This window comes from Geotrypetes seraphini, chromosome 16 (genome assembly GCF_902459505.1).
Source record: "Geotrypetes seraphini chromosome 16, aGeoSer1.1, whole genome shotgun sequence".
Classification (NCBI taxonomy): domain Eukaryota; kingdom Metazoa; phylum Chordata; class Amphibia; order Gymnophiona; family Dermophiidae; genus Geotrypetes; species Geotrypetes seraphini.
In genome coordinates, this window is record NC_047099.1 from 20,324,981 (window position 1) to 20,469,159 (window position 144,179).

Genomic DNA, 144,179 nt, shown 5'->3' on the forward strand with positions numbered 1-144,179 from the left:
TCAAGATAATGAAAGAATAGACTTAGTAGATAAAGACAGGTTGTTCACCCTCTCCAAGGTAGGGAGAACGAAAGGGCACTCTCTAAAGTTAAAAGGGGATAGATTCCATATAAATGTAAGGGTAATCAAGGAACTGAAAGGGGCTATAGTTGAACTGCTTCAACTAATAGCCAATCTGTCGATCAAATCGGGAAGGATTCCGGAAGACTGGAAAGTGGCGAATGTCATGCCGATCTTCAAGAAAGGTTTGAGGGGAGATCTGGGAAACTACAAACTGGTGAGTCTGACCTCGGTACCAGGAAAGATGATAAAGGGCCACATCATTGATCACCTTGATGGACACAATCTGATGAGGACCAGTCAGCACGGCTTCAGCAAGGGGAGATCTTGCTTGACGAACTTGCTGCACTTCTTCGAGGGAGTAAACAGGCAGATAGACAAGGGTGAACCGGTCAACATTGTATATCTGGATTTTCAGAAGGCATTCGACAAGGTCCTGCATGAACATTCGAAAAATTGCAAGCCATGGAATTGAGGGTGAAATACTCACATGGATCAAAAACTGGCTGGAGCATAGGAAACAGAAAGTAGGGGTAAATGGACAATGCTTAGACTGAAAAGCATCATGAGTGGAGTGCCGCAGAGTTCGGTGCTTGGACCCGTGCTCTTCAACATATATATAAACAACCTGGAAATTGGTATGACGAGTGAGGTGATTAAATTTGCAGACGATATGAAGTTATTCAGAGTAGTGAAGATACAGGAGGATTGCAAAGACCTGCAACGTGACATAAACACACTCGAGAAATGGGCTGCGACATGGCAAATGAGGTTTAACATGGATAAGTGTATGGTGATGCATGTCAGTAATAAAAATCGTATACACGAATAGAGGATGTCCGGTGCAGTACTTGGAGAGACTCTCCAGGAAAGAGACTTGGGAGTACTGGGGTACAAGTTAATGAAGCCGTCCGCGCAATGCGTGGCGGTGACGTAAAGGGTGAACAGAATGCTGGGAATGATTAAGAAGGGGATCATGAAGGTTATCATGCCACTGTACCGGGCCATGGTACGCCCTCACCTGGAATACTGCATCCAGCAATGGTCGCCGTACATGAATAAGGACAAGGTACTACTCGAAAGGGTCCAGAGAAGAGCAACTAAAATGGTTAAGGGGCTGGAGAAGTTGCCGTACAGTGAGAGGTTAGACAAACTGGGCCTCTTCTCCCTTAAAAAGAGGAGACTGAGAGGGGACATGATAGAAACATTCAAGATAATGAAGGGAATAGATTTAGTAGATAGAGACAGGTTGTTCATCCTCTCCAAGGTAGAGATAACGAGAGGGCACTCTCTAAAGTTAAAAAGAGATAGATTCCATACAAATGTAAGGAAGTTCTTCTTCACCCAGAGAGTGGTGGAAAACTGGAACGCTCTTCTGGAGGCTATTATAGGGGAAAACACCCTCCAGGGATTCAAGATAAAGTTAGACAAGTTCCTGCTGAACCAGTATGTAATAATAATAATAATAATAACAACTTAATTTTTGTATACCGCAATACCACAAAACAGTTCAGAGCGGTTTACAATGCAAGAGACTGTACATTTACAGCGAAGATACAATACAAGAGAATGTACAATGCAGTAGAGGGCAGTTAACAATTCAAGAGACTGTGCATATACAGCGAAGATATTTATACGGCGAAGATACCATGCAAGGGAATGTACGCAGATAAAGTTAATCTCAGTTAGGACACTGGTCTTTGACCAAAGGGCCACTGCATGAGCGGACTGCTGGCCCAGCTGTGGCAATTCTTATGTTCTTATGATGGCAGATAAAGACCATCCAGTCTGCCTATAAGTTATACCCATTAAAAAATACATGATTAGATTAACTTGTCTCTTCTTTGATATTTCTGAGCCATAAATTGTAAAGTCTGGTATTATGGTATTAGTTGCCATCCAAGCTCTCTCCAGCCTATCCAACCATCCCGTTATTTGCAGGATATCTACCATAAAGTCTGGCCAGTAACATCCTCATGTTCTATATTAGTGGAGCTCTCATTGATGCCCACCCCAGCCCATCCTTCCCCGAATCACCATATATGGGACCCAGACCGCGCAAGCCTGTCCAATACCGGCCTTAGTTCTTTAATTTATATCCTTTGTTTTCTAATTGCCCATCTGGGCAGTAGATGGGCAATGTTGGAGTTGGAGGATCATGTTTAATGCAACAATGTCAACAGCATTGAATTTATACTGTGCAGAAGAAAGGCTCAGCAATCTACTTCTGTATTCTGCCATGAAACTTGATGATGTTCATCAAGTCATTAGGACTCAAACACAAGTTGATGGCACCTAACATATTAACCACTAATATAAGTCAAAATGACACTGCAGGTAATATCTTTTTCTCTCTGATTATTGTATAAACGGGAACAAGCCTCAGATTATGGAGTTTTACCCATTCCGGGTTTTCTCAAAGAGAAAGACAATTCTTTTCTCTTTCTCCTACTTGCAAAAATTAACCGTTTTCTTGGACTAAAATACCGGTAAACTCCTACCTCAATCCACACCCAAACTCTGCTCCTAACCACATCTACTTGCTAGTAGGCACTGGTAGGCACCTCAGTGTAGATGCCTACATTGAAGGTGTAGGTGTCTGCTGAGTTAAGAGCCTACCAGCTAATTAATTTTTTAATCATTTAAATTGGTTTTTAATGGAACTTTCAATTATCTGTGCCAAATTAAAAAAAAAATTAAGTTAGACACCTAACTGTAAGCGCCTTTTATAGAATCAGAGACCTAATGCTTAGGCACAAGTATTTAAAGCAAATGAAACGTGGTGTAAATCCCTCCGCCTAAATTAAGCACAGATTGGGTATATTCTGTAACTGTGTGTGAAAATTCTTGGAACGCCCCTGACCCTCCTATGGTCACACACCCTTTACAGATCTGCACACTAGAATTTACATGTGTATCTTTATAGGATACACCTAGCAAGATGGAAGGTAAATTCTAATTGTCAACTAGCACTGATGATTGATTATTAGCATCCAGTTATCAGTGCTAATTGGTTTGGTTTTTCAATTAAATTGCATGTGGAAATTGGGCAAGCACCCAAATTTCTGCACACAATTTTGGGCACTCTATATAGAATTTTACTAAGGTAGCATGAGGGACTGAGAAGAGATAGCCAAATGCAGAAGAAAGGCAGAAAGTTTCTGATGAGAAGAATATCTACAGCCATTTGGGGAGTCTAATGGGGGAGAGCGGAAGATGAAAGTCCTCATAAGATTCAATGGCAGGTGTAACTTTCTATTGGGTTCAATTTCTCCTGCAAAATCATTTTTCCCTGCTGTAACATTCTGCGTACTGTACAGTCTCTTATGTCACTGATACCACCTCACTCACCATTGCACTAAATTGTCCATGATGTGACTCAGTGGCACAGCCCATTAAGCCATGCATCATATCTGAAGCCAAATAAAGGTGGTTGTTTAACGATCAGTGCCCTTCACACCTCAGTGACTATTATGGACCTTCGAAGCCAATGACGAACCAAGTATTTAATCAGAAGGAGGAGGGAAAGGTAGGGAGTTGGCAGGGAAGTGGGTTAGACTATGCTGCATTTTCTCGGTCTGTAAATGCAGCAATTAACATTTCCATTGAAGAACACTTGACACCCTTCCTTTGACGTCATGATTCTGGGATCATTCTTTCATGCAAAAGCCTTGATTAAAATTATCTCAAGGGCTCTGAAAGAGGCATTTGGCCTCAATCAATAAAGGACTTAATTTAAATAGAGGCTGCAATACAAGTGTCTAAGTCATTGGATGCCTCACTATCAGCAAGGAGGGTTAGACATGGGCGGATCACAAAGCAACTCTGATGAAAGAAATTTTCAGCCTGAATAGCTGTGGATGGAAGGGGTAGGGATTGTTCTTGATTATGTGAACTTTTGCTTATTTCTGTAATTAGGAAATGTCAACCAAGCAGTAATCCAAAAGCAAAAATACAACAAAAAGAAACTACCTATTCTTTCCAGAAATTAACTTAACCTTGCAGTCCTGGAATTCTAGGGCAAAATCTTAACGTTGGTATGGTTCTTCACTCTGTTTGAACATTGTCTTAGGCATGAAACATGTTTTGTCCTCATCAGCTATGATTTAGAATTGGACATCAGTAATAAGAAAAGTACTTTGTTTAAACAAAACCTGATTATAAACGAAGTCCTCTAGTCCTGACATTATTATATATTGTTCCCAATGTTCTTTTTGTAAATGACATTTGTGTTGCGTTACCTTTTTGACCTTGGAAACCTAGAGCTGATTGTTACACATATAACAGACCACAATCCAGAAAGAAGATTGCCTATAAAACAAGTTTATTCTTTGTTTGGGATTATCTCTCCCCCCTCCCCCATATCTATAAGAAAGTTCATTCCATAACCACACTAAAGATACTTTATACATAGACCATGTGATCAGTATCATACTGATTCTTGCCATTATCTTGTCTACAGCTATCAATTTATCTATTATATATACTGAATGTATATATGGGGGAAGATAAATTGAAATTTATTTATTTGGGTGACAATTAATTGACTTCACTTTTGTGCGTTAGTAAATTTTCTGCAGGCATCACACTTCATTCAAATTACCCCACACGTAATGCAAAAGGCTTGCAGTGGCATATTTTAATCACGAATCCAGTAATGACAGTTTTGTGATGATGAGGGGGAGGAGGTGGAGGATTTGGCGGGCTTGTGGAAATGATGCTCCAAAGTCATAATGCATTTTTAATGCTTATAATTTGTGCCCTTATCCACGCTTAACCTGCTTATCTCTAGAAACCATGAACCTGTTTTTGCATAAACCATGGCTGAGATTCTTAAATAATAAAGGCAGCCTAGAAATTTCTGCTTATACTGCAGAAGGAAGTTACTCGAATTTCAGCACACTGACAGAGAAGCCAGGAACAGTGCAAGCTTTTACGACGGTGGATAATGGTTGCTAGAGAAAGTAGAAGAGATCGCAAAAGCTGTAGTCGTTACACTTTCTTCCGCGATCAGTGAAAGTTATCATCATCCTAGGAGTAGTTACAGTATGCTAGATACAGTTTCTCACTGGGATACATTATGACCACTATAAACTTACAGCATCTTGGGGATAGTGTTCTAGTGAGGAAAGTATGAGCATCTGGATAGTCAAAGATTTCAGCACCTTGGATAGTTCCAGCTTTTTCAGATTAAACTTTGGTCTGTACAGGCTTTCTGTAGCTCTCTGAGGACAGTGTGCTCACTATATATGTTCAGCGTAAGGGGAGTTACAACACCAGCTTTCGTCATCCCGGGATACTTATGGCCTCTTCAGTGTGGTCAGTATAATAAACTTTCAGCATCTTTACTAGTTACAGCATCAGCAAAGGAGCGTGGGATCAATGGAAGATTTCAACACATAACATAGTTACAGCATTGGCAGAGGAGCCTATGGTCAGTGGAAGCTTTCAGCACCTTGGATAGCTAGCGTCTGGGGAGGGTGTGGTCAGTATACTGTAATAAGCTTTCAGCACCTTGGATAGTTACAGCAGTGGCAGAGAAGCCTATGGTCAGTGGCAGCTTTCAGCACTTTGGATAGCTAGCGTCTGGGGAGGGTGTGGTCAGTATACTGTAATAAGCTTTCAGCACCTTGGATAGCTAGCATCTGGGGAGGGTGTGGTCAGTATACTGTAATAAGCTTTCAGCACCTTGGATAGTTACAGCAGTGGCAGAGAAGCCTATGGTCAGTGGAATCTTTCAGTACCTTGGACAACTACATAGTTTCAGAGGAGGGTTTGGTTAATATAACAAGTTTTCTACAGGTACTGTAGAATAAATCATGGTATCTCTCTGAGGACCCTGTGATCATTACACCCTTTAGGCACTCCCACGGACATAACAGGCTGTTTGTCTGGGGACAGAGATGACAGGGTAAAACCCTCCCCACCATGCCCAAAGCACGTCCTTAAAAATCTGAGGTCTGTTCCACTTGTACTTAGTTTCTGGCTCTGATAGACCTCTATGACAATTTAGCGCTGACGGATCCGCCTCAGTATAGGGAGGGAAAAGTATTAGGATCCGTCAGCGCTATAATGTCTTCGAGGTCTGTCAGAGCCAGAAACTAGTGCTGGAGCGGCTCTAAAATGAATCCTTTAAACCGGTTTCCTGCAGCCCCAGTAAATTTAAAAATCTGAGGTTCGCGGCTCTGACAGACCTCTATGACATTTTAGCGCTGGCGGATCCTAATACTTTTCCCTCCCTAAGCTGAGACGGATCCGTCAGCGCTAAATTGTCATCGAGGTCTGTCTGAGCCAGAAACTAACTACAAGTGGCATGGACCTCAGATTTTTAAGGAGGTACAGTTTTAGATCCGCGAGGTCCGTCAGGTCCACGTTTTACCCCTTCCCCAGATTGTTTAAGAAAATTTGCTTCATCTCTATCACTGTGCGAATATCTTTTGGTCGGGATTGGGTGGGAACTAGGGAAAGGATATTGGCCATAGCATGAAGTCCTCAACGGAAGATTTTTTTATTTTTTTTTTTTTAAATCCTTCTATCGCAACATTTTCTTTCTTTCTTTCTTAGAGAAAAGCAGAATAGTGAAAGTTGTTTCCTGTCCTGTGTTCCTAGGAGATTATTCAAAATGATGTACAGAGTGTACTGTTTCTTGAAAAGTGTGTGTGTGTTGTTTCTGGAAAGGTGTGTATGTGTGTTTTCTCTGATTTTGTCTATGGCAGAAAACAAACAAACTAATGTTTGAAAGATTGATATTGTGGGCTTAAGTTCACCAAGTTGGGGGAGGGGGGTCGAATAAGGTGTAACAGTGAAGGTGCAGAACAGAGAGAGGCTTCCAGAGGGACACAGATTTCTTTCTGTGAGTCAGTCTCTGTGGGAGGAAAGAATTTCACGAGCGGCTGTTAAAAAAAAAAAATCAGCGAAACGCAGATGTTGGTCAAACAGGTAAAGAGGAAGGCTCAGTCAGTAAGATGAACAGGGTCAGGATTTTAAATGGAGAGGGGGGGGGAAACATCAATTATATACAGCTGAACGGTTTTTATTCCATGGCGGTGATGCAAGCAGTCTGACTCACAAGTAATAAAGATCTCTTCCTCCCTCTTCTCTCTCCCCCCCCCCCCCTCTAATCCAAACTGCTGATGAGAGAAATGTCTTTCTGACCAGGTTCAATTGGTTCAGACTTAAAGTCATTTCCAGTATGCCGTGTAGGTGCAGGAGATGGAAACTATTCCTTTGTCAGGGAAAACCGTAATAAAGAAAACAGTGGGAGCAGGTTTTTGTAACTACAGCGGAATGCAGAGGCCAGTAGAAAGAGGGCTGGGCACAGAGAGAGCTGTTCCCATCTGTAGGGCAATGGCCCTTCAGGAAATAATAAAAAGCTATAATGAAAAATTAATTTGATAATGGTTATACCAGCCGGCAGTGCCTAAGGAGTTCTTCCAGCAGACTGGGTTTCTTACTAGAAGTGCAGCTGAGCGGGAAAGAAGGTTACTGGGAAGGGGGGGGGGGGAGAGAGAACACTCCCAGTAGCCCTGCAACTGGCTTTTGATAACACTTTTAAGAAGAGTTGCAGTGTCTGTAATAGGGAGGGTGGGTGTCACTCAGTCCTGTTGCTGTTAAAAAGAGTGGCAACCCCTTGAAACATTGCAGGACAGGGGAGGGATTAGCAAGGAGCAGAAACAGTCCCCTTTCCTTCCTCATCTGTGCCCCCCCCCCACCCACCCCTCATTGCTATTCAGGGGCCATAAAACGGGGGGTTATATTTAGAGGTTATCGCCCAGCTCTGCGCTCCCCGGAGGCCGGTGACTCACTATTTCTGCAGCCGCTTCGTGCGTCACGGCTGCTCAGGGGGAGGTGGAGGAAGGGAAAACAGGACTCCACATTTAATTATCGCCTACAAAGCCATGCAGGCTGGAAAATAGCGTTCCTGGCAAGACAGAGAGGGAGACACCCGTGATAGATGCTTATCGATCGGGGGGAGGGGGGAGTGTCTGTGTGCAAGCGGGGAGCCAGGGAGAGAGATTGGGATCAAATATGAAATTAAGGAATGATTTCCCCCGTGCTAGGTGAAGTAAGGAGGAGAACCGTAAGGAAAGGAACTGGTCAGGTTCCTGGAAAACAAAGCTCAATGAATGTCCTTGCTCCCACTGGCCTATATTGCAGGGCGCTCCCCCATGTGTGGCGAGAGACACGTGTAACCCTTGGGAAGGAGTAGAATAAATTAGAATAGCTAAGACGACAGAGTTGGACAGACAGGAGGATTTAGAGAGGGAGGCACAAAGAAAAGAGGAACAAAAGTCTGAAACAAGAGAGAAAAGGGAAAAATAGGTGGTGGGCTGCTAAAAGGACGATTATGTTAGATTATGGAATTATTGCATGTGTGATCAGGGAAATATTTGTGGGAATCCGAGAGTAGGAGCTGATGAACATAAATCTTTTGAGTTTCAGTGCAAAAGGTATTAAAAAAAAAAAAAAATAAGGAGAGACAAGGGCAGATAGAGAAGAAGAGACACAGAGGATAGAAAGAGGGAAACTGAGAGATATCCAGGGAAGTTCTATAGCCCGAACCTCATTTTTCCTATCACACTATGCAGAGAGCTGGAAGGCCCCCCCCCCCCCAGGCCACAAACTTTCCGTCCCAAATGAGGTGAAAACAAGCCAAAATCCTCAAGAGGAAGCAACCTGCCCGTGCCCAAGCTGGATATCAGCCTGTGCAACTCTTCCCAGCAAGAGTGTGGGAGGAACAGAGGGGGTTCATGAGTGTCTGTTTGCGAAACTGTGTAAGACTCAGAGGGAAAACAGTTTGCTTAATTGAGGAGTAAATTAGCAAATAAATCAAAACATGCAACAATAATCACAACCGATGTGTCTATCTGGGTGTGTATTTAAATGTCTGCTTATACCTTTGTATTTCTGCATGTGCTTATATAGTTAATACAGCTATATCCATGGAACCAGCTGTTCCTATATACATGCACATTGGTGTGTATGGTTTGTACAGATATGTCTGTTCAAATATACACATGTCCATATGCACATATAGGGGGAACAGCAAGTTCATGGCTGTATCCTGTTTTAAGGACCCATCAAAAATACCAGGGGGTGAGGAAAGGCAAGCAGACATACGGTCAGCCTCTAACCTCGCACTTCTACCGGTATAACCAATGTGCCCACTTGTCAGAGCTTCTAAATGTTCACATCCTGCTACACAGCAGCTAGACTTTTACACGCAGGAGAGTGGACTATGTTTAGAAATGTGCACATTTTCCCAAAATCATAGGGGAATGACTAAAAGTTATTTCATATATAGGGAGAACAGCTGTCTTTATGAGGATAAACTTATTATCTATGAGGATGTGCATAGCAACAAGCAGCTGGTCCTCTGGATATATGGATATTTCTGTGCGCATGTAGGGAGGAGAAAGGGTTGGTGAATATTGCTCCATAGATATCCATTTGTGTAGGGAGGAAGGTTGAGCTCTATTGCCTCTTCAGAGGTCCGCAGTGATGACTCATATGTTTACAGCTCCGGAGGAGGAGAGTGTGTAAGGCTGCAGAGTGCGCATGAGCACTCTCCCCCCCCCCCTTTTCTCTCCTGCCCTTTCCTCCCACGCACGCCCCTGCAAGGCGCTCCACTAGCCCAATCTACAAGTCTTTGGCATTGACTGCAAAGTAACTGGTAGAAAGACACAGACAGCAAGGGAACCGAGTGAAACAGACACACAAAGAGCAAACCTTCCCACGAAACGGTAAAGACGAATACATTACATTAAAAATACAAAATGAAGGTGCATTATTTCTTGTAACATTATAATGGCTAACAGTGCACACACAATACTGACTTTCATTGCAGGCAGCAACGACGAAAGAGCAGAGATTTCGTATGACTGCTCTCTGGAGCTCTCTCAGACTTTTGTCAAGGTGTGGCCTTATGATATCTAATCACTGCTGTCTTGGGGTTAATGTATCACACCCCTCCGACTTCCTCTGTCAGGGTGTCTCATGATCTTGCATCACTGTTGCTTTAATACCTAATATGAGGTATAATCCATCATCTTTTCTGTTGGGATATTTCTTTGTATGTCTCACTTCTGTTGTCTGAAGAGATCATATCTGTCACCTTCTGGCTTTCTCTGCCAAGGTGTCATTTCCTGTTTCTAATCTCCATTGCTGCTCTCGCATGGTTTCATCATTCCTGGCTCACGGGTTAATGTCCCACATCCCTAAGAATTTCTGTGTAGAGGTGTCCTTTTATGGTGTTTAATCACCACCATATTAGGGTTGATGTCGTGCACCCTTCAAGTTTTCTCTGTCAGGGTATCACTTTATAATGTGCCATTGTTCTCTTAGTCTAAGGTCTTGCATTCCTCAAACTTTCTGTCAGGGTGTCTTGCTATGATGTCCTACAGCTGCTGCTTCAAAGTACCAGTATAATGTCCTACACTCTTCAGAGTGTCTCTTTATGATGTCACATTACTGCTGCCTTAGACGTGCATCCCTTCGACGACTTTCCTACCCTCAGGGGGCAATGCCCTCTGTCAGGGTGATTCACTTTCTATTGTCCCCTTCTGCTCTTTATCTCACTTCTGAAGTCTGGCAGCTGCCGAAGTCCATTTTCCTTGCTTAGCCTTTCACTTTTAATTACTTCCAGATGGTGCCTGAAAGAACGTTGGGGGAGGGGATGCCCAGAGGAGGTGTAAAGGGGGCAAGATTATCCAGCTAATTGCAAGGACCTCGGCCTGATCACTTTTCAGAGGGAAGATGCGTGGGCAAAACTCTGCCAACTGCTGGGGCCCTGGGGGTTCCCATGACAACTTTTTGCTAATGCCAAGAGGAAGGGGGAAGACTGCCTTGGTCTGGGGGAAGGGGGGGGGGGAACACTAGAACTGCAGCACCAGAGGGAGGGTAGAGCCCTGGGGCTGTTTATCAGATTCTGAGTCAGAGGCCAGAAACTTCATTGGCATAATTGGTATGACAATTTGTGTGTTGCACAGGAAATACATAAAGTGGGCAAAGAAAAGCAATACAACTCTGAAGCACAGGAAGGACAATTACAAAGATAATTCCCAGGTTCTTCTGTTTCAATTTAGTATTATAATCTGCCTTTTCAGATATAGAAAGCACAAAGCGGAGGTCAGATTACAACATAGTTGAGAACTTATTAAAATCTTGATATACTATCCCTTTCTTCTACTAAACCGCGCTAGCGGTTTTAGCGCGGGGAGCCGGCTGAATGGCCTGCGCTGCTCCCGACTCTCATAGAGTTCTTATGAGTGTCGGGAGCAGCACGGGTCATTCAGCGTGGCTCCTAGTGCTAAAACCACTAACGCAGTTTAGTAGAAGAGGTCCCATATTTATAGCGTGTAAGACAGTACGCCTCAATTATTGTTCCGGAGCCCTGACGAAGCTTGTGGGCAAAATGGCAGCTAGATTGACGTCGGCGAGGCCTGGTGGGGATGGGCGAGGACTGGTGGGGATGCAGTGACATTCAATAATCATCAACGATTTACCCTGCCTTGCTGTTGAAGCTAGGTTGCTTGATTTTTTTTTTCCATTTTTGATGTTCTAAATTGTATTTAGGAGGGGGATCAAGAGCCAGTGAGGATTCATTCCCTTTCTAGTGCAGTTGTAAAAATCTAGCAACGCATGAGGATCTGAGGCTCTCCTCTTAGGAGATAATTAACGTGATTTAAAGTATCCAGTGCAGGAAGATGTTTTTCAACGAGTTTGTGCCAACGTTAAAAGTTCTTAAACAAATTTGAGAAAGATATAAAATCCTCCAACTGCTGTAAAACCACATTTCCATTACTTTAGCCATAAACATCAAATTTGATATGGGCTGAAAATATTCCACCTTTGAAACATCCAAAGATGAGTTCTTAAGTAGAGGACAAACTATTGTTCCTTTCAACATATCTGGGACCTGTTCTGTGGTTAAGGAACATGGATAATCATCTCAAGAGAAGTTGCTATTTCAATTTTCATGTCCTTCAATACATCTGTTGAACAAGGATTTAATAAACAATTGGACAACCTCACCGTATCAATTGCCTGAAGCACATCGGCAGAACTAATAGAAGAAAATTCTGTCCAAATTGTCACACTTCCAACATCAATATGATCTACAGCAGTATTCTTCAACCTTTTGACACCTATGGACCGGCGGAAATAAAATAATTATTTTGTGGACCGGCACCGGTCCGTGGACCGGCAGTTGAAGAACATTGGGCTAAGTCATGGGCCAGACCCCGCCCATCTCCACCCAATCTCCGCCCCCGCCCCCATAATAGTACTAATTGTAACACCATTTTTTCCATTCATTTTTCTTATATACACACACACAATATAATCGTATTAACAACACATGATGGTTAATCACAAAATTAAACTACACAAAGCACACTGTGTGCTTCTCAAAATTCATTCCTACCAGAACACAGATAACTTCATGCAAATACGGGACCAAAAACTAAAAGTACTAATATAAGATGCAAGACTCTGCGTGCAGTAGAACCCCAGAGGAAAAAAAACAAATGCATTTCTTCCTGAACAGACAGCAGATGTAAATTAGAGAATGACACGGTGGCGGTTTACCCGCGGCCACCGCATTTTAGCCGCGGGTCACCCGCCGAAAACGGGGAAGAAAACTAGCAGTCGCTGCGGCGACGGGGACAAGGCCATTCACCGCCCGCGGGGCGGTGAATGGTCTTGTCCCCCGCAGTGAGGCATGAAGGATCGCGCGGTCCCCGCAGCTCACACCCGCCCGCCCAATCGATTCCAGTGTCCAGCCAGCTCTCTCCCCTCTCCTCACCCCAGTCCGCAGATCCTCCTCCTCGGCGACCCGCACGCTACCAGAGAGCCGCGCACACCCGCCGCTGCTCAGCCTCGATCTTCTGCTCTGACGCAACCGGAAACAGGAAGTTGCAGCAGAGCAGAAGATCGAACACTGAGCAGCCGCGCGTGTGCGGCTCCCTGGGAAAGCGCGCAGGTTGCCGAAAAAGAAAACCCACAAACCAAGGTGAGGAGAAGGGAGAGAGCCGGCCAAACACCAGGATCGACCGGGCAGGCAGGTAGTGGCCACGGGGACCGTGCGATCGCTAGTGTTCCCAGCTCAAATTGGAAGGAGGGAGTGAAAGGAAAAAGGCTTATATGGATGCAGCGGGGACGGTGACGGGGCGGTGAATGGGATGGCAGTGGCGGTGACGGGGCGGTGAAAGGGATGGCGGTGATGGTGACGGGGCGGTGAAGGGATCGGCGGTGACGGGGCGGTGCAGAGGATGGTGGGCCGGTGACGGGGCGGTGACGGGGACAGATTTTTTCCCCGTGTCATTCTCTAATGTAAATCAATCACTAAATTCAAAAGTAAAATCATTCCCACTACCGTTGTTGTCTCCCTCTCTCCATGCTGTGCCTTGCTTTCTGGCCTGCCCCCCGGTGTTATCTTCGGGCCGGCTCCCTCTTCCTCAGTGCTGCAGTGCACAAAGCCATGGGCAGCGTCCCGCACCTCATCTGGAAGCCTTCCCTCTGACATTGCGACGTCAGAGAGAAGGTTTCCTGTTCAGGCGCAGGATGCGCATATGAGCCTCTGCCCATGGCTTTGTGCACTTCAGCACTGGGGAAGAGTGAGCTGGCCCGAAGACAACGCCGCATCGATCATACCGTGGACCGGCAGCTGAAGAGCACTGTCTGGGGCCCTGTGGACCGGCAGAAAATTTCTGTGGACCGGCATCGGTCCACGGATCGGTGGTTGAAGAACACTGATCTACATGCACATCCTCCAATAACGGGATTTTTGACAAAAAATAAGCTGCAAATTGTTCACAAGTTAACAATGTGTTCTTAGTAATTCTGGGAGTAATCAGAAAATTCACAAGAGAAAATTGTTTCTTAATTTCTGAAGAATTTTCTGCAATTCTCTTATCAAAATAAGCCTTTTTCACAGAAAGTTCCAACTCCTTATAATTAGCCAAAGCTGCCATGTACATCTCCTTTGCAGCTAAATCGATATGTTTCCTCCATTTCCTCTCTAACTTCCGGAGGTCCCTCTTCCACTGGCTCACCTCTGCATTGTATCTTCTTCCTATACACTGTACTACCTGAAGTGGAGCTAACTCCTCCAACATGCATTCCAAAGAGGAATGCCATTTTTCTACCATCTCTCTCAATGAAACATGCTTTCGATCCCCATAAGGACGCTTATGCTTCGTAACCTGAGGTTGTGATACGTACTGTATAAAGATTTAATAGGTGAGAGATTGAATGACACAAACTTGTGATCAGTCCATGGAAGTGCTACTGTAATTGGTTCAAGTTGAATATTAAAAGAATGTTTCTCTTGCACAAAAATCAAATCCAAAATATGACTCCCCCCCCCACATGAGTTGCATCCGTAACCAATTGATCCCATCCAAGACTCAACATTAATAAATCAAAATCTGTCACACAAACTTCTGTACCTACCTCATCATAATGCAGATTAAAATCTCCTAAAATCACCATGTCCAGTCCTACAATGGACAATCTACCATAGCTTCAATCAAAGGTGAATAATCACTATAGAATATCCCAGGGGGGCAATAAAGTATCAATAATTTCAAAACTGGAGAGGTCAAAAGGAGACATCTAATCCCATCCTGCAGAGCAATCTCATTGGACTGAACAAAAGGTAATCAGCCAATACTCCACCTCCCCGAGAACCCACCCTAGGTTGAGAAAAAGCTACGTAAGCAGAAGGAACAATCTGGGTTAAAATAGCCATATCAGAATCTAGCAGCCAGTTTTCAGTTATGCAAAACACATCAATATCATAATCCTTCACAAAATCACAAATAATTGGCACTTTATTTCGTACTGATCTTGCATTCAATAAAACTAAATGAATTTGATTTAAAAAATCGCCTAAATTATAGTTAACCAATTTTAAATCACAAGGAACCCGAATAAGATGACGATCCCTAATCTTATGCTTCTTTGAAACAAGACTCAAACTGCTATACCTTCCCCTCCCAGTACTCACAGAGATTGCAGAATAACACATATCAAACAATCAAACCTCCTCTAGAAAAAAAATTCCCTTAGGGCTCCTTTTATCAAGCAGCATTAGAACATTTTACCATGGGCTGATGCTCATTGAATTCCTATGAGCGTCAGAATATTTACCTCACTGACCCACTGTAAAATACTTTACCACTGCTTGATAAACATAAGAACATTACATTACATTACATTAGTGATTTCTATTCCGCCTGTGCCTTGCGGTTCTAGGCGGATTACAAATTAGAAGAGATCTGGACATTACCGAGAGAATTACGTAACAATGATTACCTAGAGATTTACATAACAGTGATTCATGTTCTTTACATGGTGTGGTAGAGGATTCAATTATAAGATATCTGGATTTTTCTGAAAGATTTACATAGCAGAGAATCAAGTGATAACAGGATAGAGTGGAGAATATCAGTATATATGGGTTACGGAAGAGAAATTACCTAACAATGACGTAAGAAGTTTGTTGGATAGTGAGGTAGATGCTTATTTAGGAATCAGAATATTTTTGGAAGGTAAGGTTCTAGGAGTTGACTAATGTGTTATTCATGAGAGGGACAGCTTGTGCGAAAGGGGAGGAGATTAGTTAGTAGGAACGTGTTTTTTGAATAGAAACGTTTTGATTTCTTTTCGAAACACTTTCATGTCTGTTATTTTGATCATTAGATTGGTGATGGTGGGGTCAATTTTCGCTGCCTGTGTCGCTAGAAGGCTGTCGTATAGTTTTTCGTATAGTATTTTGATAAGAACATAAGAACTGCCATACTGGGATAGACTGACGGTCCATCAAACCCAGTATCCTGTTTCCAACAGTGGCCAACCCAGGTCCCAAGTACCTAGCTAGATCCTAAGGAGTAAAAGAGATCTTATGCTGCTTAGCCCAGTGAAAAATCATTAATTGTCTTATGTGCTGAAGTAAAATTGATGATTGTGGAGTTCCTGCCCTGAAGCAGCAAAACTGTGGCGTGCCTTGTCGACAAGGAGAATCCAAAATTACTGCGGCATGGAACCAGCTTCACGTTGTATGAATAAGATAAGTGAAACCCCTATGGACTTGAAATTTAGTTATTTAAGACAATTAATGACTGTCACAGTTATTCACAGATATTCACTGCTGCTGAAAATGTGGGGCAGCCATTAGAAACGTGATTTTTTTGAGCCTGTGAAGTGTTTTCCCTATCTAGCACGGCCTGGAAAATAAGCTCTGGCGGTGTGCAGGGATCTGAGGTTTTTTCCCCAGATAAAAGTGATTTGCTGGAAATGTTCAGTCTGAAGTTAGGACTATATTGATGATAGAGACATTATTCAATAATGTAACATATGGAGAGGTGCGTTGGTAATTGAATGAAAATCTTTCCTCTTTGGTAACTTGCATAGTGTGTTGTGGAGAACCCCACTAATTTACCCTTCTCCAAGGAGCCCTTAAGGCTCCTTTTACTAAGGTGCGCTAGTGTTTTTAGCACACGCAGGAAACTAAGATGCGCTATTCCGCCCTAACGCAGCTTAGTAAAAGGAGCTCTTAGTTCAACTCAAAAGAGAGTGTGGCTTGAGGCAGAGCAGGGTCATTTCAGGAAATTGTGCTTGGAGTTAGAGAATTGTACCATTCTCACACCCAATGTCAAGAGCCGGGTGCTGTCATTTACACCAGGTTTCAGGAATGGATTCTAAGCACTATACGATAAAGGGCGTCTGCGTTGATTTTTTTCTGGTGCTCAAATTTGGATGCCATATACTGAATCTGATCCTGTTTGGCTGAAATAATCATATAGACAGGATATCTAATCCTGCCTTCTAATACTTCCATATATTTCTCAGTTCTTTATTCTATTTCTGGGGAGATCAGAGAAAGAATTCCACAATCAATGGGACGTCAGAAAGGCTTCCCAAATACAGGTGACTGGCCATTTTATTGACATCATTAATTAATTCATTATTAAACATAAGTAGGTGGTACTTATTCCAATCACAATCCATTTACAAATTGAATTCACATGGTTTCTTAATTTTACTTTGCTAGTAATTTCCTTAGAAACAGTGATCTAACTCATCACTTGCTATTGGCGCCTCTGTCACTAGTAGAAGGAAGTGGACAACATGCTGCGGTCAAGCTGACCCTTCAGACTTGTTCTCTTCCTATTGCAAATATGTGTTTGTGTTTAAATATATTTATTAAATATAAGAGTGCAAGACAATGCGCCAAACAAAGTACAACAATTTTCTTTGAAATACGCACCAAATATACCCCTTCCCCCACCCATGAAACAATATTGAGCACAACAAGAAAAAGAAAACAGTCAACTGCAGATATTCACGAATCTGCTGCGTGCATGTGGTGTGAGATCCATCCAAAAATGTTCCCAAATTGAACAAAAACGATGCCCTTCCATAGTGTCCAGGTGCCGGCGCTCCAAAGATGCATGAACAATCATCATAGACCTCCATTGACTATAAGTCACCGGGTCGATAGACAACCAGTTGGTCAAAGTGGCCTTCTTCCCTAACAATACCGCTCTGGCCACAAATGCCGACAATCCTCTTGGCTTAGGAGAAGCTATCATATAAATTCCAAAAAGAGCTGTAGGTGTGGGAGTCTAACGCCTCCTCCAAAGGGGAAAAAAAACAACTGTCCCAACTGATTCCAAAATGGTAGAATAGATGGGCAAGCCCAAAGCATATGTCCCAGCGAGGCATGAGCATGAGTACATTTTTGGCAGCCATGAGAAGATGTAATGCCCATCCGATAGGCTCTCAAAGGTGGGATATAAAGACGTAATATAATCTTAAATTGTAATTCCCAATGGGCCATATTAGCTGAGAGTTTTCTGGAAGACTTTAACGCCCGCTGAAGACTTTAACGCGCCGAAAGAGAGCAGTGAAGATCCGCTGTCCAGGATGCTGCCATAATCTCCAAGTTAATGCCGGGTTTACAGTCCAGGAGTCCGCAAATATGTTTTATAAACAGATGTGTAAATCGTCTAATCAACGACTGGAAGAAAAATATGTTTTTATAAAGAAATGTGTTAGTGTGACTTTTAGCTCATTTGCAGAGCCTGTTACTTTATGGCTCCATCTTGTTCCAGACATTAAACCAAAATATTTTATTCTACGAAGGAAAAATATGTACTCTGCAAACTCTGCTGTTTGTACTTTGCTGTGTGTGAAGGATTTCTATTATTCAGCTACAAAATTAGTAAGTAGTCTTTTAAAGCCTTGACTAAAAGTGTTTCTAATACATATTGGATATGGAGGCCATATTAATTATGGAGCCCCCCTCCCCCCTTATATTCTGCACAATACAACTATCCTCATCAATCCTAAGTTCAAATAATACATCTGCTTGATAAGGGCACACAGTGTGGCTCAAATTCTATCTAGGGTATGTTAAGTTGTACCTTTAAATTAGTGTGCCCAGCCAATTCGTACATGTAGCTTGTTCAACAAGCCAATTGGCGCTGACAATTGGTAAATTAACACCTCATAGTGTTAGACGTTACGCACACTTTGTAGGCACATTCTATCAATTGACGCACGTCACTTCTACTGCACAAATCTCAAAAGGGTGCGTGGGCAGGAGAGGATCATGGGCATTCCTAAAAGTCGAACACAGGCGCATGAGTTGGAATTAGCTCCAATGGCAGAGTGCTCTCTTTACATACAAGAGGTGGTGGGACCAATGCCCACATTCTCCAGAGACAGCCATGTGATGTAGTGGTTAATGCTACAGCCTCAGTACCCTGAGGTTGTGGGTTCAAACCCACCCTGCTCCTTGTGATCCTGGTACATTAGATAGATTCTGAGCCCACCATGATAGACAGGGAAAAACGCCCTGAACAAATTCATGTAAACCATTCTGAGCTCCCCTGGGAGAACAATATAGAAAAATAAATAATACCACCAGATCCTCCCACAAATTAAAACTATCCTTCCCCTCGCTAAAAGGCATTTCCCACAACACAGAAAAGCTAGGGACCTCCCTCCACTTCAAAATCACTGAGCTCTGGAACAACCTTACCTCCCCTCTTCGGAACTTGAGCTCTCTCCAAGTTTTCCGCAAACATCTGAAAACCTGGCTTTTCTCAAAAAATGTAAGTCTCCCTACAATTTAGGAATCAAGGAAACTCTTATATCTTGGCATCCCAAGTCCTCTAAATTTTCTTCACACTTCTACCTCTAACCCTCTGTTGTAGTTCCTTCCTATTTCTCCTACTGTAAACCGTGTCGAGCTCTACGAACGTGGAGATGATGCGGTATACAAACCTAAGGATTAGATTAGATTAGATTAGATTAGATATATATATAGTGGGTTCCTTTTATGGAATCATGTTGAGCACCACTCTGATTGGTGCAAATTTTTTTGGCACCTTGTATAGAATTTGAGGGTTTATGTGCATAATGCACTGTCTTAATGGCATTCATTTGAAGTTATGAATTATGTTGTGAACCATTTTGATGTTTACCAGTGAAAAGCAGTATACAATAAAGACCAGTGTTTCTCAACTCAGACCTCTGGAGTACCCCCTTGCCAGTCAGGTTTTCAGGATATCTACATTGAATATGCATGACCCTGATTTGCATACACTTCCTCCATTATATGCAAATTCCATTCATGCATGTTCATTGTGGAGATCCTGAAAACCTGACTGGCAAGGACCAAATTGAGAAACTGCAATAAACCATAAAGCACAAAGAAAAAAAAAAAAAACCCAACTGAACACAAAAACAAACATTTCAAAGATAAATTTTGCTACATAAAAAACATATGGGACCAACCTACAATTTGTTCCTTCTCTTAAAACTATTAATACACAGAGACAATATATTTTTTTTATTGTGGCTCCCCAATTGTGGAATTCCTTGCCAAGTTATTTGAGGGAAGAAAGAAATATTGATAGATTTAAGAGCCAGTTGAAATGCTTTCTTTTTAAAGATGCTTTGGTCTGCTAGACATCGCAAAACCCTGTTGAAGACTCAACTATTTTTCTTTTAAAAAACCCAAACAACCCAAAACAACCCTTCCTTTTGTAGTTTTCCTTGATTGTCTCATTTGCCTTCAATTATTGTATATCCATCCCTACTCTCCAAATTGGTCCTGTTTGTCCTGTAAGTCATGTATTAGCTAGGACTTCAGAAGAACGAGATTTGGGAGTAATCATCAGTGCAGACATGAAGGCTGCCAAACAAGTGGAGAAGGCCTCATCCAAGGCAAGGCAAATGATGGGATGTATCAATAGAAGCTTCGTCAGCCGGAAACCTGAAGTTCTAATGCCACTGTACAGAACCATGGTGAGACCTCATCTGGAATACTGTGTGCAATTCTGGAGACCACACTACCGTAAAGACGTGCTTAGAGCTGAGTCAGTTCAGCGGATGGCCACTAGGATGATCTCCGGGCTCAAGGGTCTCTCGTACGAAGAAAGACTAAACAAATTGCAGCTCTTCACTCTGGAAGAACGCAGGGAAAGGGGAGACATGATTGAGACATTTAAATACATCACAGGACGTGTCGAGGTGGAAGACGACATCTTCTTTCTCAAAGGACCTTCAGTCACAAGAGGGCATCCGCTCAAACTCAGAGGAGGGAAATTTAATGGTGACACCAGAAAGTATTTCTTCACGGAAAGAGTGATGGATCACTGGAACAAGCTTCCAGTGCAGGTGATCGAAGCCACCAGCGTGCTTGACTTTAAGAATAAATGGGACATCCATGTGGGATCCCTACGGAGGTCGAGTTAAGGATCTAGGTCATTAGCACTCAGACTTAAAGGGGTGGGTCAGTAGAGTGGGCAGACTTGATGGGCTATAGCCCTTTTCTGCCATCATCTTTCTATGTTTCTATATAGTGTCATAACCTGTTTTTAGAATTGTGTATCATCTTGAATATATGATTAGGTGATCAATCAAATTTTAAATAAACTTGAAACTTGAAATTTGTCCAAAACCTAAGCATGTGGTGTGAATGGACATTTCAGAATCCAAAAGTCCCTTCCTCAGATGTGAGCAGCTCAAGGTTCCTTGTAATGCAGAGGTTCTCAATCCAGACCAATCCCGTTGGGTTTTCAAGATCTCCACAATGAGTATGCATGAGATAACGTTGCATGCACTGCCTCTATTGTATGCAAATCCACTCATTGTGGGTATCCAGGAAACCTTAGTTAGCTGGGTGTGGTCCGAGGACTGGGTTCAACAGGAGTCCTTCATCCACCTTGCCAGCATTAGGAGTGGTAATATCATAGTATCTCTTTCCATGTGAAAACAAGTTCTGTCGGATTCCCAGGCAGTGATGTCGTAAGGGGGGATGGGGCAGTCCGCCCCGGGCACCATCTTTGTGGGGGCATTGGCACCTGTCCTCCTCTCTGGTTCTCCCCCCACCACCACCACACACGCACACCCCTTCCTGTACCTTTTTAACATTCCCAGTGTGAGCAGAAACCCCAACCCAATGCTTACGCCAGCATTGGCTCTTCCTCCGATGTCACTTCCTGTACCCACTCCTAGGGAGTGATGTCAGAGGAAGAGCCGACACTGTCGTGAGCAGCAGGATGAGGTTGTGGCTCACACGGGGAACGTTAAAGAGGTATGGGGAACGGAAGGAGCAAACGTACATGGCAGGAGGGGGCGGGGAAGGAGTGTATGAGGTGGGGGTGGAGAAGAGGATGGAGGAGGGATTCCACTGCCCTGGGCATCTAGGGGGTCTCCTAGGACAAGCAGGATAGTCAGCCACAAATGGGTGATGTCCCTGACAGCTCCCATTGGTTGGATAAGCTCTCCATTAGCTCAGAGAGGGTTGTTTGGGTTTTTTTTTGTTTTTTTTTGCTGAGCTAGTGGGTTGCTGGGACCTCTCTGGGTGTGCCCAGGCAGGTCCCCTAACTTCCTTCTTTACCCCTCCTTCCTCAGTCTACATTTTCTGCCTCTTCTTAATAGTCAGTTTTTCTACAGCTCTCCATCCACTTACCTAAAGAAGATGCCAGAATCATCGAAGAAATGTCCCCGCTACAAGAAGAGGATGAGTACACGGGATCCTCATGACCTATGTGTCTGCTGCTTTGGCATGGAACATGAGGACCAGCCCTGCTTGTACTGTGCCTGCATGTCTTCACACACACAAGCTCAGGAGGTGGGCCCTGAAAGACTTTCTGAAGAGGAGAGAGGCCCAGGAAACCTCCAACACTCAGAGAACTGGCTTGGAGCATGCCCTGACAGTGCCTGATGAGACTACCTGGTAAGCTACTCCCAGGGATCTCATCAAAGCCCCTGCTGCCACGAGGGCCCTGATGCACACGTGACCCATGCAGGAGAGCTGGTCGACATCAGGGGATCCCTGCCAACACTTCAGTCATTCCCTGCGAGGATACCCCCTTGGGAAAAACCCTCCACGGCACCTCTGGGCCTGGCAACCTCCCCCATAATCCTCTCCGACGATATGACTGCAATCCCGGAGCCCAGCTACGGGGACCAGCCTACACTCAGGACTGAAACTGCAGTATTGATGCCATATCCTCAACTGTAGAAACATGGGTTAGAAGACTTCCAAAGGGACCAAATGGGTGTTCTAGACTAGAGGAGTAGCCTAATGGTTAATGAACCAGTCTGAGACTCTGGGCAATTGGATTCAATTCCCATTGTAGCTCAGCAAGTCACTTAACCCTGCATTGCCCCAGATTAAAGTTAAAAAAACCCCAACCAATTTAGATTGTGAGCCCACTAGGAACAGAAGAAGTACTTGCGTTAATGAAATGGGAAACTGCTTTGGATGTATTGCAGAAACTAGCATATTAAATGTGACCTTTTACCTTTAGGATTATCGTCTTTGGATAATTCGTGCTTTAGAAAGCGCCGGGTTCCTCAGAAAATCCAGCAATGTTTCTTTTTCTTGGGGCATAAAAGGAAGGGTAGTTTGGAAAGATTGAGGGGCAGATTCTCAAAGCTTAAATCTGCCTTTAACATGCTCACTAAACCGCTTCCAGTTGGTTTATCGTGTATGTATGTTAGCGGCAGATTATCGAAACAGCTTACCAAGGTCTTTTCTGAGTTTTCTAACATCTCTGATACTGCCATGCAAATGTATTACAACGAGGTCATTAATATTAAAATGATCATTCCAAACAATTCTCTATAATCGCTGAGTGATTCTCTAACCTTGTTGTGTCACATTTGCGGCCAAAATTTGCCGACAGGTCTGAGCTGTCATTGTTTTATTTTCTGATCAGTGCCTGAACACTGATTGGCTCAGGCACTGACAGGAAAGTATGATTTGACAGCTCAGCCCCCCCCCCCCTGCAAATTAAAATAATAATTTTTTAAAAACCCAAATAAACAAATTGAAGATCAGCAGGAGAGATGCCCACTCCATCCCACCACTGACATCAAACAACCCAGCACCCAACACACCCCATCAGCGGAAGAGAAGCCCACTCCCTCCCACCAACGCTGTCAAGTGACCCCCCCCCGCCCCCCGGCAGTGGGAGAGATGCCCATTCCCTCCTGCTACCACGCAAACCTCCCCCCCCCAATGATGGCTGGCCAGAGAGATGCCTACTCCCTCCGTCCAGCAGGCCCACTTCTTCAAAATGGGGGGCCTGCCCCTCCCCAGTGTATCTTGGGATGTGCCTAAGGCTCTGATTGGCCCAGGTTGGGGGGGTCGCTTGATGTTGGTGGGAGGGAGTGGGCATCTCTCCTGCTGCCAGGGTGGTGGTGGTGATGGATGGGGGGAGGGGTCGCTTGACTGCAGCAACAGGAGGGAGTGGGAATCTCTCCCACTGCTGGGGGGGTATAAGGTGGGGGGGGGTCACTTGACAGCAGCAGTGGGAGGATGTGGGTAACTCTCCCACTGCTGAAGGGGGGTGTTGCTTGATGTTGGCAGCAGGAGGGAGCGGGCATCTCTCCTGCAGTCGGGGTGTGTGTGTCAGGGGACACTGCTTGGTGCGGGAGGGAATGGGCATCTCTCCCGCTGCCGGGTGAGGTCATCTGTGAGTTGTTGATGGCTGCAGTGGTGGCAGGAGGGTCTGGGCATCTTTTCCACTGCCTGGGGATGTCAGGTTGGGGGTCGCTTGACGGCAGCAGCAAGAGGGAGTAGGCATCTCTCCTGCTGCCAGGGGGGGTGTCGGGTAAGGGATTGCTTGATGTTAGTGGCGGGAGGGAGTGGGCATCTCTCCTGCTGCTGGGGAAAGGGTTGGGTGGGGGTTTGCTCGATTTTTTTTGTTTGTTTATTCTGGCCATTTGCATGAGCATTTTTTGGAGAATGACTTGCATTTTTAAATAACTACAATAACGGCTGCAATAGCAGCCCATCAGTTTTTAACACAATTTTTTTGAGAATCTAGCCTTGAGTAAAAGATGTGAAATGAGGAAACTGCTGTTGGTTTAAATATGGGAATTTGCATGTTTATCCAAAACGGAAGAGATGCAAATGATGCAAATGAGCAACTTCGATAAGGTACCACATGAGCGGTTGCTCAGGAAGCTATGGAATCACGGGGTGCGAGGATAGGTCCACCGATGGATCAAAAACTGGCTGGCAGACAGGAAGCAGAGGGTTGGTGTAAAGGGCCACTACTCGGACTGGCAAGGGGTCACGAGCGGGGTTCCTCAAGGGTCAGTGCTGGGACCGCTCCTGTTTAACATATTCATTGACGACCTGGAGGCGGGAACAAAATGCGAGGTCATCAAATTCGCAGATAACACCAAACTATTCAGCAAGGTTGAAACCACGGTAGATTGCGAGGATCTCCAAAGGGATCTTACGACACTGGAAGAATGGGCGAAAAAGTGGCAAATGAGCTTCAATGTAGGGAAATGCAAGGTCATGCATATAGGGAGAAGGAACCCGATGTTCACTTACAAAATGGGGGGATCAATGCTAGGGGTAAGTAAGCTGGAAAGAGACCTGGGAGTGATGGTAGACACGACATTGAAGGCGTCGGCACAGTGCGCCACAGCCTCGAGGAAAGCAAACCAAATGTTAGGTATCATTAAGAAGGGTATCTCGACCAGAACGAAGGAAGTCATCCTGCCACTGTACCGGGCTATGGTGCGCCCGCATCTGGAATACTGTGTACAGTACTGGTCACCGTACCTCAAAAAGGACATGGCAATGCTTGAGGGAGTCCAGAGAAGAGCAACTAAACTGATTAAGGGTATGGAAAACCTTACATACACTGACAGACTGAAGAAGCTGGGGCTGTTCTCCCTGGAAAAGCGGAGACTCAGAGGAGATATGATAGAGACCTTCAAGATCCTGAGGGGCATCGAAAAGGTTGACAAGGACAGATTTTTCAAATTGAAAGAAACCACAAAAACAAGGGGTCACTCGATGAAATTGAAGGAACGCAAATAAATTCTTTTTCACACAGAGGGTGGTGGACACATGGAACACCCTTCCGGAGGCCGTGATAAGAAATAGCACAGTACAGGGTTTCAAGGAAGACCTGGACAGGTTCCTGGAGGACAAAGGGATTGAGGGGTACAGATAAGAACAGTGGAAGATTTAGAGATAAGTGTAGAGGTAGGTATAAAATTAGTCAGGGACCGCTGCTCAGGCAATATGCCTGATGGGCCGCCGCGTGAGCGGACCGCTGGGCTGGATGGACCTCTGGTCTGCCCCGGCGGAGGCGACTACTTATGTACTTATGTACTTATGTAACAGAGAGGGTTGATCTCAGCTACTCTGCTCCCCACACCACTTCTTTCAGTCATGTTGAATCAAATATATTGGTAAGGCCAATGCAAGGGTGTTTCTCTCTCAGAATTCCCAGAACAATCCTGTTTAAATGCATAATTGAACATCACGGTTTCAAATATTATTTATTTATTTTTTGTTTGCGTCTGCTCTCCCTGCAGGTAAGAAGATGTGTTTAAGAACATAAGAAGTGCCTCTGCTGGGTCAGACCGGAGGTCCATCGTGCCCAGCAGTCCGCTATTGCGGCGGCCCAACAGGTCCAGGACAAAGAACCATAGAAACATAGAAAAAAGCAGCAGAAAAGGGCTATAGGCCACCAAGTCTGCCCATTCTAAGTATCCCACGTGAGTATCCCATTTTCTCTTAAAATCCGTCACGCTGCTGGCCTTTATCACCTGGAGTGGGAGTCTGTTCCAATGATCCACTACTCTTTCGGTGAAGAAGTACTTCCTGGAGTCGCCATGAAACTTCCCTCCCCTGATCTTCAGCGGATGTCCTCTGGTGGTCGAGGGTCCCATGAGCCGGAAGATATCATCTTCTGACTCGATGCGTCCCGTGATGTACTTATATGTTTCAATCATATCTCCCCGTTCTCTTCTTTCCTCTAGTGAGTACAGCCGCAATTTTTTAAATCTTTCTTCATACGTGAGATCCTTGAGCCCCAAGACCATCCTGTTGGCCGTTCACTGAACCGACTTGATCCTCAGCAAGTCCTTTCAGTAGTGTGGTCTCCAAAACTGAACACAGTACTCCAAGTGAGGCTTGTACAACGGCATCATAACTTCAGGTCTCCTGCTGAGAAACCTCTGCGGATACACCCCATCATTTGTCTTGCCCTGGAGGAAGCCTTCTCCACTTGATTGGCAACCTTCATGTCCTCACTAATGATCACCCCTAGGTCGCGTTCCGCCGTGTAGTAGTCCTCTATCTATACCCTTCTATCCCCTTTTCCTTCAGAAAATTGTCCAATCCCTTCTTGAACCCTAATACCGTACCCTGTCCTATCACGCCCTCTGGAAGCGCTTTCCAGGTGTCCATCACCCGTTGGGTGAAGAAAAACTTCCTAGCATTGGTTTTGAATCTGTTCCCTTTCAACTTTTCTGAATGCCCTCTCGTTCTTGTAGTTCTTGATGGTTCTTTGAGCTTGTGTGGCTATCAGGATCTACTGTTGCATTCACTGAAGCTGCTCTTTGCTGCCTTCAGAAAATTCTGCCCTAGACAACCCTATAGTTTTGCCTAAGGTTCAACTGGAAGTACTTATTGGTATAGTAATTGGTAAATGGGTTTCCAAGTTAATAATAAAAAAAAGTGGTTAAAAAAAAAAGACTAGTAGTAATCATAAAATCTGAAAGTCTTCAAAGGACAAATCCTGAATTTTGCTGTTTCCAGGCTGTATCTAGTCCGTAGTTTTTTCTTCCATGCTTCTCTATCGCCACCTAGTGGTCTCCCTTAGATATTATTTTCTCGGTGTCAGGTCAAAAGCGCGCCGGGACAAAGGCGCGCCCAGACAATTGAGCGCAACGTGCACCGCCGCGCTGCTCTAAATTACTGTTTTTAACGCTCTGACAGGGGGGCGTGGGGGGGAACCCCCACTTTACTTAATAGACATCGCGCCGCATTGTGGGGGCGTTGTGGGGGGCGTGGGGGTTGTAACCCCCCACATTTTACTGAAAACTGAACTTTTTCCCTGTTTTTAGGGAAAAAGTTCAGTTTACAGTAAAATGTGGAGGGTTACAACCCCCCAAACCCCCCATAACGCCGGCGCAATGTCTATTAAGTAAACTGGGGGGGTTCCCCAACAAAACCCCCCATCAGAGCCCCTAAAAACTGTAATTTAGAGCGGCGCGGCAGCGCGTACTGTGCTCAATTGTCGGCGCACGCTTTTGTCTTTCGCGCCGTTGTCTATGAACCCATTTTCTCATCTGCGCATTCACAGGGTCTATTTTCTTAGGTAACTGGAAAGAAGACCATGGAAAATGTTTATTTTTAAATTTGCAACAAAAATTTCCAAAAATAAAAGTGAAAAGATTTCACTGCCGTTTCTCCCTGTTTTCTCCAAAGTGGTGCCTTTCAATGAGAGAAAACGAATGGGCAGCCTTTTCCCCCTAATACAAATTCCAGGCTCTTGATCTTTGAAAATACCAACTTAGTCCCGGCGCTTATTTTGGTCTAAGGCAGGGGTGTTCAACCTGCAGCCCAAGGGCTGCATGCGGCCCCGTGAAGTATTTTGTGCAGCCCCGGTCGAGGGCGATGCAGTGTTTTTACTCTGCTGCCCTTGGGTGTTTACCGTCTTGCCGGCTCCCTCCTCTGTCTTGCTGCAACGTTTGCGCGGCCCCAGAAAAAAAATTTTCGGCCAATGCAGCCCAGGGAAGTCAAAAGGTTGGACACCCCTGGTCTAAGGGATCTGCACTAGAAATTAGGATTTTTAAATTTGTTTTCAACATTGGAAACAACTACTCTTTCAAAAGCAGGAAACAACGTGATCCTAGCTCTCTACCGAGGCAAATCTGACTCAGGCCAGAAAATCCCCGAAACTCCGACTTTTTTTTTAAACTAAGAACCAGATGTACCTTTATCTCAATACATACATAGTAGCTCTGGCTCAAGACTTTTCTACATAAACTTCTCATGTTCCTTTAATCAGAAAACACCTTTGCAAAAGTATGAAATAGTTATCTTACAAATAGCCTATTTTTTCCCCCTTTTTTTGTTTGTTTTAATTGGTGGTTATAGGACTGTGGGAGACTAGCAAGAACTCTGTCCTAAATGTTTTAAGAATTATACAGGAGAAATCAGAAGGAGAAAAAAACCATCCACAGATGTATGTTTGGAAATTAATTAAAAATACTTAAAATGGTCACCAGACATGGTATTTCTTACTTTGGAATTTCCGAATGCTTCTGTAATAATCGATAAAGGTGTTTGTACTAACAGTCAAAAATCCAGAATTTTCTTTTCTTCTTCAACAGATCTCTGACTTTCCTTCCTTGTATTTTTTACATGTTGCCAGGTTTACAAATCTTGGATTTAAATTATTGTTTTCGCTAAAATCGTTGAAAATGTCAGATTCGAATTAGAATGATTCAGGGGTTACAAGATCCCACCCAATTTTATTTTTGTGTAGAAGAAGGAAGAGTTACTGCTACTTTTTCAACGACTGACAAGGGGCTGCTGAAAAGTCGTCAGCCCAACCAAGAAGAGAATGATGTGGAGCCATGAAACTTACAAGTTAGCCCACACTTTTCTTGACACTTTTTGTTTCAGTGAGGCAAATGCATCTAGTAAATGGGCACAAGTATAGGGAAACCAAGCAACTGTGACATCACCAATGCAGTTGGCTCTTAGGCATTGGTGGAACGAAGAATTATGACATCATAATACGACGGGCCACTGAAAGTTCTCAGCCCAGCCAAGAAAGGAATGATGTGGAGCCAAGTTATTCCACACTTTTCTTGACACGTTTCCTTTCAATGATATGAAAGGAAAGGAAAGCGTGCAATAAGTTGTAAGTTTCATGCCTCCACATCATTCTCTTGGTTGGCTGACAACTTTTCAGCAACCCCTCCTATAATAATTCACAATTAAAATTTTATTTTACTATTTTACTGCTATGGAATAACAACTTATGTTTAGAAGCAGTTGTCCATGTGCATTATTTGATGATATTTAAAAAGTTTATATCATCAAGTTATCTGTGTTATATCTAACTTTTAAATTGTATACAATATCTGATTATGAAAAAATGTTATATTGCTTTGCATATGGAACATTTATATGGCTTTCAAAACTGTATAATCAGTTGTCTGGAGTATATCATATCCTGCATAATAATAAAAATATGTATATTCTATTTGTCTATAACTTACAATATATGATCAGTTTTAAGCTATAATAATAAGTTACATACAGCAGCATTTAATAATTGTTTTTTAAATAATCTTTTTAATTGTGCTATTTAATATAGCAACAGATATGGTATCATGTGCTATCTGAAAATTATTTTTAAATATTTTAATCTGTTAATTATAATATTTAATACAGTCATATAATATAGACATGCTTTAAAGAAACAGCAAAATATATATTTTATTACACAGTCAATGGGTGTGCCCAGCCAATTTGTACATGTAGCTTGTTCAACAAGCCAATTGGTATTTTGGCATGATAAGAAAATGAACTGAATACTAAATTATATCACTAGATTCTTTTTTAAATGTCTTATACACCAGTTAGTTTAAAGCATCATCAAATGGCTGTGGTGTCCACTTTTACTATCAAGGCAGTCTAGGGAACAACCCAAAGTAGGTCTCCCTCTTCCCTTTCCCTACTAAAAAAAAACAACTTTTGCACCATTAGAAAATATTTCAGTCCACTTCCTCCCCTCCCCTTTTCATCTGATTCTATAAAAGACATCTATAGTTAGGCACCCATTGAAAGTGCCATTAAAAAAACAATGAAAAATTGATTAAAATACTAACCCCCCTTCCTTTTATGAAGCCACGTTAGGCTTTTTTTTTTTCACCAGAATTCCTATGAGCATCGGAGCTAATGCCGTCACAGCTGGTAATAAAAAAGTTTAATGTGGCTTCATAAAAGGGGGCCTTAACTTGTCAGTAGGTGCTTAACTCAGTAGACGCCTACCATTTTGAGGTAGATGTCGACACTGAGGCATCTTCCAGTGTAGCATGAAATGACTTTATAATTCTGATATGATCTTAAAATGTGTAGTATGATATAGATGTTGCTGGAGTTATGAATTTTGAATTTGAATTATTGCCTGACCCAATAGATCATTTATTCTGAGGGACTTAAAGTAAAAATGGTATGGTTTTACAATTCTGTTTGGAGTTAAAGGGCTAAATTCACTACGCCCCCTGATTAACTTCCGACCACTTAGCGACCCCTTTGCGACCCGATTTCCCTCTGACTCGATTCACTAGCCCCTGTCCTGATCATCCTCTGATCCACGCATACAAATGAGGGGAAATGGCATTCAAATGCAGGCAGGCAGCGATTCACTAAAAAAAAAAAAAAAAAAAAAAATGAGGGACACCGACTAGGCTGACCGATCAAAAATAAGTGACTGCTGAGGACCAGTCCTTTCCGACTGTCCTGCCTTCTGCCGCCCTGCTCTCTGCCCTGCTTCTCTGCCCCAATCTCCTGCTCTCGCCCCGAATCTCTCCAGCTCTCGCCCCAAATCTCTCCAGCTCTCGCCCCAAATCTCTCCTGCTCTTGCCCTGAATCTCTCCTGCTCTCACCCCGAATCTCTCCTGCCACCCTGACTCTTCTGCTCTTCCCTGCAGTGCAAGCCCGAGGTTTTAATCCATGGTTTTAAAGCAGGTTAAAACCACGGGCTTGCAAAGAAAAAAAAGCAAAAAAAGGTAGGTTTCTTCCTCTGCCGGGCACGGAGGGCCAGTGCATGTGCAGAACATCTACAGATGGTCTGTGCATGCATCAGGATCGCTGTAGAGTGATCCGAGCGGTCGGTTGGGGGTGTGATTCCGATCACCCTCATTTGCATAAGGGCGATTCGTGAATCAGCCCCCTCGAACACAGATCGGATCACTCACGGATCAGATCAGATCCATGCCCTTAGTGAATCTAGCCCAAAGTACATTAATTTGATGGATTTAAAAGTGAATTTCTCATGTGGTCTTTGAGCCAGCACAGCCATCTGTTCAGAAAGGTGTTAAGTACACCTATTCAGATAAGACAAAAGACATGGCCAGGGTGGATACCAGAGCTAAACAGATTCACAAAGCAAACCGATCATGGGCTAGATTCACTAAGCAAACCGATCATGCACCGATCAGTTTGCGACCCCTTTGCGACCCGATTTCCCTCCGACCCGATTCACTAACCTCTGTCCCAATAACCCTCTGATCCACACATGCAAATGATGGGAAACGGCATTGAAATGATGGCAGGCAGCGATTCACAAACAAAAACCGTGCAACGCCGACTAGGCTGGCTGATTACAAACAAGCGGCTATTTGGATCAGTCGTTCACAGCTTTCCGACTGCCATCTCCTGCTCTGCCTGCTCTTTTTCCAGGTCTCTGCCCCTGACTCTCCTGCTCTCCTGCTCCCAACTCTCTGCCCCCGAATCTGCTCTCCTACCACCCCAACTATCCTGCCCTTCCCCTTTTTTAAAACCAGCTACATTGACTGCTCTTACCACATCGTTTGGCAATGCATTCCAGAGCTTCAAGTTTCAAGTTTCAAGTTTATTAAATTTTTACTATACCGACCATCAACGAGCTTCTATTCTGTAAGTGAAAAAATATTTCCTCCTACTGGTTTTAAAAGTATCTCCCTGTAACTTCAGCGAGTGTCCTCTAGTCTTTGCAATTTTTGATGGAGTAAAAATCGATCATTTGGTTGATGACCCGGTATATAAAGTTAAGGTTTAGTTTAGTTTACTCCACTCAGGATTTTGTAGACTTCAATCATACCTTTCCCCAATCATCTCTTTTCCAAGCTAAAGAGCCCTAACCTCTTTAGTCTTTCCTCATATGAGAGGAGTTCCATCACCTTTATCATCATCTTGGTCGTTCTTTTTTGAACATTTTCTAGTGCTGTTATATCTTTTTTGAGATAAGGAGACCAGAACTGAATGCAATACTCAAGGTGAGGTCGCACCATTGAGCAATACAGAGGCATATAACACTCTTAGTCTAGAAGTTAGACACCATTTAAAGAGTCAGGGCCAATGTCTATAGGACCAAGCAGCACTAGCTGCTGATGCATGCCTATTTAGCAAAAAAAAGGAATACCACAGGATACATGCAGGTGTTATGCAGTAATTTTTCATTTTCTGCACTCTAACCCCATGCTAAAGCATTTTTCATATTTTTGAGGGGATGTGTCTGGGGCAGAAAGTGGGCATTTCTGCTCTAACCAGTTAACTCATGTGCATCACGGTACACTAATTGGTTAACCCAGGAACCTTATTGTCTACAAAGTGGGTGGTGGCAAGTGTTCCCATGGTAATTTTTTAAAATGGCTGCTTGCCATTGGGAGAATCACCAAAGTAGGACCAGACACTTCCACGATGAAAGCGAAAATCCAAACACAAAAGTCATGAGGAAGAGAAGCCACCAACGAGGAATATGCCACCAAATGGAATCTTTATTGGGCCTGGACTCAACACGGCCAATGCCAAGCGCCACTTTCAAGAGTCAGCCACTTGTCTTTAGTATTCAATGATTATGTAATGTAAAATATACCATTTTTTGTAAAATGTGCAGCACGATTGAGTGAACAGTTGGCCAAGAAAAACACCCCAAAATGGCAGAGTTCAGTGCAGACCGAGGCCGTGATTTTCATAAAACTAAGCCTGTAAGGGAGAGGCCCACCTTTTGTGCATGTGAGGGGGGAGTTTGCGAGGTAGAGGTAGTCTCAAGTTAGATGTAACCCTTCTGGGATTGAGTTCCAGATTATGGGGGCTACAACTGAGACGGCTTGCTGGTATCACATTCTGTAATTTCTATGACAAGGGTGCAAATAGTGATGAAAGGTTTATAGAATACACATAGTGGCTAGCCTGAGACTAAAATTTAGGCACCCGCACGGCTATTTTTTTTTTTAACACCACCAGGGGATCAGGTAGGAATAGGGGGTCCTTATTGCTGTAGACTGGGGGAGAAGGAGATAAAGAAGGGACATTATTGGGGGTGGGAGGGAATTCAGGGGATCTTATTTTTATTTTTTATTTTTTTAAAGTTATGCTGGTCTTGGTTCAATATTCAGCCAAAGCTGTATAACTCTTATGCAGACCCTAGCTGAATATTGGCCAAGCCGGCCAGTGTTGTAGCTACCATTGAGCAAGCCTGACAAAATGTCCAGGGCCACTCAATGGTAGGGGCTTCCTGCTGTTATGCCAACACCTTCAAACAATACAGAATCTAATGTAGAAAGAACGAAAGGATCTAGATGCAAATAAATATTCTTTCAAAAACAGACCCACCGGGAGATCATAAACTTATCTCTCTGTGTGACCGATCAATCAAAATGATGTAAGACAGGTCCTCAGTATTCACAAATCATATCCAGGAAAATCCTGTTCTCCGAGTTGTAAGCTCATAATAACCCAGCAGGGTAAGTCAAGCGTGAAACATCCTTGGTCCTTGTGCTGCTATATGTGCATATGCAATCAACACAACAGTGAAAAATATCAAAATAATGTAAAATGATCTTCGAGTGAGTATTCTCATATAATTGTTCAAATCATAACGTCAGGGAGAGGTCCAACCCCCTACTACAGGGGTGTCCAATGTCGGTCCTCGAGGGCCGCAGTCCAGTCGGATTTTCAGGATTTCCCCAATGAATATACATGAGGTCTATTTGCATGCACTGCTTTCATTGTATGCTAATAGATCTCATGCATATTCATTGGGGAAATCCTGAAAACCCGACTGGATTGCGGCCCTCGAGGACCGACATTGGACACCCCTGCCCTACTAGAAACCCCTTTATCTATTAAGGTAAAGTTATATGTAGGTCGCTTAATAAACAAGGTTATACTTATTATCTTAAAAAGCGTTGGTGTTTTACAAGTCAAAACGTGCTGTGTGTTTAAAGACTCTACAGAGCTCCATTTCTTCGGGAGCAATTGCACTGAAGAGAGACTGTAGAACGCCAAGAAGGGAGGAACTCAGGTTGACTCTCAAGACGAAAATGACGCTTCTGCGTTATGCCAGCACCTCCAGGGCCTTTCCACTGCTGTGGCCCACCTGTCTGATGTCACTTCCTGTGGGCAGAATGTAGCAGTGGAGAGTCACTTGTTCTCCTGGCCAATTTTTCTCTCTGTTTGTGTTGGCTACTTATGGATTTCGAGGGCTGAGGAGGAGGAGGAGGGAGGAGGGAGGGAGGTTTAGAGGGATGCCGGGTCCTGGGGGAAGGGTTTAAAAGGATACCAGGACCTGCAGGGGGTGCGAGGGTTAGAGGGATGCTGGCATCTGCTGGGTAGGGTTTAGAGCAGGGGTGTCCAACCTTTTGGCTTCCCTGGGCCGCATTGGGTGAAAAAAATGTTTCTGGGGCCGCGCAAATGCTGCAGCAAGACAGAGGAGGAAGCCAACAAGACGGTAAACACTCAGCAGAGGAAAATACTGCATTGCCCTCGACCAGGGCCCCACAAAATACTTCACTGGGCCGCATGCTGCCCTCGGGCCACAGGTTGGACACCCCTGGTTTAGAGGGATCCTAGTACCTGCAGGGAGGGGCACTGAGTATCAACCCCTATAATAGAAGTAATAGAGATAGTAGACAATTTTAATTTGCTTGGATCAATTATAATGAAACAACAAAAAGTTAAGAAATCCTACTGTGTATTGCTTTTGGCAGAACAGCTATGAGGGACTTAGATACAATCTTCAAATGCAGAAATGTACCTCAATTGTCAAAATTCCTCTTTGAATACTTTTTAATCATAGAATTGTCCTTTCACTGAATATGTGCAGTTCTCTTTCTTGTAAACTGCGCTGAGCTCTTAGGTTGTAGCGGTATATAAGATTGCTGTTATGATGTGTTACCTCTGTATCAAAGCCATCATGTTTTTAGTAATGCCATATGATTGTGAAAACTGGACTGTGAAGAAGTAAGACGGGAAGAAAACCGATGCCTTTGAATTACAGTGTTGAAGAAGAATATTGTGTATACCATGGCCGACCTAAAGAACAATTAGTATTGGAGGAAATCAAACCTGAGCTTTTCTTGGAGACTCGAATGACAAAACTTCAGCTTTCATCCTTTAGACACATTATGTAAAGAGAAAGATTATTAGAGAAAGACATCATGCTTGGTAAGGTTGAAGGTCAACACAATAGAGAAGGAATTGCAATTGATACACTAACAATATCTATGGTTTCCACTCTGTCAACAATTAGCTGACTGTACACAGGTGTCAAAGTCGGTCCTGGAGGGCCGCAATCCAGTCGGGTTTTCAGGATTTCCCCAATGAATATGCATGAGATCTATTAGCATACAGTGAAAGCAGTGCATGCAAATACATCTTATGCATATTCATTGGGGAAATCCTGGAAACCTGACTGGATTGCGGCCCTCCAGGACCGACTTTGACACCCCTTTAGAACAACTATCCAGAGGTCACCATGAGTCAATGCCTATTCAAAGGCATGAGTTGATACCAACTCATTGGCATTTATCATGAACATTAAGAACTATAATTTATCCTCTGTGGTAGTTCCAGCAGAGGAGAGCAAGAATATTCCAGACTTAGACAACATTTTTTACATAGGGAAGAAAAGACAAGCCTTGGCTTTTCAGGCCACAGAGTACCGCCATGCTTAATTTCCATCGCCTTGGCACTAGGAATCTTCTGTGTTTATCTCATGTCTTTTTGAATTCCAGTGCCATCTTTGTCTCAATTACTTCATTCAGGTGAGCATTCCAGGTATCCATCATTCTTACCCTTAAGAAAAAAAAATATTTCTGATGTTTTTGAGTCAACCCTGTTGGAGCTTCTTATGATGACCCCTAGTTGTAGAATATCAGCAGAGGTTGAGTGACTCCTAGTACTGCCCTGGATTTGCCTCTGGACCACCCTGGCACTAACTGAATAGTGGCATATAACTGAAAATCTGAATAGGAGCCTCTCCTACCTGGTTACGTAGTGCTGAATATCATGTCCATATGTAGGGTATTTACATGTATAATCACTGCTATGTACGTATATGTGTAAATGCAACCCAAACCTTCCAAAATGGCCGCTTAGATCTGGTGATTATCTTAAATGTTCTGCATAGCATTGTTTCCTGGAGCCTAACCAGGAACAGCCTAACATCACTTCTTCCTGCCCCCCCCCCCCGAGCTCTTCAATAAAGTGGCACATAGGAGCCAATAAAACCAATTCTTAAAGCCCATTGTGCTATTTTGCTATTTTCTGCTGATCCTGCTGACCCTTAGGAACCAGTCACAGAAAGTGCCTTAAACTAGAGAGGATGGAACTGAGAATTGCAGATTGTGGGGTCTCAGCCCTGCTATCTCCCCCAGCGGCAGAGGATTCCTGATGTAACAAAGGAAGCACCTCTGAGAGAAGAAAGAATCTAGGAGGTGTGATTATTTTAATGGCATAGACCAAATCTGCAGACTTCATTAATTCTCACTAATAATCTTTATTTAACCCAAAATGCCACCACCACCACCCTACCTTACCCCCCCCCCCCCCCACACACACACTTTTACAAAACCATGCTAGTAGCTGCCATGTGGCAACAGCCCCGAAGCCCTATAAAGCCCCAAGGGCTTCAGGGCCATTACCACAGTGGCCTGCGCTAAATAGCTTTGTAAGAGAGACCCATAATGACTTGCAGGTAGAATATTAGCGATTAAAATAAGTAAATAAAGAAGTATGAAGTGATAACAGCCTTCTTCTCAGTTCCAGGGAAGTCCTTTTGTCATTTGTTGGTTTGGCTTTTATTACCACATTTAGAGACTTCTCATAGAAAAGAAAAAAAATACAAAAATGAACAGACAAGCTAACAATAAAGTAGGGATAACAGTGCCACCTGGTGTCCAGAGAAGGAATTAGCTGTCAGAATTTGTCTGGCAAGGCACAGGTGTGCAATGACATGCACCCAAGCCTACCAGATCCAGTCCACCAACAGCAGGTTGATTCAGACCTGGTTTTATATTATCGTATACAAAGGTTTAGTTCTTATTACTCTAAGACAATGTTTCTCAATTTGGTCCTGAAGTACCCCCTTGCCAGTCAGGTTTTCAGGATACCCACAATGAATAAACATAAACTTGATTTGCATATATTGCCTCCATTATATGCAGATTTATTTCATGCAAATTCATTGTGGATGTCCTGAAAACCTGACTGGCAAGGGGAACGCTCCAGGACCACATCGAGAAACACTGCCCTAAGACAGTGGTTCTTAAACCTGTCCTGGGGACCCCCAGTCAGTCGGGTTTTCAAGATATTCCTAATGAATATGCATGAGCAAGATTTTGCCTATAAAGTAGGTAGTGGGCAAGCAAATTTCTCTCATGCATATTCATTAGGGAAATCTTGAAAACCTGACTGGCTGGGGGGTCTCCCAGGCAGTGGAGTAATAAAGGGATAGGGAGCAGACCACCCAGGCACCATCTTGGTGGGGGTGCTGGCACTGCTCCACCTCCCCCTGTGCCACACTCCCTTCCCCCCCTCTCCTGTACTTTTTTAAATCTTCGCCTGTGCGAGCAACTACTCTGGCCTAGCTCCCTCTGAAATCACTTCTGGGTCGCGGGACCAGGAAGTGACGTCAGCAGGAAAACCAATGCTGGTGCGAACAGCAGGCTGGAGAAGCTGAGAGGAGAGCATAGGGGCACCACCACCCTGAGCATCTCCTACCCTCGCTACACCGCTGCCCCCAGAAATCCAGACTGGATTTCACTGTCTTTAGAGACAGTGGTCCATTCTCATTTACACCACATAATTTAGGAAAAGCCAGTCACATCCCAGGGTTTCCAGTTGGCTCCAGATTTGTCCAACTAGGTTGATCCAGTCCTGAGTTACCTCATTCAGAATCATGCAGGATTCTGAATGAGGATCCCAATTTCTCTATTCAGTTCATCAGGAAAAACATGACCACAAATCTGGGAACTGGTGTAAATGTACACAGCTGCATTTTAACTATAATGTTGGCTGTTTGACACAGAGGCACTTTGTATGTTTACAAAAGCATCAAAATATGCACCTATGTAGCATCCCAACCTAGATGACCCATTATAAAATTAATTTCCTCATGTATAAGTTATTCATTTAATGTTACAAGTGGATTTTTCACAGTGCCCCATGGACAGAGAGGGCTGCTGAAAATCTACATAACCTTAAGCCCCATTGCATGCTGGGACTCATAGTCTTTTTTTTAATTTTTTTTTTAGGTGAGGTAATTGTAAAATTGGAATTTTAAGTCCTGCATGCAAATTATGTGGTGGCCATCAGACTGAAAATTTATCCCAGAGGCAGAGCTGTCAAATTACAGGGTTTGGTTTTTTTTTGGGGGGGGAGTTGGGGGGGGGGTTGGGATGGGAGATCTATTGGCCTGTGCTAATTTTAATTAGTAAGGATTTGTAGTCCTTACTTCTAGCCATTGAAATCAGTGCTGCACATCCCATCATACATCATAATAAAGTTGTCATAAATCCAGGACTGGCCTAAAATCTCCCTCCTGGACCTGAGTAACTTAGAAACTCTGTAGAGAGTCTGTTCTGTAGATCCTCCCAGTGGACCTACCCCCTCCCCCCTCAGTTCAGGAGGCACAACTGAGGGCTTATGTAGCCCTGTGCCTCTCAAGTCAGTCCTCTGGGCACACCCAGCCAATCAGGTTTTCAGGACATCCATAATGAATATGCCTGAGATAGCTTTCCAAGCACTGCCTCAGTGGTATGTAAATCTATCTCATGCATATTCATTGTGGATAGCCTGAAACTTGGATTGAATGAATGCACCTCTTAAGGCTGGATTGAGGAACACTGATCTAGCCCCTTGCAGTTTTGATTATTTTAAGGAATTATAGGGAAATCACAGCTATTAGTCCAGAGCTGCCAAGTTGCCCAGTTTTCCTGGCCAGTCCTGTTTTTGAATTTACATCCCAAATCAGAGTGCAATTTGTAATCCTTGATTCTGTCCATTTCAGGTCCCATAATTATGGTTACCATATGGCTCCAGAAAAAGGAGGACGGATTGAGACTTCCAGGTTAAAAGCAATGGAAGTAAAACCCGGAGGTCTCAATCTGTCATCTTTTTTTCTGGAAGGCAAGAAAACAAACCAATCCAGATGTCTCAATCTATCCTCCTTTTTCTGAAGCTATATGGTAACCCTAAGATGGCATGCATATTAATTCTGGGTATCCTGGAAACTCAATAAGGCTTTCAGTTTTGTTTTCTAAGGGGTTTGCGGCTCTGCCTACAACACTATGTGCGGGTCATAATGCTGGCAAAAGCACTCTTGAATAACTGTTGTCAATAATATCATCCTTCTTTTGCAATCAGGCATATAAAAAGAGTCTTTTTAGAGACTAGAAAAAAATTTTCACAAGACTGTGCACCATCAAGTATATCTCTCGCCTCAGTTCAATTAATCAGACTCTTGAGGCAGGCCTTTTTGGGCCGAAACACGATCGTGTCGAGTCAGTGTCAGATTATCTAATAAAGGAAATCGAGCACCAACCAATCACATTCTTGGTTTTTCTTGCCGTCCACGATTCGGGAAGGAGGTATCTCCTGTTTTCTCTGAGCTCTTTTTTCTGGAGCCATATGGTAACCCTACCCATAATGCACCTAGAAATCCAAGACTGACATAAAAATCTCCCTCCTGGAACTGGGTAGTTTGGCAGCTCTGCTAGTCCCTGCAGGCAACAGGTGAACCCAAGACTGAATGAGTCCTATCAGGTGAATCGCGGTTGGGAACCCTGGTCTGCCCCATTGGGTTCTTTTTCAAACCTCTTCCTTCTTCAGACCTTCCCATGAGGAGAAAAACCAGAAGTGAGCTTTTCCTAGCTTGAATTCAGCTGAAGCCACAGGGGTGCTCAATGGCAGTCCTCAAAGTCAACAATCCAGTTGAATTTCCAGGATACCCATAATGAATATGCATGCCATCTTATTACCATATGGCTTCAGAAAAGGGAGGATGGATTGAGACATCTGAGTTTTACTTCCATTGAAAGCAAAGGGAGTAAGGAGGACAGGTTGAGACATCTAGGTTTTACTTCCATTGAAAGCAATGGAAGAAAACCCCAAATGTCTCAATACGTTCTCCTAGATTCATGCATATTCATAGTGGAAATCCTGAAAACCCAAGTGGGTTGCAGCCCTAGACGACCGACACTGCACACCCCTGCTTTAGGTTATAGGTTGTCACTTTACCCCAGGTCAACAATTCCAGTCTTGGTTTTCAACTAGTCTATGCAGGAAGCTTAGTGTCAGCTTATGCAGGGAAATCAGTGGAGGACAAATGCAAAACTACAACTCCATGCATGCAATGGGGCAAACCCAGAACTCGATCAGACTCTTTGGTTGATGTAGGATGAGATAGCTATGCCTCCTGGAAATGGTGAGGAGAAGGAAAACCAATAAGGAGTGAAAAAATGATAGTGGTAATGTGAGGGGAGAATCTTCTTGCCATCTGCGTCTTACCCCCTTCTGGTCCATCCTTTTCATTTCCTGTTTGACAGACTTTTTCTCACAGTAGTATGTGCCCACCAGGGGGCAGCCCACATCCATCTTGTGCTCTTGAAATAGATTTTGCAGGTGGGCCAAACTTTTGGGTTCTTTTCTAGTCAATTAATAGCAGTGGTATTCAACCCAGTCCTCAGGATCCACCTGGCCAGTCGGATTTTCAGGTTGTCCACAATGAATATGGATGTGACTTTGAAAACCCAACTGGCCAGGTGGTCCCTGAGGACTGGGTTGAATACCACTGATCTATAGGGCTCCTCTGTTCTTCATCTGAATGAACCCCTTACTATTCCCTTACTGATGAAAGGAGGAGCAGCCTAGTACCAAGATTAGGGTTACCATATTTTATTCTGGAAAACCCCAGACACATGATCCTGCCCCATTCAGCCTCCAGCCCCACCCTGTTCTGTCCCCAGTCCCGCTCCTACATTCGTGGATCTGTGTGTGACATCATCTGTGCATGCTCAGAGGCCCTCCAGATGTGGCCGGAGCTTGTCAGGGCTTTCCAAAACCTGGACAAACTCCCAGTTCTTCCGAGAGCCTGGACAGTCCTCTAAAAAGAGGACATATCTGGGTTTCCCCAGACGTCTGGTAATCCTAGCCAAGATGCCAATTAGGTGAAACCCAGCTCAAATCCCATGGCTGTTCTGTGAGCTTGAGCAGTTCTCTTCACCTTCCATTGCGTCAGGTGCAAACTTAGGTTGTGAGCCCTCTAGGGACAGAAAGTTACCTAGCAGACCTGAATGTAACTTACCTTGAATACCATTGAAAAAGATGTGAGCTAAATTCAAATAAATGAGTCATCACAGAAAGGCCAAGTTACCCAGTTCTAAGCTGGAGATTAGAGAATGACACGGTGACAAAATTCATCACTGTTCCCGTCCCCGCGGATAACCGCGGGAAACTATCTTCATGTCATTTTTAAGGAGAGAGGAAAGAATCAGAGTATGAATGGCCACAACCACTGACCCTCAAGCTTTGTGTTGAAGAATGCTGGTGTAGAAGGACTGAGGTTGAAATAGACACTAGAAAATGACATGGGATTATTTCCCGCGGTTATCCGCGGGGACGGGAACGGTGATGAATTTTGTCACCGTGTCATTCTCTACTGGAGATCTTGGGCAGACCTGGATATCTAACCATCCTATCCAGATGCATTATGGGAGTTGTAGCACAGATCTGAATGGGCAGGATCAGGCACTGCAAATCCTACAATGCTTTGGGATGTAAGTTCATCAATAGAAACAAAAGAAAGAAAGACGATACCTTTTATACTGGACTAACTTAATGTTTGTAAATTCAAAACCAGGACTGTATAAAAATCTTCAGCCTGGAACTAGGTAACGTGGCATCTGCCGTTTGCAGGAGTCTGCAACCCAGTCCTCAGGACACATCCAGGATATCACAAAATATTTTTCATGAGGCAATTTGCAAGTGCTCCTTTCATTGTATGGAAAGCTGGCTCATGAATATTCATTTTGAATAACCTAAGTGTCCCGAGGACCGAGTTGGGAGCTTCTGCCTCTGTACCCAGGAACAACTAGTATTGATACTGCCCCTCCCCCAACACACATACACAACTCCGCCAATGCACTTCATTCCTGTCTGCAGCACCCACAGCAAAGCCAGTACTGAGACTAGGGTTACCATATGGCTCCTGGAAAAGGAGGACGTATTGAGACATACGGGTTTTACTTCCACTGAAAACAATGGAAGTAAAACCCAGGGGTCTCAATCAGTGGCGAGGGTTCGTGGTGGTGCCCTTCCCCCCTCTTTTCCGCCACCCCCAACCCCCATGCCACATGCACACCCCCCCTTCCCTTCTTAATTTTCCAGATGAGAGCAACAGCACAAACTTGCTGCCTGCGTCATGTTGGATATCCCTCTAACGCAGGGGTCTCAAAGTCCCTCCTTGAGGGCCTCAATCCAGTCGGGTTTTCAGGATTTCCCCAATGAATATGCATGAGATCTATGTGCATGTACTGCTTTCAATGCATATTCATTGGGGAAATCCTGAAAACCCAACTGGATTACAGCCCTCAAGGAAGGACTTTGAGATCCCTGCTCTAACGTCACTTCCTAGGCCCAGGGCCCGGAAGTGACATCAGAGAGGGGCGACGCGGGCAGCAAATTTATAATGCTGCTCGCGCAGGAATAATTAAAAAGGTAGGAGGGAAGGGAAAGGGTGCACGCATGTGGCATGGGAGGGAGCAGGAAGGAGGGGGGCCTGCGCTCTTTACAAGAGAAGAGAAGGCAGAGAGAGATGAAGAAGGGAGAACTAGGGATAATAACACAGAAATGGAAAAAGAAGAAAGAGAAGAAGGGTAAAGACACGAACAGAGAGAGTGAGAAGAGATAGGAGGAGATGATGAAGGGAAAGGAAGTGATAATGCAGAGAAGGGGAGAAAAAGAGGAAAAACATGAAAAGAGAGAAGAGAGAGAGCAATGATAATAGCAATAGAGAAAGAAAGAAAGAAAAAAAGAACAAAGAAAGAGCAAGATGAGGAGGGGAGAGAGAGCAACAATAACACAAAGAAAGAAAGGAGGGAAAACAGAGAGAGAGAGAGAGAGAAGAGGAGGCAGAGAAAGGAAGAGGGGAGAGAGCAATAATAGAGATGGAGGAAAAAGAAAGAAGGAAGGGAAATGAGAACAGAAAGAGATGAAGAAAGGAGAGAGAGCAATGACAGAGAGAAAGAGAGAACAAAGATTAGGAAGAGGGGCGTGATAATGCAGAGAGAGGAAGAAAGAACCAAGAGCAGAGAGAGGAAGAGGGGGAGAGAGAAAGAAAGAAAAGAAAGAGGAACAGACAAGAGCATAGAGAGAGAGACAGAAGTGGAGGCAGAAAGAGAAAAAGGGGAGAGAGTGATAAAAAGAACAGATTGGGGGGAAAAGGAGAAAGAAAAGAAAGGGGAAAACAAGAATAGAGAGAGATGAAGAAAGGAGAGAGAGCAATGACAGAGAGAAAGAGAGAACAAAGATTTGCAGACCGCCCCCCCTCCCCCCTCCCCCCCCCCCTCGGTGGTCTCAATCCATCCTCCTTTTTCTGGAGCCTAACTGGTAACCCTAATTGAGACTGGCCAGCTCACCTCATGCCTGCACAGCTCAGTCAGTGCACTTCCCTCCTACTCCGACATGTTCTAACACGTCAGCAGTCAGTTCTGTGATGCTGCCTTTGAGACGGAGATGTAGACCGTGACCCTGCGGCCCTCTTATTCACAGACAGGAGACACCGTTGAGAAGTTTTTATTGCAGGTGAGGAGTAGACATGAGCTTGATGACTGGAGATGGTGCTGGGTGCTGGTATTTACTGCAGTTCTTACACACAAATATGACCCGGCTTAGAATTCCAAGCCAGCCTAGGAAGCAAAGTGCTATCGGTTAGTTTTAATACCTAAAATGGTCTCAGGTTTCTTTGGACTTACATATATGACATGTAGAGAGGGGAAGGATGAGGAGTGCAGGGAGAGAGGAAAAGGGAGGAGGCAGAAAAGAGGATAGAAAAGACAGAGCCACAGAAGGAGGGGAAGAGAGGGAGCAAAGGAGGGAGGGAGGAGCCTAAAGAAATTGAGGGAGGGGAGGAGGATTCAAATGATAGAGAGGAGGAAATGACAAGAAGGAAAGAGCAGAGAATGGTAGTATAAAATTATCTTATGCTGGGGCAAAAGATGCCAAAAGCAGCCCCCTGGGGACAGTAGTATCTCTTTGCCAGAGCAGATCAGTCACTTCATTTAGGTTTCTTTTTTCTTTTTTTGCATAAGCTTTGAATACCAATTCATTCAGTGCAAGTTTTCTCTAATAACGAGAATGCCTATCCATCCAAAGCTGCCCTCTATTTACATAGTGCTACAGCGGCAGCCCCCCCCTGCCCCGCCCTCCATGGAGGAGGAAGGAAGGCAGGGGGTTTCTGCTTTCTGACCCCCAGCAAGATTTGGGAGTGGAGGTGAGGGGGAAGGTTCCATTGTTTGCAGCCACTGGGAATGCTCAGTGTGGTACAGGTGGCATAGGTTAGGAGATACGTTCACTTCTATGCTATGCCAGCAGGAAGAAGGTGTGGAATGATTGCACCCCATCCCTTGTCGTTTCTCTGTCTGAAAAATCAGGGGTCTGAGGGTGACAGGGTCTCTCTGCCTCTCCTCCTCTTCCCCTCCTTCTCCACAGGATCAGGGGTAGAAAGGTGATAACAGGCTATATGTCCTATGCCCTTTCCTCCCCTCATGCTCTGTAGGTTCCAGGTTACAAAGATGACAGGACCTCGCTCCTCTCTCCAACCTCCCCCTCCCCTGGGGTATAATAGTAAGGGTACAGGGCTTCTCATACACCACAGGCACTGAACTAATTGGGGGGAGCAGACCTCCATCAGACAATCCTGAAAGGTTTTGCAGTGGGTGTAGAGGTTGGGGGTGAAAAGTTCTATAGCAATATGGGGGGTTAGTTTGTAGATTCACACTTGGAGAGATGAGGGAGGAGGCAAGAGTGTGGGTGGGGCCTATTGCCTCTAAATATCATATTCCAGAAGGTACTGTTCTGTATAGTCTTTAGCCAACTCTACTTTCAGAACACAGGTACAAAACTGGGCCATCGCCTCCCAGAGCTCAGGCACCAGGAATAGCTCACACATGACGTTCCCCTCCAGCGTCAGGATGCGGTTCTGCAGATGGGCCAGCAGCTGGCTCTGAATACGGCTGAGGTCCCGGCCGAAGACATCAACATTCAGGTAGACCCAGTCCTCTCCCTTGGGAATGGGAAAGGGTGAACTGCAGACCGTGGCTACCAGGGGGTCCGCCCTGCTGTCCACCATCCAGCGCAGCTCCTTCTTCAGCAGCAGGGTTAGGTTGCTGGCCAGTGGCCGGAAGGGCTGCCAATCCTGGATGATGGTCTGGCCGGGCAGCACCTCCCTGATGAAGGTCGGGTCCAGCACCACAGCTGGCACCTCGTTCTTCTCCAGTAGCAGCGTAGGTAGCAGGTGGTTTGACCCCCGCAGTGCTGCAACGATGTCATGAAGCCGCAAGGAAAAGTCCAGGGCGTTGAACTTCATAAGTAGGATAGCCTGGGGGGAGAGATAGTGAGACACAGAGACAGAGGCAAAAAGAGGAAAAAGGAAGAGCAATAATAACACAGAGATGGAAAAGAAAGAAAGAAAGGAAAAACAAGAAAAAAAAGCCAGAGAGAGATGAAGAAGGGAGAAATAGGGATAATAACACAGAAATGGAAAAAGGAGAAAGAGAAGAAGGGTAAAGGCATGAACAGAGAGAGAGAAGAAATAGGAGGAGACGATGAAGGGAAAGGGAGTGATAATTATGCAGAGAGGGGAGAAAGAAAGAGGAAAAGCATGAAAAGAGAGAAGACAGAGAGCAATGATAACAGCAATAGAGAAAGAGGAAAAAAGAACAGAGCAAGAGAAAGACAGAAAGAGCAAGATGAGGAGGGGAGAGAGAGTAACAATAGCACAAAGAAAGAAAGGAGGGATAAACAGAGAGAGAGAGAAGAGGAGGCAGAGAAAGGAAGATGGGAGAGAGCAATAATAGAGATGGAGAAAAAAGAAAGAAGGAAGGAAAACGAGATGAAGAAACGAGAGAGAGCAATGACAGAGAGAAAGAGAGAACAAAGATTAGGAAGAGGGGTGTGATAATGCAGAGATATGGAGAAAGAACCAAGAGCAGAGAGAGGAAGAGGAGGAGAGAACAAGAGGAGAGAGAAAGAAAGAAAAGGAGGAAGAGACAAGAGCATAGAGAGAGAGACATAAGTGGAAGCAGAAAGAGAAAAAGGGGAGAGAGTGATAAAAAGAACAGATTGGGGGAAAAAGAAAGGGGAAAACAAGATTAGAGAGAGAAAGAACAAGACAGAAGAAAAGACAGAGAGATGGAGGAGAGAGGAGGACATTAACAATCATAACATACACAAAGAGTGAGAGTGGAGAGAAAGAGACAGATTTAGACAGGCAAAGACAAAAAGACAGAGGGAAAAGAAAGTCAGAAGGGAGAGAAAGAGAGAAAATAGGAGGGTGAGATAGAGAGAAAGAGGGAGAGAGAGGAAGTGAGAGACAGATAGAGAGAGAGAGAGTGTGTCAGTGTTTAATGGGGATCTCTCTGCAAAGCAGAGCTAATATTCCCAGACTAGGGACAAAGTCTGCCGCCAGGATGCACAAGCGTTTGCTACAGGGATCCCCCCTCTTCTGAAAGGATCCCTGTCCCCTCCCCTCCTCCCCCCCTCCGGCTCCCATTTTGAGGGAACCGCTGATCGCATTTAGCCATCTGGTGCCCAAGCCAAACCAGAGCCTGTAAGAGGAGAGCAGAGCGGTATTTTCCAGGATGGTGTACAGGGCTGTGGAACTCCTGCTCGGAGGCTGAGTTCAGGGCTCACCACCAGGAGGCTGGGAGGAATGCAACTGATACCATGAGGCTGTGGTACTGGTGATAGCAGAGAAATGGAAGGAATCCTCTCAAATGGTTTCAAAAAATGGAGTACCAGCCTCGCACGGAGAGGAGATGGGACAAAAGCATAAGTCAGATTCCTTCAGCAGCAGAAGCCTGGGTTCAAATCCTGCACCTTGCACTGATGCTCCTAGTGACCTTGAGCAAGTCAGTTCCCGCTCCAATACCCCGCATACAATTTAGACTGTAAGCCAGTTCAGATGGGGAAATAACTCACACACTCAAATACATAAGTCATGCTGAGCCCATATTTGGAAAAGATGAGTGATAAAAATCCAACTCTCTAAGGCAAGCAGTTGCTCCCTCTGCTTGTTACTAGATTAAAAACCTTCTATCCCAGGCGGGAGAGCTGCTCCCTGTGCTCAATGCTAGATTAAGGGGAGTGTGTAGCACAGCGGTTAAAGCTACAGCCTCAGCACCCTGAGATTTTGAGTTCAAACCCACATTGCTCCTTGTGACCTTGGGCAAGTCACTTAATCCCTCCCTTCTCTCCTCCCCCCCCCCCCCATTGCCCCAGGTACATTAGATAGATTGTGAGCCCACCAGGATGGACAGGGAAAAATGCTTGAGTACCTGAATAAATTCATGTAAACCATTCAGGGAGAATGGTATAGAAAATTGAATAAATAGATTAAGAACCTTCTGCTATCTCAGACAAGGAGCTGCTCCCTAAAAGATTGCAGAAAGGGTTAAGTAACCCTGCCAGTTTCAAGCCATGGAAGCTTCACCCTCAGCTAATTCCAGAATATCATTTCTCATTCCAGTCAATTCTCATTTTCACTGTTTTTCCACCATCCCCATCTCTCACCCTAGATCCTAGACATGAACCAAAGGCTCATACAGTGAGTCTTCAATACCTCAACACAGACTCCCCTTAATCCCTGACCTCCCCTTCTCTCTTCTAGAGCTCTTTTGTGCTTTCCCCTGCTTTTTTTTTTCTTTTTTAGAATTATGTGACTATTATTATCCCGCTTGTTCCATGTCTTACCCACCCTTTCAAAAAAGAAATATTTTGTGATGTTGCTTCTAAGCCTTCTCTCTCCACCAACAACCCACCATCCCAGAGCCTCCTACCATAACCTCTTTTTTCCAGAACATTCTCTCCCCTTTTTTGCTTCTCGTGACCGATTTATACCTCTGAGGTACTTGTCTCTGTCATATTCCCCCTCCCCTCTTCTCTAGGGTATGTAAATTCAGGCCTGTAAATCTAATCTCACTTGTTTTTTGGTGCAAATAACACACTACCTTCCAGATTCTATACATGGCGCTCAAATCTGGGCACACTTCCAAGATATATATGCAAATTAGTTGACTAACGAGCTCTTAACCATCAATAATTGAGTTCTAAAAACCAATTATCAATGTTAATTGACATCAATTAGGCTTTAGGTACACATCTGGCTGGCTGGGCGCTATTCTATAGCGCCGAGTGTCCAAATCCCATAGCACGCAACCCAGAAGGGGGCGTGGGCATTGGAGGGGCATGGGCAGGTCAGGGATGTTCCTAAAGGTTGCACCCTGTGTTATAGCATAATGGCTTTCTGTGCCCAACTCAGGTGGCAGGATTTATACTAGGTTTCAGCAGGCATAAATCGGGTGCCCAGGGTTTGATGCGGGAATCAGTGCTAGGCGCCATTCTATAAAGGGTGTAGATCTTTTCCGGTGCACATTTTCAAGCACCAATGTGAGCAATCCTATAATCAAGGCGGCCATATTTACATGCTCCTTCCTGAGCATTAATGTATAGAATTCTAGTACTTATGCACATATATTTACCCAGGAAAGTGCCAGTGGGGCACCCAAGTGTTCTTCTATAATGGTGTATGTAAATGCAAGGGGGGCGTATACATGGCAGACTCCCACTTAGGGCTAGATTCACTAAACTCTTTTTTGGGGCTGATCCGTGGTCTTGCCGGGTGACTGATTCACTAAAGAGTCCCCATGCAAATGATCTGATCGAATACACGCCCACAAGCGATTCCACGGATCGCTGCCGAGCGATCCAGACGCATGCGTAGACCATCCTCTCTACCTGGAGATGCGATCTGCGCATGTGCTTGCTCTCTGCACAAGCTTGAGGTCAAAACAGAAGGGGGCAGGGGTGGCTGCACTCGCTGGCCCTATGAGAATCATTTCAAGGAAAACAGAACGCACTTTGCAGCCAGACTGGAACAACTAAGCAGAACACGCCATAGTGCAGCCCCACTTTAAACCTGCGGGTTAAAATCACGGGCTTGCAGAGAGGCAGGGCGGCAGAGAACAGGGCGGCAGAAAGCGCTTTTTGCACAAGGGAGATGTTTTGTATTTTGATGGTTTCAGGGCTGTGATTTCAGGGTGGCAGAGAGCAGGACAGTCGGCGAGGATATGAGCAACTGGTCCTCAGCAGTCGCTTTTTTTTGGATTGGCCAGCCCAGTCGGTGTTCCTTCTTCTGTTTAGTGAATTACTGCCTCCCTACTTATGCATGCATTTCCCCTCATTTGCATGTGCGGATCAGATCGGTCAGAAGGTTAGTGAATGGGGTCGGGGAACGATCGCAAACTGGTTGGGACACGATCGGTGCATTAAGTGAATCTGGCCCTTAGATAAGCTGAGCTGGAGTCCTCCAACTGCATTGCTGCCAGCGGGGGGCGCTGCTTCAATATTGTGCCCCTCACTATTGAAAATGTGATAGTGAAACAGCACTCCCCCCCACACACACACTGGCAGGGCCACAGGTGGAGAACTTAGAAGGAACAGTGCAGAATATTGCAAGTTACACATGGCCTTCTCACTGTTATGCAAGCACAATTACACCAGGTGTATGACAGGTGTAACTGCAGGCCTGAACATGTTGAGTGTGCGCTTCCAGAGGACGTAATAGGGCAGAGTACGGTACTGGAGTTCAAGAAAGGATTGGACAATTTCCTGCTGGAAAAAGGGATAGAGGGGTATAGATAGAGGGCTACTGCACAGGTCCTAGACCTGTTGGGCCGCCGCGTGAGCGGACTGCTGGGCGCGATGGACCTCGGGTCTGACCCAGTGGAGGCATTGCTTATGTTCTTATGTTCTTAAGCTAGCACTCTATAATGGAATGCTGTTATAGTATTGGCTCTCATCACATGCCCTTGGGGGTGTCTAAATGGAGGTCCCCAGTTGTAGAATTACCCTATCATTTGTCTTTCTGTGATTCGTCTCCAGTCTACGGAGGGATGGTCTCCAGAACTGGCTACAATAAACACCTCCTTCTGTCTTAGCCGGGCCTGCTGTTCCCTCAGCTCGGTGGTAGATTAAGGATCTCATGCTGTCTCAGAGGGGACGGCTGTTTCCCCAGGGCCTGATTCTATACACGATGCCTACAAATTACTAAGTGTGATTCTGTAAACGTTAGGCGCATTTTATAGAATCACACTTAGCGCTGCCTAAGTGGCCTTAGGTGTTATTAGGCGTCCTAACATTTACGCCTTGTTTACGCCACGGTTTTCTTGGTCTAAATACCTGAATCTAAGTTAGGTGCCTATTGGCATCTAAACCCCAAATGGGCACCTAGGTACAAAACATGCCCACGATCCTCCCCCCCCTAAGCATGCCTACTTTCTGATAGGCGCAGCGGTGTGTGGTGAGGGCTTTCAAGGGACTCAGTGAATCCCCAGCTCTACAGCCCCCGCTTATTTTTATGTTCACTTTGTGCTTGATGCAGTTTGGTTTGTTGAGTAGGCAGCCTGCTCAACTAGTCATACAGGCATCAAACAAAAAGTAACCCCCTCCCCCCTTGGGCTGGGAATTCTCCAAATCCCCTGAAGGCCCTGACTGCACGGATCTGAATTTGATTGGCTGAGCAGCATCTGCCTGTTGCCTGCTCGACCAATCAAATTCAGAGCAGGGCCTTTAGGGAGTAGAGCGAATCCCCTGAAAGCCCTGACCACACGCCACTGGGTAGGTGCCTTAGACTAGGCGCTTACCTCAAAGTGGTAGGCGCCTACCAAGTTAGCACCTAACAACCAATTAAGTGCAAGTTACATCAATTGCAAGGTGTTACTTGCCAATTATTGGCACCAATTGCGTCTAAGCTAGGCACCTTCATCGACTAGGCGCACAGATGTAGGTGCCTAACTTTAGACGGACTTTAGAACTCCCCAGTCATTGTGTTCTAGACCAGTGGTTCCCAACCCTGTCCTGGAGGACCACCAGGCCAATCGGGTTTTCAGGCTAGCCCTAATGAATATGCAAGAGAGAGATTTGCATATAAAGGAAGTGACAGGCATGCAAATCTGCTCCATGTATATTCATTAGGGCCATCCTGAAAACCCGATTGGCCTGGTGGTCCTTCAGGACAGGGTTGGGAACCACTGTTCTAGACAGCAGGATAGATGGAAAGTTAACTGGGCTTGGGTTCTAGCTCTAAGTATATCAGGGCTTCTCAACCCTTTCCTCAAGTCATACCTAGCCAGATGGGTGTTCAGAATTACCACAATGCATATGCATGAGATAAATTTCTGGAGACCGAGTGTATACAATATAACGCTCTCTCATCCATATTCATTGTGGTGATCCTGAAAACCCTGACTAGCTAGGTGTCCTCCCAGGAAGAGAGTTGAGAAGCCCCTGTTCTACAGCACAGAAGGGGATCCATTTTGAGTCCCATTCTGTGGCTGAGCTCACTTACCTGCTTGGCGATGACCCGGTACTTCAGGAAGTCCTTGGGCCCCAGCTTGTCGTCTCTGGTCAGTCGTGCGACCTTGACCCCAGGATGTCGTTGCCTCACCAGCTCCGCACAGAACTGCTGCAGCACTCTGGCCACGCCCTTTCCCCGTTCCCAGGGCGCGACCCGCAGCCCCTCCATCAGCGCTGTCTCCCCGCCGTCCACGATACACACAGACTGCAGCCCTATCTGCGCAGGGGGAGAGGGCAAAGGTCAGCCGCTGTTGAACAGCGCCACAGACACAGGTAGAGGGCCCACGAGACCTGTAACTGAACCATTGGTTAATGGAGCTACGAAGCCCCTCAGGCACACCATCCACTCACTCATGCTGCATTTGGAAAGCCACCCCAAAAACCAGCACTACGGCAGGTGCGAGGAGGGCTCAGAAATGAATGAGAACAACTATCATACAAGAAAACAATTCTGAATCCAGAGACAGCCAAGGAAAAGACATTCTCTTTGCCTAGTTATCACATGTGCATTTCTCCATCTGTCCCCTCTCTAGTCAGCACTTCCTGTATCTCTGGTTATTGCTCATATTTTTCCACTCCTGCCCGTCTCTCCCCCCTCAGCAGTTTCTTTATCTCTGGTTATTGTTCCTGCTCCCCCCTCCCCCCCCCCCCCGGCTTTGTCCTTCTTTCTCCCCATTGACAATTTCTGTATCTCTAGTTATTACCCCTGTTTTCCTCTTCCCTATATCTCTGGTCATTGATCCTTTCTCTCCCTCTCAGCAGCTTCTGTACCTCTGCTTCCCCTGTTCTTCTCTCTCTCCCAGCAGTTCCTGCAGCTCTGGCTGTTACCCCTGCTTTTCCACTCCTGCCCCTCTCTCCCCCCCCCCCCCTCAGTAGTTCCTGCATTTATGGTTATTTCTCCTGCTTGTCCTCTGTCTCTAGTTCTTGCCCCTCTGATTCACCTGCCCACCTCTCTCTTTCTCTAAATATTCTCTTTACTACATGGAAGGAGACTGGGCCAAGTAATCAGAGAAGGAATGACCTGGGTATCTGAGCGAAGCCACACCAAGATAGGGGATAGAGAACTGGGGTTAAACATAACTGTCCCCTGGTGATGGCTTTCTCTATCAGAGAGATCCCAGCATTCAACTTTCTTAGAGAACAGGCCAAAGGCATACACCCCCAGTGCCAGCCCATGAGAACCAGCGAGAGCCACAGCTTTCTGTAAATAATATATGAGAAAATCTATATCTGTTTCCTAAATGTTACAAACTCATTGCTGCATCAGGGATGAGGAGGGTAGGGGGAAGACAGTGTATGGCTTACATGACAGAGCACTGTGCCACTGCGCTTGTTAAATATATGATAAGCATGATATTTCCATATATTATATAAGTAACCAGTGCATCTGTGTGTTATATATGTGATATATTCACCTGAATTATATGACCAGAAGTGTGTATCTGACTGTATTATAAAAGTGATTAACACTGTATATCTTCCTGAGTTATATGTGACTAGACTGTATATGTGTGCATTTTTGCACTCTCTCTCTATATGCTATTTAAGTGATCTGTGCTGTATATCTTTCTGTTACCAGCACTATTACATACATGACTAGTTCAATATAAGTTCCTGCTTTAATAAGTGATGAGTATTGTTATTCTGTGTTATATAAGTGACCATCACTGTATATGTTATATTATAAAGTTGCTCAGTACTGTACATGTGTCTATTATATAAGTGACCAGCACTATATCTTTGTACATTTTATATAGTAAACTATGCTGTCTAGCTGCATAAGACAATATGATCACTGCTGTATATTTAAATATGAGTGGCCAGCACTATGTCACTGCATGTTATATAAGTGCCTATTTTCTAAATGTTTGAGCCTGTTATATAAGTAATCAGCAGTATACACATATTAATAAATTATATAATATATGTGTATATTATATCTGTATTATATCTATATTATATCTGTATTATATATATATGTGTCACTGCATGTTATATATGTGCCTATTTTCTAAATGTTTGAGCCTGTTATATAAGTAATCAGCAGTATACACATATTAATAAACTATATTATATCTGTGTGTATTATGTACTGTAAGTATATCTGGGTATGTTATATGCATGACTCAGTTCTGTATATAAGCAGAGGAAATGATGGCACATAAAGACAATATGGCCTTTCAGGTCTATAAAGCACCATATAAGTGCCTATATTATGTCAGTGCCCAGTGCTATATATTTGTCAGTGTCAATTAAATAATTACATTGTACAGTATATTATATAAGTAACCAATAATATATATGTACTTCTCCCATATGGATGATCAATGTTCTATATATGCCTGTGTTATATAAGTGATCAGCATTTTGAGTTTAAAGATGTTATCAGCACAGTATAGCAGAGTACGTTATATATGTGATCAGCACTGTGTATGTCCCCAGTGCTATATATCTTTTTCAGTAGTTGGTCAAGGTAAGAATCACTATATGTGCCCATGTTATATAAGCAATCAGCACTGTACATCTGAGAGAGTTATATAAGTAAGCAGTAGGTCTGCCTGAATTACAGGGGTAAAAAGATCTGTATATCTTCATATGTTATATGAGTGATCAGCAGTGTATCTCCTCGTGTATTACATAAATAATCAGTGCTGTATCTTAGTCTTAACTGGCACTGTGTCATCTTATGCTCTATAGGATACCAGCACTGTATACATGAAGTGCCAGATACTATATATCTGTATTAAATAACTAATCGTCACTGTAGATCACTAGAGTAGGCCCCTTTTCCTGTATCGGTCCTGATGCTTGGAATAAAATTCCATTATATATTAGACAGCAGAATGATTTGAATACTTTTTTTTTTTTAATGTTAAAGCGATATTTATTTTGTAAAATGAAATATGAGTGTTGAGCATGTATATTTTTTTTTTTTGTTTGGAGCTGGATGAGGTGCTTAAGAAAATTATGCTACTATAGCCCAGGCCTGGAACACTGAGTTATATGTTATCTTGCAGGGACCCCATATTCAACGCTTTCTCTGAGTGTCTACTACCTGGTATTCTTATTTTAAAATGGGGTATATTGGTTTGGGGGGTTTAGTTTTTGGGTTATTTTATTTCTTTAAACATAATAAAGGGGGGTAGGGATGGGAGGAGGAGGGAGTTGAGAAACTGAATAATGGGGGGGAGGTTGAATTTGGAAATTTATTGAGGATCATAGTTGAGAATTTGGAAATATATTTTGGAGGAATAATAGAACTATGTTTGACAAATATTTTTATGAATTGAATTGTTATGAGTTTAATATGTATTATATTTTTGTATACTTACATATTCCTTCAATAAAATGTTATAAACTAAAAAAATGAAGGGGAGAAGGGTAGGGGGAAGGGGAAGGGATCAAGGGGGGATATAGAAAGGAATGGGTTAGGTATATGGAAATATATTTTGGAGGAATGTTAAAATATGTATGGAAATATTATTGTGAATTTAATTGTAATGAATATCTCATTGTATCATATTATTGTATATTTGATTCCTTCAATAAAATGTTATAAACTGAAATGGGGTATAAATTTATTTGCCGTCTGTACATAGCACCTTGGCATGCCTATAGGGCAACGCTCGTACCTGTTGGCTCTTGCCTGAAGTGTGGCCATCCTAGGGCTACCCTGTCCCATATCTTCTGGCGTTGTCCCATGGTGCGCCATTTTTGGTCTATTGCTTTCTGTAAGGTTAGTAGAATGTGGAACATCAACCGGCATTGTAATAGCTATAGCCTGTTTTGGCTTTTTGATCTACCTCATCCTGTGCTTCAAGGCCTTAAAGGCTTTCTTCGCCGAGTGATCATGGTGGGCCTCAAGGTTATATTATCCCTTTGGATAGGACCCTTGAGTCCTGAGTATGGCCACTGGTGCTCTCATATGATCCATCTATTGACTATGGAACATATGCAAATTATCTGAGTGCGACACTAAGCAGGGATGAGTGTTGTTTACTCTTTGACAACCCGTTTTTGGACATGCCTGTAGTCATGTGTTACTTAGTCATCCCTAATATGTTTCTTAGTTATTCTTTTGAAATGCAGTCCTGAGATGGATGGGTTGGGGGGGGGAGAGTGGCTTTTAATCTTTGCATCCTTGTTTTGTTTTGATTGTATTTTTTTTTTTTTTTGAAAAATTAATTAAAAAAAAAAAAAAAGAAGAGGGTTTTATAATTGTCTGGTATTTCATGGATTTAATATTAAGTGTGTACTTTTGTGAGCCACTTTGATAAAAGTGGGCTATAAGCAAACGGATTATAACTATACGTGTCTATGTTATTTAGGTGATCAATGCCGTACATCTGTGTGAAATATAGGTAACCAGCAGTGCAATGTATAGGTGACCATCAGTGTATACCTTCCTGTGCTAAATCAGTGCTGTATTATCTAGGCCTGTTCTAAAAGTGAGCAGCACTGCATATCCAGTTGTGCGAGGCTGCAAGGTGGTTTAAGAGCCTCTCAGTGATTTCTCTGTTGCTGGAGGGCTCTGGCGTCACGCAGGTGGCCTGAGCACTCGTGGGGCCGGGTACTCTTTCACAATCCTCCTGTCCCGAGGACTCCCGCATCGCTGCCCCAGGAGGCACCTGTAAACCTACACAGATAAAATGCAGCATGAGAACTGATTTAAAGAAAGGAAGTGAGAGGAAGGGTTCGAGGGGGTTTGGAGCTATGGATGACAAGAAATGCAGCCTTCTCCTCCTTATATACATCCCATATCTCCCCCTCCCCCAAAGATAATACAGAGGGAAGTTGCAGGAGTTTTAAAGAGACATTTGCTGGTCTATGAGAGTGTAAGAGGAGGTATGAAAGGAGTAGCAAGAGAGTGGGGCTTATGTCCCAGACAGCACTTAGGGACTGCCCTATGCGTATGGAGTCTACCCAATCACAAAAGGTCATGCAGGGAGGACAGACATTTCATTTCACTTTCACAATCAACCATGGACATGAAGAATCCCTCCCCCTCCCAGGAAATTTGCAGCCACCCATCCTTCTCCCCCTCACCACTTCTCCATCCTTCTTGACCAGGACGACAGTACGGTCAGGCTCTTTGATCCAGGAATGATAGCGACTCGGAAGATAATCCATGCTCCCGTAAATGCCCTCAGACATCGCCATGATCTCCTCGAACTCCTTCTCGGAGGCCATCACGAACTCCAGCTCAGCGTCTGCATTTGGACCGGAGTCCGGGTTGAAGGCGACCTCCAGTTTCATCCTGTCAAGAAAACATGCGTTTGCTTCACAAACCAAAACGAGAGAGTATCCTCTGGGATTTTCGGGTACGAGGTTTCACCACCTTCCTAGGAAGGAACTTTTTACTGATCGGGGTGACGTTCAGGAACATTCTGTCAGCAGCCGTCATGGTTGTAACACACAATTAATTTAACAGTAATTTGGAGAAGTACTTAGAAGGAAAGAGATACTGATGGGTAAGACGATATGGCCTCACACTGATCTGAGGCATGAAGAATTTTTTTTTTGCCCAGAATAGCTTAACTGGCAACAGATGCACTGGGGCTTTTTCACCATCCCTGGTTCACCATGCAGTGAGAGCTGTGAGGTAATCGAGAGGTAGGACTCGATAGGCCTATTCTGTCCCTGAAGCCTGCCTAAGGTTACCATTTAGCTCCAGAAAAAAAAAAAGAGGATAGATATATCTGGGTTTTACTTCCACTGAAAGTAATAGAACTAAAACCCAGATGTGTGTGGTGCAGGGGTTAGAGTTACAGCCTCCACACCCTGAGGCTGTGGGTTCAAATCCCTCGCTGCTCCTTATGACCCTGGGCAAGTCACTTCATCTCCTCATTGAAGTTGAGCCCACCAGGGCAGATAGAGGTTGAGCCCACCAGGGCAGATAGGGAAATATGATAAAGTGCCTGAATATAAACCACTTAGGACAGTGTTCTTCAACCTTTTTACACCTATGGACCGGCAGAAATAAAAGAATTATTTTGTGGACCGGCATCAGTCCGCGGACCAGCAGTTGAAGAACACTGGGCTAAGTCGTGGGCCAGACCCCGCCCATCTCTACCCAATCTCCACCCCAGACCCCGCCTCCATAATAGTACTAATTATAAACTATTTTTTCCATTCATTTTTCATAGATACACACAATATAATCTTATTAACAACACATAATGATTAACCACAAAATTAAACCTCACAAAGCACACTGACAGCAGATGTAAATTCTCAAAACTGACATAATTCAATCACTAAATTCAAAAATAAAATCATTCCCCCCTACCTTTGTTGTCTCCCTCCCTCTATGCTATGCCTTACCTTCTGGCCTGCTCCCGCCTGGCTATTTTATACCGCCCCCGGTGTTATCTTCAGGCCGGCTCCCTCTTCCTCACTGATGCAGTGCACAAAGCTGTGGGCAGCGGCTCCTTGCGCGTCCCACGCCTCATGTGGAAGCCAAGGCTTCTGGTCCATGTACAGGACACGCATAGGTGCCACTGCCCGTGGCTTTGTGCACTGAATCAGTGAGGAAGAGGGAGCTGGCTTGAGGATAACACTGCATTGATCGCACCGTGGACCGGCGGTTGAAGAACACTGTTTTGGGCATGATGCACTTGCCGGCCCTGTGGACCGGCAGGAAATTTCTGTGGACCGGCACCGGTCCACGGACCGGTGGTTGAAGAACACTGACTTAGGATATAAGTCCTTTTTCTGGTAACCCTTAGCCTGACTGATTCTGTGCTCTTCAGATGTTCCTCTACTGTACAGCTATAGAAACAATTCTTCACTGCAGCTTTCTGAGGAGCTGAAGCAGATCCATCCTCAGTACCTCAGCCTTCATAAGCAGCTTTCCCAGACGCTGAGCCAGATATAACCTCAGTTCTCCATACCCCACTGGAGCTTTCCTAGGAGATGAAAAATTCCCCAGCCCATATTGCAGCTGAACAGGAGCTCAGGGGTTCAAAGAAGCTTTGGATAGATACTTGGAAGACAAAGGGATTGAGGGGTACAGATAAGAGTAGAGGTAGATTATAGGGATGGGATTAGAGGTAAGTTACAAAATTAATCAGGGACCACTGTTCAGGTACTAGGCCTGATGGGCCGCCGCGGGAGCGGACCGCTGAGCAGGATGGACCTCTGGTCTGACTCAGCGGGGGCAACTTCTTATGTTCTTAATCACAGTCACCAACCATCTTCATTGCAATTTTCCTGGGTACTGAGCCAGATCCAACCACAATCCCCCAACCCTCACTGCATCTCGCCCGGGTGCTGAGCCTGATCCAACCACAGTTCCTCAGCCTTCACTTCTTCTCTTCCAGATCCGGCAACAGACTCCCACCCCTCGCTGCAGCTTTCCCGAGAACGGCGCGAGGACAATTTTTTCCCCGTCCCCCGCGGGAACTCAAATTTTCCGTCCCGTCACGCAAGTTTTGTCCCTGTCCCTGCTCCATTTCTGTAAATTCTGCAGTAACCACACAAGCCTCAGACACTTATGATTTTAAAGCATTTGAGGCTTGTGCAGATGCGGACAGAGCTTGCAGGAATGGGGCAGGGACAGGAAAAGAACTCGCGGGGACGGGACTAGAAAATGAGTTCCGGCAGGGATGGGGAAAAATACGCCCCCGTGTCATTCTCTATATACAATCCTCCAGTCTTCCCTGCACAGGAATTGAGCTAAATAGTCCCCCAAAAGCTAAACTAGACACAACCAGGTTCCTTCATCCCTCACTGCAGTTTTCTGAAGAGCTGATCCGGTTCAGCCCCAGATCTGCAGCTCACATTGTAATTCTCCCAGGAGCTGAGATGGATACAAGGGGAGTCCCTCAGGCTCACTGCAGTTCCCCAGGAACTGAGTGAGAGAGAAAAAACTCATGTTGACACAGAGACAACAATAATCCCTCTGCACTGACATTAAACAGAAAAGTTTCTGGTGGTTCATCCTGAGTTTCCAATGCTTCCCTTGCATTGGCCACAGTGTTATACATGGATGCTATTATATTAATCTTTAGGGGAACCAAGCTCTGGAGCTTTGCTCTGACTCAAACATTAATAGGACTCACAGGGACAGTGGATGGAAAACTCGCTACAAAGCACGTGAACCTGTGTTATAAATATTTATTCTGCTTAAATATTTATTGACAGATTAGTTACGCCAAGCATGCCCCAGGGTTCTCACTCTTTCCACTCTGAAGAAATGACGATGCCTGTCCCAAGATCGTCTACTTGTTTCACAGGTCCCTCACTCAGGGCCCCTGGCTCAGTTATGAGACTTCTCCTAGCAGGAAGGAAACCCTCCCATGTTTCCCAAAACGTGAACCAGTGTATATCCTCTGTTATTTTGTTATATATCCCTGTATATAACATGCTGAAGACCAAAGAGGTGACTAGAGAGCTTCACGGGAATCCTTTAGGAATGACAACTGGGTTTGTGGGATTCCTGCAAGGATGGAAGAAGTTGTGGTGGGTTTCCCATGGAGTGAGGCATTGAACAAACTGAGAGAGGCTACTGGAGCATAAAAATGAGGCTTGGAATGCCCAGAAAGGTGGCTGGAACACCAAATTTGGGACACTCATTGGTCAAACAGTGAATACAACCCACAAAAACTGCAGAAGTTGTTTCCGGGAACACAAATGAAACTGTATAGATGGCTATTAAAATCAAGAAAATGGATAATGAGAACTTAATTCAACTTACAGTCTTAGGTGAACTCAGAGAAAATACACTTGATGTCTGGTTGGGGAACTAAAGGAATTGCTTGCAAGTATGAGGGGGGGATCATTGAAGAGATTAATTGTGGGGATGGAATGGATCTTGACAGGTATGGTTGGTTACGGGTTAGATTCCTTTGCAACTCCCTAAGATTATCTTAATTGAAGAAAACCTGGGGTAAGCAGAGTGATGAAGAGATGAACAAAAATCGTGAGACCAGTTGGGGGGTATAGCATTGCATTGGGAGTGAGATGGAGTGCACTGGATGGGTCTTTGGATCACTGTCTGATGCCATTTTCTATGACAGTGGTAGGAACAGAGTTAGAAGGCTCCAGTATTACTCTCCACTCCTTCAAAGGCAGAGGCAAGATAAAGTGACAGCAAAAAAACCAAAGGCAAAGAACAGAAGCTTAACCTAGTAATCAGGCCACAGAGAACAAGATGGGTACCAACAGGATAGCTCCCTAGAAACCAATTCTATCAGTGCCAGCAGGATGGTAGTGGGTAGGTGCTGTAGCAAGACCATGGGGACCTAGAAGGCCAGATGCTCAAGCAACAGCCTTGCTGGTTTGGTAAATATTTGGGGCTTTTCTGAAGCGAGTGATAAGAGCAAGAGTAGAAGTTAGCTAGGTGTTGGATTAAGTCGGGGCTCCGTGGATGACGTTACCCATACGTAAGAATATGCTGCCTGCTTGTCCTGGGATAATCCAAGGTACTTAATACCAAGGATTGAATCAAAAGCCTAAACGTATTAAAAGTAAAGTAGGCCCTAATGGTCTGAAGTTTCCAGAGCAAGAAATAACACTTTGTGACTACAGAGTTAATTTGCACCTCAAATGATAACTCTCGATCAAAACTGACCCCCAAAATCTTAATCCTAGAAAGAATAGGGTAAATTTTCCCGTTCAGGTCTAAAGTGCTTTCTTTGAGCTTGCTGAGAGGAGAAGCTGAAAATAATTTGGTTTTATCAGGATTCAGTTTCAGTTTAAATTTTTTCATCCAGGATTCTACTGCTTGCTCTGAATCGGTAGCATGGAATATTGCTACTCCTTGGGTTTTGGCCAGGTCTTAGTGACCTGGATTGGCCACCGTGAGAACGGGCTACTGGGCTTGATGGACCATTGCTCTGACTCAGTAAGCCTATTCTTATGTTCTTAAGTATAAATCTGGGAAGGCCATTTAGTCAAATTATGTAGCTATGTGAGCTGTTTGAAAATTACTCCCCTTGGGATAGGGTGTATATCCCATCACAGATAGGTTTAGGCACTCAAAGCATGTTTGTGTCCTTAGAAAGTATATTATTAAGTATACTAGGATGAAGTTAAGAGGTGAAAGGGTCAGGAGTAATCTAAGGAAATACTTTTTTACAGAAAGGATGGTAGAGGCATGGAAAAGTCTCCCGGATGAGGTGGTGGAGACCGAGACTGTGTCTGAATTCAAGAAAGCGTGGGCCAGGCGCGTGGAATCTCTTAGGGAGAGGACGAGATAGTGGATGCCGCAGATGGGCCAACTGGATGGGCCATTTGGCCTTTATCTGCCGACATGTTTCGATGTTTAAGTTTTACACAACGGATTATTTGTATCAGCAAAGCAGGGTAAGAAGCATGTTTTTAAGAGCTGCCAATGCTGAACAGGGTTAGTGTTGAAGCCCCTGCTGCAGTTTTTGTGCCTTTCTTTGAACTTCAAATTACGGTAAACGGTTTTAAGGAAAGCTTTGAACACCAATAAGTTTTTGCCTGTCATTTTAAAAGTGTATTACTGAGTTTTACGAGAGGATGTAGTCATTTTAATTAGCTGAGTATTGAATGAAACATGTTTTTAAGAGGTCGTTTGTCTTTAATATGGTTTCTGCCCAAACCACTCCAAGAACTAGTAGTTCTTGTAACTGCGTGTTTGGGATTTGGGTTTGGGGTTTAATGGTTCTAAGATATGTCTTTGAAGACTTGGTATATTGTTTTATAGTGCTTTAAGCATGTTACTTAGGGGTCCTTTTATCAAACCACGCTAACGGGGTTAGCGCGTCAGATATTTCATCCCGCGCTAACCCCCACGGCCAGCTATAAAACTAACACCCGCTCAATGCAGGCGTTAGCGGCTAGCACGGCAGGCGGTTTAACGCACGGTATTACGTGCGTTAAATCCCTACCGCAGCTTGATAAAAGGACCCCTTAATCTTAGTTCAGAGCCAGTGTTAGATATGTTAGGACTGAAAGCAGAAATTAAGGAGGGGCCCCCCAATTCCTCTCTTCCTTGCCCCCTCCCCTGATTTCCCCACCCACCAAATGCCCTCCCATCCTCCTCCTTCCTTCCTTCCCTCCCTCCACTCCTGGGTCCACCATAAGCCCTCCCATCCAGCATCCCTCCCTTCATCTAGTGAAATGGCGTGGTGGCCATGTTAGTCCACTCTTCAAGGTGATATCTAATCTAATCTAATCCTTAGGTTTGTATACCGCATCATCTCCACGTTCGTAGAGCTCGACGCGGTTTACAGTAGGAGAAATAGGAAGGAACTACAACAGAGGGTTAGAGGTAGAAGTGTGAAGAAAATTTAGAGTTTCCTTGATTCCTAAGTTGGAGGGAGACTTACATTTTTGAGAAAAGCCAGGTTTTCAGATGTTTGCGGAAAACTTGGAGAGAGCTCAAGTTCCGAAGAGTGGAGGTAAGGTTGTTCCAGAGCTCAGTGATTTTGAAGTGGAGGGAGGTCCCTAGCTTTCCTGTGTGGGAAATGCCTTTTAGCGAGGGGAAGGATAGTTTTAATTTGTGAGAGGATCTGGTGGTATTAGGGTTTGAGGAATTCAAGAAAGAGGGATAAAGGGAGGGAGGATATCATATAGGATTTTGAAAGTTAAACAGGCGCATTTATAGTGGAGCTTGGCCAGGAGCGGGGAGACATGGTCAAATTTACTTTTAGTGAAGATGAGCTTGGCCGCGGCATTCTGAATCCGTTGGAGTCTGTGGAGGTTTTTCTTAGTTAGGCTTAAGTAGATAGAGTTGCAATAATCCAATCTGGAGAGGATGATGGATTGGATATGTAAAAATAAAAACATAAAGGAAAAAATATATAATACCTTTGTTATTGGATTAACTTAACCTCCCCCCGCCCCTTTTATAAAAACCATAGCGTGGTTTTTAGTGCTGACCATGGCGGTAACAGCTCTGATGCTCATAGGAATTCTATGAACGCTGGAGCTAATTCCGCCATGACCGATGCTAAAAACCTGCGCTACGGTTTTCTAAAAGTGTGTGGGGGGGGGGGTCCCTTCTTCCTCAGATCAGAAATAAGCAAATGCTGGCAAAATCTGTATATATATAAGGGAAGCATGAAAGCGTTTCAGTGGAAGTTTGAGCCAAAGAAGTGACAAAACAGTTTGAGTTTCTTTGCAGTAGGTAACAAAGCCAATGTCATTGTTAAGTAGGACAGTCCAACACACACAAGCCTATATGAGACAAAAAATACAATATAACCACACTCTCAAAACGTTTTACAGCACAACAAACACATATACCATGTAAGAACTACGGAGTAATTCACAAATAGTCTCTCAAATCATTAAATAGAAACAAAACAGGGATTAACAAGCAACCAAAGAGCCGGCTTAATGTTGTGAAAATTGTCACGAGGTAGGAAAAAGCCTCATATCCCCTCCTCCGACCCAACAATATATTAGAATTGTAGAGAAATGGGAGGCTTTATAGGGGTAAATGTAATCACTGGCATAAAAAAACCTCCTTTTGTAATGTTTCACTAGACAAAAGCCTTGTGCAATGCAATAAGATCCCTGAGTTGTTTATAATGCACTGAGAGACTAGGAAGTGATCTAGCAACTAGTGCTTAAATGCTCTCGTTGGAACAGTGCTGGTTGTGTCAAAAAGGAAAAAAATCCCACACGTCGACGATGGCCAGCGTTTCGCTTCAAAAGAGCTGCCTCAGGACGTACAGGTAATCAATCCTATAAAATAAACAAGATTGAAATGGTATACATGTTTGTTGTGCTGTAAAACGTTTTGAGAGTGTGGTTATATTGTTAAGTAGGAGACAGAGAGGTGAGGTGACAAAGCAGCTCTGTCTCCTTCTTAACAAAGGGCCCGATCCACTAACCTGCCCAATCGTGTCCGATCCGGGCAGCGCCGATCGATTCTGGAAGCCAGAATATTCTAATGGGGGCGATCGGAGGCACGCCACCCATCCACCAACACGGATCGCTAGGTAGCGATCCCGACGCTTGCGCAGACCATACACTTTGCCTGTAGATGGTCTGCGCATGTGTTTGCTGTCTGGTTTTTTTGTTTTTAACTTTTTTGTACTGGCCCTGACTCACCTGCTCTCTGCCGCCCTTCCCTGCAGGGCTCGCACTGCAGGAAAGGGCGGTAGAGAGCAGGAGAGTCGGGGGAGGCAGAGAGCAGGTCGCGGTGGAGAGCAGGAGAGCTGGCGAGCCAGAGAGAGAGAGAGTCGGGGAGCCAGAAAGAGAATCGAGGAGACATAGAGCAGGTCGTGGCAGAGAGCAGGAGAGCCGGGGAGCCAGAGAAAGAGGCGGGGAGCCAGAGAGAGAGAGAGAGAGCCGGGGAGCCAGAGAGAGAGTCGGGGAGGCAGAGAGCAGGTCGCGGTGGAGAGCAGGAGAGCTGGCGAGCCAGAGAGAGAGAGTCAGGGAGCCAGAAAGAGAATCGAGGAGACATAGAGCAGGTCGTGGCAGAGAGCAGGAGAGCCGGGGAGCCAGAGAAAGAGGCGGGGAGCCAGAGAGAGAGAAAGAGAGCCGGGGAGCCAGAGAGAGAGTCGGGGAGGCAGAGAGCAGGTCGCGGTGGAGAGCAGGAGAGCTGGCGAGCCAGAGAGAGAGAGTCGGGGAGCCAGAAAGAGAATCGAGGAGACATAGAGCAGGTCGTGGCAGAGAGCAGGAGAGCCGGGGAGCCAGAGAGAGAGTCGGGGAGGCAGAGAGCAGGTCGCAGTGGAGAGCAGGAGAGCTGGCGAGCCAGAGAGAGAGAGTCGGGGAGCCAGAAAGAGAATCGAGGAGACATAGAGCAGGTCATGGCAGAGAGCAGGAGAGCTGGGGAGCCAGAGAGAGAGAGTCGGGGAGCCAGAAAGAGAATCGAGGAGACATAGAGCAGGTCGTGGCAGAGAGCAGGAGAGCCGGGGAGCCAGAGAGAGAGTCGGGGAGGCAGAGAGCAGGTCGCAGTGGAGAGCAGGAGAGCTGGCGAGCCAGAGAGAGAGAGTCGGGGAGCCAGAAAGAGAATCGAGGAGACATAGAGCAGGTCGTGGCAGAGAGCAGGAGAGCCGGGGAGCCAGAGAGAGAGTCGGGGAGGCAGAGAGCAGGTCGCAGTGGAGAGCAGGAGAGCTGGCGAGCCAGAGAGAGAGAGTCGGGGAGCCAGAAAGAGAATCGAGGAGACATAGAGCAGGTCATGGCAGAGAGCAGGAGAGCTGGGGAGCCAGAGAGAGAGAGAGCCGGGGAGCCAGAGAGAGAATCGGGGAGGCAGAGAGCAGGTTTATTTGAGGGTTGCAGGGCTGGCAGGACAGTCGGAAAGGACTGGTCCCCAGCAGTCGCTTCTTGTTGATTGGCCAGCCCAGTCGGTGTTCAAGAAAAAAGTTTAGTGAATCGCGTCCCTGCCTACTTTGCATGCCATTTCCCCTCATTTGCATGCACGGATCGGAATTGTTTCGATACACATGTTAGTGAATTGGGTCGGAGGGAAATCGGGTCGCAAAACCAATCTGTACATGATTGGTTTGCTTAGTGAATCTAGCCCAAAGACTTTGACTTTCTTTCCTACTACAAAGAAATTCAAACTGCTTTGTCACCTCTTTGTCTCCAAGTACCGCCTTTATGCTTTTGTTTTATTTTATTTCTATATATTCCCTTCATTTAAAAATCAGCTGCTCCAGGGGGCCACCAAGGGCTGGGATGTCCTTCCATTCTCCCCCACCCCATTCTAAAAGCTGCCCCCCTTACCTTCTAAAATGCAAAGGGGTTGCTGGCATACCAACAATTTTCTAAGACTCCTCACAGATTCCTTAATGCTGTTCCCCTGCCGCGGTCTGCTCAAGTAGAAACAGGAAGTTGCATCTCTTTTCCAAGCTGAACATCCCCAACCTCTTAAGTCTTTCCTCATGTGGATAAAGGTGAGCCAGTTGATGTAGTATATCTAGATTTTCAGAAAGCTTTTGACAAAGTTCCTCATGAAAGGCTCCTGAGTCATGGGATAGGTGCCAAAGTTCAGTTGTGAATTAGGAATTGATTATCAGGTAGAAAATAGAGTAGGGTTAAATGATCATTTTTCTCAACGGAGGAGAGTAGAGTAGAGCGCCGCAGGGGTCTGTACTGGGACTGGTGCTAATTAATTTATTTATAAATTATCTGGAAATTGGAATGACGAGCGAGATGATTAAATTTGCAGAGGACATACTTGTGATCCAGGACACTCGTATATCAGGGCGAGCTTCTTCATTAAAATGGTGGAGGCTTAGACGATTCGCTCCTCAACCCAAAACTTCCATACAAAATACTATATGTGCTTGTACTGCAAGACCTCGCTCAACTGGAGCAATCAAGGAACTCCTGCAGTGTCGGAGAGAGAGGAGCCATCGGATGCGTGTGGATTGTGTGTACTTGTATTGCAGGACTTTGCTTGTTTGGAACAGATACTGTGGTGGTACTAGCACCGTTAGGGAACAGCGATCACAACATGATCCAGTACAAATTAAACATGGGAACATCAAAGGTGAAAAGAACCACAACGACAGCACTCAACTTCAGAAAAGGAAACTACAAAGACATGAGGAAAATGGTAGGAAAAAAGCTCAGCAACAGCTCAGGGAAGATAAAGACCGTAAAGGAAGCCTGGACACTGCTTAAAGGCACAGTGCTCGAGGCACAAGACCTGTGCGTCCCAAGGTTCAGGAAAGGGTGCAAAAAAAATTGAACTAGAAACCCAGCATGGATAACAACTGCAATTAATAAGGCGATAAGCGACAAGAAATCATCCTTCAAGAAATGGAAAAAGGAATCAACAAAGGAGAACCAGGAAGAGCACAAAAGGCACCAGAAAGAATGCCATCGAGAGGTCAGGAAAGCAAAGAGAGAATATGAGGAAAGACTGGCAGGAGAAGCAAGAAACTTCAAACCCTTCTTCAGGTATGTGAAAGGGAAACAACCAGCCAGAGAGGAAGTGGGACCACTGGACGACGGAGACAGGAAAGGAGCGATAAAGGAGGAAAAAGAGATAGCTGACAGGTTAAACAAATTCTTCTCGTCAGTCTTCACCAGAGAGGACACATCCAATATCCCAGAACCCGAGGTGATTATAAACGGGGAACACGACGAAAAGCTGGTACAACTAGAGATAAGCAAAGAGGATGTCCTCAGACAGATAGATAGACTGAAGAGCGACAAATCACCAGGCCCGGACGGCATCCACCCAAGGGTACTAAAAGAACTGAGAAACGAAATAGCAGAGACACTTCGCCAAATATGTAACCTCTCCCTAAAAACTGGGGAGATCCCAGAGGACTGGAAAATAGCAAATGTCACGCCCATCTTTAAGAAGGGATCAAGGGGTGACCCGGGAAACTACAGGCCTGTGAGCTTGACCTCGGTTCCGGGAAAGATGATGGAAGCAATGGTAAAGGACACAATCTGCGAACACATAGAAAAAAAATGGACAACTGAAGGCGAGCCAGCATGGCTTCTGCAAGGGAAGGTCGTGCCTCACAAACTTGCTGTACTTCTTCGAGGGAATAAACAGCCAGATGGATAAGGGGGAATCCATAGACATCATTTACCTTGACTTCCAAAAAGCCTTCGACAAGGTACCTCACGAACGGCTACTAAAAAAGCTGTGGAACCACGGGGTGCAAGGGGATATCTACCGATGGATCAAACACTGGTTGGCAGGCAGGAAATAGAGGGTTGGAGTAAAGGGCCAATACTCAGACTGGCAATGGGTCACGAGCGGAGTTCCACAGGGGTCGGTGCTGGGACCTCTATTGTTCAATATATTTATTGACGATCTGGAGACGGGGACAAAATGTGAGGTTATCAAATTTGCTGATGACACCAAACTCTGCAGCAGGGTTAGGAACACGGAAGACTGTGAAAACCTGCAAAGGGACCTAACGAGACTGGAAGACTGGGCAAATAAGTGGCAAATGAGTTTTAATGTAGAGAAATGCAAAGTCATGCATGTAGGGAAAAAGAACCCGATGTTCAGCTACAAAATGGGGGGAACACGGCTAGGGGTGAGTAACCTTGAAAGGGATCTGGGGGTGATGGTTGACACATCACTGAAACCATCGGCGCAATGTGCGACAGCCTCAAAGAAAGCAAACAGAATGCTGGGCATCATCAAAAAGGGTATCACAACCAGGACGAAGGAAGTCATCATGCCGCTGTATCGCGCAATGGTGCGCCCGCACCTGGAGTACTGTGTTCAATACTGGTCGCCGTACCTCAAAAAGGACGTGGCAGTACTCGAGGGAGTGCAGAGGAGGGCGACTAAACTGATAAAAGGTATGGAAAATTTATCTTACGCTGACAGGTTAAAAACGCTGGGGCTGTTCTCTCTGGAGAAGAGGAGACTTAGAGGGGACATGATAGAAACCTTCAAAATCCTAAAGGGCATAGAGAAAGTGAATAAGAACAGATTCTTCAAACTGTGGGGAGCCACAAGCACTAGGAGTCACTCGGAGAAATTGAAAGGGGACAGGTTTAGAACAAATTCTAGGAAGTTCTTTTTTACCCAGAGGGTGGTGGACACATGGAACAAGCTTCCGGAGGAGGTGATAAGCCAGAACTCTGTACAGGGGTTCAAGGAAGGTTTGGATAGGTTCCTGGAGGATAAGGGGATAGAGGGGTACAGATAGAACTTGAGGTAGGTTATAGAAGTGGTCAGTAACCACTTCACAGGTCACGGACCTGATGGGCCGCCGTGGGAGCGGACTGCTGGGCAGGATGGACCTCTGGTCTGACCCAGTGGAGGCAACTTCTTATGTTCTTATGTTCTCTTGCAGTGTCAGAGAGAGAGCCATCGGCTTAGCTGCGATATATGTATACTGTGTGTACTTGTATTGCTGGACGTTGTTTGTGTATCACATTGAAATTGATGAAGTGTTATGCTTGTCTCGCAGGACACTTGCAGACCAGGTTGCTTGCGGTCCGAAGTTTTACTGTATTTTGATCTGTTTTTCCTCAGGATAGCATTATTAGCTATAACATTAATATCTCATCCTCCATGCTTAAACTCATCGCACCAATATATATTTCAATTCATTGCTCACGCAAGTTCTGTTTCCATAGAATCTATATATGAGTACTGATAATTGATTTGATTTAACTGCTATTGTCCTCTTATGGAACTCTACTGCTAATGTTGGTTTATGTCTAATCACCCTTGCTAGAAATACTGTTGTTTTCTCATTATTACTGCTGGATATTGTTATACTATTAATACTCTTACTGTATAACCTAAAAATTTCTTTGCCTACTTCCACTTCCAGAACTTTTGGAGGGGGGCTCCCCCGGCCCTGCTGGTCACATGTTCAACAAACTGGTTTGTGCTCTATTCTCTCTACCTTCCTGGAGAGGGTTCCCATCTGAATACCACTTTCACGATATGTTGGTACCTTACCCTCCTCATATAAGATCTCACAGAATGTGTAACTTTGTCACCAGTTCTTGCTATACTATTTTTTTTCAATAATTGGCATGACTTCCCTTAAAATTGCTTCATAGAATGTCAGTGGCATTAATCAATCCCTTAAATGTAAAAAGATACTAGATTATCTTAGGTTGAAAGATTATGATATTCTCCTTTTACAAGAGACCCATCTTAACTCAAAGGAGTGTCCTCTTTTTAAACCTCTTGGGTATATCACCCATTTATTCTCTCCTGCTCAGAAAAAAGGGGTGTTTCCATACTGTTTAAAAACACCACCGCCGTACAGATCCATCACCAGTCATCTGATACAGAAGGCAGATGGATCATTACTTCAGTACGCTTGGGTTCTACATGCTTATCTATTATGAACATATACGCACCCGATATTGATTTATCTGCCTTCATGCTTTCCCTGAGGGAAATTCTACTCAAATTCTCCAGCTATCCTCTTCTCCTAGGGGAAGACTTCAATCTTCCCCTTGATCCCACACAAGATAGACACTCTTCTACCAAATTTTGGACTACTAAAATGTGGAATGAATGCCATCATATAATCCAAGATTTAGGGCTCTGTGACCCTTGGAGACTTCTCCACCCAAACAAGAGTTCCTTCACCTTTTACTTGACACCTCATCGATCATACTCCAGAATTGATTTTTTTCCTGATATTAAAAATCTTACTACCACATATTCGTGCCTCTATTATACACCTCATAATCTTATCAGATAACGCCCCGATTGGTCTTCACTTGGAACTACAGCATGTGAAACCTAGACACCAATGGAGGTTAAATACATCTCTCATCTCAGACTCTAACTTTCTGGATAAAATACGCCTTTTTATTTCAGACTTCTTCCTCCATAATAACAACTCTGTATCCTTATAAAACGCTGTCTGGGAAGCCTTTAAGGTGATTCTCAGAGGAGAAATCCTCAGCTATACGTCATGGAAAAAGAAAACTGATTCCCTCAAACTGAACTCCTTAGAAGCTGAAATTTCTGCAATGGAAACGCAACAAATTAAAACAAATAACTTACAGCCATCTCCTGCATTAGTGCAAAAAAAAGCTAAATATATGGTATTTTTTGCTCCATAAGACGCACCTGACCATAAGATGCATCCTAGATTTAGAGGAGGAAAACAAGAAAAAAACATTCTGATTCAAATTGTATACTAATATATACCAAGCTCTGCACCCAGCCCCCTTCCCTTCCTGTCCTACCAGGCTATGCTGGACCAACAGGAGATGCAGCTAATCAAACCTTAATGCAGGGGTGCCCACATTTTTTTGTAATATAAAGCAATTACTGTACCTCTTCTCAAGTTTGACCAAACTAGGGGAGGGACACAATTCCAAGTCTGGAGAAGAACCTTAAAGCAGCCCTGTTTTCTGACAATACTTCTGGCTACCAATTAAAGCCTGGATAAAAGCGATATAACCCGCTACTAAGCAAAGTCAGGAGCTCCTGAAGCATTGGTCGCCATGCCTCTTTCATACCAGCTCTGAGAAGCGGCAATCACTGTGGGTTTCTTGCTCATCCTCAGGCACTCGGGCAGACTCCGCTCTTTCAGTTTGGAAATTCCCAGATCACAGTGCCCAGGAAGAAGCAGGGCCCAACAGAAAAGAATGTGAGCGGAAAGCGAAGGCTTCCAAGGAAAAGCAATCACCTTCCAAGCTAGAGACCAGCAGGGCCGCCCCCAACGCTCCTCACAACCCAGAGCGTCCTCAACTGGTTGCTGTAGGAAGGCAGCAGCCACCGTTCTCGAGCCACAGAAGAACTCAAGCTCGTGGCTCACTGATAACATAACATAATTATTTATATACCGCGCATATGACTTTAGGTTCATGGCGGTATACAAAAGAATACAAGGATAAATTATTAACATAGAAATTGGTTAAACAATGTGGTAATAAGGCACACAGGATTATTATTATTATTATTATTAAGTTCTTATATACCGCCATACCCAAAGAGTTCTAGGCAGTTCACATCAATTAAATTAGGATCCGGTCTGAACACGGATTTACAAAATTTTGTCGGAATTACAAGCAACGAGGAAAGAAGTATTGGGGTTTTAGCAGAAGTTAATCATAGTTGGATTGGAAGAGATGAGGGAGGGAGAGGGAACCAAGGGAGGGGAGGGGGGAGAGAAAGGAGGGGGTGGGGCGGGAGTTGGATTGTTGCGGGGAATAAGGGTCCTGTTCGCGGAAAAGGTATGTTTTGAGCAGTTTTCTGAAGTCGAGGTAGGTCGGGGCCTCAAGCATCATTTGGGCTAGCCAAGGATTCAGCTTAGCCGCCTGGAAGGCGAAGGTTTTGTTGAGGAATCTTTTGAGCTGGCATAATTTTATGGAGGGGAAGGCAAACATCTGAATTCTGCGGGATTTCTTATTGGTGCAATACATAGTGAAATGGGGGGAGAGGTATTTTGGTGAAAGACCAAATACTGTTTTGTAGCAAATGCAGGCGAACTTGAAAAGGACTCGGGATTCGAAAGGTAGCCAATGCAGTTGGTAGTAGAAGGGAGTGATGTGTTCCCATTTGTTCAGCCCGAAAATGAGGCGGACAGCTGTGTTTTGAATCAGTTTTAGTCTTCTGGTGATTTTCTTTGTGGAGCTTAGGTAAATGATATTGCAATAGTCCAGTATACTGAGAATGGATGATTGAACTAGTAGGCGGAATGCGGTGTCATCAAAGTATTTCTTTATGGTACGGAGTTTCCAGAGCGCCGAAAGGCCTTTCTTAACAGTGAGGTCGGTGTGATTTTCTAGGGATAAATGTTTGTCAAGTGTGACTCCTAGTATTTTTAATGTTTGTTCGAATGGGAAAACCAATCCTTTCACTTGGATTGTGGTGTCTTTGATTTTGTCTTTGGGGGTGGCCAGGAAGAATTTTGTTTTGTCCGGGTTTAGTTTTAGTCTGAAGGAGAGCATCCAGAGTTCTATCTGACTGAGTATGCTAGTGATGTAGGTGAGAAGTTCCTGGGATAGACTGGTTAGAGGGATGACAATTGTGATGTCATCTGCATAGATGAAGAATTTGAGCTTAAGTTTGTGAAGGAGGTTACTGAGGGAGGCGAGGTAGATATTGAACAGGGTGGGGGACAGGGGGGAGCCTTGCGGCACACCGCAGGAGTTAACCCAGCTGTAGGAGAAATTGTCATTTTTGCGTACCCTGTAGGATCTGTTTCGTAGAAACCCTTGGAACCAGCTGAGGACCTGGTCGGAGATGCCAATGTGGGCCAGGCATTCCAGGAGAATAGTGTGGTCGACTAAGTCAAAAGCACTGGAGCCCCGACTGAAGAGTATGTGCAAGTGGTCAAGTAAGGAGGCTATAATGGTCTCTGTGCTGTGGTCCGTGCGGAAGCCCGATTGATTGTCGCTTAGGATATTGAATTTTTCCAGGTATGCGGAGAGTTCTGCTTTTACTGCCCCTTCCGCAATTTTGGTAAATAGCGGTATGCTAGCAATTGGTCTGTAATTGGAAGGTGCGTTGGAAGGTTCCTTTATGCTTTTTATGATTGGGGTTATTAAGATATGGCCTTGCTCTGGAGGAAAGTTTCCTGCAGATAGTAGGGAGTTGACCCATGATAGCATGTTTGCTTTGAAGTGGATCGGAGCCGTTTTCATAACATTTGGGGGGCAGGTATCTAGTTTGCAGAAGGAGTTGGTGTATTTGTTATAATATTTGTTGAAGGTTTTCCAGTCGATTGTGGTAAATTGGTTCCAGTTTAAGTCGGATCTAGACCCTTGGTCTGGTTTAGCTATGTCGATGTCAGGGAGGATGGGAAAGAGCTCCAGGGTATTGGTCATGGTAGGTAATGATGATCTTAGTTTTAGGATCTTGGAGTTGAAGAAATCCGCTAGGGTGTTGGCGGTTAGTGTTGATTCTTCATGGTTATTAGTAAGTGTTTTGATGTTGTAAAGGTTATTGACGAGTTTAAAGAGGGTGCTGCTGTTGGTTGTTATGTTACCAATTATGTGGGAGTAGAATTTTTTTCGTTTTTCCTTGGTAAGGTTTTTGTAAGTTTTTAGTTTGAGTCTCCAGGCAGTTCTGAGTTCCTGGGTTCCTGACTTTATCCATGATCTTTCTGACTTTCTGAGGTCCCTCTTTAACAACAGCAGCTCTGAGTCGAACCATCCCTCCTGATTTGTGGTTCTGATGTGGCGGGTTTTTATAGGGGCAATTTCATTTAAAATGTTTGTGCTGTCAATGATCCAGGTGGACATGAGTTGATCTGTTTCTTCGTTTTGTTTTGTGTACGTGTCGTAGCGAGACCAGAATTCCGCTGGGTCTATCGTTCCTCTGGTAGTGTGGATTGTGATGTTTCTTGTTTTGCTGTTTTTTGAGTGTTTTTGTTGGCAGCCCATGGAAAAGTCGCATAGTCTGTGGTCAGACCATAGGGAGTCTGTCCAGTTGGCTTGTTTCCAGTATATTTTTGGGTTGGTCGGCTCGTTGGAGGAGAAAGTGACCAGATCTAGCTGATGGCCTTTTTGGTGAGTTTTGATTGGGGGGGTTTTGAAGAAGCCTAGTTGGGCGGCGAGTGACCAGAAGTCAGAAACTTCTGGTTGGTCTGCTTGCTCCAGGTGGATGTTGATGTCTCCGCATAGAAGTTGTAAGGACTTGTTAGATAGTTAGTTAATAAAGAATCAGCGAGGTCCTCTTTGGCTAGGGACCATTTTTTGGGCGGGATATAAAATAGAGTGATAGTTAGCGAGGAGGCCAGGGATTTAGAGGTGAGGGAGATGGCTAGTATTTCTGCGTTGGGAGAGGATTTGGTGTTAAGTACAGCACAATTAAGCTGGTCTCTGAAGATTATTGCTAGACCTCCTCCTCTTCCCCAAGTTCTGGCCAGGGAGAGGATCTTGTAGCCTGCAGGTAGACAGTCTTTGATTATAATATCCTTGTCTGATAGCAGCCAGGTTTCAGTGAGTAGGACAAAGTCGGGGTTGGTATCCGTCAGCCAGTCTCTAATCAGAATGGCTTTGTTCCTCATAGATCTAATATTTAGGTAGAAACCTAGTAGGTTCTGGTGGCTGGGGTGGTTGGCTGGGGAATAGTGGGAGTAGGCCAGTTTTTTTAGTGTTCTAGGTTTTTTTGAGCAGGGTTTGGTGTGTTTGCGGGAGGGTGGCCGGTTTGGGGGCGGAATCGTATTAGGGTGAAAATGTTGGGTGTGGGGTGTGAGCGAAGGTACTTTGGGTTTTAAAGGGCGATATAAGGAGAAGTGGACAGGGATGGTGGTTGCGTATGATGGGTCTGCAGAGCAGATCCTAAGGGTGATGAGATAGAGTAGAAGTAGTGCTGCACATTGAGGGGTGTTTGGCCATGCCATGGTGACACGCTCGTGGGGGAGAAGAAAGTGGCGTTTGGTAGTAGCCAAGGGGGGAGGCTGAGGGGGAATACCTGTGGGGGAGGGTGTATATATATATATCTATATACATCTTTTTTGCAATACAAAGTTGAGCAGGTTACAGCGATGCAATAAAGCAATGTAAAGTAAAACAGGTTAAACAGGTTAAGCGGGTTCAAGCAGTGCAGCAAAGCAGTACAATGCAAACTTTTCTAGGTTCTAACGAATAAAGGCGGTACAATGCAAAAAACACTATGAACTTTTGTAAAATGATGCCCTACCCTATCAGCTCAGGTTCCGCGTTGCAGGAAGGCCAGATAGTATCGTATCGGTAGACCCGTCGCAATAGTGTGGGGTGACCGGGCTGTGTCTAGGCCAGTCTGTGATGTCAGGACCCCGCGTGGGGAGGAGATAGTGATGAGAACAAATAATGCTCTCCCACCGTGAAAAGAAATGAAATGGCAGCCCGGGTGTTTGGAGGCTAGGTATTGCTAGTCTGGATCCGGGTGATGGGACCAGGCTCACCAAGTACAGGAGTCGCTCGCAGTCGCTTCGCAAAGGCGCGTGCTAAGGCGCACGTGCCTTCGACGGCACGCCGAACGGCTGCACGCCGTTGGTGCGGCAGCTGTGAGGTGTCGGCTCCAGTCGGGTTCGGGAGGGGGGCGGAGCAGGACTCCCACGCTCCTCTCCTGCTGGCTCTCACGAGGCTCGGCTACCCGCTGGTAACAGTGCGGGGGCCGAGGGAAAGAGGCTGCGCTCTGAAGGTGCGGCGGCTGTGAGGTGTCGGCTCCAGTCGGGTTCGGGAGGGGGGAAGAGCAGGGCTCCCACGCTCCTCTCCTGCTGGCTCCCACGAGGCTCGGCTACCCGCTGGTAACAGTGCGGGGGCCGAGGGAAAGAGGCCGCGCTCTGAAGGTGCGGCGGCTGTGAGGTGTCGGCTCCAGTCGGGTTCGGGAGGGGGGCGGAGCAGGGCTCCCACGCTCCTCTCCTGCTGGCTCCCACGAGGCTCGGCTACCCGCTGGTAACAGTGCGGGGGCCGAGGGAAAGAGGCCGCGCTCTGAAGGTGCGGTGGCTGTGAGGTGTCGGCTCCAGTCGGGTTCGGGAGGGGGGCGGAGCAGGGCTCCTACGCTCCTCTCCTGTTGTCCCAGAAAGGGATCACAAGCTATCTTGAGGTGCCTGGAATGTAGTGATGGAAACTATGTGCAAATAAGGGAAAAAGAATAGGCAATATTAAGATCGACATCCCTTGCAGTGCCTAGCACCAACTTTAAAACTTACTTTTGCCACTGCAATCGGGAGCTGCCCCACCGAGCAAGCAGCAGCCATCTGCCACAGGGGGAGGAAGTTGGGCCAGTGTGGGAGACGAGCTCCGCTTCCCGACGTCCCTTGTGGCGCTAAGTGCTGACAATTAGGGCGGTGCGCCTAGTGGCATACCGCCGGTCGCCTAAGGCACAAGCCAAAGACGTACCTTAGCGCGCTCCTTTGTGCGACAACTGGAGGGTGATGGCTGATCCCTATAACAAGCACCAAGTGAAAAGCCCGGACACAAGCAAACTACTTTCAGCTCTCAAAATGAGAACCCTAATCACGCTAATCCTATTGCTATTATATATCAACTGCATTGCAGCAACCCACTGTGCGTCACTTACATGCAGCATCACCAGCTCATGGCACCCTACACAACAACAAATGTTCTCTCCTCCCTACACCCCCGCCAAATAACTCACAGCCGGACCTTCCCCCGGTACACTGAATCGCTAAGAGCAGAAAAACAACTATGCAGACAGCTAGAAAGGAGATGGCGAAAGACCAAAACACCAAACCACAGAGCGTTATGGAGAGCAGCAATCAACAAATATAAATTCAACATATCAGAAGCCAGGAAATGCTACTACGCCAAAATAATGGGAACTGGAACCACCAACAACAAATAAACTATTCCTCCTGGTAAAACAGTTAACCACCCTCCCCAAACAAACACTACAGATCACTATAACACACCCACAGCCCAAGAGCTAGCGGATTACTTCCTGAACAAGATCAAAACTGTGCAAACATAAGTAGCCAGCAAGTCACCAGCACAAACACATCCCATAAAGGCACCTGAACAACCCACGGAAACCAGTAAGGCCGATCTCATCTGTTCCACATTCACTACCTTGTCTATCTCTGACATACAAAAACTGTTAGGCAAACTGGTTACCCGAAGAAGCCCCTTAGACAATTGCCCCCCATCCCCCCCACCTACCTCCTCACATCAGCGCCCAAGGAAATTATCATATGGATCAACTCCCTTTTGAATAAATCTCTAAACCAAGGATGCCTACTAGAAGAAATGGGAAAAATAGCTTTAACCCCAATTCCTAAATCTTCTAACACAGATCTCGCCACTCCCTCAAATTACAGGCCCATCACTGCATCCCCATTCTCACAAAACTTCTTGAAACCCACATAAGCATGCAACTAACAGTATACATAGAGCAACATTCATGCCTCCATCAGACACAATTCGGTTTCAGACAACAGCAGAGCTCCTCATCCTGACCTTACTAACCAAAATCAAACAACTGCTAAGTACAGGTTACCAAGCCATACTCCTTCAATTCAACATATCCGCAGCTTTTGACTCAGTCGATCATCAATTACTCTTAACAAAACTCTCTGACATATGGGTAACAGATACGGTACTGCCTGGTTCACAGACTTCCTCATGAACAGAGAATACACCGTCAAAAAAGATGGTGTTTACTCCAACAACTGGAGGGCATTCTATGGAGTACCGCAGGGATCGCCGCTCTCACCAGTTCTTTTCAACCTGTTCATGAGCTCACTCGGAGACATCCAACTTGAAGATGAGAGCATAATGTTATACGCAGACGACATCTTACTCTCATACCGGTGGCTGGAAATCAAGCTGACACTACCAGGAAAATCTCTGATAATATAGAAAAAATCCAAGCATGGGCAACCGCTCAAAAACTAAAACTAAACGCCACCAAAACCAAGGTCCTCTGTTTCCACAATGTCCAACAAACAGTGCCAACAAGCATCACGCTTCAATAGGGCAGCATACTTGTGGTAGAAAAAACCTCTAAAATTCTAGGCTGTATACTAGACTCCACATTATCCATGGAACCTCAAGTATCCCATCTTCGAAAGAAAGCCCTCTTCACCATGAAACAGCTAAGACTCATCAGGCCATACTTCCACCAGCTTCACTTTGCCACCATTGTCTAGATGATGATTCTATCCCAACTGGATTACTGCAATTCCGCCTACCTGGGAATCAATGTCACCCTCACCCACAAAATACAAGTTATCCAAAACACTGCAGTAAGACTCATCTTCAATCTGAAAAAATATGACTGCATCTCAACCAACCTAATTTTAACTTGTCAGTTTTACTCAAATTGGAGCATTTTTAATCATTGTAAACCGCATAGAACTTCATGGTCCTCCGGTATATAAACTGTTATTATTATTATTAACCTATCGCAAAACACTCCACTGGCTACCCATCACAGCTCGTAAAAAATTAAAAACAGCCAGTATCATGCATCACATTATCTATGGCAACTCAGCAGTCCCACTTATCAAACTCTTAATCGATGCATGGTCCAACTCACGCAGAATTCTCAACAGGATCCAATTGAACCTCCCTTCAACAAAAAAATGTCAAGTACAAAAGAATCTTCCAGTCTATGTTCACCTTCCTCGGAGTCAAAATCTGGAATGACATCACAGTGACTATAACAACGGAAACCAACCATACCCTATTCCGAAAGAAGCTGAAAACTTCACTCTTCGACAACTAATTCTTCTAGAATCATCATAAGCACCTGACCTTTACTTAATTCGCCTAAGTTTTATGTTTCCTAACCCTCTTCCTTTCCTTTCCTCAAGTCGCCTAGAGCCTGGTTAGGTGTGCGCGACACACAAATATTAGATTAGGTAAGATATTTGATAGAAGGGAAAAGGGTGGGTATTATTTTTATTTATCTCATAATTCACATGAATATGTCAATAGTCTCACTGTATTTGTATGAAATTCTGTTATGGGAGGGGATGGGATGGGAGGGTTTCTATTTAATAATAATTGTTCAGATATCAGGTGTAATACATAATATTCAAGATATTATGGAATATTATAGAATATAAATATGTAATGAAATGTTATATTTAATGTGTTATATGAGAGTTAATCAAGTGTGTATTTATAAGTTCATATGATTTTATCTAATACACTTGTTGTAATATGCAAAAATGAATAAAGAATTTAAAAAAAAAAGATTAGATTTATTCATTGCATCACTAATTATAATCTATGCCTTATTTTCTATATTACATGCCTCTATAACACATCCCAGTATATTATAATCTATGCCTCATTTCTATAGGCCATACCCCTGTACTGCATCTCCAAGGATTATAACCTATGTCTCATTTGCTGTGTCACATGCACCTGTAATCTGCAGCATGTGTTGATTTCCACTGAGTTTCATCTTAACTCTTGTCTCCTCATGCATCCCTTGTGCTGCTGGAGTGTGCAGGCACTTCTGAGTGAGCCTCAAGAATTTAACCTGAGAAAATCTGGGGTAACGTGGGCTGGTGAGGACATGTAAAGTTGCATAACAAGGACTAAATGGGCCCAGGGAGGATAAATTAAGATAGGTAATTTCTCTCAAAGCAGTGACCTCTGTGTGTGTGTGGAGTCCCTTCAGAACTTCAGCAACAAAACTGAAAAAAGCAAACATATTCCAGACATATACAGTATATAAACTACATACTAGGCCAGCATATCTTCTCTGTATCCCTGTCCCTCCCCATGTCTAGCTTCTCCCCTTTTCCTTTTCTGCTGCATTCCAGACCAGCATCTTTCCCTCTTTCCATGCCTCTTCTATCCTCTCCTCCTGACCAGCATCTCTCCCTCTCTGTCTGCTTGCCTCCCCACACACTTTGTGATCAGCATCTCTTTCTCTCTCTCTCCCCTGCCCTCATCCTCACCCTGGGCCATCATCTCTTCCTCTCTGTCTCCTGCTGCCCTTGTTCTCCATACTTTGGAAGCAGTATCTATCTATATATCTCCCTCTTTCACCCCTTTTCCCCAAACCTTGGGGCCAGCATCTCTGTCTCTCTCCCTCTGTCCCCTCTGTGGTCCAGTATCTCTCTCTCTGCCTCCATTAGTATAATATCTCTCTTCCTCTTTCCTCTTTTCCTTTCCACCTTAGCCCACTCTCTATATCTCTTCCCTCACCTCCCTCCAGGTTTCACCCTTGTCCAGACTCTCTACTCCATCTCCACTCCCTCTATCCTGCAGATATGGCATCTCTCCCTCCCTTCCCTCCGTCCCATGGGTTTTGCATCTCATTCTCACTCTCCTCATAGGTTTGACATCTCTCCCCATACCCCTCACAGTTCTCCACACTTATGGTGCATTACTGACAGTGGTACCGATCAAACTTGGTTCAGGCCGGCCCCACTGGGGCTTTCTGTCTGTCACATCTTGCCCATAGGAAGTTGCTTCAGAGAAGGTGGGATGTGACAGAATGAAGGCACCTATCTTAAACCCTTCATATTGGGCTTCCTCAGGGGCTTCACCATATTCACTGCTTCTCCAGCTGAAGAAGCCTGATATGAAGGGTGAAATGCAAGAAAAGGGTTTTTGTACACCGCTTTGACCATCCCTCCAATTATGGTATAGCAAATGTTTTTAATAAATGTAAATGTAAAATGGAATTCTAGATAACTGGCAGCGGTTTTTAGCGGCGGCCTTGGCGGTAGCAGCTTTGACGCTCCTAGGAATTCTTTGAGCGTCAGAGCTGTTACCCGCCACAGCCAACGCTAAGAACAGCACTACTGTTTTGTAAAAGGGGATGGGGATAAAGAATACAATTATCTGCAGGAGGATTTTCTGAGGTCCTTTTCCCTATGATAAGTCCATAAGTCTATTTTCAGGCTTTTATCACTGTTTTGATGTGTGGGTTGACTTTTTTTTATTTTTTTTTTGGTTTGCACAAAGCTGAATTTTTGGATTGAGTGACTAATACTGAGCAAGATGGCTTCAAATTCCTGGAAAAGCACACTAATGAACAGAATGAAGGCCTCACTAGGGTTAGCCTGAAACAGTCATAAGAACATAAGAATTGCTGCTGCTGGGTCAGACCAGTGGTCCATCATGCCCAGCAGTCCGCACACGCAGTAGCCCCAGGTCAAAGACCAGTACCCTAACTGAGACTAGCCCTACCAGTGCACTTCTTGTTAAGCAGGATCCTGTCCAACCCTGTCTTGAATCCCTGGAGGATGTTTTCCCCCACCACAGATTCTGGAAGAGCATTCCAGTTTTCCATCACTCTCTGGGTGAAGAAGAACTTCCTTACGTTCGTCCGAAATCTGTCCCCTTTCAACTTTAGAGAGTGCCCTCTCGTTCTCCCTACCTTGGAGGGGGTGAACAACCTGTCCTTATCTACTAAGTCTATCCCCTTAAGTACCTTGAATGTTTCGATCATATCCCCTCTCAATATCCTCTGTTCGAGAGAGAAGAGGCCCAGTTTCTCCAATCTTTCATTGTACGGCAGCTCCTCCAACTCCTTTACCATCTTGGTTGCTCTTCTCTGGACCCTTTCGAGTAGTACCATGTCCTTCTTCGTGTACGGCTACCAGTGCTGTACACAGTACTCCAGGTGAGGGCGCACCATGGCCCGGTACAGCGGCATGATAACCTTCTCTGATCTGTTCATGATCTCCTTCTTTATCATTCCTAGCATTCTGTTTGCCCTTTTTGCCGCCGCCACACATTGTGCAGACGGCTTCATTGACTTGTCGATCAGAACTTCCAGGTCCCTTTCCTGGGAGGTCTATCCAAGTACTGCCCCGGACATTCTGTATTCATGCCTGAGATTTTTGTTACCGACATGCATCACTTTACACTTATCCACGTTGAACCTCATCTGCCCTGTCGATGCCCATTCCTCGAGCCTGATTATGTCACGTTGCAGATCTTCGCAGTCCCCCTGTGTCTTCACTACTCTGAATAACTTTGTATCGTCTGCAAATTTAATCACCTCGCTCGTTGTATCTATGTCCAGATCGTTTATAAAGATGTTGAAGAGCACGGGTCCAAGCACCGAGCCCTGCGGCATCCCACTGGTGACGCTCTTCCAGTCCGAGTACTCTCCATTTACCCCTACCCTCTGTTTCCTATCCGTCAGCCAGTTTTTAATCCATATGAGTATTTCACCCTCGATTCCATGGCTCGCAATCTTCCGAAGTAGTCGTTCATGTGGAACCTTGTCGAACGCCTTCTGAAAATCCAGATATACAATGTCGACTGGGTTGCCCTTGTCTATCTGCCTGTTTACTCCCTTGAAGAAGTGCAGCAAGTTTGTCAAGCAAGATCGGCCTTTGCTGAAGCCGTGCTGACTGGTCCTCATCAGATTGTGTCCGTCGAGGTGATCAATGATGCAGTCTTTTATCAGCACCTCTACCATCTTTCCCGGTACAGAGGTCGGACTCACCGGTCTGTAGTTTCCTGGATCTCCCTTCAAACCTTTTTTGAATATCGGCGTAACATTCGCCACCTTCCAGTCTTCTGGAATCTTTCCTGATTTTATTGACATATTGGCTATTAGCTGAAGTAGTTCAGCTATAGTCCCTTTTAGTTCTTTTATGACCCTTGGATGGATGCCATCCGGTCCTGGGGATTTGTCACTCTTAAGCCTATCAATCTGCCTGTATACTTCTTCTAGACTGACCGTCAACCTTGTCAGTCCATTTTGATTGCTGTTCCTTGCAGCGACTTACCATGGTGTGAAGGATCGGGGAGGAGGAGGGTTGGAGATTTGGGACATCTTTATCTACGCATGCTTATGTAACACTACATCCTCTAGAAGAGTCAGTACTGGAGTAGATTCACATACAATGGAGGTAGTGTATGCAAGTCAATTTCATGCATATGCATTATGGGTATCCTGAAAACCTGACTGGCAAAGGAGGCACTTCAAGACCGACTTGGGAAACACTGCTCTAGAGTAGAGAATGACACGGTAACAAATTTGGTCCCGTCCCTGCAGGAACTCAATTTTCCTGCCCCGTCCCTGCGAGTCTTGTCGCTATCCCTGCCCCATTCCTGTAAGCTCTGCCTTAACCGCACAAGCCTCAAACACTTATGATTTTAAAGCGTTTCAGGCTGGTGCAGATGAGGTCATAGCTTGAAGGAATGGGGAAGGGACAGGAAAATAACTCTCCGGGATGGGACGGGAAAATGAGTTCCCGCAAAGACGGGGAAAAATTTGTCCCCATATCATTCTCTACTCTAGAGCTCTGGAGCAGGCTTTTTAGAATGTTAACAAACAATAAGCCAGTACAACATACAAAAAAGGGAAATCCAAATAGAAAGCAAAAGACAATAACACCCACAAAGAAGTGTAAACACCTGCACAATTGGGACAAATACTTCTTTATTTTACATGAAAGACCAGACACTGCCAGTGTTTCGGCTCTTGGCCTAACTCAGGGGTCTTTTAAGTTATCATGCAATTTTCTTTATTATTATTATTATTATTTTTTTTGAATTGCTCATCCCAACTTCAAATTAAACTGCTTCCATTGGTCTAATAGAGACTGCGGAAAGCATTTGTAGCCGCTGGTATGCATAGTGTCTGCCTCAACCTCAGTCTTTCTACACCAGCATTCTTCAATGCAAGGCTTGAGGGTCAGTGGCTGTGTCCATTCATACTCTGATTCTTCCTTCTCTCCTCATAGAATGACATGGGGATGGTTTCCCACGGTTATCTACAGGGACGGGAACGGTGATGAATTCTGTCACCGTGTCATTCTCTAGGAAGGAGATTATAGGCCAGTCCTGGATTTCTGCCCACCACATCTTAATGCATTAGACCCATAAAACCCGCAGCACTGATTTCAATCGGTAGGGTCAAGGACTACACATTGCTAGGATTACCATTTGGCTCTAGAAAAAAGAGGACGGATTGAGACATCCAGGTTTTACTTCCATTGAAAGCAATGGAAGTAAGGAGGACGGATTGAGACATCCGGGTTTTATTCATAGTGAAAGCAATGGAAGTAAGGAGGACGGATTGAGACCTCCGGGTTTTACTTCCAGTGAAAGCAATGACAGTAAGGAGGATGGATTGAGACCTCCGGGTTTTACTTCCAGTAAAAGCAATGGAAATAAGGAGGACGGATTGAGACCTCAGGGTTTTACTTCCAGTGAAAGCAATGACAGTAAGGAGGATGGATTGAGACCTCCGGGTTTTACTTCCAGTGAAAGCAATGGAAATAAGGAGGACGGATTGAGACATCCGGGTTTTACTGTCTTGTCAGATTGCATTCTTTTTCAGTCTAATTTTTTCAAACAAAAAACTGAAATCCATAACAAACAGTATCTTTGCATGAAGCATTTTCGTGTGTCTGGTCCCACTGCCCTCATCAGACCCGTAGGTCTCCGCTCCATTCATTGACATCAGTATTGCAGGTCCCCAGGGCTGGGTTTACCTAAAAGCCGTCTGGGGTAATCAGGACGTCTGGGAACATAAGAACATAAGCATGGCCTCTGCCGGGTCAGACCAGGGGGTCCATCGTGCCCGGCAGTCCGCTCCCGCGGCGGCCCTCCAGGTCCATGACCTGAAAGTGTTCCCTACCTAACCTAAAATGTCCATACCCTATTCGCTCAATGTCCCTTAGCTTAATACACTACATAAGCAACAATTTAGGGCCCTATAATCTGTAGGAACCTCACAAAAGTTCAGAATTTGGGGGAGGCTCTGAAAATGTTTATGTGGCTTTTTATCAAACTCGTTTAAATGTTTGAGAGGTGGAATTACTGTCATCTGTACTTTTTATATCCAAACATTTTTTACTGAAGGAACAAAATTACATTCATATAAAGTATAAAAATATTTTTACAAATAAATTCATTTATTTAAATATTCCACTCCATATAATCTATATATACACTTGCATATTATCAAATAAAATTATCATTCCTCCAAACATTTTATATTATAAACCATAACCCCCCCTTTATCATCCCCTCTCCCATTTCCCTCTCCCTCCCTCCCCTTCCCCCACCCTCCAACTCAATCCCTTTTTCCCCCTCCATCCCATTCCCCAAACCCTCCAACCCATTCTCCCTACCCCTTCCAGGATGAAAGGTGACAAAAACAGACAAGTTTTGGAATACAATTAAGAAAACCATAGCGTCAGTGTAAATAATTAAGAATTAAACTTCTTGCTTTAGGTGAAAGCTTCTGAATATATGGATCCCAAGTTTTCATAAAAAGACAAGTACATTAGGAGATTTACGAACCTCCCAAACCTCAAATAGCAGTAAACGATGTAATTGATTCCTCCAATGCCAAAACCAATACTGCATAATACATTTATGACCTATCATAAATGCTTGAAACAAGAGAAATCTCCCTTGACCAAATATCTCACAAGCTGCTGCCTTACCAAAAATCTGTACTTTTAAAATGGCTTCATATGTAATGAATTAAGGTAATATTTTATGCACAAATTTCCTGTTTTCAGGCTTATCAGTTTTCTGGTTTTATAAACAAGTTCATTGTAACAGATTGGGCCTCTTTTAACTAAGCTGCATAGCCGAGTGCCACACGGCAAATGCTCCAACGCCCATTCAGTTCCCTTGGGTGTTCAAGCATTTACCGCTCCGTCCTGCACTGTTGGGCTTAGTAAAAGGGGGAGTTAATAAAAGTGATTTAAAAAAAATTGTGGGCACCTTTTATCTGGGAAGGGGGAAAAGAAAATGGGATGGAGGGAAGGGGGAATGGGATAGAAGGGGTGGGATGGAAAAAAGGAAATGGGTTGGAAGGAGGGTGTATGGGGAAGGAAGGAGGGGAGAAAGGGAGGGAGGGAGGATGGAAGGGGAGAGAGGGGGTGATAATGAGGGATTATGGTTTATAATATAAAATGATTGAAGGAATGATAATATTATTTGATAATATGTATTATATGGAATGAAATTTTTAAATATGTGAATTTATTTAAAAAAAATATCCTATATAATAAAACCCTAAGCGCGCATGCGCACTTAGGTTTCATGATCCCTGCGGCCGTGTTTTATGATCTGTGGCCGGATTCTATTTTAGAACCCTGCGGCAGGGAACACTCTGGCCACTCCCCTCCTCCCACTCTCAATCACCAACCGCTGGAGAAAGTGCAGGCAAGCTCTCTCCCTGCCCGCCGCCCTGTTACTCCTCACATGCGCACAACGCCGTGCCAACAGGCCAGTGTCCAGCAGAAGCCCCGACACAGCGCCTTCCACAAGGGAATTGGCCACAGGAACCCCGCCCCGACACAACCCTCCAACACAGGCAGCACGGACATGGAGCCCCGAAGGCAGCCCGAGAACACGTGCCGACTCTGAAAATTTGCCGCCATCGTCACCCCCTTTCCCGGCGCACACGAACCCCCATTGACCCTCCCACCATGAGACGCACAAACCTCCCGGCTCCAGCAGCGCCCACATCATCAGAGACGCCGGCAGAGGAAATCAGAGCATGGGAAGGCCGCGAAGCAGCGTCTTTAGTGTGATGGGAAGGACCACCACTAAAAAAGGTATTGGGGGGGCATAGTGTATTCGGTCCATAAGACGCACCCCCTTTTTGGGGGTGGCAAAAGTTCATCTTATGGTCCAAAAAATACGGTACTAATTTTGTCAGCATTTTATCAATGTACGCTATAATGAATTAAAAAAAATTCCATTTACACATTATTTCTAGAGTCTACGATATGGTGTAACTTAGTATTTCTCAACTTTTTCAAGCCAAGTACCCCCTAAGTCTAATAAACATCAACCAAGTACCCTGCTCAAGCTCCACCCCAGACCCGCCCAGGCTCCATCCCTGACCCACCCCCATAATAATAGTACTAATTGTAATGCAATTTCTTCCACCCATTTTTCATATGCACACAATATAATCTTAATACATAATGGCAACTACAATATTTACAAAACACAAAGCACACTGTACACAGAGAAAATGTTATCATTTATATTTGAGTTTTTTTTCAAGAGTTCAAGGCAGATGACTTTAAAATATGCAATCAAATACAATACACAAAGAAAGGGAATTCTAAGTACACCACAAACCAAATATCACCCTATAAAGAGTGTAGACCAGGGGTAGGGAACTCCGGTCCTCAAGAGCCGTATTCCAGTCGGGTTTTCAGGATTTCCCCAATGAATATGTATGCGATCTATTTGCATGCACTGCTTTCAATGCTTATTCATTGGGGAAATCCTGAAAACCCGACTGGAATACGGCTCTCGAGGACCGGAGCTCCCTACCCCTGGGGTAGACGCTTGAATTGCTGGGACATATATTTCATTATTCCAGAAGAAATATATGTCTCAGCTCTTCAAGCGTCTACACTCTTTATGGGGTGATATTTCAAATATACACCTCAGTAACAACTATAGAAAAATAGATAAATATAATGCAAAATATAAATGGCAGTTACAAATTCTCAAAATTGACACATTTCGATCACTAAACTGAAAATAAAATAATTTTTCCTACCTTTGCTGTCTGATGATTTCAGGAGTCTCTGCTTGCACTTCCTTCTGACTGTACATCTAATATTTCTTTCTTTCTGCCTCGTGCATGCTTCCTCTACTCCAAACCTCATTCCATTCCCCAACCAACATCTCTCTCTGTCTCTCCATGAGTCCAGCTTTTCTTCCTATCTCCTCTACCCCCATTGGCAACAAGTCTCCCTCTCTCTTTTAGTCCTCTCATTTCCTCCCTTGTTGCAAAGGGAGTGGGGAAAGAGAGAGAGAAAGAGATCCAGGGTGCATCTCTACCACTCCCTCTGCTGCCACATCCAACATTTCTTCCTCCTTTCCACCAGTCCAACATCTCTTTCTCTCTGCCTCCTGCATAATTCCTCTCCTCCAGTCCTCATTCCCTCCCCCAACCATCTCTCTCTCTCCCTCCATGAGTTCAACTTTTTGCTCTCTGCCCTCTCCCCATTCCCCTGAGTGTGACATTTCTCCTTCCCTCCTCTCTGCTCTCCCCATCCATCTCTCACTCACTCTCTCCATAAGTCCAACACTTTCTGCCTCCTGCATGCTTCCTCTCCTCTGGACCTCATTCCTTTCCCCAACTAACATCTGGCTCTGTCCCTCCATGAGTCCAACTTTTTGCTCTCTGCCCTACCCCCATTCCCCTGAGTGTGACATTTCTCCTTCCCTCCTCTCTGCTCTCAGCATCCATCTCTCACTCACTCTCTCCATAAGTCCAACACTTTCTGCCTCCTGCACGCTTCCTCTCCTCTGGACCTCATTCCTTTCCCCAACTAACATCTGGCTCTGTCCCTCCATGAGTCCAACTTTTCTTCCTCTCTCCTCCACCCCTATTGGCAACAAGTCTCCCTGTCTATTTCTTTCACTGTCCATCTGTCTTGAGAGATTCAGGCATCTCTCCTACCTACTCTACAGTCACATCCAACATTTCTCCCTCTCTCATTCCCCGGATCATGTGCAGCATTTTTCACCATTGCCCACCAACCCCATGCCCATTTCTTCTTCTGTCACCTCTCTCTAGCACAATGCCACATCTTTCCCTCTATCACTGTGTACAACATTCCTCCCCTTGCAATCCCCTTCAATATGGACCCCTTCAATCTCCACCACCATATTCAACATTTCTCCCTCTTATCCTTTTCTCTCCCATGCATCTCTCTCTCCTCTCTCTATGAGCAATATTCCTCTTTCTTCCTTTCTCTATGTGCCACCAACTTTCCCGCTCACTCACACACTCGTACCCAACAATCCTCCCTTTCTATTCCCTCCCACCTATGTCCCAAGTTAGTGCCCCCTTCCTTCCTCCCTTCTGTGTCCCATGTTCATGCTCCTCTCTTCCATCTGTGTCAAGTTCTTGCCCCCCTCCCTGCACATAAGTAGCCGCCCATCCATAGAAGCCAACGCTGCCTCCAGGAATCTTGACTTTCTTCCCACCCCCTGCCACTGCCGGAGATCCCTCCCTCCCTGCTTGCCCACCCCGTCCCCAAAGCCGACCCAGTTCTCATTTGAGCCGCACTCGCTCCTTCAGTCTTCAGCGACGCTCCTTGCATGGACGGCGCAGGCAGCAATTCACATGCTGCACGTGGCAGATCCACAAGCCTTCCCTCTGATGTTAACTCTGACATCGGAGAGAAGGTTTCCAGGTCAGCTACTTACATGCAGTGTAGAAATTGCTGCCTGCACCATCCCTACAAGGAAGACTGAAGGAGCAAGTGCGGTTTGAACAAGAACTAGGTTGGCTTCAGGAGGGGAGACGGGCGGGCAAGGAGGTAGGGAGGGATCCCCGGCAGCGGCAGAGGGTGGCAGGAAGGCGAGATCCCCGGCGGCATGTTCGAATGGGCGGGAATATCCTCGCTGGTGGCCAAGTTGCGTACCCCCAACAAGTGGCCTGCACACCCCTAAGGGTATGCATACCGCATGTTGAGAAATACAGGTGTAACTTATTAACAAGAGGCTTCCAAGCTTTATAAAGCTCAGGGCCTCACCAGGTCTAAATCTCACACTGCTCTCTCTGACCCTGGGCAAGTCACTTAATCCCCCCATTGCCCCAGGTACATTAGATAGAATGTGAGCCCACCGGGATAGACAGAAAAAAAATTTCTTGAGTACCTGAATGTAAACCATTTAGACTGTAAATGAATAAAGCTTAAGACCACGAATACCTCCCTCTTACTACCCTCTTCCTAACCCCTGATCCTACCTAACCCTTTCTTGGAATCGATCTCTGTTCTAACTTTGTAATCTTCCCTCCTCAACTCTTTTTGTAATCCGCTTTGAACCGAAAGGTAATGGCGGAATAGAAATCCCCCTCCCCTCCCCCATCGACACCCCTCTGCACAAAAAAGTAAAAGGTTTCTACTTAAACATCCGATCTATCAGGAACAAAACCCAGCTGGTTAAAGATTGGCTAGAAGAGATTAAACCTGACTTTGTCCTTCTAACTGAAACGTGGTTGATTTCCGACACCGATATCATAATTCGCGAGTGTCTCCCACCAGGGTTTAAAATCTCATCACTACCCAGATCCTGGGGAAGAGGAGGAGGATTAGCCATCATAGTAAGAGATCCATTCAAGTCCACCATCTTAGCCTCGAAATCCTCCTCAGACCTAGAAATTCTTTCTTGCAAACTCCAATCTGACCAACTAGAAGATGGCCTAATTCTCACCTTATTCTACATCCCTCCCAAGAAATGGCCCACTGCTAAAGACAACTTTTCAGAATTCCTCCTCACCAACTCAATTACAGGTCCCTACAATCTTCTGAGCGGGGATCTGAACATACACCTAGAACAGATGGAACAGAACAACACAAAAGACCTCATCTCCTCTGTAGACTTTTTCACCCCGACCCCGGTAAAAACCCACCACAAAGGCCACCACCTAGACCTAGTAACCTTTTCCACCAAAGAACAATTCCATCCCAAGATTCTCTGGGAACAAGCTACCTGGACAGATTCCCTATAGTCAGACCACAGATTATGCAATTTCCACCTCAACTGGTAAACAAGACGCCACCTACCCAACCCAAAGACGGCAAATAGGCCTAAAAAGGTAACATCCACAAGAGGCTTAATCAACCCAGTGGAATTCTGGTCCCACTACGACATCTCTTCCAACCCTGACCCAGATTCTTTTACGGTCGACGACTGGACAAACACAAGCACACAGATCCTAAATACAATGGCCCCCTACAAAACAAAGAAACTGAGAAACAAAATTCTGGATGGCTGGTTTGACGCCGAACTTGGATCAGTTAAACGGGAACTTCGAAAATTGGAAAGACTTTGGCTGAAATCCAATGACAACAAAGACAGAGCCAACTGGAGAACAAAACTAAAAGACTACAAACATCTGATAACCTACCAAACGCACTAACTTCTACGCCCAAAAAATTGGATCCCCTAACCCCAATATCAAAAACCTATTCAAAATAGTCAACCACCTCTACCACATCCAATCCCTTACCCGCCCTTCCTCAGACTCCCCCCCCACCGGCCAACGACCTGGCCGCATTCTTCAATAACAAAATTTCCAATCTCAGATCCACCCTACCTACAACCTCCACCAACCATCTGAACTATCTTGTCACTCAGTCTCATGACGACGAAACCAGGGCGGATTTACTCTGGAACAACTTCACCACCCCCACCTGGCAACAATTCTGCAAATTCTACTTAAAATATGCCAATTCCCACTGCAAACTTGATTGCTGTCCACCAAATGTAATGAAAGTTGCCCCGACCTCCTTCAAAACCAAATTATATTCCTGGCTCTCCTCCCAGCTACAATCAGGCTCATTCCATGCGGACCTAGGCCAAATACTTATCACTCCAATTATCAAAAACCCCAAAGATCCCATCTCCCTTGTATCCAACTACAGACCCACTGCGAACATACCCTTCTTTACAAAATTGGTGGAAGGTCTGGTCAACCAAGATTTAACAACCTACCTGGACAAATTCAACATTCTAAACGACAACCAGTCAGGTTTCCGCTCCGGACACAGCACTGAAACTGTCATCGCTTCTCTGGTAGACTACCTTCATAACCTGTTCAGCCAAGGCACTAGTGCACTAGTCCTGCAATTTGATCTTAGTAGCGCCTTTGACCTGGTGGACCATGCCATTCTCCTGGACTGTTTGGAGTCTATCGGCCTCACAGGCAATGTCATAAAATGGTTCCGGGGTTTCCTTGGTCAACGCTCTTTCCAAGTCTACAGTGACAATTCCCATTCCGCCAGCTGGGCCAACACCAGCGGAGTCCCACAGAGCTCCCCCCTGTCCCCCACTCTATTCAACATCTACCTGGTCGCCCTAGGTAATCTACTGCTAAACTTGAAAATCAAATTCTACATATATGCTGATGACATCACCTTAATCTTCCCCCTAACCAACATAACTCCGAGATAAATAATTACCTAGCTTCAATCCTAACGCAAATCGAACTATGGATGGCCGACTTCAAACTGAAACTCAACTCAGATAAAACCAAATTCTTCCTGGCGAGTCCAAACGACAAAATCAAAGACACCTCAATCTCCCTGAATGGCCAAGTCTTTCCCATAACAAACTCCTTAAAAATTCTTGGACTGACTCTCGACTGCAACCTTACCTTCGAAGCTCACACCAACCTTCAGATCAAAAAAGGCTTCGCCACCTTATGGAAGCTAAGAACCATTAGAAAGTACTTTGACGCTCCCTCATTCCGCCTACTTGTGCAATCCTCCATCTTAAGTCTACTCGACTATTGCAACATCATCTACCTGGGATCTTTAAAAAAACCACTCAAAGATTGCGAATCTTCCAAAACACGGCAATCCAACTGATCTTCGGACTAAAAAAATGGGAACACCTAACTCCCTACTATCACAAACTTCACTGGCTACCCCTGGAAGCAAGAGTACAATTCAAGTTCGCCTGTCTCTGTTTCAAATCCATCCTTGGCTCGGCCCCCCTTTACTTGGTATCCCATTTCATCCTAGACCGCCCATCCAAACTCACGTGCAGAACCCACCTGTTCAGCTATCCTACCCTAAAGGCCTGCCATTACAAAAGTTATCTAAACAGAACTCTTGCCTTCCAAGCAGGTCAGCTCAACAACTGGCTGGCCCATATCATCTCTCGCACTTTATCCTACTTAGACTTCAGGAAACTACTAAAAACTAATCTATTCACCCAATTCACACCCTAATACCCCTATACGCAGATTGTCTTGACCTTTTTCCCTGTACCATTTTGCCCTAATTGTACCTTTTGTAGCTGACTATACCATTTTTTTCGCCGATTGTACCACTGTTCGCTGATTGTTCCTATTTTCTCTGTTTGTACCATTTTCTTCCCTAGTACACATTTTCTCTGATTGTACCTTTATACCATTTTCGCAGGTTGTCCAGCCCTTCTTCGTTGTAAACCGCCTCAAACTACTATGGCTTTGGAGGTATATAAGAAATAAAATTATTATTATTATTAATGTAATATAATGTAAAAAAAGAAATACATAAATCTAGTACTGGCACTGCAGTTCCCATTAAGCATCAGGATGAGGATGCTAGAAATCCAGAATTGACCTAAAATCTTACCCCCTGCAACTGGGTAATTTGGAAGCTCTTGGATTGGTTACCAGGGGAAAGGGGGAGGAAGAGTTGTCAAATTATCCAGTTCCAGGAAACCCCAAAGTGTGGGATTTGTAGTCTCTGATGCTACCTACTGAAATCAGTACTGCAGATTCCATAATGCACCAGGATGGGCCTGTTAGAAATCTAAGACCAGCCCCAAATCTCTCTTCTGGAACTAGGTAATTTTGCAGCTCTGCAAGTGCAGGAGAGGCAGGCAGCCCACACCAGACCACATACCCCTTCCAGGAATCACAGTGGTTTCAGGTCCTACTGGTTGAGGCGACAAGCGACAAGGAGACAGTGAGAGGATGGAGCTGAGAGAGGGTAAAGAGTAACAGCAGGAGAGGCTGGGGCAGGGGAAAAGAATGAGAGGAAGAGATGAGGAAGAACGAAAACATAAGGGGTTCTGGAGGAAAGAGGGCGCAGGGGGGGGGGGGAAGAGCATGAGAGGTAGGGGATGGAACAAAAGGAAAGAAGGATTCACTAAATTCAGTGATTCCATGGAGTGTCTGGCCAGTTTTTATTTCTATTTCCTTAGGGGGATGGGGGAAGGGAATAGGGGGGGTTGAAATAGGTCATATGGATACATATTTTGGAGGAATGATAGAAATATTTATGGAAATATCATAATTGTGAATTTAATCGTAATGCATATCTATTTGTTTTATATTATTGTATATTTACTTGTTTCCTTCAATAAAATGTTATAACAAAAAACCTTTTTTTTTTTTTTTTTTAATATAACATTTACAATAAAACTAAACAGTTTACATCAATTAAAACATACATAAGATAAAAACAAACCAGGCCATAAAATCTACCTAATTAAACAATTTCTTCTCTTCAAATGTCACCTCATAAATCACAAGATTAAAATAGCAGACATGATTAAACAGATTCTTTTCTTCAATTATCTACCAATAGATCACAAAAAGGCAGCAACAAACAGCTGAGCTTTTTAACCGTTCTGGGTTGGATGTGCGATGTTCTATTAAGATGGAATACGTGTGGCCAACCGGCTCTGTTTTATCTCATGGGAGGTGTATTTGTGTTTCAGGGTCTGGTGTAATATCTTTCCTAGGTAGGACTGCTATTCGGACACTGCCTGTGTCTTTTGAGGGGTCATGTGTTACCTCACAGACCCTTTTACTAGGATTGGATTGGAACTTGTACACTCAAAGCGGTTGACATACATGTACTTCAAGCATTTTCCCTATCTATCCTGGTGGGCTCACAATCTGTCTAATGTATCTGCAGCAGTGGAGGTTTAAGTGACTTGCTCAGGGAACAGCACGGGGTTTGAACCCGCAACCTCAGGGTGCTGAGGTTATTAAGCTGTGGTAGAGTTTTCTAATGTGGCCCAGAGCGCTAAATGCGCCTACGCTGCTCCGACGTTGCTCCGACGCTCATACAGTGGCATAGTATGCGGGGAGGGTGGTCCACCCCGGGTGCCATGTTGGTGGGGGCGCCAGCCCCTCTCCTCCTCTCTGCACCCCGCCTCTTCTCACTCCTTCCCCTGGCCACGCGCGCACCCCCTTCCCTTCCCCCACACCTCTAATTGTTCACCGCCGTGAACAACAACTTCAGCGGGCTCCTCGTGACCGCGTCATCTCTCCCACTGGCATCACTTCCGGGCGCCGCGCATATGAAGGGACGTCAGAGGGAGAGCCGACGGGGTTTTCGAGGAGCACGTTGAAGTTCTACTAATGATCTGGGGAAGGGAAGGGGCGGACGGAAGAGGGAGCGGGAAAGGAGCAAGGGGGGATGACGGAGATGAGGGCAGGGGAGGGTGCCATCGCCCCCCCCCCCCCCCGGCGCCTCTCACTCTCGCTACACCACTGCACTCATGGAATTCCTACGCGTGTCGAAGCAGTATTGAAGCATGTAGCACCCTGGGCCATGTTGGAGAAAAAGGGCCAGAGTGAGTCCTTTGTGTCACTGCAGCCGAAATGACAGCACAATTTGTACATTCTGTTTTTTGCATGACATAAGATGCTGGCTCAGACCAGATGTCTGTCAACAGGCCACTTATTTATGCAAATAGTAAACAAACGAGGTCCCGCCCGTAGACAAATTATTATGCAAAAATTGCAGTGTGTTTATGTATCTATTTGCATAAATGAAGCAACATGGCCGTGGAAATGTTTATGCAAATGAGGTCTCACACTGAAACAGCACAAAGAGCAGCCCCTCTCTCACCATACGTGACCCCTGAGCCTTTGTTGCTCTCTGCTCTGTAGATTGTACTTTTTAAGTCCCTTTATTATGTATTTATTTAGTGATGCTGCTACAAATGGCCCTTAATCTAAATTTGAGGGGTGGGAGGCAGATTTTGAGGGGCTCGTGTCTGTGACTCACCTCCAACGCAGAGCTGGGACCAGAAGAGGGATGCAGAGCGGATGTGAGTACGGGGGCCAGCGAAATGTTTCTCCGGGATAAAAAGGAGTCAGGCTGAAAGGTGTTATTAACAAGGAAAATCTAAGAGAGAGGGAGAGAGAAACTCTAATGAGACGAGGACTAAAATAATCCGCCGAGGCGAAGAATGGCAGAGAAGCTGCGGTCTCAGAGGGAAAGCTAGCAGAACTCAGGGCTGTGGCGGAGAAGCCTAGCAAGCGTGACCTCAGTTCTAATCCCCAGCTGTCACTGGGCCCTGAGGTATCACTTTCTCCCCCCTCTGCCTCAGTTCTAATCCCCAACTCTGACACTGACTTTGTGTGTGATCTTGGGGTGTCATTTTCTCCCCCTATGCCTCAATTCTAATAGTCACTAGCCCTGAATTTTAGACCATGAAGTGTCACTCTGTTCCCCCAATACCCCATTGAAAACTAAAATCTCTAAAGATATTTCAAGCTGTCTCTTCGGTGCTTTGCAGGAGCATGCAAGACCCCTACGTTCCCTCCAGCAGGGAACACTTAATTTTCACACCCTTAGCAGAGGCAGAAATAGCCAAAGTTTACTTCTTTGCTCTTTCTCGGTGTTTTTCCGTCCTTATGACACAATGCTCATCTTTGTGTGAAATAACTGGCCTCAAATTTAAATTGAATTTGACACTGACGCCTCCAACCCACGGTTTGAAGTCCCCCGGGGTTTTTTTTAAAAGCCCATAAATCTGATTTCAGACTCTGAATCCCCAGCAGTCCTAACATCTTCCCTCCTTGCCTACTAATATATATGTTAACCTATTGGTTTGGCTCTGAGTATATTCTAGAAGAGTGATTCTCAAATCTGTCCTGGAGGACCACTAGCCAGTTGGGTTTTCAGGATGTTTTTAATGAATATGCATGACACAGACTGCATGCCTCCACCTCCGATTGCTCCAATTTGAAGGCAATTGCATTGGTTTCCAGTGTTATGAGGGATATGTTTTTAAATTGTTTTATTACTGCCACCCTGAGAATCTATAGACTAGCCTAAAACCCAAGATCCATGGATAAATGTCTCCTTGACGTGCCAACGTTTAAACATGTCAGATTGGAGAAATTAAGATTCCATTTTTATGGAGCACCTTGCCATAGAATATATCAATAATTAGTTTTAGAAGCCTACTTACTGAAAGCATGGTTCGCTCAGTAGTTATTTCGTAGGATGTTGATGTGAAATTTGTGATATATCCAGACAACAATGTTATTTATTTGTGATGCTTAGGCAACGAGTTCATTGTATTTTGTTTATGTTATGTCGTGAGCTTGAATGATTGCGTACGAATTTTTAGCGCATGCATATTCATTAGAGATATTCTGAAAACCCAATTGGCTGGTTGTTCCCCCCCATTCCCCCAGACAGGTTTGAGAACCAATGTTCTAGAAAGTGAAAATTGTGAAGTTTCACCTGGGGAGCAGTCGGGTAACAGGAAGTCAAGTGATCTGTTTCTTGTAGGGTGGGGTGGGGGGGAATGGCTAAGATCAAACTTTGAAACTGAGGCATGATCAAAGGATGGTCCCTTCCTGGCCTTTTCATTGAGACTGAGAACTTGTTTAATAAAAGGGGTGGGGGTGGGGGGAGGGTTAATGTGTCCCGCAATCTCATTGGGGCACGACCAATGCAATTTCTCTGCCTTTTTTGGACAGACAATTCATTTTTGATTAATTTTTTTTCTGATCTGAAGAAAGCCTTTGAATGCTAATCCAAAAACTCATTGTTAGTCTAATAAAAAAGTTTCATCTTATATTTATGTTTTGTTTCATTTTTATATATTACCTTTAAAAGTGAACTATCACTTTTTACTCTAACTTTTTTTTATAATAGTGAACTATCACTATTTACTCTAACTTTTTTTTTTTATAATGAGTGCAGGAAGAAGAGATGTAAAGTTATTTTTTATGGGGATAATAAATGAAAATACCAGGGGTGTACAGTCAGCAAAGTTTCGTCTTCTGTCGTATCCCTTGTTATGTTTGGGAATGTTCAAGTTTTTTCATTCTGTCATGAGAGCGGCAATACTCCATGGCCTTTCCATGAACACTCTCCCCTCACCCCCCAAGGCCCTGATTCTATAATGAGTGCCTAACTTGTAAGTGCTGTTGAGCACAATTGTCACTCATCTGCTAGGCGCTGTTTATCGAATCACCTTTGGCGTTGAAACCTTAGATGCGCTCCCATTTAAACCATGGTTTTCTTGGCCAAAATAAGTGCATATAGAAACATGATGGCAACTAAAGGCCCAATGGCCCATCCAGTCTGTCCATCTGCAGTAATCATTAACTCTTCCTCTTTCTAAGAGATCCCATGTACCTATCTCACGCTTTCTTGAATTCAGACAGTCTCTGTCTCCTCCACCTCTTCCGGGAGATTGTTCCACGCATCTACCACCCTTTCTGTAAAAAAGTATTTCCTTAGATTACTCCTGAGCCTATCACCACTTAACTTCATCCTATGCTCTCTCATTCCAGAGCTTCCTTTCAAATGAAAGAGACTCGACTCTTGTGCATTTACGCCACGTAGGTATTTAAACATCTCTATCATTTATCCCCTCTCCCCCCTTTCCTCCAAAGTATACAGATTGAGATCTTTAAGTCTGTCCCCATACACATTATGACAAAGACCACGCACCATTTTAGTAGCCTTCCTCTGGACCGATTCCATCCTTTTTATATCTTTTTGAAGGTGTGGCCTCCAGAATTGTACACAATATTCAAAATGAGGTCTCACCAGAGTCTTATACAGGAGCATCAATACCTCCTTTTTCCTACTAGCCATACCTCTCCCTGTGCACCCTAGCATCCTTCTAGCTTTCGCCGTCACCTTTTCAACCTGTTTGGCCACCTTAAGATCATCACATACAATCACACCCAAGTCCCGCTCTTCCATCGTGCGCATAAGTTCTTCACCCCCTAAACTATACCATTCCCTTGGGTTTTTGCAGCCCAAATGCATGACTTTGCATTTCTTAGCATTAAATTTTAGCTGCCAAATTTCAGACCTTTCTTCATGTTATTCCCACCATCCTGGATGTCCACTCTATTGTGGATTTTGGTATCATCCGCAAAGAGGCAAATCTTACCCAGGACAGGATTAATTCATCAAGGGCTCCTAGGCACACCACTGGTAACATCCCTTTCCTCAGAGCGATCTCCATTGATCACTACCCTCTGTCACCTTCCACATAAGTCAAACCAGGCCCAAAATCCACTCCTAACCACACCTAATTTCTGGTAAGTGGCTCAGAGTAGACACCAACCTCAAAGTGGTGTGCCTATCAGATAATTATTTTTAATTCCTTTTTGATGGCACTTCTCAATTATCAGCGCCAATTAAGCCTGATCAAAAAATTAAGTTAGGCACGCCAAATAAGGACCCTAACCAGGCACTGTTTATAGACTCAGGGCCAAAATTTTAAGCTTCTGTCTGCTCATTTTCATTTGCCATTGACACAAAACAACATGGGTTATGTCATGGGATAATTCCCGTGTTGTTTCAAATGGGATAATTCCTGTGTTGGGATAATTCCCGTGTTGTTTCAAATGAATGCCCCTCCTTATTTATCTGGGGGTTTATTTGAGAGCAGTGATGATATAACGTTAACCCGTTGTTTCTGTAGGGTTAAAGAAGTCTATTTGAGCGCCCTTATCCCTGATAAAGTGGTTATAAAATGATCAAAAAATGTATGAAAATTGAAAAATATAGTGAGACATTCAGAATCTTTTGCATCTTGGAAGATGGGATTAGCCATTCAACCAGACGTTTAAGCACCTTACGACTGTGTAGAGCTGAAGTCTGGCCCCTGTAGACCACTGACAGCTGGGCTTTATTCTCCCTACCCCCTCTCAGGACCCTTCATGTAGTGAGGTGGATAACCCAGGATGAAAGGAGTGTGGAGCCCTGTGCAGGCTGTTGGCATTGGAAACAGTCACCATCCCTCACTGACTGTGAATGTCCATGTTAAGGCCAGCAGAACAAAGCAAGCCTTATGCTGCTGGAGCCAGGAGGTGATGGCTCAGCTGCCACCCTGGGCACAGGCAACAAACCCATCGCCTGGGTGGCCAAAGCACCCTTTTGTTCACATGCCTGGCAATCACAGAAACTTGAATTGTGGACTTCCGGAAATGACTCAGAACCGGCCCCTGAAATCACCTCTCCAGGCAGTGTCTGGATACAGCAAAGGAGGGGGTGGGGGGCGGGGGTATATCTCAGAGGGGGATCTGTGCAGCGTCACTTCACCTCCCCAACCCCCTTCAAAGCCTCAGAAACAAAAGCAAAAGGCTCCGGAGATGAGAAGAGAAAATCGGACTACACATCCCCTAACTGATGCCCATTCCCCACACACCAATCTGACCTGGCCAGATGCCAGCATGGTCGAGGGCAGAGCTGGATTCACAGGCTCAGTGAGGCTTTTTTATCGCAAGCTGCTGTGGAAAGCAGCTACACAAAAGAGGCCACAGCTTGTAAGTCAGGAGAGAGATGAGGCAGAAAAAAACAGAGCCCGGGCTCTAAATATAGCAAGCCCTGGGAGGAGGGCTGCATGTGTGCGGGGAGAAAAAAAAAGAGAGAGAAATGGGAAGGGGGGGAGAGGGAGAATGGAGGTGGAGAGAAAGAAAGAAATCAAGGAGAAGGGAGAGAGACACAGAAAGCCAAAAGATGGCAGAGAGGGGAGGGGGAGATGAAAGAGAGCGGGAGGGATAGAGCGTTGTACTTGGGCACAGATTTGCATCAGTCAGCGCTGTCACTTCAGCTGTCAAAGCCGCTTCCTCCGCCACCTCCCACCCATCTGCCTATGCATACGGGGCCTTGTCCCCTCTGTACCTGAGGTTTGATGGGAGAGATGTACACAGTAGGCTCTCAGGTGATGGATCTCTACTCCACTCCCCAGGGATGGTTCAGATCTCCCTGCTCGTGTTCACATGCAATCTCCTGATGCCATGGTAGCCCGGATACCTTCCCCCATCCCTGGCTAATGCCCTCCAGAGGGGAAAAAATATAAGCAGTAGGGAGGGGGCTAAATAGGAGGAGTTAGGGGGTAAGAATTTCCTTTCTTGCCACCAAAGTAACATTCAGAATCCAGCTTATTTTTAGCTCTCTGTTCATTGGTAGCTCAGCATGTTACATCCAGGTACAATAGGTATTTCCCTGTCCCCAGAGGGATTACAGTCTAAATTTTTATCTTAGGCAATGGGAAGGTTAAGTGACTGACCCAAGGACACACAGAGAAGGGGTAGAATTTGAACGCTGGTTCCCCTGTTCTTAACCCATCGCTTCACTCCTGTTTAGAAGACAGACCCTTTCGATCGCTTTCCTGATTCCATTTCAGTGAGGAGAGAGAGGTGGTGCTTTCGAGGCACACAGTGCCTTAACACAAAGACCTAGATACAACGCACAGAACGGAAGGGGGAGGCGAAGGGAGAGAGGAAGAGGGAATCCGATGGGGAGAGAAAAAAAAAAAAAGAGAGAGGACGTAAGAGAAGGACAGAGAGAGGAGAGGGAAAAGGGAAAATGGCCAGAGGAAGATGAAGAGAAGGGGAAAGAGGGATGCAGAGGAGAGGAAGGGGAGAAACAAGGAAAATAGGCTGGCAGCGGAAAAGAGAGGGAGAGGGGGTTCCACTGCCTTTGGCGTTCGTTGCCCTAGACTTTGGGAGTCCTTGGTCACCGGTTCTTTCGGAGGTGATTGACTCTGAGATGTGTCTACTCGTCCCCTTCCTCCGAACCCATAACATCCTTTTCTCCTCCCTTTTAGTAGAAAGAAAAGGAACAACCCAGAGAACCCCCTGGGGAGGTAAGTGCCCCCCCTCCCCCCCAGAAAAGACAACCATTAAAAAGGAGAGACATCTTAAAGAACAGAGAGACCATCCCCACCCCCAGGAATGCGAGAGACAGGTTTCTCTGGCAGAAAGACAGCTGCCCCTCATGTAACAATGATTTTTATTTCTGCTGCTGAGCAGGAAACCCCCTCCCCCACTCTCAGTGTCCTTCACAGACAGAAGAAAGTGACGGTGGCCTGACCCGGTGGGGAATCAAAAATATAAGAAAGATTTTTAAAAACCCACAGGAGTAGAGAGGATGAAAAGAGAAGACAGCGTGCAAGGGGCAGCTTTGACGAGGATGCCAGTGTGCAGGAGCCCCTGCCCTCTAGGAAGGGTTACCTGCTCCCTGGCTCTAGCTTACCTTGGAGTGGCACTTTCGGGGGACAGAGCTGCTGCGGCTTCTGGTATAGCTCATTTCTTGCTCCGGCAGCTCAATATAAACCCACCGGCAGCCCTGGCTCCTCCTATCCAAGCACAGCCCACACTGGGCAGCCCATTCCTCCCCACACGAGCCTCAGCTAATTTCCACCCCCCCCCCCCCCCCCCACGCAGCCCTGGGCTTGCAGGGGTGCTCCCAGAGAACCTCCGTGCCGCTCTCTGCCTTCTCCAACAGGAGAAAAAAAAAAAAGGCCAGAGTCCGGCACACACAGAGGCGTGTGCACAGTGAGCTTGCAAAGACACACACAAATTCATGCACGTTCTATAAGTTTTGCACGCGCATTTCTGTGCTCACACTCAGATTCTATGCATTGCACCCAGATTTCTGACCCCCAATGTGTGCGCGCGCTCATGATATGTCATTAACTGAGTTACGGGCCCTTAACTATCAACTGGTTTCTGATGTTAGTTGGCATTCATTTATATGCTCCTGGCGTCTAATTGCACTACTGCTTAACTCAAAAGGGGTGTGGCCGTGTGCACGTCAGGGGCATTCCAAAAGGTTGCACACATAATTATCCTGTAGCATATTGCAGTGGCGCAGCAAGGGGGGGGGAGGCTGGGGAGCGGACCGTCCCAAGTGCCATTTTGGTGGGGGTGCTGGCACCCCTCCACCCTCCGTGCCACGCTTGTGGCCTCCCTTCCCCCCCCATTCCCCATACCTCACCAGCGTGAGCAACTTCTCAGGCCTGGCTCCCCTCTGAAAACACGTCTAGGTCGCGGGGCCAGGAAGTGACGTCGCGGGGTACGCCAACGCCGGCGGGAGCAGCAGGTCGGAGAAGCTGCTCACGTCGGTGAAGATCTAAAGAGGCATGGGGAAGAGAGGGCGCGAGTATGGAGTAGGGGCAGGGAAGTAGCGGGAGGAGGCGCACCACCCCCGCCGCCTTCGACCCTCGTTACACCACTGCCTCAGTGCGCTTAACTTGGGTGTTTGCATTCACACTAGGTTTCAGCATGTGTCTGTCTGTTGCATAGAAGGGCATGGGCCCTTTATAGAAGGGCTGATATTTTTGATGGCAAGTGCTGGGCGCCATTACTGGATTGCACACATAGGTGATAGATGAGTGCCAGTTATGCATGTACGTGAATTAGCCAACTGGCTACGAATTGGCATTATTCACCAGAATTGGAATTCATTGTCTCTAATTGTCACTAATCTGCAGTTAAACCCAAAGGCCCGGATTCTGTAACCGGCGCCCAGTCTGCCCTTAGATTCCTCCCCGGTGCATCCCAAGATGCAACGGGAAGGGAGAGGCCCACCATTTGAAAGTGTGAGCATCCCTCTGGCTGGCCTTCCAATAAAAAGTACAAAGAAGGATCCGGGTGAGTTTTTTTTGGGGGGGTATTAGTGGGAGGTGGGTACCTGCAGGAGGGATTGGGCATTCCTCCAGTTGGGGATGTTGGCGGGGGGGGTGAGGGCGCCGGCAGGAGGGAGGGAGCATCCCTCCTGCCATATTTTTCAGCACGGTGGGGGGAGTGTAAGGTGGCAAGAGGTAGTGGGCATCCCTCTTGCCATTTTTTGAAGTTCTGGGTGGACAGTGGACCGGGGGTGCTAGCGCGGGGGGGAGGGCTTTTTTTTAATGCGTTTAAGTCGCGCAGAACATCTGAGCGTTTGAGTTGGAGAGTTTGTATGCCCCAATTCACTTGATAGTGAATCAATCGCTGTTTGCAAATCAGCCAGAGAATCGGCCAGTATCGGTTGAGTCGCTATATTTAGTGAATCTGGGCCATTGTTAATTGTGTCTTTTGATTGACATTATCTTATTGTGTTCTAGCTCAACATTTTTAATATGCAAAAATCGCTAGGTAGAAATGTTAAAATGTCAGTAATGTCAACATAGTTTAAGATAATTAAATGTTGTTTAATATTAATACATAAGTATGATGACTGACTAAATAAATGCACCAAATAATTCATAGCAATTGCTGAGAAAACAGCAACAAACTCTAGGGCAGGGGTGCCCAAAAGGTCACTCGCAAAGGCAACGCAAGTTGATCGAGGAGCCCATCCCGGGTGCCGCGATAGACTCGCGTTGTCTTTGCATTCTCCCTGCTCCCCCGACGCTGTAACAGGCCAGCAGTGACTGCAGAAGCGCCAGGAACACCAGCCTTTCCCTCCCCTCCCCACCATCTGATGTCAATTCTGACGTCGAGATGAAGTTCTGGGCCAGCCAATCACTGCCTGGCTGGCCCGGAACTTCCTCTCCAACGTCAGAATTGACATCGGGAGGAAGGCTGGTGGGCCCAGCGCTTCTGCAGTAGCTGCTGGCCTGTTCCAGCATCGGGGAACAAGGAGAACTCGGTGGCAATGGCGGCTTGGGAGCCTGGCAGTGGCTTGGGGAGAAAGAAAGGGGAGACAGAAAGACAGGGAACCAGAACAGGGACACAGAAAGACAGACAGGGAGACAGAAAGAAAGAAAGGGGGGCAGAGAGACAGAAAGAAAGAAAGAGGGGCAGGGAGACAGAAAGAAAGAAAGGGGGCAGGGAGAGAGAGAGAGAAAGAAAAAGTTGAACTCATGGAAGGACAGAGATGTTGGTTGGGGAATGGAAAGAGGTCTGGAGGAGAGGAAGCATGCAGGAGGCAGAAAGAAGGGAAGAAATATTGGATGCACAGTCAGAAGAAGGAAATGCAACCAAAGACTCATGAAATCACCAGACAACAAAGGTAGGAAAAATGATTTTATTTTCAATTTAGTGATCAAAATGTGTCCATTTTAAGAATTTATATCTGTTGTCTATATTTTGCCCCCTTTTACTAAACCACAGTAGCGGATTATAGCACAGGGAGCCTATGAGCGTCGAGAGCAGCTATCGCAGTTTAGTAAAAAGGGAGGGGGCATATTTGTCTATTTTTGTATAGTTGTTACTGAGGTGACATTGCATATTTTAAGGTCATCTGCCTTGACCTCTATGAAAACCCCCTGAATATAAATGATAATTAACATTTTCTCTACGTACCGTGTGCTTTGTGTTTTTTAAAATTTTATTGTTGGTAGATTATTTTGACTTGATCATTTTAAAAGTAGCTTGCAAGCCAAAAATGTGTGGGCACCCCTGCTCTAGGGGGGTTCCTTTTTTTTTTTTTTACCTCATCTCTATATGCACATAAGAAGGCATGCACACACTGTACTTGCATACAGACATACAAACATGCACACACTGTACACAGTCACAGGTCCATACACAGGCATGTGCACAATGAACTTGTCCACAGTAAAGTTCTCTGTCTGTATTGTTTATCTTATTTTGGAATATGTAGGCTGTTGTGGTTGTATTATTCCCTCTAACAAGCAAAGAAGATATGGGAAGCCCACCAAAAACCAACATGGAGTCCAAACAAGTTGGAGCCAAAGCAATAGGTGCAATGGAGAGTGACGAAGTAATCAATACTTGAAAGCTCTTTATTAATATAATTCATATATAGGACTCAACACAAGCTGTGTTTCGGCTTTCATGCCTTCATCAGAAGTCCATGTCTAAAAAACACACCAATAGGATAGACAATTATAAAAAGCAGTATTTTTTGAACAAGGAAGAAGCATATTATTTCAAAAGGCATGTATGGTCATAAATGCATTTTGCAATATTGGTTACAGAAAGATCCTCCTAGTTTTTGCATTGGAGGAACTAACTCCATCGTTTAATTGTATTTGAGGTTTGGGAGGTTCTTACATTTCCTAGACGAACTCATCTCTTTTTGAAAATTTGGTACCCATATATTCAAAATCTTTCCTCTAGAGCACAGAAGTATGATTCTTAATGTTTTATATTGAAGCTTTGGCAACATTCATTGCATTTCAATATCTGGTAATTTGTGTTATCTTTCATTCTGGGGGAGGGCAGGGAATGGGAGGGATGATAGTAATATGTATGGAAATATTTGAATTATATATTTGCTTAATTCATTAATTGCAATATTATAACTGAATTAAAAACAATGAGGGGGTAGGGAAGGGGAAAAGGGAGATGGGGAAGGGGGATGGGAATAGGGGGAATGTATAGAGGTATGAAATAGGTAATATGGAAATATATGTTGGAGGAATGATAGAAATATGTATGAAAAATTAGTATTGTGAATATAATGGTAATGAATATCTTATTGTATTATATTATTGTACTAGTCGTTAAGCCCGTTACATTAACGGGTGCTAGAATTTATGTCTGTATTTTTCTTTCTGTCTCTTTCCTCCCTCCATTTCCCTGTGTAGCGCTGTCTCTGCTTTCTTCCTCAGTCTCCACTCTCGAGCTGTAACATTACTGCTTAGCTTTTTCTCCCTGCAAGCATCTCTGCTCTCTTTCTCATCCCCAGTCTCTTTGCTATTTTTCTCTTCTTGCAGGGGTCTCTGCTCTCCTTTCTCTATATGTTCCTGATTCCTGCAAACTTCTGTTTTCTCTGTATGCTCTTAATCCTGTGTTTCCCTGTAGGTGTCTCTTCCTTTTTTTTTTTTAATTCCTTCTTCACGTATGGTTGATTTATTAAAAGTTTTTATATTTTTCCTATTTGTTGCATGCCTGTCTCCTTGGTCGCTGTATGTTTCTCTTTTTTTGCTTTCTGTGTTTGTTTGTGTTTTTTTGCTGATTGTCTACTTGGTCGCTGTCAGTCTGTCTGTCTCATTGGCTGCTGTATGTGTTTTTTGCAGTCTAACTCCTTGGCCACTGTATGTCTGTATGGTTTATTTTCCTGAATTTATCCTTGGGCATTGTATTTTGTATTTTTTTCTGTTTGTCTCATTGGCTGTTTGTATTATTTTTTATTTTTTTTGCTGTCTCCTTGCCCACTGTCTCTCTGTCTGTCTCCTTGGCTGCTGTATGTCTGTTTGTCATTTTTTTCCCTGTGTCTCTCTCTCTCCTTGTCCTCTGTGTTTTGTTATTTTTTCAATCTGTCTCTTTAGCCCCCTGTCCTTCTGTGAGTGTCTGTGTGTCTCTCTCTCCTTGTCCTCTGTGTTTTGTTATTTTTTCAATCTGTCTCTTTAGCCCCCTGTCCTTCTGTGAGTGTCTGTGTGTCTCTCTCTCCTTGTCCTCTGTGTTTTGTTATTTTTTCAATCTGTCTCTTTAGCCCCCTGTCCTTCTGTGAGTGTCTGTGTCTCTCTCTCTCCTTGTCCTCTGTGTTTTGTTATTTTTTCAATCTGTGTCTTTAGCCCCCTGTCCTTCTGTGACTGTCTGTGTGTCTCTCTCTACTTGTGCACTGTTGTTTGTTTGTTTTTTTCAATCTCTCTTTAGCTCCTGATCCCCTCTCACTGACCCTTGCGCGACTGCATGTTATTCCGGCTGGGTTTCCATGGCAACCCTGCTCGCGGGTCTGTGAGTGTAGGGCCGTTTTGTCGGGTCTGGCGGCACTGTGTAGCGGGGAGGCGGGGCCTCATCACCGGCCGGGCGGCTCGCACCGCCAGCCCCCAGGAACCCGAGGCCGGCGGCGGGAGAGGCAGGGACATGCCTGTTGTGCCATGGTGCAGGAGGAACGGAGATCGTCGTCTGGCTGCGGTCCAGCTTGTGGAGGCGATCGGGTGGTGACGTATTCGCGCGCATGCGCACTCCTTCGGCCACAGACCTACAGCGCACGGAACACGCAATTTGATTCCTTCAATAAAAAGTTATAAATTAAACAATAAATACAAATTACAAAAGAATAAATATTTGAAAGAGGCTTCATACCAGATAATTCCCAGTCTCCTGGAAGAAGAGGTTATGGAGTAGGCACATGGGATCTCTCAGAGAGAGAAAGAGATAATGGTTACTGCAGATGGGCAGACTGGATGGGCCATTTGGCCTTTATCTGCCATCATGTTTCTATGTTTCTGCTTCGATGAAGGCTCTGCATTGGCTTCCTGGACTTTTTCGAGTGCAACATAAAATACTGATGTTAATTTTGTAAAGATAAACACCCAAAAAAGTGGAGCAGGTACGTAATCTTTCTTGTAAATTTCCAAAAATTCATCCTTACAACAGCTTCATAATCATATTCAAAAAATATTCAAGAAATTCAAAATATATGCTGATTGAATATATCTCACACCTACTGGAAAGACCTCAGACTCCCTTTTCCCAACTCACAACAGAGCAGCATATGCTGGTTTGCTTTGCCAATCATTGTTCTACCACCTCCGCCAATTATATATACATGCAGTCCAATATAAAACATCAAAAAAACAGGAAGTTAGCTTCAGATTGATGCTCGAGATCAAACTGCTTCTTTCTGATCCCAACTGCTTTGATTATGAAGCCGTTGTAAGGATGAATTTTTTAAATTTACAAGAAAGATTATATACCTGCTCTCCTTTTGGGGCTGTTTATCTCTTGATGACATATTAGTGTAATATTTTGTCTTTTTGTTGACTAAGTGTTAATTTTTTTTAAGACATTGAATGTTGTTGCTCCCAACCATTTAAATCCGTTCACTGAGATCAAGAGGAACTCAACAGTTGGTACAGCCCTTCTTGGCAAAAGGGCATTATGTTGATTCTTCGGTCAGTACCTTGTCATGTCACTTCTATGGAATAAGTTTGCATGCTGTTATCTATATGAGTTTAGGCAAAACCTAAAAACACAGCGATAAATATAGTCAGACTGTGAGGGCCAGATTCTATTATATGTGCCAAGGTCAAGCACCTCAAGGCACCCTAATTGCTGATGCCCAGCGATGCCTAACAATTGGCCAATCCAGGACTTTCTTAGGTACTCACTAAGGAAGTCCCTGATTGGCTGAGACGCTTCAGGCCCCTCCCAAAGGTCGCAAAGGGGTCGCAAACCAATCGGTAAACAATCAGTTTGCTTAGTGAATCTGGCCCTAAATTCCACGCACAGCCCAAATTGAATTAACAAGCTTAATTGATCATTTACCATGCCATTGATCTTTAATTTTTTTAAAAATTAAAAATCAATTAATCGCGCGCGGAATTCTGCACAGCACCTAGCAGAGGCTACGTTGAGGCACTTTCTGATGCCTAATGATACCTACCTGAGAAGTAGGTGTGTTTAGAGGCAGAGAATAGGTGTGGTAAACATAGGTGTCCGAGACAGGTGCCGGTAAATTAGGCTACTAATCGAAACATTCAAGATAATGAAGGGAATCAACTTAGTAGATAAAGACAGGTTGTTCACCCTCTCCAAGGTAGGGAGAACGAGAGGGCACTCTCTAAAGTTGAAAGGGGATAGATTCCGTACAAAAGTAAAGTTCTTCTTCACCCAGAGAGTGGTAGAAAACTGGAATGCTCTTCCGGAGGCTGTTATAGGGGAAAACACCCTCCAGGGATTCAAGACAAAATTAGACAAGTTCCTGCTAAACCAGAACGTATGCAGGTGAGGCTAGACTCAGAGCACTGGGCTTTGACCTAAGGGCTGCCGCGTGAGCGGGCTGCTGGGCACGATGGACCACTGGTCTGACCCAGCAGCGGCTATTCTTATGTTCTTATGTACTGCTACTACTATTTATCATTTCTATAGCGCTGAAAGGCGTACGCAGCGCTGTAAAACCAGCACCTACCTCCATGACACCTACACAACACCTAAGGATGCCTAGGTGGTGCCACTAGGAGTGATTTTATTAAGAATACCTAGCAGTTGATTGACAACTGCGCAGACTGGCGCCTAAAAGATAGGCGCAGTTAGGCACCACTTGTAGAATCTAGGCCTCAGTGTTTTTCTCACCGCCAACTGAGTTATTCTCGGGTATTCAAAGCCGGGACCAGTTCTTTTTAAGCTGGCTAACACATAGCAGCTAAAATCAATATTCATCGCTTAAGTGGCCATGGGTTAGCACATAAACTCCCTCTTTTACTAAGCCACAGTAGAGGTTTCTACCATGGCTGGGGTGCTAAATGCTCCGATTCTATGAGCACCAGAGCAGCGTCGGAGCACTTAGTGCCCCAGGCCGCACTAGAAATCTCTACCGTATCATAGTAAAAGAGGGCCAAAATTAGGACAGACTTTTATGTATCCCATTTATATGCTAACCCTGCTCACTTAAGTGCTGACTCCACCTACTGAACACTCCCAAGATAATTGGCTTTGCATCAGTGGCGTATGGTCGGGGCCTTCAGGGGATTCACCTCACCCCCTAAAGGCCCTGAGGTCATTGCCCTGAATTTTATTGGTTCAGCAGGCAAAAGGCAGATGCTGCTCAGCCAATCAAATTCAGTACTGTCAGGGCTTTCAGGGAGGTTCAGAGAATCCTCAGCCTAAGAGCTTTGCTCTTTTTTTTGTTGGGGTGGGGGTTACTTTTTATTTGATGAAGTTTGACTGGTTGAGCAGACTGCCTACTCAACAAATCAAACAGCATCAATCGAAAAATTAAAAAAAATTAAAAAAGCAAGGCTGTAGAACTGGGGATTTCACTGAATCCCCTGAATGCCCTCACTGCATGCCATTGCTTTGCATTCAGTGCTAACTATGATATTCACTGGCACTTAGCCGGCTAAATGCCACTGAATATTAGCGGTTAGTCCTGATCAAGCGATTTAACCAGTCAGCAGCCAGGTTAATTATTTTGAATATTGACCCACAGTTGTTTGTTCAGGCGTATGCCTATAATGAAAGATAGGAACAAGTGGAAATGGGTTTCCTTCTTAGTTCTGCGGGATATAAATATTACACAGGTGGGCCAAAAGTAGGTATACAGTATTCATTATTTATTTTTATTTTACAGGTATTGAATAGGTATGATACACTACTGTATGATAACCAAGTAACAACAAAACAAAGTAACTAATACAAAAAACACACAAATGTTAATTTTGACACCTGTTTTTTTTTCACCTTTTATCTGGGGAGGGGGAGGAAAATGGGATGGAGGGGGGAAGGAAATGGGTTGGAGTGAGGGGGTAGGGGAGAAGGGGATGGAGGGGGGAGAAAAAGGAAACGGGTTGGAGGGAGGGGGAAGGGGTTGGAGGGAGGGGGTGATAATGAGGGATTATGGTTTATAATATAAAATGATTGGAGGATTGATAATATTATTTGATAATATGTATTATATGGAATGGAATTTATAAATATGTGAATTTATTTGTAAGGAATATCTTTAATATATTTTTGTTCCTTCAATAAAAAATGTTTGAACATAAAAAGATTTACATTGAAGCTGATTATTTACTTAAACTTCCAGTTCTTTATTTTTATTATTCTTTATTTTTGTCAGCTTCCATTTGGTTTGGGGGGGGGGGTTTGGTTTACACATAATAAAGGGGGGTAGGGAAGGGAGGAGGAGGGGAGCAGTGGGGGAGGGAATAGAGGTATGTGGTGGGTAATATGGAAATTTATTATGAAGGAATGATAGACATATGTTTGAAGTTAATATTGTGAATATAAATGTAATGATTATTTTATTGTATATTTATTGGATTCGTCCAATGAAATGTTATAAAGTTTAAAAAAAAAGAAATAATATATACTTTTGGCCCACTCTGTACACGTCAATTTCAGATTTCAAAAACGTAGGTAGAGAAACCAAAGTAGAGAACAATATAACATGCAGACAGAGAAGTATATTTTAGGGGGTAGAGTTAGCTACATAGCTATCTTTCAAGAGTTCAGGAATTCATATATTCATCGGCCCACCTTAGCCCGGAAAATCCTGAAAGTATTAGGTCTTTGTGGCTAATTGTCACGGAAAATTCAGCTGCCTAGCGGGTAGAGCTTCTGCCTCAGCACCCTGAGGTTGTGGGAATGAATCCCAGTTGCTGCACCTTGTGACCCTGGCCAAGTCACTTAAGCCCAAATTCTGTAACTGGCGCCTAATGTTAGGCACCTATTTTGGAGGCGCCCAGCTAGGCAGGCGCCTATCTAAATGAAGAACAAGCTTAATTAGGCTTTTTAATCAGCAACGATTGAACACAGGCGCCTTTCAAGAAAGAACGATTCTGTAACAAGGCGCCTCTAAAAATGTAGGCGGCCTTCAAAAAAATAGGCGCTGTGCATGGTAGGCGTGGGCGTGGCTTTGTGTTAGGCGCCTTGATACAGACTCGCCTAACTTTTAGTCGTGCCTAGAGCTGGCCTATTTATTGGGCACCTCCAAAATACGTGGCGCTCAGGGCGATTATCAAGTTTATCAAGTGTATTCATATTATTTGATTGAACGCTTTACCAAATTACAAAGCGTTGTACAAAAGGTAAAAATATGATTTTAGAGAAATCACATATACCTAATTCGTTACCAGACCTACTTGGGTATTTGCTTTTTAAAACCACGGGAAACAATAGGAAAGAGGGGAGGAAATACAATTTTAAAGAAAAAGTACATAAAAGGGAAGTACATAAGGAGGGTAGGAAGAAGAGGATTGCTGGCGGAGATGGGGTCGAATAAGAGAGCTATTAAAAATCTTGGTTGGACATTGTATTTTCAGTTAAAGGCTTCTTTAAAAAGAAGACACTTTAAACTACTCTTGAATTTCTGCAAATCTTGTTCGAGTCTTAGATATAAAGGAAGAGAATTCCAAGTCATTGGAGCAGTTACAGAAAAAATAGAAGCACGGTGGATTCACTAAACAGCGCCCGGTTTTGCTTGAATCACGTTGAATGGTGCCTAATTCGGCGCCTAACTTTTGGGTGCTTTCATATAGAATTTGCCCTTTAATCCTCTATTGGCTCAAGTACAAAATAAGCACCTGTGTAAAATGCAAACCACTTTGATGTAGCATGAGATATTGCTACTCTTTGGGATTTGGATTGGCCACCGTGAGGACGGACTACTGGTCTAGATGGACCATTGGTCTGACCCAGTAAGGCGATTCTTATGTTATTGCTGTTTGTCCATAAGAACATAAGAATTGCCGCTGCTGGGTCAGACCAATGGTCCATTGCTTTTATTTATGGGTGTTTACTTGTAGGCAGATTATAAATGCAATACAAGAGTAAATAATCAACATACATTACATGCATGTAGAAGGGGCACAAGAGATCCTCATGCAGACAGACTCTCTCAGAGATACAAGGTCAGACAGAAGTGGGTATCGCAGGAGAAATACCAACACCTGCTGAAGTAAGAGGAATCCATGTGCAGGGCGAAATATTTGGTTTCACTTCTTTTGTAGTGATAGGGCAGTGGCAGGTGGGCAAGCTGTAGTCTCAAGGGGAGATTGTATTGCAGTCTAGGTGTGGCTAACAGCCGGGGTGCTGAGAAAGTCACTCAGAGGCACTGGGTATAGGGTTACCATAAGGCTCCAGAAAAAGGAGGAAGGACTGAGACATCTAAGTTTTACTTCCACAATGGAAGTATAACCCGGATGTCGCAATCCGTCCTCCTTTTTCTGGAGCCATATGGTGGAAGTAAAACCCGGATGTCGCAAACCGTCCTCCTTTTTCTGGAGCCATATGGGGGATGTAAAACCTGGATGTCTCGATCCATCCTCCTTTTTCTATGGTAACCCTACACTGGGAGGACCAGCTGTGGACTGAATCCCAACTATCCTTCCTTCTCTTCAGTGCCTCTATATTTAGGAATTTCAGCTGCTCTGTGTCCTGGAGATATACATCATTCAATTCCTACCCTCACGTACACAAGCCTTTACTTCGATGGACGTTATAGAGTCCCGCCACACATCCCCTCCAGGATCCGGCAGTGCCAGCTTTCCACACATGCCCCCAGTTGGCAGGGTGGCATTTCCTGGAGGATGGGCACTGCTATAAAACTGAGGTTGCAGGGAGAAAGACTTTGGGGGTAATGTTAGGGGATTCTTCTTTACAGAGAGGGTGGTGGATGCCTGGAATGCCCTCCCGAGAGAAGTGGTGGAGAGGAAAATGGTGATGGAATTCAGAAAAGCGTGGGATGAACACAAGGATCTCTAATTAGAGAGCGAATGGTAAAAATGAAAGAAATAAGGCCGGTGCTGGACAGACTTGCACGGTCTGTGTCCCATATATGTTGATTCTGTGTAGGATGGGCTGGGGAGGGCATCAACGGGAACTCCACTAACTTGAAACATGAGGATGCTACTGGCCTGGCTTAACGGTAGGTATCCAGCAAACAATAGGAAGGTTGGATAGGTTGGAGTGCGCTTGGACGGCAGCTCCAGCAGTTGGAACCTAGGGAGGACTTTACAGTCGGTGGCCCAGAAATATCCAAGAAAAGAGACAAGAAATCCAACAAATATACAATAATATAATACAATAAAATAATCGTTACATATTAAATTTACCATATTAACATTCCATCACTTGTCTTTCATTTCTTCAAAATAAATTTCCAAATTACCTATTACAACTATCAATACATTCCCCTATTACCTTCCACCCTTCCCTCCTTCCCTTCCCTCCTTCCCCCTCCCCCCCATTATTTTAATTTAATTATAACATTGTAATACATGAATTAAACAAAATACAATTCAAGTAATTCCACATATATTACTATAATCCCTCCAATGAGTATAACTAATGGGCAGACTGGATGGACCATTTGGGTCTTTATCTGCGTCAGAGAGAGAGAGAGATAATGGTTAATTTATAACATTTTATTGAAGGAATCAAATAAATATACAATAATATAATGCAAAGAGATATTCATTACAATTAGATTCACAATAATTATATTTCCATACATATTTCTATCATTCCTCCAAAATATATTTCCATATGACCTAATCCATTCCTTTCTACACCCTCCCCTTGATCCCTTCCCCTTCCCCCTACCCTTCCTCCCCTCATTCTTTTATTTCAATTTATAACATTGTATTGAAGTAATTAAGCAAATAATTTAAATTTCCATACATATTACTTTCATCCCTCCCCCCCACTAGAATGGAAGGTGACACAAATTATCAGGTATTGGAATGCAATGAAAGTTTCCAAAGCTTCATTGTAAAACATTAAGAATCATACTGCGTGTACCTAATTTTAATCAATCTGTTATATATATTTTTATCTGTAAATCGCTTAGCAAATTAAATTAAGCGATCCAACAAGTCAAAAATAAACTTGAAACTTGAAACTGTAGAGGAAAGATTTTGAATATATTGATCATTTAATTTACCATTGTCCCTGTATAAGATTATTTTGGAATTCAATTTGGACTCAAATAAATTGTCTATTAGAAAATCATGTTGCATTATCCTATGATACTATTCTGTTTGGCATGGCTATGAGGAAAAAAAATTCAAATATCAGTACATAATAACAAACTATTATTAATCTTGACTGGGGTTGCTATTCAGCATATCACCAATAACTGGAAAAATTATACTAATCTTAATTATACATTTTGGTGGAATTCGGTATGCCATATTTTTAAGATGGAAAGAGCAATTGCAATACAGAAAGGGAACTATAATAATTTTATAAAGATCTGGGGGCCATTGGAACGATATTGTAAGGAGTAAACATTATTTTCCTTGGATGACTATATGTACACATTGGGGGGTGGGAGGGAGTTTTTCTGGAAATTTCACTATATTATGTGTTTATATTATATTTATGATATAATTGAAAGATATAATATAGTGAAATATATAATATTTGAAAGAAGATGGGTGGGACGGGATATAATTTTTATGTTTGTAGAATTATATGAGAATTACAAGTGTTATTGTTGTTACTAATGATATATTCCTGTACGCTTGCTGTAAGTTTTCAAAATGAATAAAGAATTAAAAAAAAAAAAAAAAGAATATAGGGGTCCCTGATTTTCAAAAAGAGATGAGTTCATCCCGAACCTCCCACACCTCAAATAAAAGTAACTGATGGTGTTGGTTCCTCCAATGCCAATAACTAGGCGGAGATAATGGTTACTGCGGATGGCCAGACTAGATGTGGCATTTGGCCTTTATCTGCCATCGTGTTTCTATGTCATTTACTATGTCATGCAGTGGCGTACCCAGCATATGTAAAAGGATAAACACTTTCAATAATGATTGTGGTAATGTCCAATAATATGAAATGAGAACAGCATAGGCTATAGACTCAATCAAAAAAATGAAGAAAAAAGCCTCAGAAAGGGCCCTCCCACCTCCACCAGAATGGTTTTTAAAGGAGTGGTCGAGCGGTCACCTCATTGGCAAAAAACCTTCAATATGTGTTAAAGCCTTGTGCTGTGCTGTGCTTCGCTAATGAAAATTAAATGACAGAAGAAAAATTTTCAACTTATCTTCGCTGATCGGTTTACCAGCCCTGCCAATGAGGTGACCGCTCGACCACTTCTTTAAAAACCATTCTAGTGGAGGTGGGAGGGCCCTTTCTGAGGCTTTTTCCTTCATTTTTTGCTTGACTCTATAGCCTATGCTGTTCTCATTTCATATTATTGAAAGTGTTTATCCTTTTACATATTGTGTTTTCATGATATCTGGGTCATTATTACCTAGCATATGTGACACCCGGGGCCCATCATTTTTTGACACACACACCCCCATCTGTATGAAAAACATGATTTTTAGTAACAATCCACACGTCACACATGAATATCTAGGAAAAGGCAGCATCTTACATACTGCAGTGAGCAGTACATCAATAAACCCATTGTAAAACTAAACAAGCCAGACTAGTACAGATCAATCCTACACAGTCAATCCTAACAGAAAACCATGTCTTTTCGAACACACAGCAAACATCTTCGCCTAGTATGTAATCACAAACCAACCCCTCCCCCTTTTACAAAACTGTAGTGTGGTTTTTAGCCATGGTGGTAACAGCTCAGATGCCAACACTAAAAAACGCTCTACAGTTTTGTAAATGGTTAGATAGAATAAAAATACGTAGACAAAGGTTAAACTGAAGCACCAAGAAGCTGGACTCTGCATACAATGCAACATCACAGAAACAGCAATGCATCTCACCTAAAGCAAAAATAAATAAATAAATAGAATTTTTTCTACCTTGTCTTCTCTGGTTTCTGCTTTCCTCATCTTTTTGTCACTCTCTTCCTTTCATCCACTGTCTACCCTCTCTCTGCCCCTTCTATATGGCATCTTCTTTCTTTCTATTCCCGTTCTAGAAACTTTATGCATCCCCCTTCCATTTCTCCCTTCACCCACATTAGTCTGGCATCAATCTTCCTCCCTTCCCTCCTCCAATGGTCTGGCATCTCTCCTCTTCTTCCCTTATCTCTCCCACACCCACATGGTCTGGCATTTCACTCTCTCCTATCCCTTCCCCCACTTCCATCAGCATCTGCCACTTTCTCTCCCTCCAACCCAATTCCATGCAGTATCCTTTCCCCTTATGTCTCTTTCCCTGCAATTGCATCAGCATCTGCCCCTTTCTCTCCCTCCACCATGCTTCCATACCACCCTGACCCCCTTTGTCACCCTTTACCATGTTTCCATACCACCCTGAACCCCCTTTCTCACCCTTCACCATGATTCCATACCACCATGACCCCCCTTTGTCACCCTTCACCATGATTCCATACCACCCTGAACCCCCTTTGTCACCCTTCACCATGATTCCATACCACCCTGACCTCCCTTTGTCACCCTTCACCATGATTCCATACCACCCTGACCCTCCTTTGTCACCCTTCAGCATGATTCCATACCACCCTGACCTCCCTTTGTCACCCTTCACCATGATTCCATACCACCCTGACCTCCCTTTGTCACCCTTCACCATGATTCCATACCACCCTGACCCTCCTTTGTCACCCTTCACCATGATTCCATACCACCCTGACCTCCTTTTGTCACCCTTCACCATGATTCCATACCACCCTGACCCTCCTTTGTCACCCTTCACCATGATTCCATACCACCCTGACCCTCCTTTGTAACCCTTCAGCATGATTCCATACCACCCTGACCCTCCTTTGTCACCCTTCAGCATGATTCCATACCACCCTGACCTCCCTTTGTCACCCTTCACCATGATTCCATACCACCCTGACCTCCCTTTGTCACCCTTCACCATGATTCCATACCACCCTGACTCCCTTTCTCACCCTCCACACCCTTCCATGCCACCCTGACTTCCTTTAACCACCCTACTATGCTCCTTTCTTTCTTCATCCCAAAAGTCCCACGATGACTGCTTCTGCTCCGGATGGAAGAGGTAAGTGATGTCGGACGGGGCTGGGGCTGGCAGACGCAGTTAGTTGTGGCAAGATCCCGCGATGACTGCGGCTGCCGGTCCACCCCCCCCCACCCCCCACCCCCTGACGTCACTTACCTCTTCCGGAACAGAGGCGGTAGACGGCGCAGTCATCGTGGGACCTTCGTTCACTTCAGCACAACTGCCGACTCTGCTCTATGTACGGCAGCCGCGCTGAGGTGCCGTTTGGAGCAGCGCAGGAGGTTCTGGATCTGGCCGGCTGTGCATCCCCTTGGAGCGTGCACCCGGGGCGAACCGCCCCCCTGTTCCCCCCTTGGTACGCCACTGATGTTATGTTACTATTTCCTTGAGAGAACCCTCTCATTCCCTGCCATGCCGGCATTTTCTGCATTATATTGTAAATGCTTTCTGTCTTTATCTGTTTTTAAGTCCATTATTCTAATTTGTATTTTATCTGTATCCCATGTATTAGCTCACCTTGTTGTGAACCATCTAGAACTTTTTTGGTATGAATAAAATTATTATTATTATTATTATAAGATAACTTGGCGCATATGGTAAGGGGAGCAGTTTTCTGGTGCTGGTACAAACATTAAGCAAGACTATGCACTCACCGAGGACCCCAGCCCACAAACCCAAAGGACCATCAGAACATATTTTAAGCCTCATTGTTAAAGGATTTTCATGTGATGATCATGATTGCTGCATTTAATTCTCAAAATCATTGGGGGAGGGGAGCTGTAGGCTCAAACAGATAAAATCTAGTATGCAAGGAAAGGGAATGGGACATGTACACTGTTGGTATTTTTGTGCGGTTACACATTCAAAACAGTTTACATATATCATGCATTTATTTATTTAGATATTTATATGCTGCCTATCAAGGATATCTAGGCAGTTTACCATCAGGTACTCAAGCATTTTCCCTCTCTGTACCAGTGGGCTCACAATCTATCTAATGTATCTGGGGCAGTGGAGGATTGAGTGACTTGCCCAGGGTCACAAGGAGTTGTGTGGGATTTGAACCCACAACCTTAGGGTGTTGAGGCTGTAGCTCTAACCACCAGGCCACTCCTTCCAATTTAAACTTTTTGAAAATAACCCATCAAGGGATAAATGGCATTTTAGCTGATTATGTAATGTAATGTAATGTAATGTAATTTATTTCTTATATACCGCTACATCCGTTAAGTTCTAAGCGGTTTACAGAAAATATACATTGAAATTATAAGTAAGAAAGGTACTTAGAAATTCCCTTACTGTCCCGAAAGCTCACAATCTAACTAAAGTACCTAAAAGTAATAAAGAAGTGAAAAGTAGAGATAGAGGTAAAATAAGAAAATAAACATTCTAACAAGATTGTATTAAACTTAGTACTTTAGAAGGTAGAGGAGAGAAATGAATAGATGCAGAAGGAGGAATCGTTGTACAAAAGAATTCTGGAGAAATTTAAATGATAGAAATAGAACAAAACAAAAACAATGAATAAGATTAAAAATAATTCATAAACTGGAAAAAAAGAAAAATAAAACAATGTCTACAATCCACGGTTACGGCTTCGGTGATGAAATGCCTGAAAATATATACACCAAGTAGAATATTAAGATCAGAAAATAGAATGCTTCGAAATGTACGAAAGTGAGATATGTCAACACCAGCAAATCCGGCATATCCAGATGTTGCCTCATTAATCCCAAATCCTCATTAATCCCAAATACAGTGATAAATTCTCCTCCTTCAGAGATACAGCATCTTCCTGGTATAAACTTCTTCAATCAAAAAAAAAAATACACGGATCTGACCACCAACACTGCTAAATGGTTCATGGTCACGCATTTGGACCTCATCTTTTTAAAACCATTAAATCAGCCTCCATGCTTTAGTCTATGTACTTTTTATTGCACAGAGCCACGTGGACTCCTGTCCTCTCCCACAAGATTCGTGTCGCCGTCTCTCCCCTGTGTTGGTCCTGTAAGACACATTTGGGCTCGCTGGAGCGTACGCCGTTTCTCTGCCCTCTCAAACAAGATTACTGGGATAAAACTCGTAAAACTATAGCCAATATACTATCCATACCGGCTACCGTGGATCACTCCCAAATCCTCTTTGGTCACACAGATGGCTCTGCTTTTATCATACAACGGGGGCCAAGCTCTTTCGCATAATGTACACTCTTGCCTTGCAAATCGTGTTATATAAGTGGAAAAAGTTATCTAACACCTGGTGGAATACATTCTGACTAACGGTTAAATATGAAAAGGTAAGTGCAGAGAAGTCATCACATCACCTGACTTGGTCACCGTTGTACTCATATTGTAATGTTTAATATAATACCTGTCCTTTGATATATATATATATGTGTGTTCTTGATCTACCCTTGAAAATGTATAAATTATCATTTAAATATATTGTGCTGCATCCATCTCTGTTCTTCTTATAAGAACATAAGAAGTTGCCTCCGCTGAGGCAGACCAGAGGTCCATCTCGCCCAGAGGTCCGCTCCCGCGGCGGCCCATCAGGCCCATTTGCCTGAGCAATGGTCCCAGACTATCCCTATAACCTACCGCTACTCTTATCTGTACCCCTCAATTCCTTTATCCTCTAGGAACCTATCCAAACCTTCTTTGAAGCCTTGTAACGTGCTCCGGCCTATCACAGCCTCCGGAAGCGCGTTCCATGTGTCCACCACCCTCTGGGTGAAAAAGAACTTTCTGGCATTTGTTTTAAACCTGTCTCCTTTTAATTTTTCCGAGTGCCCCCTTGTACTTGTGGTTCCCCATAATCTGAAAAATCTGTCCCTGTCTACCTTTTCCATACCCTTCAGGATCTTGAAGGTTTCTATCATGTCTCCTCTAAGTCTCCGCTTTTCCAGGGAGAACAGCCCCAGCTTTTTCAGTCTGTCAGTATATGAGAGGTTTTCCATACCTCTTATCTGTACTGGTTGTATCAGTCTTATTGTGTGCATATGTTCTGTCAATGTACTGTTCTCTTCTTTGAAAAACTAATAAAACTTTTTAAACTGGGGGAAAAAAAAAAACCACCAGCAAATCCTGCTTTGCAGTTGCAGGTCCAGACTTATGGAATGAGGCGTCTGGAGCGACACGATTTTGTAAAAACGGGTCACAGTTTAGGAAATTACTCAAGACGCACTTCTTTGGTTTAGTTTTTGACTGATTTAAAACACTTTATGTGGATATGTGACATTTAAACATGTCCTTGAAGTAGAAAGGAAAACAAGGTTTGAAGAAGGGTTTGTCTCCTGATTTGATTATCTGTTGGTCCAGTAATGTTTTGTAAAGTTTATGGTATATCTTTGTTCATAATTGTGTATGTTTGCTTGTCAGCCACTTAGGTTGTAAGTGGATTATAAATGTTTCACATAAATATATATATAGGTACATTTTGTACCTCGGGCAATGGAGGATTAAGTGACTGGCCCAGACTCACAAGGAGCAGTGCTAGGAGGAAAGGTCACATATGTGTTTATCTCTCAGATTATTGCTAGAAAAGCAGCCCTACGGAGTACATTTTTGCAAAGGAAGTTAGAAACTGCTCTATTGTTCAGTTACTGTTAAATTAAACTCGTAGGGCTTGATTAAAAGGAAAGTTAAAAGGACAGAATAAGTACAGGGTGACTCATCCTGGAGGAGGAGTTGACTTCACTTTAGAAGCACAGCTACGAAAAAATTAAGCCAGAACTCAGCTGCTTCTTGTCCTGAAGAGGTGTTGAGTAGAGAATGACATGGGGGGACAAAGTTTGTCCCCCATCCCCACGGGCTCTGTCTCCATTCTCACCCTATGGGCTCCGACCCCAACCCCACCCCACGGTTGACTGTGGTTACCTGTAGAGAATGATACGGTGGCGGTTTACCCGCGGCCACCGCATTTTAGCCGCGGGTCACCCGCCGAAAACGGGGAAGAAAACTAGCAGTCGCTGCGGCGACGGGGACAAGGCCATTCACCGCCCGCGGGGCGGTGAATGGTCTTGTCCCCCGCAGTGAGGCATGAAGGATCGCGCGGTCCCCGCAGCTCACACCCGCCCGCCCAATCGATTCCAGTGTCCAGCCAGCTCTCTCCCCTCTCCTCACCCCAGTCCGCTGATCCTCCTCCTCGGCGACCCGCACGCTACCAGAGAGCCGCGCACACCCGCCGCTGCTCAGCCTCGATCTTCTGCTCTGACGCAACCGGAAACAGGAAGTTGCAGCAGAGCAGAAGATCGAACACTGAGCAGCCGCGCGTGTGCGGCTCCCTGGGAAAGCGCGGCAGGTTGCCGAAAAAGAAAACCCACAAACCAAGGTGAGGAGAAGGGAGAGAGCCGGCCAAACACCAGGATCGACCGGGCAGGCAGGTAGTGGCCGCGGGGACCGTGCGATCGCTAGTGTTCCCGGCTCAAATTGGAAGGAGGGAGTGAAAGGAAAAAGGCTTATATGGATGCAGCGGGGACGGTGACGGGGCGGTGAATGGGATGGCAGTGGCGGTGACGGGGCGGTGAAAGGGATGGCGGTGACGGTGACGGGGCGGTGAAGGGATCGGCGGTGACGGGGCGGTGCAGAGGATGGTGGGCCGGTGACGGGGCGGTGACGGGGACAGATTTTTTCCTCGTGTCATTCTCTAGTTACCTGTCCTCATGCCATGCTGAGTGAGGACCTGCTAAGGCAGTGGTCTCAAACATGCGGCCCGGGGGGCCACATGCGGCCCGCCAGGTACTATTTTGAGGCCCTCGGTATGTTTATCATAATCACAAAAGTAAAATAAAACAATTTCTTGATCTTATGTCTCTTTAGCTATAAATTACAATATTATTATTAAAACTTAGCCAAAAGGAAAGATTTATAAACTATTGAGTTGTACCTCATGCAAAATTGACATTAACTGTTTTTTTCTGAGGCCCTCCAAGTACCTACAAATCCAAAATGTGGCCCTACAAAAGGTTTGAGTTTGAGACCACTGTGCTGAGGGGAGGAAAACATCATTGGAATATCTTACCCACTGGCATTCAGACTTGGGTTATATCATTGCCTTTTTCTTTTACTTTTTCAGTTAACTACTCTCTCTCTTTTTTTTTTTTTTTTTTTTAATCAAAGTCAGTTTGGATAATGGTGTAGCCTTCCAAGTCTTTTGTTAGGGTTTTATATAGGGTTTTAGTCTAGATTAGAATTTTAGGTCCAGAGCATAAGCTAACATCAGTTTAGAGAGTTAGATAGCAGTTGAGGGAAGCCTGTTTAGTGTTTAACATTAGTTTCAAGTAAAGCTTAGTCTCTAAAAAAAAGCATAGAAATATCTTTTACTAATAATTAGTAAGAAAGGCAGGGTCACATTTGTGCTTATTAACAGAGATTTCTATGCTTTTTTAGAGACTAAGATGTACTTTAATGTTAAACACTCAGCACCCTTTTTCTGTCTGTCTCTAATGTCTGTTTCTCCCTTTCCTTGGTTGTTTTTGTCTCCCATTTTCTTTACTTCTCTTTTTCTTTCCTTTTCTATCTCCCTCTCTATTCATCTCCCTCTCTCCCCCTCTTTTCATCTGTCTGACTTTCTCCCTCTCCTGTTTTTCTCCCTCTCTTCAGCTCTCTCTCTCTCTTTCTTTCTGTCTCCCTTTCCTTTTTCCTGCCCTTTTGCCTCCCTGCCTCCCTCTCTTGCTCTCCAGATGACCCATGGGAACTCACACCTGAACATAATATGCAAATCCTGCCCATAATAGGAGAAATGGTCCTTTGAAACTTCTGCTCAGAACTATTCAAACAAGTAACTTTATCCCACAGAGTCATCCTAGCCTTTGAGTGGGCTGCTCTGGGTAGGGACTGAGACAGTGGCACAGCGAGGATGAGTGGCGCCCGGAGCAGTTGTGCCCCACCCCTGCCCTCTTCTCTGCCCCTCCTACTTCCCGACCTCCCTGCCGTACGTGTGCCCCCCTTCCCTTCCTCCATACCTTTTTAATTGTCCAGGTAGGAGCAACGTCACGATCTTGCTGCCCGTGTCATGTTGGCTATCCCTCTGATGTCATTTCTGAGGTGTGAGGCCCAGAAGTGACATCAGAGAGAGGTGATACCGATGCAGGCAGCAAGTTCATAATTCTGCTCATGCAGGGAAAATTAAAGAAGTACGAGGGGAGGGAAGGGGTGCACGCATGCAGCAGCAGCGGGGGTTGGGAAGGAGCACTATGCCACTGGACTGAGGAGAGGTGTGGGGGTGGAAGGAAGGGGCAGGGTCGGAGTATATTCTAGGCCTGGGCTTCAGTTTCACAGCAGGTTCCAAGCCTTCCTGAATTTGAAAAAGATACCGCTTGCCAGAGGGCTTGGGACCGCCTTCCAAATTTGGGGGCCTGGGACTCAGCAATTCTGGACCTCCAGCTCCCCTTCTAGCCTCCCTTCGACTCACTCTTCCATAATGCAAGAACATAAAGGTGGTGGGAGACGGAGACGTATCTGAAGCAGGAACAGGTGTAGTTTTCCTGTTTAGTTGGTGGCACGGCAAGAAGTAGGGAGGCAGAATGGCAGGCGGTTAACTTTGACTTCTCCCCTTTCAGATTGCCATTGATTAGAGGGAGGAGACAGGGCCCAGGGCTGTATTAACCCATTTGGCAATAGACGGTCAAAGCTTTGACATAGGTCAGTGATGCAGCGACAGTGAGAGGCAACCAGGGCGGTGGCGCCCCTTCCGGCTCTCTTCACCCCCAGCCTATCTACTCCTTTCCCGTCCCCTCCTGCTGCACGCGTCCCTCTTCCACCATCCCTCTTTAACGTTTGCAACGCAAGCAGCAACCCCGACCCGCTACTCGTGCCGGTGTCAGCTCTTCCTCTAATGTCAATGCCAGTCCAGGAAGTGATGTCAGAAGAAGAGCCAACGCCAGCGCGAGCAGCAGGTTAGGTGGTTGCTGCTCATGCCACGAACGTTCAAAAGGCACGGGAGAAGGGATGCGGCGCCCGCGCGTGGTGGTGGGTGCGGGGAAGGAAGGGGAATGGAGAGGAGGGTGAGTGCTGTTGCCCCCACCTAGAGGGTGCCCGGGATGGACTACACCCCCATCCCTCCTTACTATGCCACCGCATATGGTAACCCCCAAGGTTCTGTGTTATTCTTTCTCCCCTCACTGCCCATATATGTCCACAGGGGATCTCTGTGTATTTAATGCATAGACAATATTCTCCATGGTCACTGCCTTCTAATCTGTATCTCCCAATTTCTCTGGCTTGACAAAATTGCATCATAGTTAAGGTAACCCCCCCCCCCCCCCCCCCCCACACACACACACACACACTCTGCTGACCGTACATCTCAGCTTTTCTTCACCGAAAACTTTGTACCGTGTTTCCCTGAAAATAAGGCAGTGTCTTATATTCATTTGGGGCCCAAAAAATGCACTAGGTATTATTTTTGGGGTATGCACATGATCATCTCTCCCTTCCTCTCCTTCACTCCAATTCTTCCACTTTCATTCTTCCCTCCCTCCCATCCCTTGTCCAGAAGAACCCTTGAGCAACCGCCGCCGCCCCTGCCGCGCAGCCAAACCGCCGAACCCTCGCTGACCCTCCATCCTTCCCTCCCAACTGATCCCCACCGACCGTGACCATAAATACCTTTCGGCAGAGGAGCATCGGGCTAGCAGCACTCACAGGCTGCTTTGTGGCTTTCTCGCTGGGGCCTTCTGTGTGCCGCCTTACTGAGGAGTGTGTGGCGCAGTGGTTAGATCTACAGCCTCAGCACCCTGGGGTTGTGGGTTCAAACCCCGCACTGTTCCTTGTGACCCTGGGCAAGTCACTTAATCCTCAATAGCCCCAGGTACGTTAGACAGATTGTGAGCCCACCGGGACAGAGAGGGAAAAATGCTTGAGTACCTGATTGTAAAAACCGCTTAGATAACCTTGATAGGCGGTATATAAAATCCTAATAAACTTGAAACTTGAAACTGATGATGTCATCAGTACACAGACGGCCGCGAAGCAGCCTGTAAGTGCTTCTGGCTTGACGCTCCTCTGCCGGAAGGCATTTATGGTCGTGGTCGGCAGGGATCGGTTGGGAGGGAAGGATGGTCATAGGAGGTTCGGCGGTTCGGCTGCGGGGTAGGGGGCAGGGCGGGGGGAAGTGCAGCTGCCTACGACTGGGGCTTATTTTCAGGGGCAGGGCTTATATTAAGACCTACCCCGAAAATCATGCTAGGGCTTATTTTCGGGATAGATCTTATTTTTGTGGAAACATGGTAGTTGCCAGTGGCCGAGTTACCTCAAACGGAGTACATGAACCAGAGGTGAGATGTGTACAGAGAAATGCACCAGCCAAATCATGACTTTAAGGTGAGTGTCAAGATGAGCCTGGCCAGGAGATTTTCGGGCAGTTTTTATTAGTTGATTAAAGAGTCAGTTCTGATCTTACAATATTTTTCAAGAAAAATAAAACTAAATATCACTCTTTAAAATGCAAGAATTTTTGCAATTACACTGTCCCAATACCTAAAACTCTTTAAATTAGTTTAAAGCCATTTAAAAAAATAATCTTTACAAAATAATTTTCAAATTCGAATCTTAAAGTAGTAATTCCTATTACTTCTACTAAACTGGATCCAGTTACCCCCTAACTCTATGACTATCAGACATAAGCAACATTCGGTGTGCACAGGTAAGTATCTTCTTTAAACTTTCCAATATTACTTTTTAAGTTAACAATTCTGAGTAGTCATAATTAACTATTTTACTTCTCTTGTTTTCTAGGTTAACCATGATTATTTAAAAAAAAAAAAAATCTCAAGTGGGTGTATGATACTGTTTAAAAATGACTCAGTTCAGTCTCTTGGTGTGTGTGTGGACTTTTCCTCCTTGGTGTACAGTACTCCCCCGAAATTCGCAGGGGTTCCATTCCAGGAACACCCGCAAAAAGGCAGGAGAGGGCAGCTGGGGTGCCGGCGGGTGCAGTAAATCATACCCGATATGCTTCGGAGGGGGGGGGGAAAGGAGGAGGAATTGGCTGTGCAGAAGGCTGATTGGCTGACCGGGGGTGGGGGGGAAAGGAAGAGGAATCAGCTGTGCAGAAGGCTGATTGGTTTATCAGGGGGGGGGAGAGGAGGAGGAATCGGCTGTGCAGAAGGCTGATTGGCTGACAGGGGAGGGAGAGGAGGAGAAATCGGCTGTGCAGAAGGCTGATTGGCTGACCGGGGGGGAGAGGAAGAGGAATCGGTTGTACAGAAGGCTGATTGGCTGACCGGGGGGGGGGGGGGAGAGGAGGAAGAATCAGCTGTGCAGAAGGTTGATTGGCTTATAGGGGGGGAGAGGAGGAGGAATCGGCTGTGCAGAAGGCTGATTGGCTGACCATTGGGGGGGGGAGAGAAGGAGGAATCAGCTGTGCAGAAGGCTTATTGGCTTATCGGGGGGGGGGGGGAGAGGAGGAGGAATTGGCTGTGCAGAAGGCTGATTGGCTGACTGGGGGGGAAAGGAAGAGGAACCGGCTGTGCAGAAGGCTGATTGGCTTATCAGGGGTGGGAGAGAGGAGGAGGAATTGGCTGTGCAGAAGGCTGATTGGCTGACCAGTGGGGGGGAGGGGGGAGAGAGGAGGAGGAATCAACTGTGCAGAAGGCTGATTGGCTGACTAGGAGGGGGAGGGGGGAGAGAGGAGGAGGAATCAGCTATGCAGAAGGCTGATTGGCTGACCGGGGGAGGGGGGAGAGGAGGAGGAATCGGCTGTTCAGAAGGTTGATTGGCTGACCGGGGTGGGGGGGAGGAGGAGGAAATGGCTGCGCAGAAGGCTGATTGGCTGACCGGGGGGGGGAGGGTAGGAGGAGGAATCGGCTGTGTAGAAGGTTGATTGGCTGATCAGGGGGGGGAAGAGGAGGAGGAATCGGCTGTGCAGAAGGCTGATTGGCTGACCGGGGGGGGAGAGGAGGAAGAATCGGCTGTGCAGAAGGCTAAATGGCTGACCAGGGGGAAAAGGAGGAGGAATCGGCTGTGCAGAAAGCTAATAGGCTGACCGAGGGGGGAGGGAGAGGAGGAGGAGGAATCGGCTGTGCAGAAGGCTGATTGGCTGACTGGGGGGGAAAGGAAGAGGAACCGGCTGTGCAGAAGGCTGATTGGCTTATTAGGGGTGGGAGAGAGGAGGAGGAATTGGCTGTGCAGAAGGCTGATTGGCTGACCGGGGGGGGAGGGGGGAGAGAGGAGGAGGAATCGGTTATGCAGAAGACTGATTGGCTGACCGGGGGGGGAGGGGAGAGGAGGAGGAATCAGCTGTGCAGAAGGCTGATTGGCTTATCATGGGGGAAGAGGAGGAGGAATCGGTTATGCAGAAGACTGATTGGCTGACCGGGGGGGGGGGGAGGGGAGAGGAGGAGGAATCGGCTGTGCAGACTCATTCCCTGTATTTTCTGACCAGAAGAGGCAGTCTGAAAATACCATGAATAACTGAGTCCGCAAATCGTGAATTCGCGGGGGAACACTGTACTTTTCTTTCCTTTCGTTCTTCAGGCCTCTGTCAATTTCAATCCTCTTCTGTGTTTTTCCTCAACCTTGCTTAAAAGAAAATAACTGGAGAGAAACTGTCTCCTTATGGGTGTATTTTTTTAAAATGTGAGCCTAAATACTCTTTATCCGACTACAGCAAAATAAAACTAAACATTGCCCTGTCTAATGACCCGTCTGCACTTTTTTTTTTTTTTTTAAACTTTCTCTGAACTTAACTAAAGAAAGCAGACTCCTCTTCTTGTTCTATTCAACGTCAGTCTTCAAATCTCAGTTGGTAGTTCCTTTCATTCACACTCTAATACAGTGACCCTTAAAAAAAAAACCCTCTAGTTCAGCTTTTAATAAGACTTTAAATTATAAGCAGAAGAAAACTAAACAAAGAACCCATTTTAGCTTCCAAAAGCTGAAATTCAGTTCCCTTCACAGAACCAATTTCCTCTAGATGAAAAATTTCTAAGTCCTAAAATTATCAAAGCTCTCACCTTAGGAGAGAATTTAATCAAATATTCTTTAGTTTTATCTCTCCCGAGAACTGAGGTTAACTTCACAAACCTGCAGATCCAAAATCTCCACTAAAATCTGTTGTAAAACAAACAAAAAAAAAAAATCCCAAACACCTAGTCTAAATATATCGGGTGTTCGTCTTCGGGACTTTTTTGCCCAAGTTGAGCTTATTCAGACTTTGGTGTCTACTTTGTATAAGGCCTTGCTTCCCTTCGAGGTCCCTAGGGACTTTCCGCGGGTTAAGGAGAGTTGGGCGACGGAACTTCACATGGATTTGGCTTCCTGGAATATCCCACGGAATCTCATGGGTCTGCCTCGTTTAATCCGAGGAGCCGTGTTGCGGGAATGCTATGCTCATATCTTATAGAGAGGGTACTTCACCCAAGTTCAGCTTTATAAAGTTGGTGGCATCGCCTCGCCTCTGTGTCTCAAATGTGGTCGAGCCCCGGAAACCTTTTCGCATGCCCTGTGAGAATGTTGGTGCCTTCTGGCTTTTTGGGTTGAGGTGGTACAATATTTGGGCTCCCTATTGGGTAGCTCTGTGGCTGGCACCACAGATCAGGTGGTGCTGGATATTCCGGGTGCTTTTGGGACCTTGCCCAAGGGAGATCGTTGGCTGTGTCGTAAGGAGTGTCTCCTGGCTCGCAGGTGTATAATGCAGCACTGGACCTCTCCGACCCCCTGTCTTTTTGGCAATGGCGAACCCACCTTCATGCATTAGTTCTTGGTAAGGCACGAGAGATGGGGGGGGGGCTCTCTTAAACGTCGCCGCTGCTTTTTGCTCCTTTGGGACCCATATTTGCGCTCCTTGTCTCCTAGGGGGCCTTATACGCAGTATCCTAGCTTAACTGTTGAGTGTACCTTAGTCTGTTCTGGATCATCGCATCTCTCTGCTCTGGGTGGGAGGAGGGGGGCTGGGGGAGTCTGTTTTTGGAGGGGATGCCCTGCTCTGCTGAGTACGCTGGGGTCATCATAGTCCAGACCCTGGGGGAACCTTGTTGGTGCTTTCTTTTTCCTTTCCACCTAGGACTGGCTTGTCTGGTCCTTTTGGGGGGGCTTTTCGGGCTCAGGGGGTCCTTGGATTCCTGTGCGCCCTGGAGATGCCTTTGCATTTCCCTTCATATTTGGAGGGTAGGGGGTGGGGGGTGGGAAGGGGGGGATGGTGGGGAGTTCTGGGGTTAGTGGGTAGATGAAATGACGCATGACTTTGTACTGTTATGCTTTGCTAAGCGGATCTCTCGGCTTTGCTCGCTGTCTTTTGTATCCTGTAGTTTTCCTATGGTTCTGCCTGCTTTTTAGTCAATCAAAATTGTTTACAATTTAAATATATTATAGATTCTCAGTTTCAGACATTTAAAAATGTATTAATCCTTTCACTCAAAATTCTCACTTTTGACCTAAATTCTCTTTCACACAGAGCACCCTGTCACAGCTGCTCTCAGCTTCCTGACTTGTTCCAGCCAATTGGCTTCATGCATTGACATTCTATGAAAATGTCTGCACGTTTACAGCATTATCTTTGCTGGATAATATTTTTAAAATTAAAAACTTTTAATTTTAAAATATTTTTTAAAAACTCTTTTAGGGCTCTCCTGCCCTGGGCTAGCTGTAACTTATATTTATTTTGTAACCCACTAGTTACATGAACTTCCAATCGTCTTGAACAGAGTCCCTCAAAGTCTTTTCCTAGTTGGATTACTGACCCTCTGCCACCCCTTCCCCATTAGGTTCAAGCTACCTATAGTTGAATGTTTCGATATTTGAGAGTCATTATTGATCACCACCTTTCCTTTGAACCCCAAGTGAAATCTATAGTTTGACATTGTTTCTGGGCATTACATCAATTCAATGCTCTGGATACCCCATATCAGCTTCTGCTTCCCTATTCTACTGCCATATCATGTCTAGATGACTTCAAAATGATCTCCTTGGGTCTTCCTAAATATCTCATTAAACAATCACAGGTCAGCTTCTTTTACGGCCTAGTAAGAACAGCCATATAACTCCATTATTTATTCATTATCACTGGCTTAAAATCTCTTATTGGATTCACCTGAAAGTCTAGTAGGTATTGACAGAAGAGAAACAGCTTGGTTACCACTCCAGGGTAATCAGGATTTTCCAGTGGGACTCTAGCAAATCTTTCCAAGTCTGGGCTCGTAAAGGCATCTCACTGCGGAAACACCACATCTATGCCAAGGGGAAGTCTTTTCCTTTTAATAAACTTTGTGCTAAAATATCAACTTGCAAGTACAGTCAGTTTAGTGTATCTACAAATGGGACATTATGGCCCTGTTTCTATAAATGGCGCCTAACTCCTAGGCACAATTGAGCACAGTTGTCAATCATACACTACGATCCATTTCTAGAATAACACCTGTTGGCGAATTGTGTTTTTAAGTGCCGGTAGGCATGAAGTACCAACTGCACTAAAGTCAGCGATCATCTAATGATTGTTGCTAAAAACCAGTTATGACTGGCTTGGCGACGATCAAATTTGCCGACCCGATGCAGAAAACAGCTCACCCTGTGGTTTTCTGCAAGATCACTCATTTTCCAATCTGACCTTACAAATAAGCTTGTTAATATGGAAATGCCATGTAAACTAGCAGAGCGATTGATGCTTCAACATGGCTTCCCGATGCACAAAAAAAAAAAAGTGATCGCTTTTTTTTTTTTATTTATTTATAATTTTGAATACATTACAATATCCAATAATTCAAAAGAAAAAGGAAATCACATTAGATCTACACATAATCAAATCATACATACAAAGCTCCTTTCAAGCCCACATCAATGGGAAGCATATCTTACTGTTCTAATAAAGTAAAATTCAAGAAATACAAAGGATACTCTTGGTTCATATTAAATGGACCCTGAATCATTCCTTAAACTGGGATACAATTTATATTAATTCTCCTCATGTTTCTCAGCACTGTGAAACAAATCTCATTTCTATTTCTTTTCTCTTGCAATTAAGAATTGTTGTAACATAAGCAGTGCCTCCGCTGGATCAGACCAGAGGTCCATCGTGCCCAGCAGTCCGCACACGCGGTGGCCCAACAGGTCCAGGACCTGGACTGTAATCCTCTATCTATACCCCTCTATCCCCTTTTCCAACAGGAAATTGTCCAATCCTTTCTTGAACCCCAGTACCGTACTCTGCCCTATTACGTCCTCTGGAAGCGCATTCCAGGTGTCCACCACACGTTGGGTAAAGAAGAACTTCCTAGCATTCGTTCTGAATCTGTCCCCTTTCAACTTTTCCGAGTTGTAGTTGTATAGGATCCCAAAAACAATATTCAATATCTTGTAGCTTAATCAGACATTTATAGGGAAATTTCAGGTAAAAGGATGCATCCAGTGCCAACACTCTATCCTTAAGTTTTAGAAATTCTTTCCTCCTCAACTGTGTGGTTCTGGATGCATCCGGAAAAATCCTAACCAAAAATCCCCACAAAATTTCATTAACCTGTTTTTAAAGTAAAGTCTCATTATCATCATCTTATCCATCTCGCTCATGCATGTTATTACCAGGGTGGACCGATTATGAATCACATCCTGTGTATCTTCTAGAAATTCAGTCAGATTTACCTCTGGTGTGGTCAGATGGTCCACCTCCTGGACAGATTCAAGTTTTTTTTGAGGACTATAATAATTATTATTTATTGGAAAATTCTCAGCATTGGTCATTCCCAGTACTTCTTTAAAAAATTTCCTTAATAAAATCTCAGGTGACAATAAATGAGTTACTGGAAAGTTGACCAAGTGTAGATTTTTCACTCTATTCATATTCTCTATAGATTCAATTTTAGAATGTATTACTGTAGAATCTTTAACAGCTGACATCGAGACAGCTTGTAAGTTATTACATTGATTTTCCACCACATTTAGTCGTTTATCCAAACAACCTAAGTTAGCATCCACATTCTCTAATTTAGAGGAAACTAACTGAGAATAGTCTCCCATTTGTTTCATCATTGTCCTGAGAAACCCTTCAACTCTGGAAATACCTAACCATAAGTCTTTTAAGGTAATATCCTGTGTTTCCTCTGTTCGTGTGTTTTCTTCCACTCCACCAGTAAATATCAATGGTTTAGGTATTTCAGCATATACTAATTTACTTAAATGGGTAGATGAAACCACTTGAACTTCGGTTATAGTGGGTGTTATATTCCCACTATCACTGGGTACCGGATGAAGGGGAGGAGTACGATTGAGAGGACTTATTGAGCCTCCTGACAAGGAGGAATCTACATTTGGTGGTGCCACTGGTGGATTATCAGAAAATAGTAATAAATGTCTATCCATTGGACCCGATACCACCGGTGTAGAACTTTTAGGTTTTATCTTTCTTTTCCCCATATTCTAAGCAATCATGTAAAAGTTGTATAAAGACTTTTATATTACCAACCAGCTTCCAGCTCCCGGGCTCCTAGTGGCTCCAAGGGGCCTGGCGTGCCCCTTAGGGCATGTCCCTTCGGCCACGCCCTGCGGCCGCAACCGCGGCGGCGGCCCGACTTTAAAGTGTTGGAGACGGACCGGTGACGTCAAGGGGTCCGTCTCTGAAGATGCCTGCCAGCAAAAACGAAATAATGTCCAGCCCGCTGCTGCAGGAGGCCAGGAACAAACAGCAAATCCTCCCAGGTGGTATCCTCCGAATGTAAGACAGCTCCCGATTCAGCCGCGGCGGCGGCCCGACTTTAAAGTGTTGGAGACGGACCCGGTGACGTCAAGGGGTCCGTCTCTGAAGATGCCTGCCAGCAAAAACGAAATAATGTCCAGCCCGCTGCTGCAGGAGGCCAGGAACAAACAGCAAATCCTCCCAGGTGGTATCCTCCGAATGTAAGACAGCTCCCGATTCAGCCGCGGCGGCGGCCCGACTTTAAAGTGTTGGAGACGGACCCGGTGACGTCAAGGGGTCCGTCTCTGAAGATGCCTGCCAGCAAAAACGAAATAATGTCCAGCCCGCTGCTGCAGGAGGCCAGGAACAAACAGCAAATCCTCCCAGGTGGTATCCTCCGAATGTAAGACAGCTCCCGATTCAGCCGCGGCGGCGGCCCGACTTTAAAGTGTTGGAGACGGACCCGGTGACGTCAAGGGGTCCGTCTCTGAAGATGCCTGCCAGCAAAAACGAAATAATGTCCAGCCCGCTGCTGCAGGAGGCCAGGAACAAACAGCAAATCCTCCCAAGTGGTATCCTCCGAATGTGAGACAGATCCCCAGTGATCGCTTTTAACGATCTGAAAAAAGTGACTGGTCAAGACCAATCGCTTACCTCTCCTACCAATAGAAAAATATGTATAACATGCCAAAACTTTTTTTTAATGGGCACAGATGCTGTGTGTGTATGTGTGTGTGTGTTATCCACAGACAATATCTGTCCCAAGTAAAAGAAGAAAAGCCTCCCTGCCAATGATGGCCCTCCCTGATATACCCCCTCCCCCTGCAGCAGCAAAAATGGCAGGAAGGATGCCCACTCCCTCCTGCCAATGGAAGCCCCCCACACAAGGCACCACCCCCCAAACCAAGCACCCCCTCCCAACCATCCCCTCCCCTCCCCTTATCCCCCCCCAAAACAGGAGGGATGCTCACTCCCTCCTGCCAACGGATTATCTCCTGACCCCCCTCCCCCAGTACCTTTGTCTGCAGAGAGCAGGAGGGAGGCTCGGTCCCTCCAGTTCAGAGGTCCAGGGATCCAAAATGGTGGGCCTTCCCTTCCTCAGTGCATCATGTAATGAATAGGGAGGGGCCTAAGGCCCTGATTGGCTCAGATACCAATCAGGGCCTTAGACTCCTCCCTCTGTATTCTGAGCCAATCAGGGCCTTGGGCTTCACCCTTGGGCGGGGCATTAGCATCTGAGCCATTCAGGGCCTTAGGCCCCTCCCCGTGTATCACCGATCTTGTTTAATGCATCTAGCCCTAAAATCTTAGGTGCACTGCCATTTAGGCCAGGGTTGAAATGAAATAAAAAGTGTCAAGAAAAGTGTGGAATAATTTGTAAGTTTCATGGATCCACATCATTCTCTTCTTGGTTGGGCTGAGAACTTTTCAGCAACCCCTCGTAGTATAATCAACGCCAAGTTTAAGAAAGACCAATGGTTTATCCAAGGTGATACAGTTAGTTCACCCTTTATACCTTGTATCAAAAAAGGTTTCAATGCCAGTCTTTTAGCCCTCAGAGACGCCACCAGAAGATCACATTATCATATCTTCTGGCTTTACGCACCTGATCGTCATTGGGTCAATATATGGTGTGTATATCAATTTCTTGTTTTTTAATTAATTTAATTTATTTTAAAACAATAAATAGTTTTAAAGAATATTTTATATGAATTAAATACTTAGCTTAACTGGTGGTTGGTGGTTAGCAAGGGATTAATGAGCCAACATGTTTCACCCGTAGAGGGGGTTTCCTCAGGGCTACTATCCCTACAATAAGAAAACCTTATTTTAGTAGGAGAAACGCTAAGTATAAATATCAACAGCATGCACACTATAAATATTAACCATACGTGCCTACCTTTTTAGTACCGATTCTTCACGACATGACCACCCAATCTAAGTCTTTTTAAGATGGCTGCGGCGTGGCAAAAATCAACCTTAAATCTCCCTAAACCCGGAAGTGAGGTGTGGAGGGGAGGGGCCAATCGCCCGATCCCTTGCATCACCCCAAGGCCGGAGGGGCTTTTACACTAAGTGTCAATCAATATTTCCTAACTCCCATTAAATTTTAGGGGAGGGTTTCATAGAACTCCCAGGGAAAAATCACAGAAGAGATGACCATTCCAATTCAAGGTTTAACCCATGAGGAATCACAGTATCTAGGCGGTATATCCACCTTTGCTCCAGATAATTTAATTTAGCCTCCAAATCCCCCTCCATTCCTTGAGTATTCAAAGTTTCAATCACCCTCCACCTAATATGGGCCACCTCATGTTTTTTAGACTGCCAATGGTGGACTAAGGGAACTGTCAGATTACCCGTGACTATTCTAGATTTATGTTCATTTAACCTCAAATGTATAGCGCGCTTGGTGCGACCCAAGTACACCAGAGAACAAGGGCAGACAATAATATATACAACCCAAGTTGTCTTGCAAGAAGTATGTGTTCTAGCCTGGATAATTCTTCCTGTACGTGGGTCGCACCAATCGCTACCCACTATGGTCTTGTCACACCATTGGCATTGGTGGCAGGGGGCGTGGGAGCCCAGAGGTTTCTGAATAGGTGTACATCGTTTTAATAACTGACCGATGGTAGTGCCTTTTGTATATGTAAAAAGGGGGAGATCATCCAAACCCCTAAGATCCTTCAAAATAGGCCAATGCTGTTTAATGATTCTAACCATGGTCATTACCACATCCGAATATGGTAATACACAAACCAAATTTACTTCCTCCCTAATTTGTTGGGCCCCCCTGTCAGAATATTTTAAAATAAGATCTCGGTGAGAGAAACGAGCCCTCACATAAGCTTGATGAATACACATTTCCGGGTAGCCCCGAACTCGGAACCTCTGGCTGATGTCCTTAGCCACCCTCTGAAATTCAGTGAGTTCGGAGCACACCCTTCTGGCCCTCAAAAACTGGCTTATAGGAAGGCTGGTTTTGAGTCTATGGGGATGGAAGCTGGCAAAGTGTAATAGATTATTCCTCGCCACTGGTTTCCTATATAGGGTGGTCTCAAAAATTTCACCCACCCTATATATGGTGATATCCAAAAATTCAATATGTGAAAAGTTTTAAGTGGCTGTAAATTGTAAATTGTGATCAACCGTGTTTATCCACTGAATAAAGTTGTTTAAATCCTTCTCAGATCCAGTCCACAGAATGAATATGTCATGCAAGCCATAATTTTATGTTAGCATTGTAATATGCAGATGAATAAATAAATTGTTCTTCAAATCGTCCCACATACAGGGTCGCCACCGAAGGGGTCATTTGAGGTTAAATGAACATAAATCTAGAATAGTCACGGTTAATCTGACAGCTCCCTTAGTCCAAATATATGTGGGAATTCAATCGTGTAAGTCAGACTAAATGTAAAGACGCATTGAAAATACTGCTATGATAGCCTAGGACCATTCATACCACGTTAACACGAAACATTCATTAACATCACACCATCAATATATGAAATTATAAAACAACGGAGAAAAATAAACCTCAAGTGTGAGAGGCCGGGACTACACAAGTACCCGAGTCTATTCACATCATCACTGGTTTATAAAAAAACTCCGTGTACATTTAAATCAATACTTCTTCATTCACACTCAATAATTTTTTAAGAGTTTTCAAAGAATATTTTCAAAAGTGTTTCAGGGTGATATGTAGAAACCTATTCATGGCATGAACCAAATCCCAAACTAATCATTAACAGCACGAGGGCTACAGCTCAGCTAAACAGGTGTATGCAATTTGTTGAGGCATGGAAGATTGAAGCACAAGAATGAGAACACATAACCACTCATCTGAAAAAACCGGAGTGTCCCAAACGATTCTCAGTCCTTTGTCCCGTCCCGACAGAAAAGTCCTTCTGTTTCGCCTGAAAGGCTACATCAGGGGAAAGATCCAATGTCCAAAAGAAACTCCTGCTTCCTTCAATGCCAAACAAACTTGCAGCTGGCTTCTCCCAACACTATTTTGAGAGAAGCCAGCTGCAAGTTTGTTTGGCATTGAAGGAAGCAGGAGTTTCTTTTGGACATTGGATCTTTCCCCTGATGTAGCCTTTCAGGCGAAACAGAAGGACTTTTCTGTCGGGACGGGACAAAGGACTGAGAATCGTTTGGGACACTCCGGTTTTTTCAGATGAGTGGTTATGTGTTCTCATTCTTGTGCTCCAATCTTCCATGCCTCAACAAATTGCATACACCTGTTTAGCTGAGCTGTAGCCCTCGTGCTGTTAATGATTAGTTTGGGATTTGGTTCATGCCATGAATAGGTTTCTACATATCACCCTGAAACACTTTTGAAAATATTCTTTGAAAACTCTTAAAAAATTATTGAGTGTGAATGAAGAAGTATTGATTTAAATGTACACGGAGTTTTTTTATAAACCAGTGATGATGTGAATAGACTCGGGTACTTGTGTAGTCCCGGCCTCTCACACTTGAGGTTTATTTTTCTCCGTTGTTTTATAATTTCATATATTGATGGTGTGATGTTAATGAATGTTTCGTGTTAACGTGGTATGAATGGTCCTAGGCTATCATAGCAGTATTTTCAATGCGTCTTAGCTCCCTTAGTCCACCATTGGCAGTCTAAAAAACATGAGGTGGCCCATATTAGGTGGAGGGTGATTGAAACTTTGAATACTCAAGGAATGGAGGGGGATTTGGAGGCTAAATTAAATTATCTGGAGCAAAGGTGGATATACCGCCTAGATACTGTGATTCCTCATGGGTTAAACCTTGAATTGGAATGGTCATCTCTTCTGTGATTTTTCCCTGGGAGTTCTATGAAACCCTCTCCTAAAATTTAATGGGAGTTAGGAAATATTGATTGACACTTAGTGTAAAAGCCCCTCCGGCCTTGGGGTGATGCAAGGGATCGGGCGATTGGCCCCTCCCCTCCACACCTCACTTCCGGGTTTAGGGAGATTTAAGAGACTTTTAAAATACTAAAAGGAATCGATAAAATGGAGCAAGCTCACTCACCAGCAGGGGTTAAGGATGGTGAGCAAGAAACAACATTATTCACATTGTCAAATGTGACTCGGACTCGGACAAGAGGTCATGGACTGAAGCTGAGAGGGGACACGGCCAGGACAAATGTCAGAAAGTTCTGCTTCACACAGCGAGTGGTGAACGCCTGGAACTCTCTCCCGAAAGAGATGGTGGAGGAAACCACCATTCTAGGATTTAAGGGAAAATTGGACGCACATCTTCTTGCAGGACACATTGAGGGATACGAGTGACTAATGTATGCACCAGGGTACGCCTGGCTGAGCCTCCGCTTGTGCGGATCACCGGACTGGATGGACCCCAGGTCTGATCCGGTGCAGGCATTTCTTATGTAACAATACTAGTAACTATATCAGGGCCCTAATAGCATCTAATAAATCAAATTTGGATCAATAAATTCTGGATTGCCCTGGATTGGTAACATGGGATGTTGCTACTGTTTGGGGTTCCGGAATCTTTTGTTACTCTTTGGGAATCTTGCTGTTCTTTAGGATTCTGAATGGAATGTTGCTGCTACTCTCTGGGTTTTGGCCAGGTAATAGTGACCTGGTCTGGCTACCGTGAGAACGGGCTACCGGGCTTGATGGACCGTGGTCTGACCCAGTAAGGCTATTCTTATGCTCTTATGGATAAGAGTCTGCCAAGCTTGGAAGTTCAGTTCTTCTATTGGGGGGCATATTCGATAATGTTACTATTTTTGTTGACCTGGTACTTTTCAAATAATTTTTTTTTTTTTTAAAGTATAATATGCACCCTGGTTCTTAAAGCCCTATATTCAGGTTCCCCTCCATATCTGACTTTACTGTTGTTTTCATTTATGACTTTTCATTCCTCTTCCAGGTTCTGGCTGACTATTCCATTGGTCTCCTGCTCATCTGAATTCAACAAGAAATAATGTCTTCTGTTTTTTTCTGGATCCACCTCTCATGCAATTGCAGCTTGAATCATCCTACCCCAAACATAAGGCTGCCTTAAAATCCCATGTCTTCTCTTTAGCACAGGGGTGTCAAAGTCCCTCCTTGAGGGCCGTAATCCAGTCGGGTTTTCAGGATTTCCCCAATGAATATGCATTGAAAGCAGTGCATGCACATAGATCTCATGCATAGTCATTGGGGAAATCCTGAAAACCCGACTGGATTCCGGCCCTCGAGGACCAACTTTGACACCTGTGCTTTAGCATATGAGGGTTCTGTTTGAGGGAGTATTTGATTAGCCTGCAACCCTGTCTCCCCTTCTTCCTCTGATTCTCCTATTATCTGTCTCGCTAATAATGGAGTTGCTTTCTGTTTTCCTTATTTGTTTGCACACCACTTTGATTTGCAAAAAGAAAGGCAGTCCATTAAATCCAAAATAGACATAAACAGACAGCCTGGGCAGACAAATACCGATAAGCCACCTCCTGTACTCTGATAAACACCTGAAAGGGAAGGGGTAAAACACGGACCTGACGGACCTCGCGGATCTATAACCGCACGTCCTTAAAAATCTGAGGTCCGTGTCCGTGCCACTCGTAGTTTCTGTCTCTGACAGACCTCGATGACAATTTAGCGCTGACGGATCCGTCTCAGCATAGGGAGGGAAAAGTATTAAGATCCGTCAGAGTTAAATTGTCATCGAGGTCTGTCAGAGCCAGAAACTAACTACAAGTGGCACGGACCTCAGATTTTTAAGGACGTGCGGTTTTAGATCCGTGAGATCTGTCAGGTCCGTGAGGTCCACCTTTTACTCCTTCCCCTGGGGTCTGTCAGAGCCAGAGACTAAAAGTGGCGTGGACCTCAGATTTTAGGAAACCGGTTTAAAGGATTCGTTTTAGAGCCGCTCCAGCACTAGTCTCTGGCTCTGACAGACCTCGATGACATTTTAGCGCTGACGGATCCGTCTCAGCATAGGGAGGGAAAAGTATTAGGATCCGTCAGCGCTAAAATGTCATCGAGGTCTGTCAGAGCCAGAGACTAGTGCTGGAGCGGCAGAGCAGAAGCCTTCTTATGTATAGGTTTTCGGAAAGACAAAGAGAGCGGGGACATAGGTTTGGGACGTGCGTTATGGAAAAGAAGTCTCCAAACGTTGCTGGGTGCTGCCGGGGTTCAGTCTGAGGATCGTAGGCATGAGGCAGAGCCTCGGCTGCTTTCCTTCCTCTGAATTGCTCGATGTACCCCTCTGCTCTGCCTTTCTTGGGGAAGGGGTAAAACGCGGGCCTCAGTCTCTGGCTCTGACAGACCTCAATGACATTTTAGCGCTGACGGATCCTAATGCTTTTCCCTCCCTATGCTGAGATGGATCCGTCAGCGCTAAAATGTCATCGAGGTCTGTCAGAGACAGAAACTACAATCGGCACGGACACGGACCTCAGATTTTTAAGGATGTGCGGTTTTAGATCCGCGAGGTCCGTCAGGTCCGCGTTTTACCCCTTCCCCACCTGAAAAATGCACTTCCCCTGCACCCTCTCACTCCTCCCTCATCCTGCCCTGGATCCTTTCCAGAGGATGTGTGCCTTTCCACGCTGATGCCTCATCAGCTACACAAATGATATATTTGCATATATGTATATTTGATTCAACCAGATAATGTATCCCTCCTCGCATAAAAAACTAACACTGGTACACAAATCTTTTGTACCATCAAAGAATCCCAAATTAGCTGCAACATAAACACCTAAGGACCTCAATATTTAAATAAAGCTGAGCTGCTACATTTAAGCTCCTAGTTTCAATGTCTTCCAGACTTTTCAGCTGAAAATTCATCTTAATTTAGAATTATGCTTATAAATTTAGGCCCAACTAGTCCGCAGTAATGTGGCGCAACCCAAAAAAAACCAAAAAGGAAACTGCGGAGCTGATATTCGTGGTGCAAGGATTTATTGGGTCAGCATAAAGATGCAGAGATATATGCAATCAACAGAATTCACATTGTGTCTGAATTCAAAAGGGCCTGGGATAGGCATGTGGGATCTCTCAGAGAGAGAAAGAGATAATGGTTACTGCGGGTGGGCAGCTCTATGACCTCACAATGCAGGTGCACAGAGCCTTAGCCTATAGGAAGAGGAGATGCAAATGTTAAGAGCCTTAGCCAATAGGGAGAGGAGGAGATAATGGTTACTGCGGATGGGCAGACTAGATGGGCCATTTGGCCTTTATCTGCCATCATGTTTCTACGTTTCTATGTCTTGGAAAATATGGACCCAACACGGGCCGTATTTCAACTAAACCATCTTCCCCAGGGGTCCTAAGGTATTAGGGTTAAGACAAATGGGGAAGCTAGCAAAATTTGCTGGAAATTATGTTTGAAGAACGTCTTATGGCAAGACAAAACGGCCCCAGCGATGCGATTTGTCTTGCCATAAGACATTCATCAAACAGAATTTCCAGCAAATTTTGCTAGCTTCCCCATTTGTCTTACCTTAGCCCTCATCTCTTGACCTTTCTGCAGCTTTCGGCACTATAGACCATTCTCTACTCCTCAAAAGACTATCATCTATAGGAATCAGCGACCAGGTATTACGCTGGTTCAGAGCGCTCCGCTAGCGTTAATTTCAATCATTCTACTTCCGAGTCGGAAGTACCACTGATTTTGGAACACCTCGGGGATCAATTCTTTCTCCACTCCTCTTCAACATTTCTCTCGCACCACTGATCACCCTTGGCCAATTCATAGGATTTACCACCTATGCCTATGCTGATGACATACGGCTTCTTAACCCTCTCAATACAGAGAATCCAAATGAATTAACAGATGTAAATGAGAAATTGGAAAAAATTAACCAATGGCTTAGGAATAATATGTTATCCCTGAACATCAATAAATCGCAAACAATCTTATTTCCTTGGTCTATCACTAAGTGCTCTAATTCAGTTAAACAACATCTCCTTGCAACAGGTCTTGAGCACAGAAATCCTTGGAGTTATCCTAGACCACAAAATTATCATATCAGGATCAGATAAGTTATGTAGTAAAAATCTGCTTTTATAAGTTATATATGATCAGATCCTTGGCAAAAGTTCTTGAACCATCCACACTTAATATCCTTATTCCTTCCCTCATAATTTCAAAACTAGATTATTGTAATTCATTACTGAAAGGCATGACTCAGAACCAATCAAGGAGCCTGCAATTAATCCAAAATACTGCAAAAATAATTATAACAAACTCCCCAAAATATGATCACGTAACATCGCTTCTGAAAAATGCTCACTGGTTGCCTATTCCCCACCGCATTTCCTATAAAATTGCCATATTATCAATCAAAATTAAACAAACACACGGCCCTACTTTCTTAGACAGACTCCTAATACCCCACGGGCCTTACGTTCAAGCAAGCAAAATCTACTCTCTACTTAATGAGTGTCCTCATTAAAAATCATTAACACTAGACGTAGCGAAATCTTCTCAATCACTGCCCTCCAATTATGGAACTCGCTTCCAGCCCACCATCACGATTCATAACTGGTCAATAGTGACAATTCATACTTGCATATGAGAATTCATACTTGCCTATTCCACCTTCAGACTAGACAGGATTGCTGGAAGACCTACTTAACTCACAGAACAGTGAAATTGGTCAATGACAATCAATGAACAGTGAGAAACCAACTGGTCAACAGTGACAAATCGTACTAGCATGTGAGAATTCATACTTGCCTATTACACATTCAGTCTAGAAGGAGTGCTGGAAGACCTACTTAATCAATATCTATAACACCCTACTTGAACAGTGTTTGTCGATATTTATAACACCCTACTTGATCAGTGTTTGTCAAGGCTGTGCTAGTGGTTGCTGTCCCTCCTGGGAGGGAACCTGTGCTTGGTGAAGGTGTGCATGGAGGACCATGTGGCTGCATCGCAGATGTCCCCTATTGGTGTGTGGTGCAGATGTGCCGTTGTGTTGGCTATGGTTCTGCGCTGGTGGGCGTTGGCTCCCACCTGCTTCCCCCTAATCCCCAGTCTTTAGTTTCCGCCCGTTCCCATCGGTCGGATTTTCTACAGCTCTCCATTACA

General features: G+C 44.8%; 1 protein-coding gene across 2 annotated transcripts; it reads right to left on the reverse strand.

The window, feature by feature from the left end:
- Nucleotides 1–44,197: 44,197 nt before the first annotated feature.
- NAT16 (N-acetyltransferase 16 (putative)) lies at nt 44,198–102,659 on the reverse strand. Of its 2 annotated transcripts, XM_033923580.1 has the most exons (5): nt 102,523–102,659; nt 96,286–96,405; nt 57,089–57,299; nt 52,035–52,259; nt 44,198–46,007 (listed from the first exon to the last, which is right to left on the reverse strand). In XM_033923580.1, the coding sequence occupies exons 3-5, from the start codon at nt 57,296–57,298 to the stop codon at nt 45,456–45,458; spliced, it is 987 nt and encodes a 328-aa protein (XP_033779471.1). In that variant the 5' UTR covers nt 57,299; nt 96,286–96,405; nt 102,523–102,659; the 3' UTR covers nt 44,198–45,455. The 2 variants fall into 2 exon arrangements, with proteins under 2 accessions (XP_033779471.1, XP_033779472.1); XM_033923581.1 differs by lacking the exon at nt 96,286–96,405 and having other exon boundaries at nt 102,523–102,635.
- Between the last annotated feature and the right edge of the window lie 41,520 nt (nt 102,660–144,179).

Excerpts from the sequence above, each read along its gene's own strand:
- NAT16 (XM_033923580.1), bottom strand. The coding sequence starts at position 57,298 with ATGAAACTGGAGGTCGCCTTCAACCCGGACTCCGGTCCAAATGCAGAC. Across the intron at positions 52,260-57,088 it reads TCAAGAAGGATGGAGAAGTG|ATAGGGCTGCAGTCTGTGTG; the intron begins GTGAGGGGGAGA and ends CCCCCTGCGCAG. Across the intron at positions 46,008-52,034 it reads ACCGGGTCATCGCCAAGCAG|GCTATCCTACTTATGAAGTT; the intron begins GTAAGTGAGCTC and ends CTCTCCCCCCAG.